Source organism: Sceloporus occidentalis, unplaced genomic scaffold (assembly GCF_023333645.1).
Source record: "Sceloporus occidentalis isolate IW3139 unplaced genomic scaffold, rSceOcc1.0.p SCAF_498, whole genome shotgun sequence".
NCBI classification, from domain to species: Eukaryota; Metazoa; Chordata; class Lepidosauria; order Squamata; family Phrynosomatidae; genus Sceloporus; species Sceloporus occidentalis.
In genome coordinates this window covers 1-144,179 of record NW_028317478.1, presented here as the reverse complement: position 1 = coordinate 144,179, position 144,179 = coordinate 1, and the positions used below count along the sequence as shown (strand labels likewise).

The following is a 144,179-nucleotide window of genomic DNA, read 5'->3' as shown; positions in this document are numbered from 1 at the left end:
TTTTCGGGGAGGCCCGTCCATTGCCTTGGAAGCCTCCCCAGTGCTTAAGAGGTTAATAAAAGTGCAAGTGCAATAACACACACATTCGCAGGCAGACATACAGACATTCGCAGGCAGACGTACAGACAAAAGCGACAGTAAAGTCCTCTCCTCCGGCGTTAAGTTGATCCAGAAAGGAATTTGTCGGCGGGATTTTCCCCAACGTCCATCATAAGGATCTTCAAGTTATTCCACCCCGGGGGATGGGTCAGTGGCAGTGTACTCACGAGATCCACGGGGAGCAGGATCCAGAGCCTTTGTTTTAAGGGTTCCGTTAATAATCCTCAGGAGTCCAATGAAAGTCATCGGCGGTCTACAGACTTCGCCCCATCTCTCGCCCCAACAACGCCCGCTTTCCAAGCCGATAAAACCTCCAATAAGAAAGGCTGGATCCCCGAGGGCCCGCAGGACCCCCCCCCCCCGCCAGGCCGCCGCCCACCGGGGCCCCTGAGCGGATCCGTGCGGCTCCACGCGGGATCTTCCTGACCCGTTCTCCCGCGTTCCTCGCCTACAGGTGTTTCATGCGGCTGTACATCTCCCGCTTGCTCCTGTCCCCGGCCCACGTCCGGCTCTTGGAGCGGAAGAGTCTCAGATGCTCCTTGAAATCCTCGTGGTGCATGGGTCGGTACGCCTGGGGCTCGCAGTGGGACTGGGGGGGGAAAAACAAAAAGACCACAGATTTAAGGCATTTGGCTCCGGGCGAGAGAGAGCCCTGCGGTTCCGGGTCAACCGTAGACAGACCCGGAACGGGCGCCATAAACGCCGACGCGAGGATATATTTTAGCATCTGGTTTATGGGGGACGCCCCCCTCCTCACCTGGAAACTTGGGAAGAAGTCCTTGTAGCCCCCTTTCAGGACGTAAAGTTCCGGGTAGTGGAGTTTGGGGTATTCGTTTTTGTTCCGGTCTTGTTTTCGGACGAAGCGGCACCTGTCAGAAAAAAAAACAAAAAACTGATTATCGAATGTGATATAGTTTATCGGGGAGGAAAAAAGGATTCTTTCTACAATTTCGACTGTTTTTTTTTTCTTTTTTTCCGGGGGTGGGGTGGGGGGTTCTTACATCTTGGGCCCGCGTTCGGAAGAGAACTCGCAGTGGAAGATGATGATGACTCTCTTGTCCTCGCTGGACGGTACGATGGGTTCCTTCAGCAAGAACTCCTCGATGTCCTGCTCCAGGGGTAGATTCACCGCACCCTGAGGGAAGCAAAGAATATATACATTCCGTGCGCATGGGAATAAGTCGCGGGGCGGAGTCTCGTGGCCGCCACGGACAATCTATCGAACGCGTCGAGCCTTCAAAATAAAATAGAAATATCCACGCGCACTCTGAACCAATCACAGTCCCCGGTGATCGGCTAGCCGGGGCTTCCTGGCGGCTTTTACGGCGGATCCTCACCTTGATGTGGCCCCCTTCGTACTCGTAGGGGTATCTGCAGTCCACGATCACGCAGCGCTCTATCGTATCCTTGTATCTGCCGCACAGCACGGCATCCATCTGTCGGGGGAAGGAGGGAGGGGGTGAGTTTTGGGCAATACGGCGCGTCTGATAGGCCGGCTAATAAGGATTATTAAGCGACGACCGGAAGGCTCTAGAATGTGCGAGTCTTTGCTTTACTCACCATTTCCGGAGTGATGTATTTCAGATCTTGGTGCTTCCCTTCTACCGTCTTCAATAAATACGTCTGCAAAATAAAGCGCGGGGTTAACGAAGCCTAACATGACACAGAGAATCGATGTGATGGAAACGACCAATCAGATTACACTTTGCGTTTTAGAACCCCCCCGACGTGACGCACGCTCTAGGACCCCCTGTGCCGTGTCTATGGCGGTCTCTCACCTTGGTGGAGTCTCCGATCAGGTCTCTTGTGTCGCCGTCTAAGATCTGCTCGACGGTGGAGACGCACAGCGACTTGGACCTCCCGAGCTTCATCTTCTGAAAGGGGAGGAACAAAAGAGTCAAAAAAATACTTGGAAGCCGAGACGGGAGGCAGCCGGTGGCAGAGCCAGCGTTAACCCATCAACTTCCTGTCCGGACCGTCTCTCCCTTCTCCCCCAACCAATCAGCAGCTTCGTTACATGAAGGACACACACCGGTTGGTTGTCGGGGGCCTCGTCGCGGGGGGCGGCCGTCAGAATCTTGTGTCTCTTGGTCTTGACCGGCGTGTCCCCGTCCTCGGGCCGGTCGCAGCGTTTCAGTAGAGGCCGGATCACCGTGCTGGGCATGGAGGGCGAGCGGAAGAGCCGGCGGCATTTGCTTCTCATCACCAGATCCTGAGACCCAGAGGGAGGCAGAGAGGGGGGCATTAATAACGCAGCAGGGTGCCAGGTTTCTGGGGGTAATAAGTTTAGGGGGCACAGGCTTCAGGGGCGCAGGTTTCTGGGGGTAATAAGTTTTGGGGGCACAGGTTTCTGGGGGTAATAAGTTTGGGGGGGCAGGTTTCTGGGGGTAATAAGTTTGGGGGGCACATGTTTCTGGGGGTAATAAGTTTGGGGGGGCAGGTTTCTGGGGGTAATAAGTTTGGGGGGGGCAGGTTTCTGGGGGTAATAAGCTTAGGGGGCGCAGGTTTCAGGGGGGCAGACTTACGGCATCGTTTGCGTCTTCTTTATTCACGAAGGGGGCCGTGAGCAGATTCTCCATGCCCAACGGGACGTCCGACTCCCCCTGAAGGTCCAAAAAAGTCCATTAAAACACAAACTCGGCCTTAACTTCTCACTCAGGCTTTAGATCTACACCAAAAAATCTTCGACTGCCCCTTACCACCTCCCCTGGATGGCTGCACCATGCACCCACCACCCTGCCTTGTCCGCCATCCTTAAACAGATCAGCCTATCACCCTCTTAGTACCTTGGCTTCCTCCTCATCGTCCATGATCTCCATGAAGCCATCGTCCTCGTCGTCGTTGCACATGGAGTAGGTGAGCGAGGACTTGCGCAGGCGAATGGGGCTCTCGTCCTCCAGGTGGAGACCTTTCTTCTCTGGGGTGTAACACTGGGGTGGAAAAAAAGCAAACTCCCGTCAGCTCCGAGCATGCGCCGTTCTACGGATTAAAATAAACCGGGGCGATCGGGCCGCGACGCGCGTTTAGCGGCACTCACCATGAGGGCGGGGGCAGAGATAGGCCTGCCAGAAAAGACGTCCTTTTCATCGCCGCCGTCAAAGACACGAAGTCTGAAACAGGCGAAGGGCCGGCGAGACGGCTTCTTAAACGTAAATATCTCCTGGAAAATATAAAAACATTTCATTTACCTCACTGTGAGGGGGGTGGATGCATGGAACAGCCTCCCAGCAGAGGTGGTAGAGGGTATTAAACATGCATGGCATAGACATACGGCTCCTGAATCTAAGACGAGACCAACCACTGATTAAGGTTTGAGTCTTTACTAGGAGGGCCGGATGGGGCCGAATGGGTGAGATTTGTCCCTGAGTGTGAGATTCTCGGCATTGAAAAGGTTAAACCATATTTTTCTTTGACGTGTGAAAGTCAATAAAACCAACTACCTCGGCATTTACCCCTACACCGCGGGGTTAATGGGGCTCGAGGGGTCAGAATTACCCTCCCGGGGGCACTTACATTTTCCTTATTGTCTTTAGCCGCTGCGAGGGGTCTGGGGGCTTCCAGGTCATCGGGGAGGGAAAACCTTCGTAAGGCAGGACTGCCTCCTTGAAGCGTAACCTGTGATCAGAAAAAAAGGGTGAAAACGGCACTTACCCCTCAGGGGCTTTTAATTTAATAGCCTCATATAGAATCTGCCCCATCTGCCCCATCCCGTTACCCCTGCTGTAAAGACCTTAATCAGATTTAGGAGCCGTATGTCTATCCCATGAGGGTTTAATACCCTCACTGTATTACTCTCTACCGCCTCTGCTGGGAGGCTGCTTCACTTATCTACCACCTCAGCTGGGAGGCTGCTTAACTTAGATACAGATCCTTCAAGTCAAACATTCACTAAAAGTCACCAATTCCAGCATTTAGCGTTACTACATTTAGCGCTTATACATTGCTAATTTACATATATATATACATACATATTTCCCGACCAATCAGAAACCACCTCCTCACCCCAAACGCAGAATATTTGACGCACTTACCGGCAGAGAAAACACTCTCCGGATCGGCAGCCTGGATCTGGAAAGCGAAAATAACCGCGAAAAATCAGATATAATGATAATGATAATAATAATAATACTATATAATAATATAATAATCATAATAATAATGAATGACAATAATTATAATCATAATAGTGATAATAATGCTAATAATAATAATGATATATAATAATAGTGATAATAATGCTAATAATAATAATGATATATAATAATAGTGATAATAATAATAATGAATAATAATAATGCTAATAATGAATGCTAATAATAATGCTAATATAATAATCATAATGCTAATAATAATAATAATAATCATAATGCTAATAATAATGAATGATAATAATAATAATGATAATATAATAATCATAATGCTAATAATAATGAATGATAATAATAATAATGATAATATAATAATCATAATGCTAATAATAATGAATGATAGTATTAATAATAATGCATTACATCGGTGCTGCGTTCCCCACAGCACATCGACCTCGCTGCCCTCTACCGATTAACCAATCAATAAATCAATCAATACCTTCTTTAAATAAATTAAATAAAAAATGTAAAAATTGTAGATAAAATAAAACCGGATTGAAGCTGCGGTTCCACTTACTCACTGCTCAGGATTCCGGCTTCTAAAATCGCTTTATGGAACCTGCGAGGAAAGAGAGACGGGAATTCAGTAACACGGCGGCCTATATATATATATTATATATCACCTATATATATCACCTACATATATTATATATATATCACCTACATATATTATATATATCACCTATACATACATTATATATATATATCACCTACATATATTATATATATATATCACCTACATATATTATATATATCACCTATACATACATTATATATATATATCACCTACATATATTATATATATCACCTATACATACATTATATATATATATATATCACCTACATATATTATATATATCACCTATACATACATTATATATATATATCACCTACATATATTATATATATCACCTATATATATCACCTACATTTGTTATATATATCACCTACATATATAACCTATACATATATTATATATATATATCACATATATATATCACCTATACATATACTATATATATCACCTATACATATATTATATATATCACCTACACATATATTACATATATCACCTATATATATATATATATATATATATCACCTATACATATATTACATATATCACCTTTATATATCTATATATATATACACACACACACAACGGGCTAGCAGGACATACAAAGCTGCATGAAGCCGCTCCCCGTTATATACGCTGTATATATATGCCCTGTATATATATATATATATGCCCTGTATATATACGCTGTATATATATGCCCTGTATATATACGCTGTATATGTATATATTTATATATCAAATGCATCCTTAATCCCGGCAGAAAGCAAAGAAAGGAGGCGATTAGGCGCAGAGTCCCCGGACAAAAGCCTTTTGTCGGCGGTCTGTATAGCGCGTGCTGTGAGGGGGGGTCACTGCGGCTGCCGGGCACCGGGGTCACCGCCTGCCACCTGTATGCAAATGAGGGCTTTGTCTGCCAGCCCCCCCGGCAGCCATATGTCCCGGCAGCTGTCTGCCTGCGTGATCAGGAAAAGTGGCATTGAAACCGCCTCTAGCCTGGCAGCACGTCTGCCCCCACCCAGCACGTGCCCCGAGCCCCCACCTGGCCCACTGAATGAGCAGGGGCCGGCAGATGGTACACCCCCCCCCCCCAATTAACCGCAGCCATTCACTAAGATTATCATTGTGTTTTAGGACATTCACATTCTATACCCCCCTCTACCCCCCGACAATTACTGCCCCCTACCATTCATACCCCAGCCAGTAACCCCCGCCCCCCTGCATGAAGAAGTAGATTATTAAAAGGGGCCATGCTGGGCAAATAGCAATCAATGGCCACTTACCAATTCTAGCTGCCCCCCCCATACGCCTATTCCCTCACTATATTAACCTCTACCACTTCTGCTGGGAGGCTGTTCCACTTATCTACCAAGCTCTCAGTAAAGTAAACCTAAGCCTCTGGTCCAAAATGCACAGTGACTGCTGTGGCCTCTGGTCAGTCCTGTATTCGCCCTAATTAACCCTTTAAGACACCTCTGGCAATGAAAGGGTTAGGCACACAGTACCCTTGTCCTTGGTCTCCAGCCGGGGTTGGGGGGGGGGGGTGAAGGAATTTGGGCAGATGTTTAATGTATTTGGAGCTGGGGGGCAGGGGGGGTATTTAGAGAAGCCCACCTGCCACAGTGAGTCAGGGGCAGATGTGGGGGCGACAGACCCAGCTGCTGCTATCGCTCTGATAAGCGGGACACATAAGGGGGGGGCAGAAGTTTGGAGGGGGGGCATTAACAGAGCAAACACAGATAAGAGCCGCACCTGCCCCTGCAGGTATAACCATAGCTGCCAGCTGTCCTCTATCCATAAATCAAGATTAATAATGACAGCCATTGGGAGAAGAGGGCTCGGCTCGGACTACTCTGCTGAGCTGAAGAGCTGACGGCCCTTTGCTTTATTATGTGCTGCGCCGGGAGCCGGACCACAATAACCCCTGCACGGGCAGGAGACCCCCCCCCCCTGCCGGCCCAAAGGTTACGGGATCGCCCTGGGACCCCCCAGAAAAAGCCAGAGCGCTTCAGACAACGCGGCAGGGAAAGGGTTAAAGCGCATTGCTGTGGGAATAGCCTCGTGCAAAGATCTGGCCCCCCGGCCCCGTCCGCTCTCCTCCTCTGCTCCCCCCGGTCCTCTCGCCCCAGGGGTTTGTATGTTGGGAATAATCACAATGGGGAGAATCTGATTATTCCCCCCCGTGTAACGCGAGCCGGGGCCACAACAAAGGAGCCTCAATACCCGGCTGAATAGCCGCCTTCTTAGGGCCGCAGTTGTTATATCAGATTCCATCCTCCGCACCTCACGCAGCAGCTGCCCCTACATTCCAGCGGGGGGCAGATGTATGGATATGTACCCCCCCCCCCAAACACCTTAAACAGCCGCTGGCCTGGTCTTAGATTCAGGAGCCGTGTGTCTATCCCATGTATGCTTAATACCCTCACTGTTTTACCCTCTACCACCTCTGCTGGGAAGCTGTTCCATTTATCCACCACTCTCTGTAGAAATGTGTCCGCGCAGCGAGGAAGACACAATATTTATTTGTAACATTTTTGTTTCTTCTGTTCCAAAAGTTTGCAAACAACAGGAAGCAGAAAAATAAAGACTTCACTCTGCTGAGAGGGTGGTAGATAAGTAGAACAGCCTCCCAGCAGAGGTGGTAGAGGGTAATACAGTGAGGGTATTAAACATGCATGGGATAGACATACGGCTCCTGAATCTAAGACGAGACCAACCACTGATTAAGGGTTAATCTCCCGTTACGGCAGGCGTGGGAGGTAATTACCCCGGGGGCATTATGTTTGGCATCGGTTCCTGTAAACAAAGATCAGAGGCGGACGGAATAATGTATTTGGTTCATCAACTTGGCAAACAAAGTCGCTGCGCGTACACACACTCACTCACACTCACTCACTCACACACACTCACTCACACACACTCACTCACACACCCGCACTCACTCACACACACGCACTCACACACACATACACACTCACTCACACACCTGCACTCTCACATATACCTCACACATATACACCTGCACTCACACACACACTCCACATATACCTCACACACACACACACACCTGCACTCACACTCACACATATACCTCACACACACACCTGCACTCACACTCAGCAGAGAAGTGACGGCGCGGGGTAACTTACGTCTCGCGGGCGACACTCGGGTCCAGCGGACTCGGAGAATCCAAGCAGAGGCCTGCGGAGGCAGAAAGGAAGCGGTTTGTTTGCGAGGAAGTGGAAGGACGAGTGTCAGCAGCAACCCCGTCACCGTGACGACGGACGGGCCTCCCAATACACATTCTCACGCCATTTATTTACACGTCTCGTTTTACGGGTTTTTTATTTTATTTGACATTTTTAAATAGCTTCTGGGGTTTTTTTTATTTCTATTCTAATTTAAATTGCTTTTTTATTTATCATTTTCAAATATTATCGACATTTTTATATTTTAATATTTGCATTTTATTTGGAATTATTTTTTATTTGATTTCTTTCTATTTTATTTTAAGTTGCTTGTTTTAATTTTTCATTTTTAAAATCTTCATTTTTTGCATCTTACGTTAAATTGCTAATTTCTTGCATTTTATTTTTTTAAGTATTCTCTTATTTTTTTATTAGATTTTTTTGTATTTTATTGGTTTTTTTTTTTAATTTAGTTTTAAAGCAATAATCTAAAAAATATAAACTGTAAAATAATTGCCCATTTCCGACACTGCGTTCCGCGGTTCCGTGTTAAAGCCAGTAAAGGCCTCGGTGACCAGGGCAACGGGGAGGAATAACCACACAGATCCTGATGATAAGAAGTTATGGCTGCCCCCACGGTATACAGATGTGAGATTTGTGGGAAATGTGTTAATTTGATTAAATTCTAGAAACCTACCCGAGTCGGTGGAGTCGGAGGACGCCGTCCGGGACAGAGACGACATCTTGCTCGGGAACGCACGCCCCATTTTTCTTTTGGGTGTATCGGTTTGGCTGAAAAACAAAGTACGGCGTTAGAGTGATTTATTGATTGAGCGGATCAATACTCAACGGCTTTACATATTAGTCCTAAAAGCTTACAATCTAACACCAAAAAAGGCATCAGGCCAAGGCATATAGTGATTGGCTATTGCCATGCGCCGAGTCCGAAGCAGCCACGGGGGTCCCACGCCAGCCGCATGTGTCGAATGGGGGGACAATAAGGGAGGTGTTAGAATGAGAGAAGACCCCCCAGGCTCTGTCTGCCATCAATCTCACTGCTGGGGAGGAAAAAAAAGGGCCCCTCGGGGTAAAGATTAAGCCGCAGGATAACCCGGATTAATTGGGGGAAGATAGCATTCAAGGTGAAACATTACAACCTCTAATCACAACTCGGCCAATCACAGGAGGCTAATCCCTGGTCAGCAACGGCTGGGCAACCAGCCCACCGGCCGGCCTCACCGCGTGCCGGGGTCTTAAGAATTAGGAAAATCGGGCCGGAATAATTCTAAAACAACAGGGAGTACCACGACATCCCTCGGAATCGGCTGCCCGGGGCATGTTTACATTCCCTCTACCGCGTCTGCCGGGAGGCTGTTCCACTTATCTGCCACCTTCTTCATAATAAATAAAATGATATCTTTCTGTCCTTCTAAACGATCGCTGCGAGGGCTTCCTGTGCAGGTAAAGTAATTAATCCGGTTCTTAGCAACGTGCGATGAGACCTCCGGGGAGGAAAAAACTCTGAAAGCCCCGTGTGACAATAGAAGGTGTTTGTTGGCAGGTAGCGGGGGCTGTTATGTGTAACGCGTGGAGGTCAGGAGGGTGATGCTTCTTACTGCTATGTGACCCGCGGGGGAATGCGGCACTCAAAGGGTTATTATTGATTTTTATATGTGTGCAGGGGCTGGAGGGGGGCGGACGGCATAAAAGTGAAAATGATTGATGTATTTAAAGTATCCATAAGGTTACAGCCATAGAGCATCATGAGAGAGTGGTAGATAAGAGTAACAGCCACCCAGCAGAGGTGGTAGAGGGCGCATGTGCATTGAAGGAACTTGGCTAAAAATGGATATATAGAATTTCCGTCATTTGGGGGAGATACGGGGTTCTTCTATACATGTAACATGCGCAGACCATCACTCCACAGCCCCAGACACTGGCCCTTCTGCCCCACGCGGGGGCAAAAAACACCGAGCCATACATCCCAAATACATCGTTATTAACTGATTCACAAGAAAACTACATCTATAGATCTATAGTCACCAATAATGAGGGCTTATATACCTATACATATATACATAACATACATAACATACTATACATATCATACATACTATACATACATACATACATACATATATACATAACACACTATACATACATACATATATACATAACATACTATACATACATACATACATACATACATAACACACTATACATATCATACATACATACATAACATACTATACATATCATACATATATACATAACACACTATACATACTATACATAACATACTATACATATCATACATACCATACATACTATACATACTATACATAACACACTATACATATTTACATACCATGCTATACATACACACACACACCCATACCACACATACACACACCCACCACTCATACTATACACATGGTATACATATGCATACAATCAGACCTAAGGACCAGAAATACCAAAAGGCTGTTCTAGAGCAAAAGTTCTAGATGTGCAGAACCCGCATTCCGCTGTTCCAGAGCGACTGTTCCGCGTTTAGAACGATGAGCCACAAATGTTTATAAAGACCCCGATCCAGCCCAATGCCCCCCGGAATACACCCCGATCCAGCCTAATGCCCCCCGGAATACACCCCGATCCAGCCTAATGCCCCCCGGAATACACCCCGATCCAGCCTAATGCCCCCCGGAATACACCCCGATCCAGCCTAATGCCCCCCGGAATACACCCCGATCCAGCCTAATGCCCCCCGGAATACACCCCGATCCAGCCTAATGCCCCCCGGAATACACCCCGATCCAGGCCAATGCCCCCCGGAATACACCCCGATCCATCCTAATGCCCCCCGGAATACACCCCGATCCAGCCTAATGCCCCCCGGAATACACCCCGATCCAGGCCAATGCCCCCCGGAATACACCCCGATCCATCCTAATGCCCCCCGGAATACACCCCGATCCAGCCTAATGCCCCCCGGAATAGACCATGATCCAGCCCAATGCCCCCCGGAATAGACCCCGATCCAGGCCAATTCCCCCGGAATAGACCCCGATTCAGTCCAATGCCCCCCAGAATAGACCCCGATCCAGTCCAATGCCCCCCAGAATAGACCCCGATCCTGCGTTCTTGCCCCGCAGATTATGCTCTCTCGGCATGCAGCTGTGCCACCCTTTCCTGCCCAGGAATGCAGCATCCATATAATACCCCATCCTCCCCATCAGATGATGCCAACAGCGCCGAGGCAGTAAATACCCCCAGAAGCATGCACACAGGCCCCCTTACCTCCCAAGGCCGGTCAGATTGTTCATGTTGAAGGCCAGGCTGGTGACGGGGGACAATACCCCGGGGTCGGGCCCCAGGAGCCCCCGGGCCCCACTCAAAGCACAAGATAGTCCAGGGAGCTGGCAGGGCCGAGGGGCAGATTGTGCATGCTGGGGGCTGAAATCATTCAGCATGTGCTCCAACTCCATCCTCGGGGGCAAATCCGGCGCAAAAAAAGAGAATAATGCCAAAAAATACAAAAATGTAATTAATAAAAAAATGTGCAAAAAATAATAAAATAAAGAATAAAGGAGTGCAAAGAAATGCAGAAGCAGCAGGGGCGGCGGGTCCGGGGCAGTTACTGGGGGCTCAGGGGGGTAAATGCAAGCAGCCGCAGCGGGAATTCTCTCTCCTGCACCCTACATAAGGCTCCCTGACTAATAGCCCCGGCCGAGAAGAAGTCACCAGGGGCAACAAGCAGCTGCCTCCCGCGAGCCCTCCGAGTCTGCCGGCCGCAGCTCCCTCTGCGCATTTATATTCGAAAAATAACAGAGACAGAGGAGAGAACTGGCAGCCAATGGGGGAGCGGCGAGGACACGGAGGGGTGGGGCATGTCACACAGAGACGGACAGGGAGGGGAGGGGCCAGTCACACAGAGCAGGGGATGGGAGGGGCATGTCATACAGAAAAGGCTAGAGAGGGGAGGGGCATGTCACAGAGGAGGGAGGGGCCTGTCACACAGCGCAGGAGATGGGAGGGGTAACACGCATTGGCATAGAGGGGTGATGCCCACAGGGGGCAAGTTCAGCTAAACTGGCAAAAAATATGTTTATCGTTTATTTAGAATTCCCTGCCCGAGACATATCTGCCAAGTGTACTGATATTAACCCTTCCAGTCCCATGCGCTGTGCTGATATTAACCCTTCCAGTCCCATGTTCTCTGCTGATATTAACCCTTCCAGTCCCATGCGCTGTGCTGATATTAACCCTTCCAGTCCCATGCGCGGTGCTGATATTAACCCTTCCAGTCCCATGCGCTGTGCTGATATTAACCCTTCCAGTCCCATGCTCTGTGCTGATATTAACCCTTCCAGTCCCATGCGCTGTGCTGATATTAACCCTTCCAGTCCCATGCCCTGTGCTGATATTAACCCTTCCACTTCCATGCTCTGTGCTTATATTAACCCTTTAGTCCCATGCTCTCTGCTGCCAATAACCCTTCCAGTCCCATGCTCTCTGCTGATATTAACCCTTCCAGTCCTGTGCTAAGTGCTGGAGGGGGATTTTCTTGGTTAAATCTTCTATCTATATATTAATGCTATATACAGTAGATAGAAAATAGAGGTGTATGCGTTGTATAAACAACGTGTTCCGTGAGCGGGTCGGGGGAGGAATAAAGGTGTCTCGCGCGTATATGTGAACGTTTAGCAAGACAAAGGTGTCGTTAAAGGGAAGAAACGGGCGTTTCACGCGAGCTAAGCGGGTTTTACAAAAACCGGCAGAAACCTTCAGGATTTCTTTACAAATTCCAACAAATAAAGATTTTCCCTAAAAAGCACCGGATAGTTAAACGCAGCGCGGAGCTCCACGCTTTACACGTCAGAACACTTTCTACATTTTATATATTATATAAATATATATATTTTATTTTTATCCCGAATGCACGCGGCAGATTCAAAACTAACGGGGAAAAAATATATATATTTTGCATTGTGGGTGAAATCCTGCATTTTTGGGGCTAAATTAATTAAATTTTTGTTAAGGATCAAAAGCGAGACTTCTTTTATTCTGTAAATTTGCATTTTATTTTCCAGGCTGCACAGAAATATAATAACGGAGCAAAACGAGCGTGCAGCGCCAGAAAAAATCCTCAAATTACCAAATTTTCCTTAAAAAAACCGATGTTCTAGTTATATTGCTAGTTCCGGCCGGATTGGGGTTACGGACTGACTCCTGTGATGGAGTGCGAGCTCTTTGGCCGACAGAGACCGGGTCAGCACTGCGTGATCCGGGACTGGCAATCTCGCCCTGGTCCCATCCTGTTGTACAGCGCTGCGGAATATGATGGCGCTATCTCAAACAATAAATAATAATAATATACGTCCAGGGAATCTTTATACGAGACCGCTGGTTATATTGTTACTATTTATTGATTAAGGTAGCGACACCATATTCCGTGGCGCTGTACAAAACAATATGCTCCACGTTGGATGAATATTTGACGATTTCCACCCAATATATGATTACAGTTGTGTAAGCTCACGAGCGGGGCCCTCAGGAGCCCACCGTTCCTGCCAGGAGCTTTGATTGTAAGCTCACGGGCCGAGTCCTCAGCTCCTGTTGTATATTTATTATGTATTTGTTAACCGCCCCATATTTAAATTGTACAGCGCCGCGGAATACGTCAGCGCTTAATAACGAAGTAATCCTAATAAACGGTATTATTGTTAAACATTAACCCCTTCTGGGACAGCCAGTTCCTTTCGCTTTGCCCCATACCTTAAATTACCCCCGCCGGTCCCTGCCTGCGTTTCCCACTTCCGAGCCTCTAATTGCTTCCATGTGCGGCGGGACAGGACGGGACGGAGTCTGCCGCGACGTACAATGAAATCCTTCTTACATTCCCGATGATGTCATAATTACAAAGAATGCAAATTAGAAATCCTAAATTACGCTTAGCTGGCGGTTCTGGATTGACTAACGTATGGGTCAAGAGGTAGACGGGTGATATGTATCGGGGGGCTAGTGGTATGGTAATTAGGGCAAGTATTTTTTTTGCGTTTGTACGGAGGCATTGTGACATAACCCCGGCATACAAGTCACCGACGGGGGGGGGGGGGGATCTAGGCGTGGGCGTCCAGCAATGCAAAGTACGCATGAATGTATGGATCAAATTCCTCCATTAGCATTCAGTAGGCGGGACACACAAATGCCGTACAGCGTGCAGTAAAAAAAATTCTAAACATACATATTTATCACACGCGTGTACCACGCAGAGAACACGACACGCGTAATAACAGCGAGGGCCAGTGGAAGAAGAATCTGGTACACAAGAGCTTACAGTCTAAAAGGGTAGAGGGGTTACTGCTAGCGGAGAGAAGACTTTCGGGATCGCGAGCAGTTTGAGATTTGGGTTATGTGGGCATAAGATTTGTCTTCATACATGCCAAGTGTCCCGTTTCCATGGAATAACGCCCGCTAATTGTACCTAAACACATTAAATGGTAAATAGTCTCAGAACGAGATCACTCACACGTCTTTATGCGTCATGGTGTGTAATAGATTGCAAGCTTTTCAGCCTATGGGGGTCTCATTTTCAGACGTTATACCGTAGATGTATCTCTAACTACAACGCCTACGATCCTCAGCTTCCAACTCCAGGATACTTCACGCTGTGGCAACGGACTATTACCGATTATGCCGGCTTCTTGTATACCTGAAGAAGAGACCCGAGTGGTCTCAAAAGCTTGCAATCTATACATCGGTGACATCATGTAGGGGCCACACGGCCCCTTCTGCACTCCTGCTATGATCGCGGCTGGGTGCCTGAGCGGGGGTGGGCGGCCGGAGCAGGAAACCGTAGAGAAAGCGGGAGAATGAAAGGAGGGAAGCCTTTGTTCGGAGGGGCAGATCCCGGCCGTGTTTTGCCCCCCGCGTGTCTGAGGCTCGGGGTAATACAATGACACGCGAAGCTTTCGGGGCTGGATAATATTCGCATTACAGCGACTCCGGCACCGCATTCACCATACGATTTAAACACGCGGGTCTCTTTTTTACCCAACTTGTAGTTTTTTGCTCCGTAATATAATGTTTATCAGCCGTGTGTATCTGATACTCCTTATCATACTGCCTGTGGGGGACAATAGAATGGCTCAGTCTTAATCACCCATTCATCATTAATAATAATGATACCAATAATATTAACGATAATAAAGTAACTAATAATTAAAGCGATAATAATAATAATAATAATTATAATAAGTATTCTCTGACTGACCTTCCAAGCTAATAGCTACTTAATAGCTGCAAACAGCCCCGATACCCTGATACCCCTGGAGGCGCAGATAAGGGGAGGAACGCCATTGTCCGGAAGAGGTGCCACGCGGCAGATGTTTCCAAAACACTTTCCTCTCTGGGCTCTCCTTCCATGCAGATCCTCATTAGAATTGCGATATTAAAAAGGCCAAATGCGCGGAGGCCGGGGGGAGGTGGTAATAGCAGCATCCCAGGGGTCTGTCCTAGGTGTCTGAAGCCACACCGACATCAAAAGTACAAAGGTGTCATTATTATGGCAGCTTTCACTGCACGGGGGGCAAATCTCCCAGCTCCCTGTAATACCCCGGGGGCTACTGGAATAACAGCGGCTTTATGATCTCCGCGCATGGACAGCGGCGAGGATTTTCACAGCGAGGCTTCCTATGTTATTTCACGGCCGACAGCAAAGCCCGGCAGAAATAATAAAAGCGCCTTCGCCAGCTGTTATCCCCCAATCAGAATAAGAACAATAAAAAACTGCTATTTTTCTTTTTTCACCCCAGTTTTTGCCCCAAAATCTAATTATAAAATACTAATTTTATTACAGTTCTCGCTCTCTTATTTGAGCCCCGATCTACTAGACAACCCGCCCCACTCCTTATCATACTGCCTGTGGGGAACAATAGAACGGCTCAGTCTTAATCACCCAGCTGGACTCTCTGACTAATGAAAGTCTATGGAGGAAGGGACTTCATTAGCATCGCCATAAAGCATCAGCTCAGTGTGGCGGGCGAGGGGCTGAGGCGGCTTACGCTGCCTGGAATTAGTTTATCTTTAATAATTATGATAAAGGTTTTAGCGGTCACTCTGGTCACATGACCAAAGGGTCACAGAGATAATTCTCGTTTGAAACGTGGTCACCATAGCAACCAATAGAAAAGTGCGACAGTAAGGAAAAGCAAACCCCTTTTTTCAGGATTGAACCCCGCTGCCGGCCGTCCCTGCAGAGCGTTTCACCGCGGAATACTCTGCAGGGGAGTGAGACGCGCCGAGGACTTCGTAGATTTCCTCTGAAGGAGTGGACAAAAAAACATTATTTTTTAAACCCCGGGCTCTGTGTGAAAGCCTTTCTTCTCTGAGCTGCTCCTTCTGACTATTGACCCACCTGCTCTCAAGCAGGGCCAACCTGGCCTGTTTACGGCCCCCGGGCCTTGGACGCGTCTGATCCGCGTGAGACCTCTTTCCTCTGAATTAAGAGTTTATTTGTAATGCGACCGCACGCCGGGGGTTCCGCTCTAAGAGTGCACACAGACACAGTGCTATCGCCATAGCGACCAGTGCAGTGTTTCTTTTGATTGCTCCCCCGCTGTCTATAAAACAACATTTTGGCAAACTAGTGGTTAATGTGGGCAAATCCCCCTTTGCGGGGGGGGGGGCAGTTTTTAGAGCGTCTGCACATGAAAAGAGCGGGGGGGGGGGGTGAGAAAGGGAAGGTTTGCCACCTTGATGATCACCCATTAACCTTTTATGTACCGGAGGGGTAAGAAGTACACCGGGGGTTACGCGTACGGAGAGGTTTTTCCACGAAACTGCTCTCACCAGCATAGCAACCATTGGAAAGTTTCTGTTGGTTGGGGCACTCCATTGGTTGCCATGGTAACAACACCACTTTCCAAGCCCTTAATTTGAGATCCTTTCTGTAGGGCGATCAAGATACAAATATATATATAAATCATCCATTATTATTTATCGATTTATGTATCGCCGCCATATTCTGCAGCGCTGTACAATGGAACGCAGATTCTTTCTTACTTTACTTATTTGTCTCCTATGATCCTTTAAATATGATATCTGGGCATTCCAACTGGTGCTTTTCCCACAGCTGGAATCCCTGCTTGAATGCAGGTGACTTCGTTTAGAATATCTTATCATAATGACCGTTATTAGGACCATTTCGGCTGCCATTGTAGTCAATAGGATCTGTGTGATGGGCTATTAAAGGGTTAAAAGGTGCCATTTGTAGGCCCCGACCCTGTCAATGTATAAAAAATACACGTTTAAATCTTAAAGATGTATTTTTGGACCATAGGCATAAAAAAAAATGACAATCCGTGCACACTTTTTTATATTATTTTATATTTTTTTTATAGTTATTATTCCAAAATAATTGTCAATCATTGTCAGGTTAGGAATAGAAAAACTATGAAACAAACATAAAGATTATGAAGGGATTTTACTTAACCCCCCAAAATGAATTAAAACATTTATTTTATAAAAATTAAAAAAAAAAAACTATTGAAGGAGGACGGTCGCCCTCATACCTGTAACTGTTACTTATTTTATTAAAAAAATAATTATTTAATTAAAAATGTAAACAAAATAAATAGCCCTAATACCTGTTACTATTTATTTTATTTAAAAAATAATTATTATTTAATTATAAATTAAAAATAAAAAATATCCCTAATACCTGCTCCTGTTACTTATTTTATTTAAAAAAAGAATTATTATTTAATTAAAAATGTAAAAAATAAATAGCCCTAATACCTGCTACTGTTACTTATTTATAAAAAAACATTATTTAACTAAAAATAAATAAATATCCCTAATACCTGCTACTGTTACTTATTTTATTTAAAAAAATAATTATTATTTAATTAAAAATTTAAAAAATAAATAGCCCTAATACCTGCTACTGTTACTTATTTTATTTAAAAAAAGAATTATTATTTAATTAAAAATGTAAACAAAATAAATAGCCCTAATACCTGTTACTATTTATTTTATTTAAAAAATAATTATTATTTAATTATAAATTAAAAATGAAATATCCCTAATACCTGCTACTGTTACTTATTTTATTTAAAAAAAGAATTATTATTTAATTAAAAATGTAAAAAATAAATAGCCCTAATACCTGCTACTGTTACTTATTTATAAAAAAATATTATTTAACTAAAAATAAATAAATATCCCTAATACCTGCTACTGTTACTTATTTATAAAAAAATATTATTTAACTAAAAATAAAAATAAATAAATATCCCTAATACCTGCTACTGTTAATTAAAATAATATTGAATTGAATTAGTTACTTAATTAAAAACTTGCATGGGCTGAAAAATGCTAATTTTGTGTGTTATACTGACAGATCCCCACAGTTTGTTTTTTTAATGTTAAATTTCAGCCCATGGTCCGGAGGGTGGTCCAGAATTTTTTAAATCCGTGCAAATTCCAAAACAGAGTACAGCTGACCAATCAGAGCGAAGCACCCCCCCTGTGACCGAAGTTTCAGGGCGAATCCGGTAACATTACTTGGGTCACATCTCAAAAAAACCTAGTTGCCCCCTTCACGTACCTGTGCGAAACACCAGGAATTTTTTTCCGAAACAAAGTCTTTCAAAAGAAAAATTCATGCCGGATTTGACAATGCTGGGTCTGGATTTAAATTTAAACTGCGGAAACATTTGATATGTAAAAAAAAGCAATTAGGAGACCAAAAAAGGCGCTTTTTACATGTAAATAGACATCGCGTTAAATTACAACACGTGATAATCGCCGGTGTAACAGAATTAAAATTGTGTTTCCACGAGGACATTTGGGAAATGAAATTTTCATTATTTTAGTTCAAAAAAGCCGATAACGTTATAATAAAGTTCTAATAATTAAGTTTTTTTATTATTTATTATTTTTTGCGATGCGACCGCGTTTGGGTCCAGTATACATCTTCTTCACACGGTGGCCTCCGAATAACTTTTTTGGGATGCATGATAAGATATTGAAATCGTTGAAAATTTAGGGTATAAAATCCTTTTTTTGGGGGGGATTAAGCCAAGTTTTAGTGGGTGAACTAGAACTTCATGAAGATGCAAACTCGGTTGGGGCGGATGGCCGGTCCATTTGAGGTGTCCCCAATTCTGCTTCATTCTTTGGGAGAGCTTTGGGAGAGGTGCACTGATGGCATTGAATGGGCCTTTTAGTTATTGCCCCTGGGCCCTAATTGTGTGCATTTGCTGGGTGCAGACAGTAAGGGGGAATATACAGTGATGGAGGCGGCAGGATTGCCCTCAGCCATCCATTATTTGGATGACTTTCTGTGCTTGGGGTATCTGAAGTCCACGTGGCGCGCAGTACTGTTGGCTGGGTGTTTGGGGGTCCTGTTAACCCCCGTGGGGCTGAATACGGCGCTTTGGGGATAGAATTAGAGTGTGGCGAGATCGTTCGTTGGCGTCTCGGGGCCGAGGTCGTTGATTTTCATTGTTTCCTCCGTATCGCCGGTTTGTAGAGGTCGCCCCCCCAGTCGTTGTTGGGGAAGTCAGATTTTGCCTGCAGGGGGCTCCCTATGGGGTTTGGGAAGGCTGCCCATGGCCACGCCATACTCCAATCCCTCTTTGTTAGGTTGGAGACGGTTCCCCGGTTGAGGTGGTGTGGGGGTTGGTGGCTCAATATCCAGTCTGGCCTTGAAAGAGCGATCGAGGTGGCGGTGGTGTGGGGGGGGGGGCAGTAGGATACAGGGTGGTCATGTCCTCTGGCCGTGGCGGTGGGTGATGCCGGTATGGTGCATGGGTCATCCACCCATAGAGGTGGTATAACTCGTGGTGCATTAGCCTCGGGCCTAAGTGCAGGACACGCCTGGGGCTGGTGCCGTGGGGATTCTGGTTGTTGGACACGGGCTGCCGTTCATGGCTCGCCGGTGGGGGATATTATTGGTGCGCCTCTGCCGGTCGGCGGTGTTACCGTTAAGTCGGTTATTGTAATATTGGAGGTATTGCTGGTAAACGTGCAGGGGCTCGGCTGCCAGCTCATGCTAATGAGGTTTAATGCATATGCTAATAGCTCAATTTGCATATAATTAACTATAATAAAAATGTTAACCTTTATGACTTTATCTCCCTCAGCCATGTTTGTTTTCCGGCCATCACGTTTTATACTATGATGCGTCACTATATAGAAACATGGAACCTGCCGGCAGATCGGCCCCATCCGGCCCCCGTCTAGTCTCCCGTTTCTCCTGCTATAACGACTCAAACCTTAATCAGTCGTTGGTCTCGTCTTAGATTCAGGAGCCGTATGTCTATCCCATGCATTTTTAATACCCTAACTGTATTACCCTCTACCACCTCTGCTGGGTGGCTGTTCCATTAATCTACCACCCCCTCAGTAAAGTAAAACTGCCTTCCATTCCATCTCAGCCTCTGTCCCTCTACTTTTAGATTCTGGCCTCTCGTTGGAACTTTTCAGCCCTTTATGTAATTACGCGCCGATGATATTTAATGAGATTGCGCTGTGTTACTTTTTGCAGCGTCAGCGCTAAGCACTTATCACTCGTACAGGAGAGCGCTCAATCAGAGCTGTGAGATTTGACACGGGGGGGCAGTATGTGTCCGGGGGGGTCTGGGGAGGGCACACAGGGCAGTAACTGAGCTTTATTCACTAACGGCCGGTCATCAGGAGAGAGCGTTTCAGCTCCTTGACTTCACTTAACGTTAAGGCTCAATGAGCTTCTGCCGTGGAAGAGCCTGACGGGCTCCGTATAATGTCTCATCCAATCAGTGAGGTTTTTCCTCCTCACCCATTGAACTATACATTAGGCAGGGCCAGCTCATGTCTTCTTGCTGGAGGTACCTCCCATTATGAACAGTGACGTGAGGGGGTGGAAAGCACAACGTTGCATTATTCCCCCCCTGAAACACGTTCTCCGCCCCGCTGCGTGTGCTTTATATGGTCATGGCGCATGTGGTGCTGTTGTCAGGACTGTTCTGGCGAATTCAGGACAGCTGGGAGCATGCCCCAGATGCAGGATAAGGCAGGGGCCCTGGTAATTGTTGCTGTGTTAGAAGCCAGGCCATGATCTGAAGAGTCCATCGCGTGCCCCCCCCCCCAATCCCCGACCCGGCCTGACCTTTCCCTCCACCTCCCGCCCTCTCGCTGTGTGGCTTTCTCTCCCCCCTCTCCAGTCTCCCCGATCCGTATTCATCTCTCCTCTTCATCAGGTCCCAAAACACTCAACCTCCACTTCACGTAACCCTCCCAAAATAAATACATAAATAAACACACTGTGGCATTTTGGGGTAAATGGGGCAGTTTAATCGATTATCAGATTCCAGCATCAGTCAGCACATTTATAATAAACCAGTCACAAATACCTAATATTATCATATAGATAAAAAAATGTTGTTTTATATTTATTATTATTATTTTCTGTATTTATTATCGTAATATATTAAATAGATTAAATATTAAAAGCACAGCATTAATATTACCGTATTATATACTTTTTATAGTTTTTATTAATATTGTTAATAACACGGCTTGATCGACAAATAAATATATATATACAGTATATACATATAGGAGAGATTGTTTTATATAGCGCCATCATATTCCATAGCGCCGTACAATATCTACTGAATAATAAGATGTTCTCATCTGTTGGGCATCAGTCACCATGACGATGATGTCATCGATGACGTCATAATTTATAATATTCCACAGACTTCATATAGGGTCCATGTAGGGGCAGTTGGGGCCGTGAGGGCCGCAGAGCTGTTATTCAGTAACAGCGGCTATTAACCATTTGTCAATAAACTGAATTTCGGAGCATGGCAGGCTGCTGGAGATGAGATTATTCCGGCCTCCCCCGGGAGAGGAGTCGCTGGGAGTCTCAGCTGGCAGGCGGATTCTGGAGAGCTCGGCTAAAAGGGCCAAAGCTTCTCGGCTTGTTACTTACAGATGATGCTGGCGGTGGGGCGGCGGGGGTAGGGATGGCCGTTACTTTATGATTTAGGGGGCTGGGAATAACGCAGATTAATCCAGGGTGTTGCTAAATATACAGAATTCATAAACAAAGAATGCAGGAAGGGTGTTAATGATTTACCGCTGCTGGTCGGTGGATCTATTTGATGAGTCCACAGCCCGGCCTAGGAGCGCAGGAACAGCCGCTTAGTATTTAAAGGTTTGAAATAAAAGGAAAATCAATGTAATATTGGCTATTATTATTTTATATGGCGCCAGCATATTCCGCGGCGCTGTACAATGTATACTGATAGATCTCGAATGTGCACCAATGTAGTTGGCAAAGTGGTTCTGGGTGCCATTAGAGGCAGCGAGCCGGCCCATGGGCCTCTGGGCTTAGCCCACCACAGATTACTGTCATTATTATTCATTGATATAGACAGATGGAGACGGGATAACGGCCCCTCTGGTCGGCCCTTTTCAATCACACATCCAAAGCTTTCCTCATTCCCCTTATTATGTTTGCCACTGGGAGTCTATTCCATGTATCTACTACCGTGTTTAAATCACCCCCCGGGTATTGTTCTCCTCTCACTTGCAATGTAATAGTCTGCGTTGGCTCGGACCCCCTACAATATAATTATAATATGGATCGAAAACTCCACCCGGCCCCCGCGGCCCCAAGTTCAGGGTATTTGGCCCAATGCTCCTAGTTATAGCAATAATATTTGGCTATCCCCTGGGATGGGGCTACATGTGCTATGTACGCACGCGGACCCCCGGGGGCCCTTCTATCAGCTACCAAACAATCAGTCAGCAGGGGGGCAAGAAAACCCAGGAGTTTGATATAACGAATTAATTTAACCCTTTCACACCTGAAGTCTGCGCTCCAAACCCCGATGCTGAGCGCCCAGTCCCTCCCCGCAGCATTTCTTTCATTTATGTTAAATTTGGACCCATTATTATTATTCATTTTTTTTTCCAGGGAATGCTTAATTGTCATGGGATACATAGGCCAGACGCTGAATGCTTGTTGCCATAGACGCAGAAAAAAAACATCTTAAAAGTTCTATTTTTTATTTTTGGATAAAACCTTCAAAAGGAAACAGAACGACAGATCTCGGGGTTCATCCTCACGCCACCTGCGGCCGCGCATATCCGGCCGTCGGCCCCCGCTCCGGCCCTGTCGCTCCACGGCTACTATTTTGACCGTTTAACTGCAGGAATGTGTTTGCGAACCATTTAATAAGCTGCTAAAGGGAGATAATGGGAGGCGGCTGGGGGGGAATAACTGATGTTTAACCTTAAAGTAAGTAACCAAACGGGCATGTGATTGGCTGATTTGCGGGGACTTCCAATTGTTTGAGTATTTTGGCCCCCGGGCCCGGCCCTCCTGCCCCGCACACAATGCTATGTAAACGCCGAGTCCATCAGAGGCTGGAAGTTATTAGAAAGGCGCCTTTGTGTTGCTGGTAAGAAAGCCCCCCGAGAACAAAGCATTTCTCGCATGAGTCCCGGTTTGGAGCCCCCGTTCCTCATGCCCCTGCTAAGCAATGACAATACTTATTGCCCTCATTCATCCCACCTGCCCCCGAACCCACCGAGCCCCCCGCTCAGGGCTGGTTAAAGAGTAGCCAAAAGCCACCATGAGAGATTTTAATGAACAAAGCGCTCGTTTCCTGCAGATTCCTACCGTTACTTCAGCTGAATTTAGAAATCTTCTTTTGGGTCAATATTATCATTATTATCAGATAACCGCCGCTATCTATACGCGGGGGGGGGCCCTGCCCTGCGGCATCACCGAGACTGCCCCGCGCCATCACCGAGACTACCCTGCGCCATCACCGAGACTGCCCTGCGGCATCACCGAGACTGCCCCGCGCCATCACCGATACTACCCTGCGCCATCACCGAGACTGTCCTGCGGCATCAGCGGGACTGCCCTGCGGCGTCACCGAGACTGCCCTGCGGCATCACCGAGACTGCCCTGCGGCAAAACCGAGACTGCCCTGCGCCATCACCGAGACTACCCTGCGACATCACCGAGACTGCCCTGCGGCATCACCGAGACTGCCCTGCGGCATCAGCGAGACTGCCCTGCGGCATCACCGAGACTCCCTGCGGCATCACCGAGACTGCCCTGCGGCGTCCGCGGGACTTCCTGCGGCGTCCGCGGGACTTCCTGTCTGCATCCCACAAGGGAGGGTTCTGGGTAGCCGGATGGTTTTACGTTCCCAAGTAAAAGCATGGCGTGCGGCTGCTCCATGCCCAGGCAGTGGCCACTCATCCATCACTTGGTGACCACAGGCCTTAAAGGGCCAAGATCTGGAGCTTCGCCCGGAGGGTTTCCCGGGGTTACGGAGACAGAAAGAGTCACGACTAAAAAGAGACATATTTTTTATTCCTCATAAAAGTTTGGACTGCCAACAAAATGTATTTTTTGAAATAAAAATGTATTATTATTATTTACTGATATATATATATATATATATATATATAGCGCCATCATATTCCACAGCGCAGTACAACGGGACACCAACGATTTGTTTTCTTGTTGCACACATAGGGGGAGTTCCTTTACCCATAATACCCGTGTTTTCTAGAAATGAATAAAATATAGAAAAATAATCAATATTATGAACTTATTCCCGCACCTAATTTTTCTTAAATTACCGGTAAGTTTAAGTAATAATTAAGCAAATACAGCGAAAAATCTGACATTTAGTCACCTTTTATACCAATATAATAATCGGGGGAGGGGGGTAGAACCCCCTCATACCCAGCAAACGTTCTAAGCTTCTAGAAAAGGGGGGGTCGGGTGTTTGGGAGCGGGACTGGCCAAGCTAAACTGGGACACTCGGCTGATAACAGGATTTGTTGTATCCCGGGAGGATCTGTGGCCCCGGGGGCTACCAACCTGTCTGTATTCTCCATCCATCAATCACACACTTGCTGCTTAACCTATTCATTCCCAGGCCTCGCGCATTAACCCTTTCAGCCATTCTCCCGCCGAGAGGCTCAGACGCCGCGTTAGTCCATTCTTTTACATAATAAAAGAGGGCGAAGCTCCGGGCAGCAGAAGAAGTAAAAGTATCTTTAACGAGAATTCAACGGCAGGTTTACAGGGCGAAAGGGGGGCCGCCTCATAATGCCCGAATACCCCCAGGGGCAGGAGCGGACCTATCGCCTAGGGGCCCGAGTCTTGAACTTGGGTCCTTTCTTCTGGCTCATGAGTGAGAGTGGCAGTCGGAATCCACAAAGTAGCAATTCAGTCATTTTTTGTCCCAATTTAGAGCGTCTCGGTTATTAAAAGGTGGGGATGGGGGAGTGCGGCAGAAGTAGAATGGTGGGGCAAGAAATCACTGAGGGCCACGTGTAGGTCATGGCTACTTGGTCGTGGACTTGGCTACGGAGATTGGATCTCATGGCCATTGTTGTTGAGGCCTCGCGTTGGTCTGTGGTCATAGCGAGGGATTATGTGACATTATGACATCATACTTCAGCACCTTCATTAGGACTTGCCGAGGCGATATCTCTGCTTCCATCCACCCAGACCACCACGAGCAGCCACGGCTTGATCATATGGTGGGGCCGTAGGCCCTAAAATCTTAGCGAGATCCCAGTATGAATCTTCCGTGGCCCAGTAATGATGAGAAGCCGGGGAGCCGAGTCCGAGGCCAGAAAAAAAAGTTCCTAATTCTATTTTTTAAAGAAAAAGTTTTTTTAGGTTTAAAAGAGATAAAGCGAGCGGCTGATGCTTTTAGCAGAGTTTCCGAGTCCTGCATTTCTTAGCAAAATTCCTTTTTTAATGAGCCCCCCGAGCATCTGTTTAACCCATTTCTAACCAAACATCGAAGATTTAGCTGCGGAAGGTACTTAAGTGAATCGGGTAGTAATGGAATTTACACGTCTTCCGGACATGCGCAGCTGCGTTCTCGCCTATTGGCTGCAGCCAGGACCGCGCCGCGATCCGTCCGTTAGCCATCTGAGAGAGCGCCATCGGGGGGGGGGGGCATCAGCAATCCATTAAAAGAAACAGCCGTGTCGGAATTTTTGTTTTTACCATTTCTTTAATAATAAAAAAAAAAAAAGAAAAAAAAAAGATTGCTATTTGAATTATTAAATTTACTCAGTGACCCGGTACGTCACGGACATTATTATTATTATTATTAATATTATTGTTATTATTATATATATTATGGTCACCAAAAAACATTAGGTGCAAGAGCTTCAGCAAAAGAGAAAAAATATATTATTTATTCTTTGATATATCGCCGTCATATTCCGCAGCTCTGTATACAAATATGACTGATAGACTGTCAGCCCACCAGACCAAGGCCCTCGTCTTGCGCAGGAGTGAGTCTTACGGTGTGTTCGTCTTTTTTGTATATTGGCAGTTTTAATGTTTTTGGCGTTATTGCGCTACGGAGTCCACTGGCGTTCTTTAGATAAATGGGATTTTCAGCTTTTGTGTCCGTGGCTCATTCTCTCCGTCTTGAACGAAGCTCCCCGGTGACCACCTGCTGTCTGTCCCATTTATTGTAATGACTAGTGTGTTCCTTAACCCTTTGGTTCGTGGGTTTGTGTCCTTTAGGGGTCCTCATTGGCCATGTCAGTGGCGTCTCCTAATGCTTCATCACTCAAGGGGTTAAGCGTAGCTGGAAAGATGAATAGACGGAAGGATAGAAGGTCGCCGTATATTCCGGGTCTCTCTTCTCTCCTCTGGAATGCTTTGTGTTGCTGGACCTGTTTATGGGCGACCCATCTCGTAAAGGTTAATACCCCCCCCCCCCCCCCCCCCGTTCATTAAAGTGCTTTTACTTGTTCCGTAAGGAAGAGTCCCCCTAATAGAAAGGCCATGCGCTGCCCACCTTTACAGATCAATAGACAGAAAATGGTAATATTTGCGGCAGAGTCTCTGTTTATTAAAGTGGAACTCACTATAAAAATACGTTTTCAAAAATATTGCTTTGTTTTCTTTTTTACCCCAGTTGTAGTTTTTGCCCCATAATATAAAGTTTTCAGGCAGCTGCATATCAGCCATTTGTATGATTCTCGCTCTGTTATCTGACCCCCCATCTACTAAACAACCTGACTCCTTATCATACTGCCTGTGGGGAACAATAGAATGGCTCAGTCTTAATCACCAACAGGACTCTCTGACTAATGAAAGTCTATGGAGGAACAGACTTCATTGGCATTGCCATAAAGCATCAGCTCAGTGCTGGGGGTTATATTACTGTATACAGTGCTGGGGGGTTATTACTGTATACAGCGCTGGGGGGTTATTACTGTATACAGCGCTGGGGGTTATATTACTGTATACAGTGCTGGGGGGTTATTACTGTATACAGCGCTGGGGGTTATATTACTGTATACAGCGCTGGGGGGTTATTACTGTATACAGCGCTGGGGGTTATATTACTGTATACAGTGCTGGGGGTTATATTACTGTATACAGCGCTGGGTGGTTATATTACTGTATACAGCGCTGGGGGGTTATATTACTGTATACAGTGCTGGGGGTTATATTACTGTATACAGTGCTGGGGGTTATATTACTGTATACAGTGCTGGGGGTTATATTACTGTATACAGTGCTGGGGGGTTATATTACTGTATACCGCGCTGGGGGTTATATTACTGTATACAGCGCGGGGGGGTTATATTACTGTATACAGCGCTGGGGGTTATATTACTGTATACAGCGCGGTGGGGGGGTTATTACTGTATACAGCGCTGGGGGTTAACACACTGGGCTGCCATATTGCACGGAATACATTATTACTTCGCATCTCAATTTTATTTATTTTTTTAAATGCTCCCTGAAAATCCCAGCGGCTCTTTTTAGTGGGAGAAGATGCGGTGCTTTTTGGCCCCCAGCAATCATTGAAAGCCTTGAGTGGCCCCTCATTATTCTAGAGAAGCACCGAGAAGATCCAGCCGTCCTGTAGGCTGTGGTGGTGGTGGTGGTGGTGGCATATGCCATCGAGGAGGTCCTATTTCCAATGTTATGAGCACCTTTTTTATGAGATATTTATTTACTGTAAAAAGGTACTATTTTGGTAAATCTGACCTTTAAAATAGAAGATACAGGAAGCTGTGTGTTTTTATAGACGCAGACAGCATTAAAGAATGAGACGCGCCTCTCGATTACGTGGCTGGATTCTTCCGTTTACCACCCATGGTCTTCATGTTTTTTGTTATTTCTTAAATGCTTGAGAAAGCCCCAGCCATTGGCTGATGATTATTATCAGAAGAATAAGGTAACGAATCGTATTCCCACAAGAGTGAACATTTTTGATGTGGCTTCTCTACCGTTGTCTAAACATAACATTAAAAGAGCGTTGGGCCACGCGTTGGGCCACCCGACACTAAGGCGCAACGCGTTGTCCACATAGGCCTTGGGCCCACCAGCTACAGGCTCTCCTGACCTCATTGTGTCAGCTTGCATCAACCTCATGATCTGTTGGTGGGCAGATTCTAGGTTCCCTGTTGTGAACATTCGGTTTGCCCTCAAGAGACGGGTCACCGGCCTGTGGCTTCTCCAACATTTCTTCATCCCGTCAGCACTGACGTTGGACGGTCAAACTCAACGTGGGTCTCTCAAGTGTGAAAGATCCCTAAGAAGCGTCGAGCGATGGGTCACGGTGGATGAACTCTCCTGAGACATCGGCTTGACAGCCAGGAGCTGAAGTCAAGCTTTACGAGCTACAGTGGAGGTTAAATGATCTGCCAATAATCTCCGTTGAGACCATTAACTTCATCACGACGGCTTCCCCCGTGTAGGTGAGGTCTCTGGGAATGAGTTATAGGCTGTCAGGCAGTCTGACGGAGAGGAGTGACTCTGGTATGCCATTGTTCTACCGCGGCTGGGTGTAGTCTCTTCTACGCCTACACACCTTCACCTGAATGTCAACAAGGTGTCCACCCCCCCCCCCGGGAATACCATCATTATTTCGGCTGATTTTAGAGCCAAGCACAACAGGAAGGAGTTTTCTAGTCTACCTGCAACATCAAATAATAAAAAAAAGGGAAACACAAAAACGTAAAGAAAACAAGAATTTTTAAACAAAATGTGGGTCCTTTCCATGCAGTAATATAAGATATTTAAATGTAGACCCCAACATTATTCTATAGAATGTGGCTACGAGGAGGACCAATAACTGTCACACTTTCCACATTATGTGCAAAAATAATAATAATAATTGTTATTATTTTATTTATTTTTTATTGATATGGATACATTAGGGAAAGGGGGCTCGGCTTGCAAGCTTACGATCGATTTGATACTACCCATCGTACAGCACTGTGGAATATGACGGTGCTGTATAAATCAAAAAATAGAGGTGAAAGAGAGGATGCAAAATTATTTTAACCATTACAAAAAAGACCTGTTTTGATCTCTACATTTGCTAGCGCTTTGGCCGGACTCCCCGCTCTAGAACGTAACTCATATTCACAGACGCGCTTTTAATGAAAGAGCCAGGGTAATCCCTTCAGGTTTCATCAGCGAAACCTGTCTCGGCTTGAGTGTAACTCGTTGGCTTCCCACACCCCGAATATTCACCGCCCGCCGGCGCTACGTAGATAAGAGATTCCTAATAATAATAATAATGATGAGGTTAGGAGGACTTTGCCGCTTAATATTGCCTCTCGAATCGAATGAATGACTTTCTTTTGCATTTGAATACTTAGAGCTAAGAGACGCGGAGCCTTGAGGAGAGCGTCCAAAACGTCTCGCTCTAAATGAGAAGCCCATCTACATTTCGCGAATGCATGAAAGGAAGGAATGCACGTTATTTACACAATTACACAACAATCCGGAGGATTCCGCGGCTGGAATGTCTCTTACGCTTTGAAGAAGGCCACCTCTTTTTAATTCTAAGGTCAGATACATCCGGCAACAATGAGGATTCCAGGGCAGGTTTAAGTATCTAGAAGAACCTGAAAGCCGTTGGGTTCATCTCGGGGTTTCAGTTCCCTTCTTGTGCTAAGTACGGCGCGGGGTCAAATCCCGCCGACAAGCGAGCGGTCTGGCCACATGCCTCATTCATTTATCGTTATTACTCTTTTTCACGGCACATCCCAACCGATGTGTTTCTAGCCGAATGTATTATGAGAAGGCTTTACTTTGCGGGCCGTAGAGTTATTAAAGAGATCGAGCGATGTTATATGTTTACTGTTGGCAACGAAGCAGATTGTTTCTTTTACGCTGCTTGAAGAATAGAATGTGGCGGGAGATCGGACTCGGTCCGCTGAGGAGACACTGACCGTAATCAGTCCTAAAAATTCGTTTTATCACTCGACTTGCCATTTGGTGGATGCCGGTGAGGATCGGTCTGAGAGAGACAACCGGCAGCTATAAAGCCCTACTATCTGGAGCCGGCTGTATGGCAGACGTGGGCCATGGTTTCTGGAGAACTCCATCAAGGGGTTACCCAACTCCCGGGATCTAACGGCGTCGTGTCCTGCGAGTAGCGGGCCCCTTCCCACCATGCCCAGGCCACTCTTGAGGTTGTGGAGCCCACCTGAGAAACACAAATCCTGATGGCCCCGTCTCGTCACCCGTTTCTCCTGCTGTAAAGACTCAAACCTTAATCAGTCGTTGGTCTCGTCAGGGGCCGTATGTCTATCCCGTTAAAATAAAATGAAGCTATTAAGCTGTTGCATGCCGGGGGCCAAGAATTTTCTATTTTAAAAAAAAAGCTAAAGTGTCTCTACGCGAAGAACAAAGGGAAGTAACGCCTTCTACCCATACATAAAAAAATAACGTTTCTGCGGTCGTTTGCCCCAGTTTCGTGCTTTTATTTGCCCCTGCAAGAAGTTGCCATGGAAGCAGGCCAAAAAACTCAACATTTTGCGCAATAAATGGAAATTAAGTACTCGGGACAGAGGGACAAACCCATGTCTGTCTGTCTGTCCCTGGGTGGTCAGATCTTAGACAAAGCCATCTCCTGCCAGTGGTCTCTGGAGATGCGAAAGCCCACCTACCCTAAAGCAGGCAGGAGTTTGGATATAGTATTATTAATTACGCTTTTTCAATTTTTATATTTTTTAACCCCTACTTTGATACCTGATACTGGTTATGTCACTATTAGATTCTCAGAAGCCCCCTATTCCTGCCAGGAACTTTGTATGAAAGCCTCATAAGGCAGCTCGCTGGCAGCTTGCGTCTGTATGTAATCATTTATATGTGTTGTGTATTTGTTAAGCATCCGTTCTTAACATTGTACAGCTCTGCAGATAATAATAATATTAATAATTTAATAATAATAATGTAATAAAATAATAAATAATAATAATAATAATAATAATAATTTAATAAAATAATGTTAAATAATAATAATGTAATAAAATAATAGTAATTTAATAAAATAATGATAAATAATAATTTAATAAAATAATAAAGGGCAGTATTTAGGTGGGAAGAAGGACCTTTCCCTTCCTCATACAGCAGAATCTGAGCACATACAGGGACAGATGTCTAACCTAATTGCTACTTGGCCGTGGAAATCCCTTGTTGTATTCTTATTTCTATGTTTTCATGTTAATTCCGACCGCAGCGTCCGCCCAGCGCTACTTGATCTACAAGCCACAGAAATAATTAATCCCGCGTCGCGTTTATTCTGTTAAATGTGCTGGTTTTGGGACGCCCATCTGCTCAGTCTAACGGGACACTGCTTAATAAATTGGGACGGATGAATATTCTTTTAAATATGATGTCATAATATGATGTCATGTCTTCGAATCCTGTGATCCTCAAGATTTTTAAAAATGTCTATATCCAAGGCACATATACATAAAATATTTCTATTGTATACATTTTACACACTAAAATTATATATATATATATATATATACAGTACATATTTATATATATATATATAATTATAAAATAGTTTCTACAATGGGAATAAAATTAATATATATATATATATATATATACACATGTTTATATAATATTTTTTATATACATTAAATTATATATTATTATTATTATATATATGCCGGTATGTATGAACCGGTCACAGCCCCGTATATATATATATATATATATATATATATATATATATATATATATATATATATATATATATATATATAAGCAGATATTGTATATGACCCCGTACATGGCCGAAGTTACATTCCCAGTCTCCATTCTCAATGATCTCCTACGATCCCTTCTCGCTCCCTTAAAAAACATACAAAGTAATTACTGATCACGCTGTGCTAATTGTTTTGAGCCGTTTACCCGTTGTACAGCGCTGTGGAATATGATGGCGCTATATAAATCAATCAAGAACTCAACGCTATAATATAATCTGTCAATTTAATGTTACGGAAAATATACATTTATTATTTATTCAGATTTGGCTGACATATGAATAACATAGAATAACAATTATAACATTAATCATAATAATGATAATAGAATATGGGGAATACGGAAACAATATATATATATATGTGGCGTTTTCCTCCCTATCCTGATAATGATGACTACTTCCACCGGTCCCGGTGGTGCTGCAGGGGTTAAATGCGGTGGGGTAATTAGAGAGATGCCTGTGCTGTTCAGGGCTCTTGTTGATTCCTCATTCACACTCAGCTCTCGCAGGTATGCAGGAACTTGTAAATCTCTCCATTGGGTCTCAGGGCCTCATAAATCATCTCCTTCCCAGGGACAGACCCCCTGCTGTCTCTTATACCGAGACCCCACTTCCCTATATATATATATATATATATATATATATATATATATATATATATATGTATGTATGTATGGTATGGATGGCTATTATACATACACAGACGTGCACACGCTACTGTTCAAAGGTTTGGGGTCACTTAGAAATGTTCTTATTTTTAAGAGAAAAGCTAATTTTGGCCATTAAAATAACATAAAATGGATACGGCAGACGGGGTTAATGCTGTAAATGGGTATTGTAGCTGGAAATGAATCTCTTCATATCCTTTATCACTCCCATCACTCCTGTGTCCCAATGGCCCTTTATCACTCCCATCACTCCTGTGTCCCAATGGCCCTTTATCACTCCCATCACTCCTGTGTCCCAATGGCCCTTTATCACTCCCATCACTCCTGTGTCCCAATGGCCCTTTATCACTCCCATCACTCCTGTGTTCCAATGGCCCTTTATCACTCCCATCACGCCTGTGTCCCAATGGCCCTTTATCACTCCCATCACGCCTGTGTTCCAATGGCCCTTTATCACTCCCATCACTCCTGTGTTCCAACGGGACGTTGTGTCCGCTGATCGAGTTTAACAGGATAATTGATGGTTAGAAAACCCTTATTTTGTAATTATGTTACAGCCAAAAATTTACTCATTTTCTATTAAAACAGCTCAGTGACCCCAAACATCTGCATGGTAGAGTATATACTGTGTGTGTAGAAATATATGTATATATGATTTGTTTTTAAATTCAGATTTAGAAGGCACCCATATGAATATTTGGTGAAGTACCTGGAGATCGCGCACTTTATTTTGGGGTCCGAGCTGTCCGATTTTGGCCCATACATTGTTGCCACTTGCATTGTTTTTCTGGGTCTAGTCCCGCAAATAGTTTGAAAGCTGGACCTGCCACCCCGTATGTAACATGCAGTGAAGCAATTCGTACCAGATATCCCCACTGCGATAGTGAGATAAACTTTCCATGGTTGGCTCATAGAACGTCCCCACTCTCTCCCATCTTGCGCATGTTCTCTGCCACCATCCACCAAGTCATTTGAGGTCTACCTTGGCTCAGCTGTGCGCATGCACAGTCCCAGACCACCGACACACTTTGTAGGTTGAGCTACAAACATGAGGTTCTCATAACACATTTTTCTAAATTTCTAACCAAAACAATAGTTAAGACCCAACCCCCCCAGCCCAAAATAACTTTTACTGCTTTCTGTCCTTCAAGAAAACCCTAATTATTCTGTTTGTCCCAAAGAAGCCTTCATTCTGAGATAATCCTTGTTTCTCAAATTGAATTTGTGTCTTGGCTAAGACCTCACCATCTTGTCCATGGATGGTAATGGAAAGGCCCTGAAAGTACCTTGAGCACTGAAGACAATGGGCGCTAAGGACCATGGGTGAAGTACCTTGGGCACTGAGGACTATGGGCACTGAAGACCATGGGTGCTGGGGACCATGGGTGCTGAGGACCATGGGTGAAGTACCTGGCGCACTGAGGACTATGGGCACTGAAGACCATGGGTGCTGGGGACCATGGGGGCTGAAGACCATGGGAGCTGAGGATCATGGGCGCTGGGGACCATGGGTGCTGAGGACCATGGGCAAAGTACCTTGGGCACTGAGGACATTGGGCACTGAAGACCATGGGTGCTGAGGACCATGGGCGTTGAAGACCATGGGAGTTGAGGATCATGGGCACTGGGGACCATGGGTGCTGAGGACCATGGGCGAAGTACCTTGGGCACTGAGGACTTTGGGCACTGAAGACCATGGCTGCTGAGGACCATGGGTGAAGTACCTTGGAAGCTGAAGACCATTTGGGATACTTACCAACCCACACTTGAGTCTTTCATGTTTACGAACCTTTATTGAGTCGGGGTCATAACTCAAACAGCAGACGATTATCTGAGAAGGACCCCCCACCGGGAACTGTTTTCAGGATCTTACCATCCCTACGCCCGCCTGGCAGGAGGACAATCGACCTTCTGCTGATATTTGCTACGGCGATCCTTTGACGAAGAATCATTGGACAGGGAGAGTAGTAGAAACTGAGGAATTTCAAGGCCGATTCTAAAAAAAGAAAACAAAAATTGAGAGCTCGTTGTTCCCCTTTTAACGGACCTTCTGTAATGATTAGTCCGCTGATGACCTCCAGCCGTGAGAATCCCTGCCGTCCGGGGGTGGGGGGGGCCAGCCTCGCACGGCGGAGATAAAGCCTGCTGATGGAGCCTTTGTTATGGATATTTTTCTTCACTGCAGAAGTCTCTTAAAAAGTTAATTCTGGACAGGAAATTGGGGGTTCCCGAAATATAACTCTTTTACTGCCGTCCCAAAGGACAAATCCTATTAGCATAATAAATGAGTAATCAGCGCGGCAGTAAAAAGAAACTACTGAGATAAAGGGTTAATGGCACGCAGAAAAACATAGGTTTACATATTTATTACAGCATGAAGAATGTCTGAGTCTTAATCAACAATTTTAGTTTTTTTCAAACTTTTTTTTTTATATATATATTGATATTTTGGAAACTTGAAATAAATCACCTCCTCTGATTCCTGCACCGGTTTTTTATAGAAGGCAGATAATATTTGTAATTAAAAAAAATATACAATTCATATGATTATGAATAAATATCTTCCAGTTCAGTTAATCTGATACTAGTAATAAGAAAAATGGGCTGATCGGCCCTTTTCGGCCCCTGTCTAGTCGCCCGTTTCTACTGCTGTGAAGACTCAAACCTAAATAAGTCGTTGGTTTTCAGGAGCCGTATGTCTACCGCATGCATGTTTACATTCCCTCACTGTATTACCCTCTACCACTTCTGCTGGGAGGCTGTTCCATTTATCTACCACATGGTAAAATATACATATAAAGAGAAAGCAGGAATATCAAATTTCATGGGACTGAAAATGGAGACCTTGGCTCATCCTATTTCCTCTTATCAAGACAAAAAACATTAGAAAAAAAACATTAAAAAAAATAAATGTGAATTATAATATAATAATTGTTACATTTTTGACTGTAAATTGCAAATCCGTGAAAAAAAATCTTAATATAGGAAGTTTACAAAATAAATGTAAAATACATGACAGAATAAACTGTCGGCCTGCTGAGTAACGTCTGGTGTGACTTCTAGATCAGACGTTACTCGGCAGGCCGCCTTAGTTTATTCTGCCATGTATTTTAAATTTATTTAATGTCCCTTTAAATTGTCATCTCTATGGTGGTCTGCGTAGGGCTATGGATGGTAAGACTGCTGCCATCTAGTGGTGAAAATGTGCTGGTGCGCTTGCCACTCTCACAGCTCTAAAAACCTACATTTTACAATCATAAAATAAGCAATATATATGTAGTAAAAAAAATGGGGGCGGCCACCTTAACCTCATGTTCTCAGGATCTGCATGATTATTCCTCCCCATTGAGTTACCTCTCCTATTAAAGCGGAAATGTCACTTCCCCAATCCTACATTTTACAGCTCTAGACAGTGATTGCACCCAATCTGTGAAAAACAATGTTGGTTTATGGGACGTCGCGTAACGCGTGGTAGCTTTTGCCGCAAGTGCCTGCGCAATGTCGATGTATAAACATACATATTTACCCATACTTGTGTTTATTTGGATAGTATCCAAAAATTCGATGCAATCCACACACAAGGAGAAATGGAAACAACGGGATGCAAAAATTGGTCCAAAGAGCTTACAATCTATGAATCTACTCTAGTGCGCTGGGAACCTTCAGAAAAAACCTCACGGGGGGGGCTGTAACGGCAACCTGAATTACCGGTTATAAAATGATCCCCAGCGGGGCGCTCTGTGCTCCGGACGGGCAGGTAGAATATTTAGGGCACTTTCCGTGGGATTGTCTCCATTGTTTCCGTGACAATACAAGCCTTTTTTCTTTCATGTTCGGGGTGGTTCACCAGAAATCCCATTTTATGCAAACACTCCCTTTTATTTTGATTTAAAACCTTTATTTATATCCCAAGCAAACGCAGACACATCAAATCGGATGAAGGAGACAATGCAGGCTGGGGCAGGTTGGGAGTAATCTCCCCCCTGCCCCCCCCGTATATGGGGCTTTTAGCTATCTGCCCGTATAACGTATCAACAGAAAAGTGAAGCCGTTCCCGTAGACAGCTCCTGACTGGCTGGTGGCTACCAGTAGTAGCCTATGGCCACCGGCTGCTCAAGGCTAAAACTGAAATGTGGGGGTCGCGTGTATCTCCGTGGGGGCTGCACGTATGTCATATGCCAGTTCCAGGGCTGCCTTAGTCTCCCCCAGCCCAGCCCATAGATATCAGTGGCATATAGGGGGGAAGAAACTCCATCTGAAGAAGAGCCCTCTGAGGCACACAAAAGCTGTATCCTACAAAGCAACTGCTACTGAACTAGTCTGGGTGTCAGACCATCACGTGTTAGCACAGGCCAGCCCAGGACTGGCCCAGGTAGGGGATACATTACAAGTCGAATGCACAGGAGCTACGTGTCCAAGAACAGCTATATAGACAAGCCAATGCTCACAATCATGCTAGGCCATGATCTGCTTCATGAGTCTCATGGCGGAAAAACATAATAAAGCGCTAGCTCTCCGGACTCCGTAGGACGTAAGGCACTGCAGCAGCGCGTTTCAGGTGCCACCTGTGGCCACGCGAGGAATTACAAGTACATTATGCCCATCGTCGGAAAATATTCAAATAAAACCGAGTTCTAGAAAGTGGCCTGGGTGGGGGAGGGGAATTGAAGAGATTAATAAAAACAGCAACAAAAAATAAATGTAAAGACTACCTGGACAGAAAATAAAATGTGTACCTATATTATATTCTTGTACTGAAATGCCAACATATATATCTGTCTACAGTAAAGGAATAGGGGGTAGGCATACGGCTCCCGAATCTAATATCCAAATTCACACGAACGTTACAGGGTTAAAAGGATTGCTAAAAATATTTTTTGGGGTGTATAACATGCCCCAGCCCCTATAAAAAAAGAGAAAGAAAGATATAAGAAACGGAAGGCTTTAAGGAAAATATGTTGTAGGTTTTTATGCTAAAAAAGGTTTCCTATAAACTGCGAGCTCACAAGACCAGGGCCATCTCCTTCTTCTGTCCCCGTATGTATTAATGTAATTGTTTTAACGTTATCGTTCATTTTCCTGCCCCCCCCAGTGCTATGGAAAAATAATAAAGTAAAGTCCTAAAGAAACCCACTTCCATGTGAACGTTATCATACAGAACGTGTACTTTTGATCAGATAATGGGAGAATTGATAGTCGGATTTCCAGTCCAGATGATGCGGACTTTGCTTGCGACGCGAATGACTCTCCGAATGGCCCCGAGCCCCCGACTCATTTACACGGGTTTAGGATTAGGCTAGCAGGTGGTCGGCGGAGACTTCCATTATCCTCGTATAAAGCCTATTCTTTAGTTCAGACATGTTTAACGCTGGAAGGAGGAGGTGTGCCGCCAATTATGAAAAGTAATATATAGATTTTCAAAGGTTTTTGTGCTGAATGAAAGGAGGGGTAATCCGCACTCCCATTCTTCTCGGCAGGTTGTAATTGAGAAGACGAGACCCTTCAAAAAAAAACCTGAGATACATCTAAACCGTCTCAGTCATCACGAGCGTTCCCTCAAAAAAGATTTAATAAGGACTTCTGTCAATGCTAGCGGTGGCATATCGTGGCCGAGGGCAACTAGGAGTAGGCATGGGGTGGCCGGTCTCCAGGGCAGGTTCCCCCAACCTCTCTATGTTATGTATTGAGAGAGCCGCACCTGTGAGTCGCGGTGTATTCTGGTGGAGGCCACTAGACCTAGCGTGGCAGGTTCAGGGGAGTGACAGCCCCTCGGGCAGATCTCCATATTATTAACTCATTAGACCCCCAACCGCTCATTCAATGAGCCTGTCAGGGGGAGATCAGGAACCTGTCCGCCGCACGCACGGCATCCACAACGTCTTCTATTCGCATGGAGCCGTATGGCCCGAGGCCAAGTCCAGGGCAGCCCCCAGCCTGACTACACAACTGGCTCTAAGGTATTTGTGTGTGTCCTATATCCAGGGCCACCTGTAAGCAGGGGCAAACGGGGGGGGGGGTCCTGGCCTGGTCCCAGCATTTACGATGGGCCCCCAGTGCTCCCTCCCTTCCAGCTCATGGTCTCCGCATCATTGAGTGAAGCATTAAGATATGATGTCATATCCCGGCACTTCTTCTCTCGTGGAGATGCAGGGGCCACAATTGTGAGGGAGCCCTGCTTGTCTCGGGCTCCACCACCTCTGCCCATATCACGACACAATGAACAGGCCTTGTCCAGGGCCGGCCCGCGGTGAGCTCACCTCCCGCAGATCACCCTGAATCCCACCTGCTATCCAGGTGCCCCGGGCTAATGAATAATCCACGAGCCCACGGCTCGGTGACAAAAGCTTTGCTTCCACTCCGTTTTTCCTTTTTCTTTTGTTTTTTATCACATGCTAAAATCTTATCCCAGGAACAAGGAGAGACCCCCTCTCCAATGCCCCGGGGGACGCTCTCTAAAGGGCGCTTGTTAAAACACATTGAGCTAATTGGCTTAGTAATTAGCTCTATTGGAATGTATGAAGGCCTGAATCAGCGCCATGCCAGCTTTTATACCTTTATCAGCCACCTTTTGCAATTGAGATAATGTTGGAAATGCTCGGTGTGAAATACATGTAAAGAAACCCACAGGTTGCCTCTTTTCGCTCCGAAAGTAGAGCGACGGGGAGTCCAAAGCACGGCCCCCGTTAGAGACTCTTTGTCTGTTCTCTCTAGAATTGTCCCCAGAAGCCTTTGAAACGTAAACATGAAATAGATTTCAGAAATAAGCTGGCCTTTCGCTATAAATTCTATCATTCTAAAAATCTTTTTATTTCACTTTATTTAATTGAATGACCCTTTAATATTTAAATATATATATATATACAGTATAGACATATAAGAATATACTGTATATATATATAGAGAGATTGTAAGCTCCTGTGACCCTTGTCCTCCTCACCTGTTGTTTCTGTTTGTCATCTAGTTATGTTTTTTACTAACTGTTATGTCCTGTCTACCTTATGTATCTGATGGTGCTATATAAAACAATAAATTATATATACCGGTGTGTATATATATATATATATATATATAGTATATAAATGTTCCTGTATATCACTTTAATCTGGTAAGTTTATCCAAAATTTGCTCTGGTTTTGCCTTAAAAAAATGCAAAAAAACCCCGACAATGCTTCTATGTAAATGTAAATATTGTAAAGTAGCCCAGCGTTATATTTATTCCCGCTGTATCTGTGTCATGTATCTGAAAAACCCTGAATACATTTGTGAAAGAAACGTAATTTTCCTCGTACATGTAACATGCTGTCTATCTTTACTGAGAGGGTGGTAGATAAATAGAACAGCATCCCAGCCGAAGTGGTAGAGGGTAATACAGCGAGGGGATTAAACACGCATGGGATAGGCATACGGCTCCTGAATCTAAGACGAGACCAACGACTGATTGCGTTTTAAGTCTGGTTCGTGGGTGAAATTTGACGGCCCGGAAGGTTCCTTTCTACCACGGAATTCTATGTTTCTGGGGATACCCGCGCATGTGTTATTTCAATAAATACCCCAGGGGTTGTAATGGCTTAGAGGGGAATGCTGTTTACACGGTCTCAGCTCAATGCTTGCATCTGCTCCTTTACCATTCATCACTAGACGGCCATTAAGACTTTAACAAGAGGGTCGTTGGGAAAGCGCCTGTTTTGCATTTTAAATACATTGTTTCCCCTCTACACCCGGGACTCTTAGGCCGCTTAGCGCTCCATTCCTTTATGCGCTTTTTTTTTTTAACGATGTGTAGTAAGACCTGACAACGGTGCGGGGGTTAAAGATGTTGTGGGGCTTCGATAAAACATTCATCGCTCTCTCTCATTCGCCCGCAGATAATCCTCAGCAGATGCGTCGTTTCATTTTTTGGTCTTTTCCGCCTGAAAGGTTTCATCACACGTTAAAAACTCTTCTTAAATGTGTTGTTTTCTAGTTACTATGGCAACCGCCAATCGGCGCCTGCTTTTGTGACACGTGACAATTCCATATTCTCGTCAAAATCTATGAATGAGGAAAAATGTTCACGCGTTTAAAGAATTTCCGTTTTGGAAGGACCACGAATGAGGTTTCGAAGGTGGTGTTTAGTTCATTGTGTGGTCACCAGGCATGGGGTCCAGAGCTTGGTGATTTAGGATTAAGAATTAGTCAGTTTCCCCAGAACTTCATTAAGGATCTTCTAGATCTGGTGCATTGAGTGGTGGTGATGGCAAAGCTAGTCGACCTTCTAGAACTTCTCAATGTTCTTCAAACCCGGTAATCAGGTCATCTCCAGGTTCTTCAAACCCGGTAATCAGGTCATCTCCAGGTTCTTCAAACCCGGTAATCAGCTCATCTCCAGGTTCTTCAAACTCGGTAATCAGGTCATCTCGATGTTCTTCAAACCCAGTAATCAGGACATCTCCATGGCCTTCAAACCCGATAATCGGGACATCTCCATGGCCTTCAAACCCGATAATCGGGACATCTCCATGGCCTTCAAACCCAGTAGTCAGGTCATCTCCATGGCCTTCAAACCAGGACATCTCCATCGACTTCACACCCCGTAATCAGGACATCTCCATGTCCAACGTACTTTCGACGCACGTCCGAACTGTCCAAGCCTTTGGCATTGGTTAGACATGATGGTGCGTGTTAAAATACTCATTGACATGCCTTAATCATTTCCATATGACCGTGTTGAATGGAGTTTGGTGGGGTGGGGGGTTGTTGGGAAGCCAACACTGGAAGCTGCATCAAGCGGCCGAGTTCCTAGAATGGAACAAGGTCACGCAGCCATTCGTGGAGTGTCGGGGCTGGGAGACGCGTCTAATTACATATGCTCTTTAAGCCTATTGTAAATATGAAGTCTGCTGCCAACACTACAGACTTGTTAGGGCCGAACGCCAGCTGTCCTCCGATTCTCAAAGACCTGAAGTTTTCTATCCTTCAACAATAAGATCCCGGGGCTTCTAAAAGAAAATAGGACAAAAAAAACAGAAGCGAAAGCTTTCTCAAGTGTCCCACTTTTAAGCCCATGCCACCTAGAGGAAGCTGTTAACCCTTTCATTCCCAGAGCGATGCATTGCGCTTCTGAGTTAAAATTCAAATAGTTAAAAAAAAAAATCTACTTTACATTTTAAATTCATCCAAATTCTTTATGGAATTGTTAAATTCTATGATAACAGTTAATTTTTGATGCACCTTCGAAGTGGAGCGTTATGGATGAATTTTTCGCGCAGGGATAAAAGTGGAGCAATTGCCATAGCAACCAGCGCTTTATTCAATTGCTCTTTATAAACCAAATCGCCACAGCTGCTTAATGTCATTTTTAACACGTCTGAGGTGTACAGAGTGATTATACTTTAAAAAGATACTCCTGGGGAGAAAAAATCATGTCATTAATGGGACATTTTCCCCACCTCTAGTGATGATGCCTTTTAAAAACGGTCACATGCAGGTTTAAACGTCGGAGGTATCTACGTCGCTCAAAAATAACAATTTACATAATTTGCTGCACAAAAAAATAAATAAAATAAAATATATATATAAATAATATTAATTTTATTATCATTCATTCTAACATTTGTTATGTGGCCAAATCAGCATTATTTTCTTGTCTTAAACGATTGCTTAGCCAATCAGCTTCCAGCAGAGCATACATTATGCAAATTTGCTGACAGGTAGCTGGAATACTAATGAGATGGATTTCTAATGGGAGTAAACATTCTATTAAACCCGTAAACGACTCATACATAAACATTGCGTAGGTTTTAATGGCTAAAACTGTCTATTATTTTAGCACTTTAAATCAAATCTATTGTTTTATATAAAAAATGGCCTAAATACCTTTACATATGAGATAGATTTGTGCATTTTTTTATTATTAAAAGTTATATTAATTAAAAATGTTTTATTGTGGCGGGGATATATAATAACCATACATTAATTTTACATAAAATTATATATATTTATTATATATATATCTGTATGTTTATGTAAACTTGTATCATTAACTGAACAATAAAGTATAAAGGGACTTTTTTTTTACGATGACATTGAATATTTATAAAAGAGGGTCTTATTCTAAAAATACAGACTTTTTATGGCAATATGGTGTTCAGAGCAAAGTCGTATATATATTGTACAGCGCTGCTGAATAGGATGGCGCTATATAAAGCAATACATAATATTAATAACATATAGTCATTAATAATAGATCAGTGTACCCTATTTTTATTATACATGGGCCTTTCTTGAATCCCCTGGTAACAGGTAAGAGTCCCTTGGTAACAGGTAAAGGTCGTTCGGGACGGGAGGGGGGTTCTGTACCCCAGAGCCGGTTAAAGTCCAGCAGACATTGGCGTCATGCCGGTTGGGGAGCACCTCCATGGCTGAAGGTACATATTTTTTGGGGCTCAGCGTGAAATAATAAGATAAAATGGGTAAAAAGTGACGTTTGCACTGTAGTAGCGTCAGGGGAGGAAGGTTATCACGGCTGACACCTCTCCGCATGAGCCAAACTTCAGCAGCTGATAGGGGCCGCGAGGAGATAACAGACTGCGAGGGCCTCGCCCCGCCATGTTTACATCTTAAGACAAGCAGCCCACATCCTGACTCTGCGCTTCGCATACAAAAAACCCTGGGCCGCGTGATAATTTGTGTTTAATGTGTTGAAGGAATGTGCCGCTCGCTCGGCTTCTCCCGCCTTCTAAGTGTTTGCGCCCCCTATCATTAAAGGAAGGATCGGGAGAATGTCAGAGATAGCAGAGCGGAGGATGGGAGTTCTTGTGGGTTTCACTTTGGCCCCTGGGTTCCCCCTTTAAATCCCAGGGTCATTGAGATAAGAAGGAAACCCTAGACTGATCTGATGATTATGGACCATACCAAATCAGAATACTCCGGGGGGAGGATTCCTGGCTGAATGGAAGAGCAGATTGCTGTAATTTAATACCGTTATTATTTTTGTTAAATACCATTTAAAGAGCGCCGAAGCATTATTATTATTATGATTAATATCATTATTATTATCATTATTGTTATTATCATTGTTTAAATTATTATAATTATTAAGTCATATAGAAAATGAACAATAACGCTAACACACGTCAAGACACACTAATACAGAAAAAGGGCCCTGATCCTATAAGCTTACAATCTATTCAGATAGAACTCTTATATATATATATATATATCATGTTTTCTCGTTACAAAAAACATTAGACGGGCTCAAATTTTAACCAATTGAATGCCATGACCCAATAAACACGTTAGAGGGACAGTTTAATGCCCCGTACAGCTCCACCGATGAAAACGTTATTTCTGTAATATGCATTCGCTACGCTTGTGGCTGCTGAAAATAACAGGAGCACTTTCTGCGCATGCGCATGGTGGGATCTCATTAGCATATCTAGGACGTTTCTGGCTGGCAGGAGGTCCGTCAGACGTTAGTGGGCGGTCCTGCTGATGACGCGGGACAAATGCTAATTTTAATAGGAAAGTGGGTGGGGAGCTGGGGGCGCCGCAACGCCGCTCGCAAGACACAGAGTGACCCGGAGAACCAGAGACGTCACCCAGAAACTTCTTGGTTCTCCAGCTATGGTCCTGGGAGAACAGGGCAAATGCACAGAGAGGATTCTTATAACTCTCACCCCATGAAACGGGGAGGAAAAAGTGAATTTAAAGGGCAAACATGGAGCTATCATACATATTGATCTGCATGATGGATATTATTTTTATTCTTATTATGGTATTATTTTGTATATTATGATTATTATTATATTTATTATATCATTGGTGTTATATCATCCGGAAAGCTATTGCCATTTCCCATCCTCTGTCGGAATGCCAGAGTTGCTTTTTTCTCCCCAGCCTGTTGTATAAACAGGAAGGACTACGTTTTCCAGCTAATGAGATGGGAACCAGCATTTGCCCCTGGCGGAGCCCGACTCAGGGGGGGACCGACAAACACAATAAGGGCAGTGTTCACTAGCATCGGGGCAAACAAACCTTACACCTTGTATTTAACCCTCAGAACGCCACCGCCACGTAGTTAGTAGAGAAAAAAATTATAATAGCTATTATTTCTGGTAAAATACCAATAAAAAAATTAGGGAACGAGGGCGAGAGGGCATCAAAAATATACACAAAAAAAGGACATAAATTGAGAAAACTGTGCATTTAGTTTATTTATTGGTAGTTTGCTGCTGACCCCAGTCATTTGTTGTGCTACACGTGACAGGCTGCGTATGATGAGCACGCTCCGTTGGGTCTGGCCGAGGGTTGTGGGAGTGGGATTTCACAGCAGGTAGCCAGTTACTGCCGTATTTTCTCGGTAATGATTAGCTCTTGGCACGGCGGAGGAGAAAGGGGAGAGAAGGGAGGTTATTATCTGCCGTTAATCGCAGGGCAATGTGCAGCGAGATCGGGACTGCGTGGGCCGTGGACTCTGTAACCTCCGACTGTATACATATTATATATATATCACACATATATATATATTATATATTATCATATAAGTCACAAACATATAATCATTTCACGAACAAAGCACCAAAACGCTCTGCATGCTGGGTTAAACTGTCAGAAGGTGGTTTTTAGGATATTTTTTTTACATAGTAGCATTCCCGGTATCAGTACTGCCCTGCAGAGAGGGCCGAGCCGGCCAGCCGTGTTTAACTCGATTCCGTCTTCCCGCTGTTTCTATACACATTATCGGGGCTTTTAGGGCCGTCGAACCCTGCGATCCCCTCATACCCAGCAAACATTCTGACCTCCTTGAAAAGAGGGGTGTCGATGGAGGGACTGGACTAACTGAACAGGGACACTTGGCAGGTATGTATACTGGGATACATTTGTTTACATCGTTACCGGTTCACAAAGTTCCTCTATTGTAGGCGGCCAGAAAGAGGAGGTTTTTGGCCCAAATTGCTAAATACCCCACGCTACCTCGCAAACAGATGGACACAATCACACTGCTGAGTGCATCCTGACGGCCTCTGATTAGAGGAGAAGTAGTTGATACAAGTGGCTGATAAGCGGCCGCCGTCAGCCTCACGCACTCTGTATCTCCGGCAATCTGTCAGCGAGGAAGCATCGGCCGGTCCCGGGAGAACCGGCTGCAGATAACGGGACAGGCCTCAGCCGCGGGGGGGGGGGATGACAGGCCTCAGCTGCGGGGGGTCCTCAATATGAATTGGTTATTGATAGACGGTGGCCAGAGGTGAACTATTCCGGTACATCGGGATTCAGACTCGGGACCGTGACCCCGAACTTCGAACTCTTTTATGCCGCCAAAAAATCATTAGTTCCAATAAACACCTAAAAAAAACATTTTCCGGCCCAAAAACAGAACTGTCTATGAATCAGCCGCCCGACATAAATGTAATCATTCTAATGATAATAAATATAAATTCTAATGTCCCGGATCCTCCAATACAGTGTATAATGCGCAGGATCCCAGCATTCAGCCATTAAAAACAACGGAGTCTTCGGTCACCATAGCAACCAATGGAATGTTTGTTACTTTTGTAACATTCTATTTTGTTAGAAAATTTGAGACTTTCAGGCATAATCATGGAGGAGGTCGTCCGCCATTAAAAAGCCGAGATACTTGGAAGCGTGACGATGCCCGTGGTATTAACACGTTACGGCCCCTCCCGGCCCTCCGGCCAGACGGTCTGCCTCTTCCGTGGGGTGCGCGAGACTTTACTAACACAAGCAATCGATTTCTGCCGTCTGCAAACGATCCGACATCAGTGTTCCATAAAGAAATCTATCCGTTCCGTCTATAGGGACGGCCGCAGCCAATGGGAGCAAAGATCCCGCCTTTAAGACGTATGGAGCGTAAACAAAAAATGGATCCATGAAAATGTGTTCTGCGTTGGAGCGCAGGATGCTCGTTACTCTCTACAAAGAGACACCCCGGAGGCAAACGTTTGGAACTGCCCCCGGGTTTCACGTTGTTAATTATTTAGGGATAACCTGGCAAGGGATGCAGTTGAAGGACTTCAGTGTCTTTCCCTGGAGACTCCTGTGAGCTCCTCGGCCTGCATCAGACCCAAGATATTATGAACCGGACGAAACCTTCTCAACGCTGCTCCCACAATCACTGACCCCAGGACCGATGGGCCTTAGGCCATGACAAACATTGGGGACGTCTCTGTGTTATGGGAATCCTGCCCCCCCCGCTACAGCACCCTATATACCACATATATAGTGATAGGTGGTTCTACACCGACTAACGCATGGGGTCCCAACGGCCAACAAGACATCTTCCCCCGTAGAATGGTCATTGCAGCCCTGTTTGCGTGTGCACAGAATCACACTGGGGCATTGTACCCTCCCCAGGGGTTCCATAATGCACATGGGGCAAGTGCTCTAAACCTACGTAAATGTACAAATAAATGAGATGACGTGCACGTGGCGGAGGGGTAGAAAACCCGGGGGGGGGGTTGGGGCAGATCACCGCACAGTGGTTCAGCACAGCCTCCATAGACCTCAGGTGCGCAGCCATTCTAGACCAACCAGGTGATTGGGGGCGAAAAAAGTGGCTTCCCGCCTTGGTTGAGGACATGGGTGCCCCTGGTCTGCTTGTACAGCGCTATGGAATATGATGGCGCTATATAAAACAATAAATAATAATATGAGTGACGGAGCATGAAGCACCCCCAGCGGCAGAGATCTCCCGCACCCTCAGCACACAGAGATAAAAAATTCATGAACGTTTTTTCCTCAGTCATTTAATAATTTTTTCGATGTAAAAACAAGCTTTTCGAAAGTTTCCCCCCCCACCTGTTTACACGTATATACGAGTCTATGTAGTTTTTGCACCTCTTAACCAAAAAAAAACAACAAAAAAAAACCTTTAGGTTTCAGGTAATTAGACAACTTGATGTCTTTGTTGCGGAAGCGTCGGGCACAGGACTTCATTCATCCAATGGGGCGGAAGAAGCTTTGTGCGAGAATTCGGTATTATCCCGGCAGTAAATTTCCAGCCATCTGTCCGTCCGGTAACACGTACCCGCAGGTTCCTTTGTAGAATTCGGTGTGCGTCGGGGAACGTTGTCCCTTCCTATCCAGCTGTTGTTTACCCGCTAGCAGCGATGGGCGTTCGGTTTGTGGAGATTAAAGCGATGGGGTTTCTTTTTACATCAAAGGTTCTCGTATTAAATGCTTTTCTACGGAGACATCACCTATGACCAGCTCTGATGGCTTTAGGAAGTCTTGATTCAAGGGGGGGTTTATTTAGGGAACCGAGTGGACGCCGCATGTGATAATTGTCCAACGCGTTCACATGTTGATCGAAGGACCCAACCAAACCCGTCAAAGACTTCACTAAACGCACCCATGGCTTGTGTCACAATTTGCCCACCTTGGAAGTCTAGCTTGGCGACCCCAAGTGGGTTTGAGCCCAATGCCTGGCTCTGTCCATTGCGTTAGTAAAGCCAACACAATATCCGCCTTACATCAAGAATTTAGGCCCGCATATCTGCGCATGGAGAGGTTCTTTTGCGGAGATTTGGCTCGTCTCGTGCTCACAACCGGCCAACTTGTCTATAGGCATGGCGCTATGACCGTGGTGTTTAGAAGGTCTACCCTATTAGCACAAAGTTACCCAAAGGGGTATCTCAGAGAAGCTGTGGGTTCTCCACTAGAAGATGGAACCATACCTCTGGAGTTTTTTTTTAAAGCATATGCGGCCCCCCAGTGTCCACATGCAGCCTTTCCAATATTGGGGCAGTTTAGTAAACCCCAGCTTAATGGTGGAGGATTAACCCAGTTATCTGGAGATATACCAGCTTTTTCTGGCATGGAGGACATAGACCATAAAACATTAACATTTCAGAGAAACAGTGCATTTTTTTGTAAGAACTGAGTGGACGCCCTTTGTGATAATTGTCCAACAGGTTCACACGTTGACTGAAGGACCCAACCAAACCCGTCAAAGCTTGTGTCACAATTTGCCCACCTCCGTCACAATTTCCCCACCTAGCTTGGGGTCACCAAGTCTAGCTTGGTGACCCCAAGTGGGTTTGAGCCCAATGCCTGGCTCTGTCCATCGCGTTAATAAAGCCAACTCAATATCCACCTTAAATCAAGTATTTAGGCCCGTATCTGCGCATGGAGAGGTTCTTTTGCGGCGATCTGGCCAGTGTTGTTCACAACCGGCCAACTTGTTTATACCCTTTAGATGCCCACAGCTTTATGACCGTTGGGTTTAGGAGGTCTACCCTATTAGCACAAAGCTACCCAAAGGGGTGTCTCAGCCCAGAGCACCTATGGGTTCTCCGCTAGACGATGGGACCACATCTCTGGAGTTTCAAGGAACATGCTGCCCCCTAGTGTCTTTCTTTTGAGAGCGACGCTTTCAAGATCCAAAATGTATTTTTAAATTGAATATTTTGATTTATTTTTTACAGATGGTCACAGATCCAGTGTTGGGACGGTTTAGTAAAGCTCAGATTAATGGCGGAGGATGGACCCGAGTATCAGGAGGCAAGCGTTCACGTTGCCGTGTTTCTCTGGCAGGGAGGTCATATACATTGTAACATTTCCGAAAAAAAAAAATCAAAAATTTAAGCTTGAAATGTAAAATTTCTTTAGATTCTTCAAAAAGCCAGAATGTTTCGTAAAGTTTAGAAACACGTAACGGGGTAATTTAAAAAAATATACATTTCTGAGACGTCATCACAAATCTTGTTAATTATGGTGGAGTGACTGGTTTAGACTTGTTGTTTTGACGGTTTCATTGACCCGAAACAGTTGATACATTGACCCAACCACCGCCGGAGTGGGGAAAAAATGTATTCCCAGAAATTTATTTTTTATTTTAGAAAAAAAATAATCCCTATTAGCTCACCTGCGTCGTATGTTAGAGAGAACGGGATAGAATGAATTTGGAATATTTTTGCGAGTTTGACAATCTTTTCGATACTCGCTTCCAGCTTTTGAGTTCCTTGTCCTAATTCCTTGAGTAGAGGAACAAAGCAAGAGCAAGAACTCAGGAGCTGACGCTTTGATATCCTCCATGTTTAACCGTCATTACTCCGAGCCATTGTCAGACAGACACCTCCTGCAAGGACCTCGCTGACTCGTCGAGGCCTCTGAAACCCCCGGGTCCGTGGCCCATTTGCATTTTAAGTGACTTTTTTTTTACAAACCCCCCAAAACCTTTTTTTTTTGTATAAATCTTGATTTCATTCTCTAAGCCCGGCAGAGCGCACACAATTCTTTTGTCTGCAGTGATGTCTTGACACCTGTAGATTAAGATGCTGGTCTTTATCTTGGCCCCCGAGGGCCGCAGACACTGCTCAGTGATTTCCAATGTGAAGATAAAAATGCTTCCTGCGGGATTACTAAGTAGAACTTTGAAAACATTTGAAATAAAGCAGGACTGAAACGTGCCGCGCTATATGGTCATACTGTATATATCGCTTAGCCCCCCACTACTTCAAAGTACCCCAAGTTTGCAGAGTCCTGCCTAATTTTTTGAGTTAATTAGTGCTATATATATATATATATATATATATATATCACCATCATATTCCGCAGCACTGTACTACTCATTCTACACCCGCAGCCCTTCATAATCCAAAAATTCGGGAGCCGTCTATTAGCCCCTACCACTTTTGCCGGGAGGCTTTTCCACTTATCAACCACCCGCTTGTTAACATAAAACCTCCAAAAAAGGTCCAAAAAGTTGTAACTGTATTTGTGACTTTATGGTAAATAGATATAATATACACATTATACAAATAACTGCATTTCACTTATATTTCGGCCGGTTAGGATCCCGAGTACCCGCTGTACTCTGGCCGTCGTTAACATTCTCGCATTAATGTGTTGGAAGAGGGTTTAGGCGACACAAAGCAGTCTATTTACGGGGAGAGGTGATCGCTGTGATGGCTTCTCTGAAGTGCAGGTCTGTCAAAAGGCTCGTTAGAGGCTTAAGTGACGTCACAAAGACCCCTCGGCAGAGGCTGCGGGGTCTTCATGGCGTTTTCTAATTTTCACAGCTGCGTCAGGAAATGGCTGAAGATTAAGGAGCCGTCACCGAGCCGCATACACAGAGCTGTACAAGTCAATGCTTTGTAATTAAATGAAATCAATCATTGCGCGTAACGAGATTATGTTTTTATGGACTACAGGTGTACCTGGGAGCTCCGCAATTGGCCCCGGAGACTCCGGGTGAAGCGCCGCTTTTTTTATTGCACCCCACCACTCCCTCCATCAAGTTATTACTGTATACAGAGCTGGGGGTTATTACTGTATACAGCGCTGGGGGGTTATATTACTGTATACAGCGCTGGGGGGTTATATTACTGTATATAGCGCTGGGGGATATATTACTGTATACAGTGCTGGGGGTTATATTACTGTATACAGCGCTGGGGGTTATATTACTGTATACAGCGGTGGGGGTTATATTACTGCATACAGTGCTGGGGGTTATATTACTGTATAGAGCGGTGGGGGTTATATTACTGTATACAGCGCTGGGGGTTATATTACTGTATACAGCGCTGGGGGGTTATATTACTGTATACAGCGCTGGGGGTTATATTACTGTATACAGCGCTGGGGGTAATATTACTGTATACAGCGCTGGGGGTAATATTACTGTATACAGCGGTGGGGGTTATATTACTGTATAGAGCGGTGGGGGTTATATTACTGTATACAGTGCTGGGGGTTATATTACTGTATACAGCGCTGGGGGTTATATTACTGTATAGAGCGGTGGGGGGTTATATTACTGTATACAGCGCTGGGGGTTATATTACTGTATACAGCGCTGGGGGTTATATTACTGTATACAGAGCTGGGGGGTTATATTACTATATAGAGCGCTGGGGGTTATATTACTGTATACAGCGCTGGGGGTTATATTACTATATAGAGCGGTGGGGGTTATATTACTGTATACAGCGCTGGGAGGTATATTACTGTATACAGTGCTGGGGGTTATATTACTGTATACAGCGCTGGGGGTTATATTACTGTATACAGCGGTGGGGGTTATATTACTGTATACAGCGCTGGGGGTTATATTACTATATAGAGCGGTGGGGGTTATATTACTGTATACAGCGCTGGGGGTTATATTACTATATAGAGCGGTGGGGGTTATATTACTGTATACAGCGCTGGGGGTTATATTACTATATAGAGCGGTGGGGGTTATATTAAGTCAGTGATGGATCTTCAGGTTTATGACTGAGTGAAGTCCTCATACAGGATAACCTCAGACGTTCCTTCAAAGATGTCAGTAAACACCCGGCCCGTTATTTCGGGACCAGGTCACATTTTATAAATGACTCACCTTAGGACATCGTCTTCAGGACGGGGCTGTGAGGACGCCGGCAGAGAAGGGCCGTCCGTTATCTCCGTTCCATGTTCAGGGCCGGTCTGCGGAGACTCACTTTCCGGTGGAATGGAGACAATGGTGTCTGGTGGAGCAGAGTCTCTCGTTGGTGCAGCCTCAGCTTTCTCACCTTGACCGCTTCCCTGACATTTCCTGGACCTGACGAGAAATAAAACATTTATATTCCGATGAGATGATCGCTGATGGAGCTGCAGGTCTCCCAGTAACATTGTAACATTCTAGATTGTAAGCTCTTGTGCCCAGGACCCTCTTTACCCTTTGCTTTTCTAACTCTAATTGTTATGTGATGCTACTTATAATGTCCTGTCTACGCATTGTACAGCGCTGCGGAATATGATGGCGCTATATAAATCAATAAATAATAATATCAGCCAATATTCCCAAGTGACTCCCTTCCTTCTAATGCCCCCCAGAGGTGCTGCTGAGGCCTGCAGTCATATGACTCTATTTAACATCAGGTGACCAGGCCTTGAAGGATGCCCCGTGTGTGGGGGGGGGAGGGGCAGACTGATCCCTGCACATTGAAAGGAAATATTATTATTGCTATCGACCAACTTTCTGCTTCAGGGAGTCTTTGGCCGCAGTTGATCCCCTTTATGAAGCCAAAAGAGAAAAAGATGGAAAGTGACATATGTTTTTGGGACCTCAGAGGTCTCTTTTTCATACGGAAACTTACTTTTGTCTCTTTGTAATGGCGGCTCTGATCACATTATATATCCTATTGCACATGAAAACACTGAACAGGACGGTGCAGAGGAGAAACAGAATGTTCATTATAGACGCCTCAGTCTGACATTATCCGTATCCCGCACATTTTCATTTTCTCTTCTACCTTTGGGTAATGGTCTCGCGCCCGGAAAAAACGATCCAACAATGCAAAGATCACATAAAAGACCCATTTCTTAATTTCGGTTACAGATCCTTAAAAACAAACTGTGCCCTAGAGAGGACATATAGATGTGGAAAGACTCGATCCTATAAACCTCTTTCTATGTATTAATGTGTAAGGAAGCAGGAGCGCTCACAGTGCGGGTCTTACTCTATTTAGCCGCTTATTCCAGTTTCCCCATTTCTTATGTTTCAGGTTTAAATCGTATACCCATATATCTTTCCCTGGTAATTTATTTGTAAATTAATCCCAATTTATCTCCCTTTGCGTTTTCTGCTTTCTGGCTATTTTATAATTCTGTCAGTTATTATCACTGAGGGTTCAGATGATATCTCAGCCCATTCTAGGAATAATCATATTGATGCAGACGAGTCCTCTAAGCAAATTCCTTTGAATTACTTCATTTTGAGAAAAAAAACTATTTTACATGTAATTTCTTTACATCGCCACCATATATGAATACGGGATCCTCGTTCTAATTGGCGTCTCCAGCAAATATCTCTACTGCAGTTCTATTTTGGACACGAAACCATCTATTTAATCATTTATAAAACGTTTCTACCAAATTTAAACAATGTGTACTTTTCTCAACTTTAACGAATGAGAAATCCCATTCTGAGATGATTTTTTTCTCTGTAAATATCTCTTTTTAAAGATATTTATCACTATTTCTAAGGCATATTTGGCTTTCGTGTTTTCTATGTTACCAAATACACTTCCATTTTCATCTAATTTTTCTCTTCATTAAATTATTATTGGAAAACCCTTTGACTCATAGAATAAAAAATATCCGTTAATTACCATATTTGCTCGATTATAAGACGAGGTTTTTTCCAGAGCAAATGCTCTAAAAAATACCTCTCGTCTTATAATCGGGGCCGTCTTATAATCAGACCTTAAATAGGTCTGACTATGAGACTAAGATCCAGATCCCCTGCAGCGATGCAGGGGACCTGGATCCTCCCGTGTTATGCCCCCCCCAATTTACCGGTGCTTCTGAGTCCCCGGTGCTTAGTCCGGGCAGCTTGTAGAACTCTACGCGATTCGCGTACACAACTTCCGCTCTACGCGAATCACATAGAGCTCTACACGCTGCCCGGACTACACACCGGGGACTCAGAAGCTCCGGTAAGTTTGGAGGAGGGAGGGGGAGGGAGTGTTAAATGGGGGGCATAAGGCATTTCTGGAGGCAGAGTGCTCTGTGAAATGCCTTTTAACCCCCTTAATGCCACTCTGCCTCCTGAAATGCCCTATACCTCCCTATATGCCACTCTACCCCATAATATGCCTTTTTTTTTTCTCAATTCACCGTTTATTAAAACAATTGTGACCACATACAAAAAAAAAACAGATGGCATATCAAAAGTAGTGTTACAATGGTCATCAGAAGACATATAATGGGAATGGTATACAATGCATGTATAACAAGGATCAAAAGAAGTAAAAGAAACTAACGACATCTACATGTCCAGATCCATAGAAGCCCAATATGTATACATAGGACAGCAGCATAACAGAACAGCCCATAGAGAATATCCCATACATAGCATGTCAGAGAAGTACCGAGTGGCATATACATAAAACGGGAATTGAGCAGAGGAACGAATGCATCGTAGGATGCAAGCTACTGAAAACGAGAACCCAACAGTGGACGACTGAGACTCCTCCGAGGAGAAGCAGGCAGTATGAATTAAAAATGTGTATTAGCATGGTAGAGCATAAGAGACCAGAGAACCGCAGAGAGTACGTAGACCGAGCTCTAGAAACCTAGTATGGGTCAAGGACAGGGGGGTCACCAACAAAACCCGTCAAAACCCTATGAAAAGAGGGGGACGACAAGAATTCCCTCCAAGGGAGCCATTTAAGTCCGTTTCTGTACCTGGCACCCCTAGAGGAGGATACCAGATCTTCCATCTGACAGATGAAATTAACACTAGATAGCCAGGCCGAAATAGGGGGGGAGATGGGTTGCTTCCAGAAACGTGGGATAACCGCCTTGGCGGCAGAAATTAAGTGAATGGAGAGCGACCTCTTATAGGACCCCAGACTTGATGTAGTATGATGGAGAAGCATACCCTCAGGGGACAGGAGAAAATCGGGATCTCCTAGCTCTTTAATAACAGCAAACACAGCAGTCCACAGGGGCTGTACCAAAGGACAATCCCACCACAGGTGGAGATATGAGCCAGAAGCAGCCCCGCATCTCCAACAGCAGGGAGAAACCTGAGGGAGAAAACGGTGTAGTTCCGCAGGCACCCTATACCATCGCGTAAGCAATTTATACGCGGATTCCTGCAATTTGCAGGAAATCGCGCCTTTGTGCGTGAGAATCAGGATCTTATCCCATTCCTCTGTGTCAACGGACCGTACTAGATCTCTCTCCCACAAGCTCAGGAAATATGGCTTCTCAGAAACACGTTTAGAGAGAAACATCTTGTAGAGAGTGGAAAGAAGGTGGGAATGTCGGCGGGCGTCAGTACACAACGACTCAAAAGGAGTAGGGGGCACCAAGGGATCATACGCTGGAGAGAGAGACGAAAGAAAGTGCTTAACCTGATGATAAGCGAAAAGCACTGGGAAAGGAATTTGGGGGTCCCCAACAAAATCAGACACGGGGCGAAGCGCCCCATCCTTGAAGAGATGCTCAACCCTCAGAACCCCCACCCCCTCAGGCATGAAGTGACGCATAACACCAGTCGCCAAGCTGGGTGGGAAAGCTGGATTCGAAGAGACAGGGAACAACGGGCCAGGAAACCCCATCCAACCCAGTTTACGGAGGTACTTCGTGATAACTGCCAGGGTCGGTGCAACGGTAGGGTGTCTAGACAGAAGGGGTCTGCGGAATTCCTCCATCAATGGCCGAGATCTCAGAGGAGAACACAGAGTTCTCAATGAGAACCCACTGCTTCGGAGCTTTGACCGTCCATTCAACAATCCTGCGCATATGGGAAGCCACCCAGTACCCCTCGACGTCCGGGAGGCCCAAGCCACCACACTCCTTAGGAGCAATTAAGTAATTGAAAGCTAATCTAGGGGAGCGGCCAGCCCAGATGTACTTCGTAAAGGCCCTATTCCATGCCTTAAGAACAGACCTAGTGAGATAGACCGGAAGGGTCTGGACCAGATACAAGAAGCGAGGCAGGATATTCATCTTAAGGACTCCGACTCGGCCTAGCAAGGAAATATGAGGAAAGGACCAACGCCTCAAATCCGCGACAACCGAAGAAAGGAGGGGGGCAAAATTCACCTCCACCAGAGTGGAAAGATCGGCAGGTATACGCACCCCCAAATACGTTAAGCAGGTGTGTTAGAATATTCTTTGTCTTGAATATCTAAGCTTCTCCAGTGATCAAACAGCAATCAAGACCACAGCTTCTATGTCTTATTAATAAGGTTTATTCGATAACAAATTATCAATTCATACAATACCAATGCTGGAACAAATGTTGATAAAAGGTACTGTAGGCTAAGTATCTTGGTGAGATGAAGATGAGAGCGTGGAAAGAGCGTGGAAAGAGACCTTGTCCTTGTAGTCATGCCAATTTATACCCCTTTACATTTGGTTAGGGTATACGTAAAGGAATCCTATTGGAACAGTAATAGGATACACCGGCATTCCACAGAAGACCCTCTAAGCTACGTCACTTAATTGATACCATATGTTCCTAGCACTCAAGTTGCATTCAGGCCTAAAATGTGCAGAACAAAATAAAAGTATAAAAATGATTTCTTACACTTCCCCCTGTTTATGGTTATGTACCATAAATAAATGTTTGCTGTCCATTCATACAACATTCGTATCACATTCATATCACATTCAGTGAGTGCAGGAAGATATGTAAACGATAATATTATAAAAAAGAATCTGTGGAAGACTGATGCATCCTACGTCTTAAAGTTTCCCTTAATATCATCTCTCCTTGCTTTATCTTTTCTCGAATAGTTAAATATGATTTTCTTATTCTACATAATAAACATATTTGAAAAATAATACATATAAAAGACACAAATAAAACAATAATAAATGGATGTAACAAAACATTGGTGATAGCGGAGCCAACAGATGATTTTGCCATAATTTCTGTTGACTTAGCAAAGTTTTTCCACCAAGATGTACCTGAGACTATTGACCATTCATGTTCTATGTTTTTGAGTTTACCTTGCTCATGCTGAAATACAATCTGTGCTTCTTTTAATTGTTTTTGCAAGACATTTAAAAATCCTACATCTTTCCTTATCTCATTTGCCCACTTTTGCCATGGAAATTCACTTACTTGTGATAAATTAAACTGTAGTGGCAAAACATTTAATTTGAGAATTGGAGAAACATTAATCTGAGTTCCATATATATAGATTGCTATTGGATCGCCATCAATACAATACAGACCTTTCGATTATATTTCTGTATGCGTACATTTAGGAAACATTGCTTTAATCAATTCCCCATTAGACATTACCTGTACACATACTCTACCTTTCTCTATAGGCGTTACAAGATCGTTAGATGTTTTCACACTTTGAATTGTACCTGAACATGAGCTCTGGTTATGAAAACATGAATGATATATAGTTTCAGCTTGATGAGACAAACAAATAATTTTGGACACAAAATGTAAACATGCAGACAAGTCTAACTGTTCCGTTTCTGACATATCTGTGGAAAAAACAAAATCAGGATACTCTAATTTATAAAATAATAATTGTGTACTACTGACAGGTACTCCCAATACTCTCATAGGAAACAATGTTTCTTCTTTATCTGCCATAGGTATTAAACATGTACCTTCACATACATTATTACTGCATCCTATTACTATACTCAATAAAGCTACTTTGTTTATGATATGTTCCCAAAACCCAAATTTATCATCTTGTGTGTAGGTCCCTTTAGTCAAACTAAATAAATGTTTAGGCCCTATCGTAACATTTAACCTCACATTACTTTGTCTAGTGACGTTAATTCTAATGTTACAAACTAATAAGTACCCTTTCCTTACACCAAAACACACATGACCATTGAAATCATCAATTTCTCTTTTCTTCTTAATTATGTCTGGGAACCCTTGAGTATTGTTAAATTGTCTATAAATTGGTTGTCAAATCTGTATATCTTCTTGACTCTGTAGATCTTTCTTAGAACCATCAATCATCAGTATGGTCGCCGTCAGAACTGCGAGAAACAAAAAGGGTTGTCTCTTGTTGAATGTCAGATGTCTTTGCCATGATAGACTTTTTAATAATTTGCATTGTCCATTCGATTCTTACATACAACCTAAAAAACACAACAGATATGCAGCATCAAAATCTTAGCTGATACAAAACCTTTATTATTGTAGCACCTCACTATAAAACATGATGTAATGTTCTAATATGATTCTTAAGAAATTGTTTAAAATGATTAACATTAAAGACCGCATCATTTTATCAAATAGCCAAATAGCAAATTATAACACATGAATTTGGATCACGACTGCTTGTTAGAAATGTCATTAAAGCTTAGAATATGTAGATAGATCAGACCCGCTCGACCCATCTAGTCGCCCGTTTCTTCCGCTGTTAAGACTCAAACCTTAATCATTCGTCCTAGATTAAGTAGCCATATATCTATCCAATATTCCCTCAATGCATTTGCCTCTACCACTTCTGCTGTACTTTTGTAAGAACTTAAACACGCATTCTTTAGCTGTAATAGCTGTATTATCTAATATGTATCTATATATCTATTTAGGACGAACATTAAATTTAAGAACGCCCCTACCATGGACTTTCTATGTTTCCATTCCATCAAATCTTTATTATTAGATTCCATGTTTTATTATTCTGATGAAAGTAAAAATGCATATCTCCTGTTAGTATTCCTAGGTATTTGAAATGAATCTTTTGTAGTGACTCGTAATGTATATTTGACGTCTAACTTAACTGAGCTGTTGTTAAAATTTAGAATTGGATACCTTACTGTATTGTAAAATTTCCGTTATATAGGCAGCAGTGTCTGCGATCAATAAGAATATTATGTGCATAGAGACAAATCATTAATTATTCCCTATTACCAGGAAATCCCTTAATTTTACAATTATTTCTTATATTATATTATATATATATATAATATATATTATGTATAATATATGATATATATAGCTAAGGTCTCCAGCGATATATTATAAAGGAGAAGGAAACCCTGTCTAATACCGTATCTGATCTCAATCAGCGCATACATTTGTTCCTCTGATTCTGCCGGTTGGATCGGTATACATGGACATGATCGCTCGGGGCATTAACCCAGTTACCCCAGCTGCTTTGGGGTCCGGCTCGTTTATACCCACCCTACCCTTTTATAAAGCTTCCTCTTCTTCTAATGCCAGGGTCAGGAGAGGCGAGGATCTCCTATCTGCAAAATCTTATAATATTATAATATATTTGTTTCTAAGATTGTTCAGTATTTCAGCAAATATCCAGGCAAACAACTCTGTATCTACCTTTATTAATGAGATTGGAAAATAATTAGCAAGTTCCATAGGTTGCTTGTCCTGTTTAAGAACTGGGAAGATATCCGGTCTGAGTATTTGATCCAGAATAAAAAATATTATATAAATATATATAAAAAATTGGAAATTATTTAATGGTGACTTTACTGTTAGCTGCTTGGTTTATGGAGAAATTACTCAAAAACCTGTTTTAATTAAAAAATTTATATAAAAAATATATGATATTGGTTAAAACAGATGGACAGTTTCTTTAGTATTATAAAAAAAAGAATCACTGAAAAAGTCTTCAAAGGCTAGAATGTTGCAGTAAAGCAGAAGAGGAGCAGGGTTATATATAAAATATATATTCTGTAATTCCAGGGGCGACCGAAAGTTATTGGGAGATGTGGGGTTTCTTTGGAATCACCGCGAAGCTTAAAAAAGGGTGTAAAAAAATTAATCTTGATAAATATAAAGTGCGAAATTTATAATTCTTTAATATTAAAAAAAAGACATTAGCTCACAGTTAATAGTTTGGCATTTTACCCACGCCTGACCTTTGTGACATAAGGTAGTAGAGAGGTCCAGCTAGACAGGACGATAGTTTGGAGACCTTATTATTATTATTATCTTTTATTTATATAGCGCTTAATACAAGAATTAAGACAAACCGATACATTAGGTGGAGAGAGATTGAAGGCAACCTCGGACTCTGATAATAGTAAATAATAATATTATTTATTTATTTATTATCCTTTATCAGAGAATTTATATTCTGTCAGGGCACTCAGGTAGGAGTCTCAATGCAGAGGCAGGTTCAGAAAATGGATGTAAGCCGGCTGATGTGTCCAGTTCAGGGCTGTGCGCTACTTTAGCTTTATATTTTCTATTAGGCGCCATCTTTAGGTGTTCAGAGAGAGCAGGAGAAAAACAGGCAGGAAACTGGAAGCCCACGGGCAGGGCAGACGGCTAGGAAGCCCACTGGCAGGGCAGACGGCTAGGAAGCCCACTGGCAGGGCAGACGGCTAGGAAGCCCACTGGCAGGGCAGACGGCTAGGAAGCCCACGGGCAGGGCAGACGGCTAGGAAGCCCACTGGCAGGGCAGACGGCTAGGAAGCCCTCAGGCAGGGCACGCGGCTAGGAAGCTCTCAGGCAGGGCACAAGGCTTGGAAGCATCTGGACAGGTAGGTAAGTCTGGAACACGCCGGGGTCTGGTACACAAAACTGGATCGTTGACATAGCCAAGAGTCATACACAGGAGACAGATCAAATGCAGCAAAGCAGTAGCTCAGTAATTCCAGAAAATGTAGAGGATGAACCAGAGGTCAGTTCAGAACAGGAACTGCAAAGGAAGAAGCTTAGAAATAAAGCAGCAAAATTAAAATTACAAATACAAAGTGAGTTAATGAAATTACTTAAAGAAATACCGCCGTATAATTCTAATTTGGATGCATTTGGTAATGCAGATGTATTTGAATCGAATACAGAGAAGCATAATTTGTCTAATAAAGAAAAAAATATTTTGTTTAAGATTTGGTTACCTACATACATGAGTAGAAGATTAGTAGCTCCAATAAGTTCTCCTATAGTGGAGAATGATGAAATAATTCATGGAACAGATAAGGATAGACTCCAGCAGTTGATTAAGTTTACAACTGGAAATACCAATCCAACAATTGATATACTAGAAAATCTGAAACCTACAATTTCAGAGGATCCATTTTCTTTCTTGTTAAGATTTGAGCAGGCTTACAGATTAGTTTTTAACATTTCTGATGATGAATGTCCTGTTTCTATGATACAGGTGTTTGTTAAAAAGTTTAACTACCTGGATCCTACTAGCATAGCAATTGCTTCTGATATGCAAACACTTGAGGATGCTGCTGCATTTATTGATAAAATCAGGAGAGAATGCAGACATGAAGGGGTTAAAATGAATGTGTCTGTAGTTAACATGGTTAATAGCAAGGATATAGGTAGAAAGGACAGATCACATTTAATTCACCCCCCTTCTCCCCCTCAGGAATTTAAACATACCCAGATGCAGAATCCCAGGGGACACAGGTTTTGGAATAAAGAGTCTTTTCACTGTTTCTATTGCAAGAAACTGGGACATTTTAAAAGACAATGTCGCAAATTTCTCTATAATAAAAAATTAAAAGAGCAAAGAAAATCAAATGGATTTGTTTACAGTTCAGATCCAAATGTATATACTAACAGGGCTGTAACACCTCAAAGAGATTTACTTTACACTCCAATGATTAGGCAAATCAGGGAGATTGAAGTTAATAAAGAAGATTTACCTAATACAGGAACTACACAGGAGTATGTTTGTTGTAAGTGTCGCGAGAGCTATAATACGTAGATCTATGTTGATTCAGTATATAGGGAGCTAGTATAGCAATTAACTCTAATTCGTACTGTATCCCTGCACTCTGTCTTCTATGAAGATGTTTTGAATAAGTTAATTTATTTATAAGAAAAACTATATGAACATCAGATGTGTTATATGTTAAAGTTTTGTGTTTTGTTTTATTCTGTAAGTTAAGATCCTGTAATGTTATATGTTGTATATGTTAAACTGCAACTACATAGTGTCCATCATTTGCAGAAGTACAAGTTAGGGATATTTCCTTTTTTGGCCTGTTTAAGAACTGAGTGTTTTATCCAGAAAAGTCCCACTTTGGATATACCGTCATATGGTTTTGTTCGATGCTCTGTTTTATTCAATATACATTTCCAAAACCTTCTGGTCCCGGAGTCTTGGGTTTGATGCGTTTGTTGATAGCCTTAATTACTGGTTCTTCTTACCCTTTTGTATTACAATATAGAAGGTTTTCACCCTCCATGCTTCCACTCACCACTCAAAGCCCTCCACTTCTAATCGGGTCTCTGCTTCGAGATCCGCTCGCCACGCGGGCACTCCATACACCTCCAGCGACGTTGCATGGCACGCCTGCTATGTCATCCCTCCCTTATTTCTTTTATTTAGTGAACACAGATAATAATCTGAACACATGCAGAGAATTATGTCATTTAGTGCGACTACGTATTATATAAAAATCAGAAAATAAAAAACATTCTTTACACTTCTCCCTGTAAAGCTTTATAAAATCAATTTTTCATTCTATGAAACATCTTCTATAGCAGGGGTGTCCAAGTTTTTTCTGCAGTGGGCCACTTCATCAGAATTGTATACGTGCGCGGGCCGCGCTCATTTTTCACTGTGACAAAAAATATGGCCTTTAATAAAATATGCAGATTAAAATAAAGTAAAATGACACAAAACCTTTACTCTTCCTCTCACTGATTTCTGGGCCTTGAGAGTTTTGCGACTACAAATTCAGGATTCCCTAGATTTATTCTAGGGATGCACTAAAATGAAAATTCTGGACCAAAACATTCAGGGTTCACTTAACCAAAACCGAAAATGACCCCCACCTTTAAAAATAATAATAAAAACTCACATGTTTAATAAAAGTAGGTAACACACAATTGGACAAAATTAGCAATATGACTTGGCATGATAGGAGTGTGATTGCTAACAGCAATCACACTCCTATCATACCCAGGCAACCAGTAAATGCTGGTACCTAGGCATGATGGGACTGTGCTCGCTGTGATTGCTGTTAGCAATCACTCTCCTATCATGCCAAGTCAGCCAGTACATGCTGGTACAGGGTGGCTGTAAGTGATGTGCAGACCCCATACTGCTGGCAGCATCACTACACAAGGGGGGCAGCTAGCTAGGTTTCAGCATGCACTGGCTGACTTGGCATGATAGGAGTGTGATTGCTAACAGTAGTCACAGTCCCATCATGCCTAGGTTCCAGCACTTACACATCCGTCCAGTAAATGCTGGAACCTAGGCATTATGGGACTGTGATTGCTGTTAGCAATCACACTCCTATCATGCCAAGTCAGCCAGTACATGCTGGTACAGGGTGGCTGTAAGTGCAGACCCCATACTGCTGGCAGCATCACTACACAAGGGGGGCAGCTGGCCAGGTTTCAGCATGTACTGGCTGACTTGGCATGATAGGAGTGTGATTGCTAACAGTAGTCACAGTCCCATCATGCCTAGGTTCCAGCACTTACACATCCATCCAGTAAATGCTGGAACCTAGGCATGATGGGACTGTGATTGCTGTTAACAATCACACTCCTATCATGCCAAGTCAGCCAATACACGCTGGTACAGGGTGGCTGTAAGTGATGTGTAGACCCCATACTGCTGGCAGCATCAATACACAAGGGAGGCAGCTAGCCAGGTTTCAGCATGTACTCGCTGACTTGGCATGATAGGAGTGTGATTGCTAACAGCAATCACAGTCCCATCATGCCTAGGTTCCAGCACTTACACATCCATCCACTAAATGCTGGAACCTAGGCATTATGGGACTGTGATTGCTGTTAGCAATCACACTCCTATCATGCCAAGTCAGCCAGTACATGCTGGTACAGGGTGGCTGTAAGTGCAGACCCCATACTGCTGGCAGCATCACTACACAAGGGGGGCAGCTGGCCAGGTTTCAGCATGTACTAGCTGACTTGGCATGATAGGAGTGTGATTGCTAACAGCAATCACAGTCCCATCATGCCTAGGTTCCAGCACTTACACATCCATGCTATCACACACACACACACTCATTTATTTATATAATCATTCATTCACAGATTCATTCCCTCAATCACACACACTCATTCAAACACCCTCCCCACCCCCTTACCTGCACTGCAGCTCCTCGATGCCACTCACAGACTTCAGCAGGGGGCGCGGCCTCCCTCTGCCTTCTCTGCTAAAGCACAGAGGAAGTAGGATGTCACGTGAACTCCGCTTCCTCTGTGCAGTCCAGAAGACCCTCCCACAAGTAAGTAGCAGGGCTTGAGGTGCGGCTCTCGTAAGATCGGTTGCCCTGGCTGCCGATCTTATGCGGGCCGCACCTCGAGGTCTCGCGGGCCGCATTTGGCCCCTGTTCTATAGTATACATTACTGTAACATAGTAACATAGTAACATAGTTCATAAGGTTGAAAAAAGACCAAAGTCCATCAAGTTCAACCTATATACATATTGTGTCCCTACTGTGTTGATCCAGAGGAAGGCAAAAAACCCTTATGAAGCAGATGCCAATTGCCCCATACCAGGGGGAAAATTCCTTCCCGACTCCAAATATGGCAATCAGAATAAATCCCTGGATCAACGTTCTGTCCCTATTAATCTAATATCCATAACTTGTAATATTATTGCTTTCAAGAAACACGTCCAGGCTCCTTTTGAACTCTTTTATTGAGTTTACCATTACCACTTCCTCTGGCAGAGAGTTCCATAATCTCACCGCTCTTACTGTAAAGAACCCCCGTCTGTGCTGGTGTAGAAACCTTCTTTCCTCCAGCCGTAGAGGATGTCCCCTTGTTATAGATACAGTCCTGGGTATAAATAGGTCCTGGGAGTGATCTCTGTACTGTCCCCTTATATATTTATACATAGTTATTAAATCCCCCCTAAGCCGTCTTTTTTCCAAACTAAATAACCCCAATTCTGATAATCTTTCTGGGTACTGTAGTCCTCCCATTCCCCTTATTACTCTGGTTGCCCGTCTTTGAACCCTCTCCAGCTCCACTATATCTTTCTTGTACACTGTAGTATTAGTACATAGGGGGCTCAAAATCAGGGCCATGCAATAAATATATTTTGTGTATTTCCCAAATTGGCAGTAGCTGTGTACAATTTATATGCAAATAAAACTGCAAAAAATGTGTTTTTAGAACAAGGGAAATTACGGCTTTAACAATATAAGAGATCCAAAGTCATTTTCATCTGAGATGTTACAAGCCATAATCCCCCCGATACCTAAACCAGATAAATCACCCAATTTCACCCAATTTCTCTGTTAAACATTGACATCAAGATATTCTCCTTGATCCTGGCAGGTTTACCGAAAGTGCTCATCCCGGAGTTAATACATTTAGATCAATCTGGTTTTATAATAAATAGAACAGGAGGAAACAACGTTCGGAAACTAACACATGTGATTCAGGAAATAAAAATGAATCCTGCCCCGGTGTGTCTTATTGCATTACAATGCTGTAAGATCATACTTGATGGCAAAAATAGAATATTTGATGAGAACTATCATTAAAAAAACCATTAAAAGTACCAAAAATAATCCTAAAAGAATACAATCCGTTATTATCAAAAGACATATGGGGGGGGGCAAAGAAAGCTAAAATCTCGTTCACCAGCTTGACCAGAAAATGAGGTATGTCCTTCCCGGACGTTTTTCAAATATATGTAGGCATGGAACGATGTGAACCTTAGGAATAATTCTTGGTATATATATGAAACAATGCCTGTAATAACATTGACCCAATATTACTTTACTGGGTAGACCTTCCAGCTTTTAAAAAGCTTAGAATAAATAATATTATTGTAGAAGATATTTATCATATTCAGGGAAAACTCAGTTTCTTCTGGGAGCTCATATTGAGATTCTGTCCATTATGTCGAGAATTTAAACACGAATAAGTGGAGTGAGGTGGAAATAAAACATGTTGGGAGATTTTTTTCTCTGTGGACCTTAAAATAAGAACCTTTCAACAGATTGAGTACTAGACTAGTAACTAATCACACTTTCCTTGATCCTTTATTCTCGTTAGAAAAAGGACGAATCTGGTCTCCAAAATAAATAATTATATAAACAAAAACATGGAGATAAATTAAAAGCAATAATAAAGTGGGAGGAGGAGCTGGGACTTGAGTTCTCTTTGGAGGAATGGCTGGACTCTGACTCTGCTAGGGAAAACAATTCATTGTATAAATATCTATGAATCATATGTGAAACTTTTACCAAGATGGTCCCGGCCAGCCTATTAAAATTTCACATTTCTGCAACCCATATATGCTGGAGATGTCTCCCAAATGCATCTACGGTGGGAATGTAGAGAATTTATTTCTCTGAGGAATAAACCACTGATGTCTTGGCGGGAATTTTACAGGCCCCACTGAGGATTGAGCTCCAGCTCTTCCTATCCCATTTGGACATCCCAATACCTAAAAAATCTATTAAATTCCTAATCGTCCATATTTTGATGGCTACCAAGATTTGTCTATCAAGATACTGGCTGGCGAACCTTGAAAACCTCCTGGAATGCAGTAAGATTAGAACACAAGTGAATTATCAATATTTAATGGTGAAACCTACATATAAAAATCCCCAAAAAGGAAAGGTATATGAGGAAAATTTGGAAACCCTGAACACTGATACTAAACCAAGACTAAAGCAATTGGCATCACAAGCATGAGATCCTTGGCTTCCCCTGTGTTGACGCTTGGGGTGACTCCAGATACACGTTAATTGTCTTGTTGAGTGTTTTTATTACCTGTGTGCACCTCAATATTTAAAGAGAAATGTTTCTACAATTATAAGTGCTTTGTGAAAATATTATTTTGCATTTCATGTATATGTCCTGCATATGTGTTGTATTTTATATTTTTTTCATTACTTGAAAATACAATAAAAAAAGTAAAATATTTAAAAAAATCATTGAATTCACGGAGTGTAAGCCGATTGATTTAAAGATAAAATGTATCTCCTGAACGAGGTTATCCGGTTAGAGGGCAGTCAGTCCTCTCCTATAAGATGTAAATCACTGCGCTTCTCAGTCATACGAGTCACCCTATTTTTTGTTTTTACATATTATTTTTGTTTTTATTCGTATTTTTTTTTAGGTTTACATGAATTTGTGTAGTGAAATATCATTGGCTGGGATATAAATCTGATCGGTTGGTATGTGAGATCATTTCATTGTTGTTTTCCATTCATCCGTTTTATTGGGACATTTTTTCTTCCCCACTGTTTTATTTCACGCTTGTTTGATATTATTTCCAACACTGTTATTGATCTTTTATTCATCAATTCCACAGGATTTTTTAATTGCCTGATTTTTAGGTTACGTTATCTGTATTACTGTTTTAAGGGTCCATACACAAAGCGCTGTTTTTCCCCCCTTTATTGATATCATCATGAGTACCGCCTGATCAAAATGCCATAATGAATTATTATTATGAATTATTATTCATGGAAACCTTCGACTTGTCCTAATTTAAAGATACACTTAAACTAGTCATCTGCATTCAAGCAGGGATATCAACCATGATATATCTGATATATGAACACAGCAAACTATAAGAAGAAGCAGTCAGCTAAGGACTCTGTTACCCTGGGAATCTGCCCCTTTAGACCGAGACTGCTGCAAAAACTGGGGGCATATCCCTAGTTCCCAGGCGTGGTGATTCTGTGTGTGTATGTCGCTAGTACTCAATATACCTCACAACTGCTACACCATCCAAGGCTTTCTTATTCATAATATATATATATATACTGTATTTTAGATATAGTTTAGTGGGTGTTTGGAGGGAATTAAATATATATATATAATATCCAACAATAGTTACCGGCACTCCAGGGACTTTCTAAATAACCACACGAAAAACTTCGATTTTCAGGTCAACGTTTCAGTCTATTTATTGTAGACTTTCACCAGGACATGACAAAAATGAAATGCGAATCGTATTTATACCCTAAAACAATGTTATTAACAAGACTTACCACACCTGTAGTGCTTGAAGTGTCCAAACCCGGCTTGTACAATCCCCGAGTGCGCATGTGCATGACGTCACCAAAGCGTCCGAGTCTCAGACGTCTAATCTGAGTACCGGGTAGTTATGGCAACGTTTATATCTAAACTGCAGGGAATCTGCATAGTACGTGTCTAATATGCCGGCATCTCAACCTCTATATCTGCCTTTATAAATGTGTATATAGTGCTGTACTTATATATATCCAGTCAGCTGTGATTCCTATGTTGAAATTAATAAATATAAAGGCAAGTAGTATAGTTCTTAGAAAGTGTTTAAAAAGTGTTGAAAAAATATATGAAAATTATGTTAAAGAATGTGATGTGGGAAAGTAAAGTGTATGTATGTGTATGTGTATCTAATATACCCTACTGTATTATGAAAGTGTAATTAATTAAATGCATAAATACATAATAGTGCAAAATTAAATAACAATATCAAATCATGTGAATCAATGGCAATCATTATAAATAAATATATTAATAAATAAATATAAAAAAACTTAATATTACCTGTAAGAATTATATAATCATGATCCAATAATACCCCTATGTGTAAAAGATGAAAATTATGCCTAATGTAATTGACCTATTTATATTAAACACCTACTAATCACTACTCATAAAATAATGCACCACATAACATAATGCTAATTTACTTGAAGCATATGAAATAGTTATATATTAACCTACTTCCCGGGCTCTAATAGTATATACCAATGATGTGTCAATGAGTTTTTTAACCCTTATATCTAACAAAAAAGATTTAACCCCATGGTGTTCGTTGAACAAATATTTAGTACTATAGGAACGAGGAAAATGTTAATTTCTCATTTAGCCCACCTGGCGCCATAGTTTTTAAATGAACTATCCAAAAAATCTCGGCGCTGTAGTAGAATTTTGCCTCTATCCCCCCCACGTCGGGATTCGGGAATGGGATCAATTGCTATAAAACGAAGAGATGATAATGCATGTTGTTTTTCTAAGAAGTGTGTAGCTACTGGTTTATCTGAGGTCCCATCTCTATATGCCACCCTAATACTTGAACGATGTCCCCTAATTCTTTCTCCTAGTGTATTTTCTGTCTTGCCAATGTACGACAATCCACATGGACACTGTATTTTATAGATTACGTACATTGTTTTACATGTAATCCTATGTCTAATATTGAAAATCTTTCCTGTATGTGGATGGGAAAACGTTTTATTCGGTGTCATATGACTGCATGGAACACACCCCAAACATCGTACACTGCCATTATTACTATATTTTTTGCTTTCCTTAGTATAGCTATCCACTGGGTCAACTTTTACCAGTAAGTCTCTTAGATTTTTATTCCGCCTATAACTGATCACTGGTCCATGACGAAACATAGTGGGAAGTGTGTGGTCTTTGGCTACCATATTCCAATTTCTATGAATACTGCTGGTGAACTCATAACTACTTCTATTGTATGTAGTCATACAGTATAATTTAGAACACTCTGATGTCCTCTTCTCTGTGGTACCTAACCTAGCTTCCCTCAGGGATTGTTGTAACAGGTCCTGTGTATATCCCCTTGCCAAAAATTTGTGTTGCATATATTCTAATTGTTTCTCTGTGTTGGTAACATCAGAATTGTTACGTAATACCTGCAGAAATTGAGAATATGGTAGTGACCTAATTAAATGTTTGGGATGTGCACTTTTGGCGTGTAAAATTGTGTTACGATCAGTAGGTTTAGTATATAATGTATAGTTTAATTTATTATTTATAACATAAATTTCTAGATCTAGATATTGGATCTTAGATTTATGTATCTGGGAAGTAACTTTAATCGGTGTAGGTAATTCATTAATATACTGTACAAATATCTTAGCTTCATCCTCTGTACCTTTCCATATAATGAGAATATCGTCAATATACCGGAAGTATCTGACGATATTTTCTTTATATTTGTCCAACCAATAGAGTTTCTCCACCCCATAGACATAGGCATTAGCATACATAGGAGCCATACTTTATACAAAAAAGTATTAGTGTCCTGCAAAATCGTAGGTATGGCTTCTACTGGTTCTTTAAACTGGAAATCAAGCCATTTCGCCACTGGTTCTAAGATTCCCCCAATAGCTGAAACTATTGGTCACCCCGGTGGTTGCTGTAGATTTTTATGAATCTTAGGTAACGTGTATAGTACTGGTATTCTCGGATGAGTAGTCATTAAAAAATAGTATTCATCCATTGTAATATAACTCATATATAATCCATGCTTCAACGATTCCTTCAATTTATGTCTTATGATGTTAGTAGGATCCTCATGAATTAGTTTATATGTTGTTCTATCTGATAATTGAGATCTTATTTCTGTGGCGTAATCTACATAATTTTGGATTACAATACCCCCTCGAGTTAGACCAGGACTTCAAAGTCTCTGAAGTATGGGCTAATAGAAATTTAAAGTTGGTTTCTATTAATTTGTTAGGGTTTACTGTTATTTATATCCCTAAATACGTTACTTCCTTGGAAACCCACGCAAATGTATATTTATTTCTTAATGTCTGCATCAAGGGGTCTGATGGATTCCCCAGTATTGCACTAGTTTTTGATACATTTAGTTTATAGTTTGAAATATTACCATATAATTTAATTTCTTTTAATAAATATTCTGCTGAAGTTACTGGGTCCTGAACAGTAATAACGATATCATATAGCATTATTTTGCCTTCTTTTCCCTCATTTAGACATCCCTTACTTAGGGCATGATTTCTTATACTTTGAGCAAGGGGTTCCAAAGAAAGGATGTATAAAAGAGGGAATAATGCCTGGTGAAATTCATAATCGGAAACCGCTGTGAAGATATTCGCTGACCAACAATCCTAGCAGTGGGAGAAGCATATAAAGCCATTATCCTGTGTAATATATCACCGATAAATCCATATTTCTCTATGGATGCTTTCAGGAATTTCCAGTTGACCCTGTCAAATGCTTTCTCAGCATCTAAAAACAGGGTCAACATGGGTTCTCCCATATCCTGAATATGTATCAAACGTCTGATATTGCTGCTAGAAGACCTACCTGATCTTTATTAACTAGAAAAGGGATTATGTTTTTCAATCTCGCTGCTAACAATGAAGAATATATTTTAGTGTCTGTGTTGGTCAAGGAGATTGGTCTATAGTTAGATATCTTTTCTGGTTCCTTATCCTGTTTTAGAATGGGGACTATGTTGGCTTGCAACATTTCCAGAGGAAAGTGAGCCTGATTTCTTAATCTTACATAGCCTCTGGGCCAGTTTCTCTTTTAACGTTTTAAAAAAAAGATTTGTAAAGCCATCTGGGCCAGGAGCTACATTCTTCCTCAATTTATCAATTATTAATCTCACTTCTTCTGGATTAAAAGGAGAATTTAGGGGATCTAACGGTTCTTTAGAGAGTTTAGGCAAATTAGATTTCTTTAGATTTTTGTATGGAGGGTCCTTCTGTCTGATCTGGAATATTGTATAAATCTTGATAGAATCTCCCAAAAGCAGCACCTATATCCTGTGGTTTATAAAAGGACTTATCCTTTTCTGTTATTTTATAGATTCGTTGGGACGCTACTTTTTTTTTCCAATTTTGCTGTGAGGAGTCTATTGGTTTTATTGTTCTTATAATACCACAGCCAAGATTTTCTTTTATCTTGGTCATGTGGTGGTAATTGATTACATTTTTAATATTCATAAGCTTCTCTGTGGTTTCTTGTAAGGGTACCAGTGAATCAGGAGGGAGGCAAAAAGGTACTGGTCAAAATGTTTATTAAAATAAAATAATAACAAGAATCCAAAACGTGTAGGACAAGCGGGTGGTCGTAGATCAAGCCAAGGTCAGGAGCCAGAACGGGCAGTCACACGAGCCAAGGTCAGGAGTCCAGAAATCCACGTATCCAAAATCAGGCAGGAATCAGCACCAGGATGGGAGTCAGGCAGGCCGGGTCATACACAAGAATCAAACACTGGAAGCACCAACTTAACGGGTCCAGAACCACGAAAGGGCAACCAGCAACTGAACCAGCTGGTTAATATAGTCACAGCCTGCAGGAAGAGGAGGGGTTAACTTGATCACAAAAGTTGTAGGAGGATGGGGGTGCGGCCTAACAAACAGAGAGCCATGAGGAGGAAAGCCACTACCGGTAGGCCGAATCCCTGACATTTCTCTAGATGGGGATTGTTTATTGTCCCTTGAAAATCGATTTAAATCTATATAGAGATCTGAAAGAGAAGGGGGATTGTTTTTTATCCCTAGAACATTATTAAATGACCCCGCATAACGCACTTGTAAGTACACCAAGTGTTTATTGGAGAAATTTCTGGCGTATCATTCTCATTAAAGAACAGATCTGTTGTTTTTGCTAGATATTCCTGGTTATCCTCATTCTGTAAGATATTATTATTCAGTCTCCAGTCTCTACCAGGGGTTTTAAGATTATTTCCCTGAGTTGACATTACAACAGCATTATGGTCCGACCACGTTATGTCAGAAATAAAGATTTTGTCTATTTCTTTTATAAAGTTCTGATCTCCCAAGAACATATCAATTCTTGAATACGACAGGTGTACTTTTGAAAGATATGTATAATCTCGTTCTCCCGGTCTAAATGCCCTCCATATGTCTTAGAGACCATATTCTTTTAATAGCTGTTGGAATTTCTTTGCCTGTTTTATTAGGTCCACGAGGCATTTAGCTCCCATGGGAAGCTGTTTGTCAAGATTCGTGTCCACTACCATAAAATCCCCTGCAAGTAACACTTGGCCCTGTCTAATTACTTCAATTTTATTTACTAACTTCCCTAAGAAGGAGCTGGAGTTCTATAAGGAGCATAGCTGTTAACTATAGTGAATAGTTTCCTATTAAGTCGGCCACACTTTTATTAAAAGTAAGTAACACACCAAAATTGGACAGAAGAAACAATAACACTACTAATATATATATATATCATGCCAAGTCAGCCAGTACATGCTGGAATCTGGGTATGCCTGGGTATGATAGGAGTGTGATTGCTGTTAATCATCTATATATATATATATTAATGTTGACTTTTTTTGTCTAATTTTGGTGTGTTACTTACTTTTAATAAAATTGTGGCTATTTTTTGTAAAGGCTGGGGTCATTTTCAGTTTTGGATTTGGCCAAGTGAATCCTGAAATTTCGGTTTTGGTTTTGGTTCCCAATTTTCATTTCGTTGCATGTTTAATATATAGCTAAGGTCTCCAGCAATATAATATAAAGGAGAGGGAAACCCTGTCTAATACCGTATCTGATCTCAATCAGCGCATACACCCGACCCTTTTATAAAGCTTCCTCATCTTCTAATGCCAGGGTCAGGAGAGGCGAGGATCTCCTATCTGCAAAATCTTATAATATTATAAAATATTTGTTTCTAAGATTGTTCAGTATTTCAGCAAATATCCAGACAAACAACTCTGTATCTACGTTTATTAATGAGATTGGAAAATAATTAGCAAGTTCCATAGGTGGCTTGTCCTGTTAAAGAACTGGGAAGATATTCGGTCTGAGCATTTCATCCAGAATAAAAAATACTATATATATAAATATATATAAAAATAGGAAATTATTTAATGACTTTACTGTTAGCTGCTTGATTTAAGGAGAAATTAATCAAAAACCCAGTCTGTTTTCTTTTTTAGTGAAAAAAGAAATATAAAAAATATATGATATTGGTTAAAACAGTTGAAACATTTCTTTAATTTTATAAAAATATTAAAAAAAAAAAAAGGATCCCTGAAAAAAACTCTTCAAAGGCTAGAATGTTGCAGTAAAGCAGAAGAGGAGCAGGGTTATATATAAAATATATATTCTGTAATTCCAGTGGCGACTGCAAGTTATTTGGAGATGTGGGGTTTCTTCGGAATCACAGCGAAGCTTAAAAAAGGGTGTAAAAAATGATTTAAAAAAACTGATATTGTTAAATATAAACTGCACATTTTTTAGTTCTGTATTAAATAATAAAAAATGATGTTAGCGCACAGTTACTAGTTTGGCATTTAACCCACGCCTGACCTTTGTGACTTGAGGTAGTAGAGAGGTCCAGCTAGACTAGACGATGGGCCGGAGACCTTGAGATTGAAGGCAGCCTCGGACTCTGATAATAATAATAGTAAATAATAATATTATTCATTTATTATCCTTTATCAGATATTCTTATATTGGGAATAAAATGTAAAGATCTCTCAATGCCCGTTTCTTTAGCGAGCGAATGACTTCCATTTAGTAGCATCCCCCAAATTAAGTTTAAAACGATCTAATGTTAAGAAAGCAAATGTATTCCTCCCCTTGTTCATAGTATCCAAGACATATTTGGTACCCTCATTTCTTCGCTATGTTGTTAAACTTTACAGTGGTACTTGTCAGTATTACTCTGATTTACACAAATACATGGGAGACTTCCTCCTCTCCCGTTATTTCATGGATACAGGGTATTGTTTTGTCACACTGTGTTACTGTTACTCTCGGTTGTTCAGCTCACTTTGTCGCTTCCATCCGAGCAACACCAAACGTCGATATGTAAGCATTGTTATGCTACAGTATGCCTCCTCTTCTAAAAAAAAAAAACAAAAAACAAAAAAAAGAAAGCATTCTAGATAATCCCCATTTAGAATTCTTAAACCCATTCAACCATTGGAGGATTTGTGAGGTTATGCATTGATGTCGGACGAAGGGGCTGAAGGGGACATACCAGGACATTTTGGACAATGCTTTGCTTCCAACTTTGAGGAAACAGTTTGGGAAAGACCCTTTTCTATTCTGGCACACAACACAAACTCTATAAAGACACGGGCTGAATAGGGTTGGTGTGGAAGAACTTGACCGGTCGCAACCCCATCACACACCTTTGGGATGAACCGGAATGGAGATTGCGAGCCGGGCGTCTCATCCAACATCAGTGCCGACCTCACAAATTGCACATTCCTGCGCTAAACCCCGAATATAGGGAAAAGGTGCGACCTATATTCGGGCAAATACGGAGATGAAACCGGATTTCTTTTAATAATCAAAACATCATCCGCATATAATCTTAGATTCTGTAGCCCTTTTTTCATTATTTCTTATATTTATGGGAGGAGGTTCAATGGACAGAATATATAGGAGCAGAGACAGAGGACATCCGTGGCGGGTACCATTCCCTATGAGGGCCATCCTGCGCATATATTGAGACCGACTGTTCTTGCCCTCAGGTTGTCATATAAAGACATTATTGCTTCCTGGTAATAGAGTCTAAAATGTTGATTCTTCTTGTATTATAACTAGATGTCCTACCAGGGACAAAGCCAATTTGATCTGGTTGGATTATTGTGTTAAATCACATCTATTGGCTAACATAGAAGAGAATAGTTTCACGTCTATATTTATTAATGAGATTGGCCGATAATTTACTTCTTCTGTAGGTTGTTTATTAGGTTTTATAATTGGTAGTATATTGGCACCAATCATCTCAGCGGGAAAATTCCCCAACTGGACAATGTTATTAAATGTAGAAACTAAATGAGTTTTTCATTTGCTTCTAAACACTTAATAAAACATATTTCTAAAACCATCAGGCCCTGGAGTTTTATAATTCTCCAAATGGAAATGGCTCTATCTATCTCTAAAAACGGTATTTGGGATATTTAATCTCGCGGCAAATCTGTAATTGTGGGGGTGATGTCTGTTTTTTTTATAATATAGTTTATATAGTTTTTTTTTTATAATATATATATATATAATATTTTTTTTTATATATATATATTGTCTGTACTCTCTGGGGTGATATAAGTCTCGTTGCCTGCAGCTATTTTGGCAATTCTATTTATAACTTTCTTTTCTGTAATTTCTCTGTTAATAGTTTGTCTACTTTATTGCCCCTTGTGTAGTATTTCAGTATTTAAGGCTTTTCTAACTGTGAAGTTGTTTTTTTTCAATGAGTTTCTCATTTATTAATTGTTGGTTTTGATGCCGTCCTCGAGCTTTTTCCTGAGTTGGATTAGTCTTCTTTTCAGAGGACGCTCTACCGAGCAAAATATAAAGCTCTGCTAGTTCGTGTCCTAACCAATTATTAGAAAATAATGTATCTGGAGCTTTATTTTCGCAAAAAAAAATAAAAAATGTATGGCTTCGCTCAACGATTCTATGTTATTTTGAGATCTTAGTAGGTGATCATTAATTTTCCAAGTAGATCTTGGCCAATATGAATATTCATCTGTAAAATCAATTAGCATGATGCTATGATCCGACCAAGTAATTTCTAATATTGTGCATGATTCTGTTATATACAGTGTCCGCGTTCGCCCAAATCATGTTTATTCTAGAGTATGAATAGTGAATCTTAGATAGATGTGTAAAATCTCTTTCGTTAGGGTGTGTAGTCCTCCAAAAATCATGTAAATCATAACTGTTAAGGCATTTTGTCAATAATCTCCAGATATAAACTTTTTATCTATAATGGCGTCTAAAACACAGTTAAAGTCTCCTGCAATTACAATATGCCCCATCCTAATCTCTTCCGCCTTTCTTAAAGTTGTAGACTTCTAACCGGTTCTTGGTTTGGTAAACAGATATTTACCAAGGTAAATATCAATGTAAATGTCATTGATTTCACATAGCAGGATCATGTAACGACCTTCTGGGTCCAATGTTTCATGGGCTATCTTTATATTTATATATTTGGAAAATATCATGGCTACCCCTGTTTTTTTGAGTATTTGATGCATTTATAATATTCGGGAATAATTTGCCCCCCATTTAATTTTATCCATTTGCCTCCAATGTGTCTCTTGGAGGAATCCAATATTCACCTGATTTCTCAGAAGGAATTTATATGCCATGATCTTTTCTGAGGTGAATTAAGGCCTCGCACATTGACCGAAGGCGGTCTAACCATAGTCATCAATCTCCGGGCCATCGTCCTCCCTCAATCCCTCCGCTTCCACAGTTGCTATCTGTTTCCCTATTAAAGTACATTCTTTTTTTAATAGCTCACGGCTCACATTATTTACATTTTTTTACATCAAAAGACTATAAATGACAAGAAACAGCAAATTGTGTTTTGAATATGTATTTATTAAAATAAAATCTATATATTGTAAAAACAGTATACAAAGTGTTATATAAGGACACTAACAAACAATTTGGAAGATGACTGCCTGCTCTTTGCATAAGAAAAACTCCATTAAAACTTAAAATCTGCCTTCAGATCTGCCCCATTTTGCCCATTTTCCTACTAAAAAGTCTTATAAGCATACCTGGGAACTCTCCGGGTAAGCGCTGCTCCTCCGGGTCAAGACCCGAATCCTCCTGGTTGCGGGAGCCGGGTCTTGCCACGCCCCGCTCCCCACCTATTTGCCCTGTGAATGGGGGTGTTTCCCTCTGCTGTCAGCAGGAACGCCCCGAACATCAGCAGGAAATCCCCAGACGTCAGGGGGATCTCCCACCGACATCACAGGACCGCCCACTGACATCAGTGTGCAGTCCTGGCCGCGTCCTGCAAGGGAAGGCTCCCAGGTATGCTTACAAGGCAGGTGCAGGTGCCTAACCCATGCATGTTTAAATTCTACCACTTCTACAGAGAAGCTGTTCAATTTATCTACTACCTTCTCATCACATAATCCCCCTTTCTGCATTCAGACCCCCCGGAGCTCTTGCCATATCTTTTTTTAATAACATGTTCATGCGCCGGTAAATACACGCATGGAAGCTCTTCTCCAGAACTTCTTATTTGTGTAGCTTCTTATTTAAACATATGGTTACCCTATATACACCCAGATGACACTATACCTCCAAATGGTCCTGCTTTTCACAGGACAGTCCTGGCATTTGGGAGATTATTAGGTTGAGGCCACACCCCTAAACATAAGAGTCTTTTTCAGAGTATTTAACACTCAGTCTCTGTAATTCTCATTCGTCACAAACATTTAAAACGCCTGCAGTCATATCGTGTAACATCATTCGGTATAATGGCGCATGGGCACGGCTCCCAACGTGTCCTCATCGCAGCACGAGCCTCAAGATCAACTTTGATCCTAAAACAGAGATTTAAGACAATTGTGAGAGATCTCTACCAAAAGCCAGTGATTTATTTATTTATTATCCTTTATCAGATATTCTTATATTGAGAATAAAATTTAAATTTCTCTCAATGCCTGTTTCTTTAGCAAGCGCCCAGAGACACAATGTGACGTGGGCGTTCCCGCTGATGCCGGTGGGAGGTCCTGTGGGAAACACGCCCATTTAAAGGAAAAATGGGCGGGGAATGGGGCGTGTCAAGACCCCGCAACCCGGAGGATCCGGTTCTTGAACCGGAGAAGCGGTGCTTCACCCGGCGATCTCCAGGCAAACCCAGAGAGTTCCCACGGATGCCGATTAATGCAATCACGGAAAATGGAGGACATTTTTTGAAATGGCCAAATTATACTGTAACTTGGATGATAAGTGAAAATCGCAAGCAGCAAAAAAAACCATTAAATAAATAATAATACCACCAAGAGTGATGGATAATGTTACTGCTGCGTTCAGTTATGGCTCTGTGTCAGATGGGACAGTTCCCCTATAATAAATTACATTTAATATACAGAAAAGGAGAGAAATCTGTGGATATTGTCTATAAATACACATTAGATGCATTGATACGTACCTCCGCGGTCCCCTTCTCCATCTCAAACGAATCCATTTCTGTCTGGATTTTATATTTTTCTTTAGACCTGAAACATAATTTTATTTATGCGCATGTAATCTGTGTTCTGTGCAGTATAATGGGTCAGAAATCCCGTGACATATGTTTAACCTACTGAATGTAATACAGGAAAAAGACAACCGATTCCAATAAAGAACATGGAATTCTGGACCTCACTTCACGACATGAGGAACGTCTTCTCTATGTACGCCTCCTGCCTCAGATCTTATTATGTCGGAATATATGCATGTGTGACATCAGAACTCACACAAAAGAGGTTATATTTGGCTAAAGTGACAATTTGGTGATAATATATTGAAGTGATTTAATAAAAAAAACATAAATAATGACAGACATCATAAGAAGCAGATTAGGGCACTTTCAAAAGGCCTTGGAGGGTCCTTGTAGACATGGAGGATCTCAAAACTGCCAGGCCCCGGGAGCTACTGATCAAAATGCTCTTCCCGTGATTGATAAGGAAACCCAACGATACATTTTTGCTTTTGTTCTCCTCAAAGACACGTTCGCCGTGTTTGGGAGAATCAGCCTGAAACTTTGGTGGGTGAGAAGACCTTTCAGCCACCGGCTTGGTCTGGTAAGAAACCATGGCAGGTTTGGCCATTAGAGCGCATGTATGGCCCTTGTGGATAAAGCCCTTATGGTGGTCAGTAGTGATGCGTAGACACCGTAAATGATGTAGAATTCAAATGCCAGAGCAGGAAGAATGGCTGTGAAAAATAGGTGAATACTTACTTTGTCCTGTACAGAATCACAGCAATGGCGCCCATCAGAATGATGATGCATATTATGGCAATACAGGCCATCACCTTGTACAGTAACGCTTCCCAATCTGCGTGGAGAAGAAAGACACCACATTCAACACAAAACTTAAGTTTTATCAACATAAATGTAAATGTAGGTCGGGGATCTCCTCAGAAGCTTTAACCCCTTAAGGACAATGGGCAGTCCCTAAACCCTTTGAAAACAATGCATTTTGAGCCCGTACATGTACAGACTTTGTCATTAAGGGGTTAAAGCTAAATGGAATGTCTGAGATCCCATTAAGCGATACATTCCACACATCCTAAATTTGAAATACAGTAATAAGAAAATGTAACACATTTTACTCACTCCTAATGCTGAAAGTTATGGCTGACTTTGTGGCACCTACAGAATTGTTAGCAGTGCAGACGTAGCTTCCGGAATCTTCCGCTCCGACATCCCTTATCTCCAACCTCAGGTAGTTGTAAGATGAAGATGACCAGAACTTCTGCCCATGGTCAGCCTGAGTTAAAACGGTGCTGGCCAGGAGGACATCTCTGCTGTACAAGCTGATGACGGACGGTGGGACGCTGTCAGCGCTGCACACGATGATTCCTCTCCTTCTACCATGGGTTTCCAAGAACGAGGTCATCACCAGCTTCCTGGGGCCATCTGTAAAAGATCACCTCTGTAACTATTAGTAATGGAGATAATAAATGTTTCACGTCCTAGAAATATCTCTGGAATCACAAACTGATTTATTCGGGATAGGTATTTATAAATGGAAGGTCTTCAATTAACTAGAAGCAGCTAGTGGATGCCATAAGTGACATTCCTTCAGCGGCAATCGGGTCAAAGCCTGTAGGGGAGTATATTATATAGGGAAGAATATTTAGGAATAAGGCTACCCTAAAGAAAGTCGGTGGATATCTAGACATACGGCTGCACCGTTTTCAGTTATTTTGATCTAAATGAGAAACGCATTCTACGGTCAGGGCATGGCATGTCAGGGATGGTACACATGGAGAGAAATCGGTGGTAGGGAAGATGCTTTATGCATGGTGGGCTCACAAAAAGAGATATTCCCTGGGGGGGGTTTAAAAAGAGGATATAAGGAAAAATCCGAATGTGAAACAATTAGGGGGAAAATACCGAAGCTAAACAGAATATTTGAAGTCTTAATGATATTCTTAAACTTTTTTTCCAGTAGGAGGAAAATTAACTCCAATTAACTTTCTATTATAAAGACCTAACCCTGGTCAGCTTTTCCAGTGGGAAGGATTGAACCAGCCTTGTATAATGTATAGTTAAATCAGTGAGTCGACCCTGCCCGATGTATAGTTAAATCCGGGTGAGTCGACCCTGCGCGATGTATAGTTAAATCAGTGAGTCGACCCTGCGCGATGCATAGTTAAATCAGCAAGCCCACGTTGTATAATTTATAATTAAACCCACGAGCTGGCCATATTTTATGTACCTATGCACCAGGGCATCGATGGAGTAAATAGGAGAAGTAACGTTTCGTTGCGGTTTACCCAACGTCTACCGGTCTGAAATAAAACAATTCCTTACACAGGACCGTTATTCCGATCAGCGATGAGATTCTGTGTTCTCCCGAATGCTCGGCCGCACAGTGGTAAGAGCCGGCATCGGAACCGGAGACATTGGGCAGCACTAAGGAGGCACCAGCCCGGTCCGTCAGCCAGTTATTATTCCGGTACCAGGTATAGTTCCCGTTGCGTCTCGCCGTCCTGGGAACGTGACAGGTGAGGTTTACCGAGGCTCCTTCTCGTAGCTCCGAAGATGGAAACACAACCACTCTCGCAGCTGAGACAAAAAATATATAGAGCTGAGTTATGATGCGTTATCTTAATCCAAAATCAGTTTATTTAACAGGAAACGGCCTTTACTCCATATAACCGCCGGATGTATGGATTTAGCAGGGAGAGACTAATCTTCTTTCCAGGGGGGTATGGTTTTCTTCTTTCCTTTGTAGAGGTGAATACCAATTTTATTCCGTCTAATTTTTACGTAAGGCTCACAAATTAGCTTTTGTCTTAATGCCCTATGTGAGTAATAAACATGTGTAGTCTTTACCAATGCCCTGTGAACCAATGGATTCAGAAATGTAGGTCTAAGGTTAAATATTGGCGGTTATTCTTCAAGTTTAGTAAGTACCGGTCTAGCAGTATTCGTTCTGATGTAAGGTCTGGTGGCTCCACATTCTCAGTCCCCGGAGTTCTGGTGGTTTATGCTATTAAGTCAGTGAAGAAGACACATAAAATCGGCCACCAATTACAACAATGCAGAGATGACTGGTCTAAAACCCAATCAGATTAGTCGGGTCAAATGTTACGCTTCCTCCTAAGTACAAAACTGCATGAATTAAGCAAATGGCACATTATCAAACAGAGAGTGATTATAAATTGGGAGGGGGGGGGACTAAATTCACTCAGAGAGACACCAAAAAAATGACCTCGGTCTCAACAGCTAGGTCATGAAAACTGGACCAGTGACCATGTCCCATCAATGTCTGAATAGGCTCTCAAATTCCTGGGATATAAGAATTCCTGGAGAGGTCCTCCTACCCAAATAGGCCACCAGCCGGCTGACTATTCCTGAACAATTATGATAAGACAATAGAAACGTACACATTTAAGATATGCCTCATTATGAGGAGACACATTTTTACGTACTTTGTACAGCGAACTGTATAGATGTTTCTGAACTGCCCAAGGAATTTTTGGCCCGACATATATATAAGTCTTGATCCTCCTCCACGATCTCTGAGATTTCCAGCTTCAGTGAGTTATGTGAAGATGACAGTTTACCGTGGGAGCCGTGGAGTGCGGTGGAAATGACTTCTTCAGTTCCTCGGTAGAGTGATAGGTGGGAGGGCGGCTCGCTGTCCACTCTGCACATTACAACACCCAGGCGCCTCTCCTGAGTCTCCAAGAATGAGACCAGGGACAGGTTCCTAGGTGGGTCTATAATATAAATGAGATGGAAACCTTTTATATAATAGCATTTTTTTATGTGGTTAAATAGCATTATTGGGGTACGCTTTTTTTGGCTGAGCAGCAAGAGATGAATGCTGATTGTCTAACAAAATCAATGTCCCTGCAGCAAGGAACTTGTGTTTTCACCCCAAGGATCTATGGCAGATCTGTATAACTTTTAGCTTCAATAAAGGGCCACAACATTTAGAACCTGATCGACTTCTCTAGGTCTTTCCAGATGTGAATGGCAGGTCTTCCCTTAGAGGCAGAGTCTCAACCCCCACTCTGTTGGGATTTGCCTGCCCAGGGGCAGATTCTCCTGTCACTGCCAACCCACCAGACCTCCTGGGACAATTACAGAAAAGAGGAAACAGAAGAACTCGAGGAGGAACGTCTGTCAGTGTTACTAGAGTTGATCTCTCTGAACTTACACAGCACACGTAAGATGACGGATGAGGAGGTGACAGAGCCTTCTCTCATATGGGCTGTGCACAGGTAAGACCCCGCATCGCCAGGGTCAACCCTATTAAACACAAGGGAGGCCATGGAGCCGTCTTGGAGCCACTTATTGTTTTTATACCATGTATAACCGGTTACAATTAGAGAGCGGTCTAAGACGTCACAGGTTAAGGTAACCGAACGGCCTTCCTGGAGATCTGTCGGTGGACTCATGAGAACTCGAGCGCCTGCAGAGAATAGGCAAATAAAACATAATTTAACATTTAACCTCAGTGGCTGGAAATTATTACTCTAGGAACAGTTATGGGGAATCTGCTTTATCTCTCTTTTTATGTTTAATGAATCTTTATAAATGTAAGTCTGGGTAGAGAGCTTATTGTGGCAGCAAATGGTCACGGCTCTATCATTAAGCCGAAGAAGGCCCAACAGGCAGAGACCCAACAACAAAAATTTCTATTAAAGGGGACTTTAAAAGAGTCCCCCCCCCCATAATAGCCTTTAGAATTAGTGCTTTAATTGATCGAAACCATCTATAGCAGGTGATTTCTACATGCTGGGCATCTTTGGAAATATGTACTTTAAATGTCCACCATCTAAAAGCTTAAGGCAGGGGCATCCAACCGGCAGCCCTCAAGCTGCTGCAGGACTACATCTCCCATAATGCTCTTTCAGCTAAGGGGCTGGCTGAGGAGGATAGGAGATGTAGTCCTGCAGCAGCTGGAAGGCCACAGCTTGGACGCCCCTGGCTTAAGGTCTCCTCCTCTTACAAAGGCTGCCTGAATCAACCAACAACAATCAACGTCTTAATAATAGAGAATTAAATACGTAACAAAAGTTTAAAAAAACAAACCAAATGAGCGATTTTGAAGAACTTCATGTTCATATATGGTCCTGGCATTCCTTCTGCTTACCTTCCACAGAAAAGACAGTAGACACTTGTTTTGAGCCGATCGTGTTGTTTGCTACGAAGGTGTACTGTCCTCCATCGGTCATCAAGACGTCCGTTATCTGCAGAGTCAGCGAGTTGGAGGAGAAATAGCTGTACATCCTCTTACCGGACGTACCGCCGGCAGCTGAAGATGCTAAGAGCTTCTCATCTTTATAGAGAGACATCTCCGGTGGAGGATTACTCTCTGCCCCGCATTGAATAATGGCCACTTTTCCATTCTGGACCTCCAGAAATGATTTAATGTACACATTATCTGGAGCATCTGAAAAAGAACAAAATAAAGCTGATGCAATTTACTTAAATTGATGTATATTTAGAGATTTAAGATTCTTTGCTGGAATTCTTCTAATATTTAAAATGTTAGCCCTTGTGGGAAAACGGATTTATGCAAGTGATCTCTTGAGAATTGGTATGTAAATCTCTGTATGTTTTATGTCTTGCGTTCTGATCATGTTCCTACATCTGTGGGGCACATCATGCAAATTATTATGATCTGATCGTCATAATTCAGGACAATGACCACATTCAACGAAGTTGGGCATAGCGCTAATGAAAAGACTGTTTCTGTTTTATACGGACGAAAACTACAGTATATCACAAATATCCATTATTCTTAAAAGTGGGTTTAGTACATAGAGTGTTAAATGACAAAGATGACTTAAAGGTCTGGGTGACTGATTTATCAGACAGTTATGGTGTTATAAAGAGTCTTATATGTACTTACACAAGACATTTAACACAACCGATGGTGAGCTCTTGGTCCCGTGCGGATTATGCATTGTGCAGAAATATGACCCTTGATCTTCTCTGGATGTGGACTTCAACATAAATGACCCTTCTGTGTCTTCTTTGTACCAGTTTCCATTTTTATACCATGTGTATTTGGCCCCAAGTGGGGTACTAGTGGCAACAGAGCATGTTAGGTTTACAGACTGTCCTTCCTGAACCACCGGCGATGGACTGATCAGGATCCTAGTGGCTTTAAATGGGAAGAAGGAAAGGAATAATAAATGAGACAAAATATAAAGTGGCTTGGTGTTACACCTACATGTTACCCTACTGAAGCAAATAGGTTTTCTATTGATGACCTAATTAAAGATGGGCTTTGATTGTAATATGTAACAAACACACTATATATATATATATATATATATATATATATATTTGCGTGAGAAAAGTACACACCCTATTTGAATTCTATGGTTTTACATATCAGACCATAATAACAATCAGGTTATTTAGTAGGTCTAAAAACTATGTAAATACAACCTCAGATCAACACCAACACATGACATTTTACACCGTGTCATAATTTATTCAGCAAAAATAAAGCCAAAATGGAGAAGCCATGTGTGAAAAACTAAGAACACCCTTACTGTTTCCATAGCAATTAAGACGCTAAGTAGCAGACAGGTGCTCCTAATATAATGCAAAGAGGGTGCGCTTTCTTTGTTACACAACTATAAATATATAATGACCTGCTGATAATATATAATTATCTGATTTTGACTTACTTTGTGCAGTAAAGTTTATTGATGATGTTGAGTACCCAATAGAGTTATTGGCTGTACACATGTAGACCCCTTCATCTTCCAAGACAACATCCCTGATCTCCAGTTTCAGTGAGTTCTGCAAAGAGGTTATTGTCATTCTTTGGCTGGTCGACTTGTCGGAGTCAGACTTTCCAACCATGATATTTTGCCTGTACAACGTCAAGCTGGAGGGTGGATCACTGTCCACGGAACACTGGATGATGCCAATCAGTCCACTCTGGGTCTCCCAAAAGGATGACATGAATGGTTCTCTAGGGCCATCTGCAATAAACAAAGCTTTGTCAGGGATTTTGTACCCTGTGTCGTTACATGCCTTCTTTCTGCAAGTCCTTTGAAGTTAGAATTAGGTATTTGGGAGGCCCAAAATCTTATATTCAGGAATATGCCATGTTTACAGAATAGAATGTAATGGTTAGTGGACGTATAGGACATATAGAAGACAGAGTCGATGAGATTGATTGATATGACATCACTTACAGGACACGTGCAGAGACACGGATGGAGACCTGCTGCTTTCTTGAGAATCGTGAGCTTTGCAGTAATAGTATCCGGAATCACCGGCCTTGATCCTGTCAAACACCAGGGTGTTTTCGGCCGTTTCCAGTAACATCTTACTGTTTTTATACCAGGTGTAAGTTCCCCCCTCAAGCTGGGTCTTCGTCACGTCACATGTTAGCGTTACCGGTTCCCCTTCCAAAACTTCTACGGAAGGGCTAACGAGAATTCTTGCAGCTGTGGGGAAAAAAAATAAGAAAAATAAGGAGAAATAAGGAAGACAATCTACAGGAAGAACTTAAAACTGAAATATAAATTAATAGTAAAAATTAGACTTGTGCATTCGTCTTCGGGCGAACATGGAAACGAACACGAAGAGTGCGTTTTCGTGTTCGTTCCGAAGACACGCCGAAGAGAAGACGGCGGCGGTAAAACGTAGGCGAAGACGAAGACACACACCACGAAGATCTTCGTGATTGTCTTCGTCTTCGTCTACCATTCCCCCCCTTCATCTTACCTTGTCTTGGCTTCTTGGCTTCGCGGCATCGCGGCAGTTCCCGGAAGTGGAAATCCGCAGGTTCGCCGTCACGCTACAGGGCAGTGCGAATGAGCCTATTGGTCGCCTACAGGGACCTCCTCTGGCATCAACCAATTGGTTGATGCCAGAGAAAGACCCTGCAGGTGACCAATAGGCTCACTCGCAGGGTCTTTGTAGCCCCTGACAGCGAACCTATGGATTTCCGCTCCCGTTAACCCCTTCGATGCTGCGTTATCTAACACAGCATCGAAGGGGTTAACGGGAGCGGAAATCCATAGGTTAAAGGGCCGTGCTAGCGAACAATAGGCTCACTTGCACGGCCCCTTAACCCTTTAAAAAAAAGTTAACCCCTAACTAATTGAACAGGGAGGGAGACCAGTGGCATCGGCAGTGCCGATGCCACTGGTCTCCCTTCCTGTTCAATTAGTTAAATGTCCGTACGAGCGACTTTATTGGTCGCTCGTACGGACATTTAACCCGGCACAGACTAACTAATTGAACAGGGAGGGAGACCAGTGGCATCGGTCTCCCTCCCTGTTCAATTAGTTAAAGACCAGTGGCATCGGCAGGGCAAGTTGCAGCATTGGGGTTTTAAAACCCCAATGCTGCAACTTACCCTGCCGATGCCACTGGTCTCCCTCCCGTACAGAGTTAAATGTCCGTACGAGCGACTTTATTGGTCGCTCGTACGGACATTTAACCCGGCACAGACTAACTAATTGAACAGGGAGGGAGACCAGTGGCATCGGCAGGGTAAGTTGCAGCATTGGGGTTTTAAAACCCCAATGCTGCAACTTACCCTGCCGATGCCACTCATCTCCCTCCCTGTACAGAGTTAAATGTCCGTACGAGCGACTTTATTGGTCGCTCGTACGGACATTTAACCCGGCACGGACTAACTAATTGAACAGGGAGGGAGACCAGTGGCATCGGTCTCCCTCCCTGTTCAATTAGTTAAAGACCAGTGGCATCGGCAGGGCAAGTTGCAGCATTGGGGTTTTAAAACCCCAATGCTGCAACTTACCCTGCCGATGCCACTCATCTCCCTCCCTGTACAGAGTTAAATGTCCGTACGAGCGACTTTATTGTTCGCTCGTACGGACATTTAATTAATTGAACAGGGAGGGAGACCAGTGGGATGTGCCGGGTAAGTTGCAGCATTGGGGTTTTAAAAGTCTGCACGAGCGACCAACAGAGTGGCTCGTACAGACTTTTAAAATCCCAATGCTGCAACTTACCCGGCAGATCCCACTGGTCTCCCTGTTCTATCAGTTAATAAATGATAGAACAGGGAGACCAGCGGGATCTGCCGAACAATTACGGCACCTGGAGTATAACAGTCTGTACGAGCGACCCTATTGGTCGCCCGCAGGGGGCTCGTCTGCCATCAACCAATGGCAGACGAGCCCCCTGCTGACGACCAATAGAGTTGCTCATACGGACATTTAAACTCCTGGCGCCAGAGCGGCTTTAACCCCGTTTTAACCCCTTAACCGGGGAAAACGAAGAAAACCCGAGCACGAAGAGTGTCCGCGAATATTCGCCCGAAGAGAAGACAGGACCAGGCGAATATTCGCGGAATACGAAGTTGTTTTTTTTGCCGAAGACGAGCACGAAGACGAACACGAAGAGCCCCCTGGTGCCCAAGTCTAGTAAAAATATGGTCTTTGACATAGTCACATTTATACATCCAGAGTCACATTTACCAGACAGCTTTTTCTGGTAAAAGAAGTTAGAGTATATATCCAGTGTGTAATTGTTGGCTTGGACCTGGGGTGGCATGTCCAGGGGCTTCCATAAACTTAGAGGCAGATGACTCCTTTCAGGAATCGAGCTCTATAGTGTGCTGTTGTCCATGAGGCAATAGTAAGGTATATGGTGTCCAGTACACAGCATTAAGAATGGCGGCTAGATGAAGTGAGCGCTAGGCCTGGTCTGGAATCGATAACATAAACATGGTAGGGACAGAGGTGTCTCCAAAGTTGACTACGGGCCTCTATGGAGCTTTCCTGAAGCTTAGCACAACCACCGATCCAAGAAGTTCTGGCCACCTCGGAACTAAAATCTACGCGGCTACAATAAGGACGATGTAGGACAGGTGATGGCAGATACTGGGACTAGCTAAGCTTGAACTAAAATCTCAACACAGGTCGTACCAGAACTGATGATGAATACCCTTCCTACAAGTCATTTTATCCATAAACCAGACCAAATACACAGAGAGAAAAAAACGTACTCTGTACTTTGAAATATGTTGACTGTGAAGCTGAGCCCATGTCGTTTGTGGCGGCGCAGGTGTATTTCCCTCCATCCCCCAGCTTGACATGTTTAATATCCAGGCGTAATTCGTTGTGTGAGAAGGAAGCGATGTAGCGTTGGTTGGAAGTTGTACGATTCATATTGGAAGCCACTAGCTGGTTTTCAAAGTAAAGTTGAATTTGCGCCGGAGAGTAACTGTCCACGGTGCAGCGGATGGAAGCGACTCTACTCTCCTCGGTGTCTAGGAAGGACTTCAGCTGCATGTGTCTTGGTGGGTCTGTGGATAAAATCACAAATATATATCCTTCTTCAGATACGATTCCGTTAGTGCCAAGTAGGGGTTTAAGTATCTAGAGCTCAGCAGCCATTAACGTGAAATGACCATTCGTTTTAGATGACATGGAGTTTTTGGATCCCTGCCTGCTGTCTAATAGATTGTAAATTCACGAGATTGGGGCCCTCGTCTCCTTTTGCACGAGAACGTCCTACCGTGGATTCATTTTATTGTCAATGTGTATATTGTGAGTTTTCACTTTTATTGTTAATTTGCTGGGGCTTTATAAATCTTTTTGATGCTGCTGGTGGATGAAGAAGGTTTAAACACTAAGCTTTGTGTATCAAATAACCCCCCATTTCCAGAATACATTTTGTTAAGGAGTTGGTTAAGGAGTAACCCCTATCACAGTACAGCTGACTTACAGATCTGAAGCGCATTCTTTTTACTATTTTTGTTCTACTTGCAATTCCACGCTGAGCCACTAGAAGGTGCTTAATGTAAAAAGGATTTTAGACTGCGTCTGCTACATGACTTGGTCCTTTTTGTGCTTCTGTATAAGTGAATTCCCTTACTGGCCAACATATATTTTAGAAAGGACTGGATAGTTTTATCCGTCATATGTGCTTTGCCTGGTTTTCCCTTGGATCGTATGTTACCAGTTTTCCTCCGACAGCTGGGGAAATTTTACCTACATTAAACATTACAAATAAATGCTAAATTGCTAAAATCTTCCTTCTGTTGGTGAAAACCCTCTGTTTGCTTTATAAGGGTAAGACGTTACTTACACAGGACAGTAAGGCTGACCGAGGCGGACTCCTTACTCTTCTCTCCATTCCAGACTTTGCAGTAATAAGACCCGGAATCGATGCTGGCGACTTGTGGGAATTTAAGAAAACCCTCCTGACCTTCAGCGTACGGGGCATTGTTTTTATACCAAGTGTATGAATAGGAGTCCTCCTCGGCAGAGCTCCTCACAACACAAGTCAAGTTCACTGGGAGACCCTCAACCACTTCAAGTGACGGAGAGGCAATGATTTTTGTCGCTGTGTTAAAAAGTAGAGAAGAGATTAGTAAAGATATTTATGTTACAGTGTGATCGGTAATGAATAGAATGGAGGGGCCGTCCCACTGGTCTCTTACTAAAGTACCACCAGATTTTGTGATGGAAATTAAAGAACATGGACTTAAGCAAGCATTGTCTCAAACAAGGATGGGCTGGCGATGGTTGGGCGCCCCTGGCTACAGATCGGGTGAGTATGCGCTGATGTCAGCCAGTGGCCCACAGGGCATTTGCCCCATGTAGATTACCTACGTATTTCTGCTTGCAACCAAGTCTGCTACTGGGCTCTGCAGGAGGTATTGGTCAATAATTTTGGGTAACCTGACGATGCTTAAATCCAAGAAACCATGTTTAGCATTAGACCATAGAATATCTGATGGAGTGTCCCTGTCTGAAGAATAGACCTCTGAGGTTCCAAAAACCTTGTGGCCATTGTATATATTTTTTTTTCTTAGGAAAGGTTTCAATCCAGGTGGGTCAGATAAGCCTCAACTCGTCTAGTATTTTTGTTATTTGAGTTTGTTGCCTCTATTAAATATATATATTTTTGTTTTTCCTTTGCAGAATGCAAGGAAACCAAAGTCTGGTCCCATGCAACACACATGGGTTCTCCAGAGAAGAAAGAAATGTACCAAGCTGATCAATAATATCGTTATGACGCTGTCTCCTCCTGCAAGCCATGGTCTTTGGACACTTCTTTGACCAAGGCCACATTCTACATAACAGCGAGGTGCTTCTGATGCCCTGAATTGGCTGTGGACACCCTGGGGGGCCAGTAACTAAACTCCACAAATGTGACCAGCAAGCACTTGATCAACATTTAATGTACTAAGGAGGTCCGTGGCTTTCCTTCTTCTCTTACTTACTCTCAGCCGTGAAGTCCAGTGAGCTCGTTGCATTGCCATACGTGTTATTAGCGAAACATGTGTACGTCCCTTCGTCTTCTAGGAGGACGTCTGAAATCTCCAGTTTTAGGGCGTTACGTGAAGCCGAGACGGCGTATCTCTTATCAGTGCTTCCCGTCGCGCTGGAAGCCATTAATCTTTCCGTCCTATAAATGAATATCTCGGAACGAGGGTCGCTTGCCACGGAGCACTGAATTATCGCCGAAAACCCGCTTTGCGTCGCCACAAATGAAGTGAGCGAAATGTCACTTGGTGGAACTATTATGAGACGGGAAAAAGATGATTAAAAAAAAAAAAACACAGTTCCTGCTTTTCATCAAACATTTTTAAATAATATATTTAGTATTTAATATATTTATTTACAATTTCCCAGATTAATTACAACATTTTTATTATATGTATTATATTTATTTTTCTCATTTTTAACTGATACAAAATAAAAAATGTAAAAAAAAATAACAATAATAATAATTGTAACAATAATAAAATGTTTTAATCCATTGTTATCTGACGTATGTTAAATTGTTAGACCAGAATATATATTTTTCATCTTTAGGATATATGTTGTGAGGGATCCGTCCAATCTCACGGATGTAACAGGTAGCAAGTTGGTTCTCGTAATACTAATTGGAGAAACCCTTGAGGATTTTTAATTGCAACAACCCTCAACGTCAGTGAATTGTCAGACTGCTAACTGGTACCCCTTCTTTAACTCCTTCTGTCCTGGGGAATTTCATGCCCTATACCCATTGTACAGCGCTACGGAATATGATGGCGCTGTATAAAACAAATAAATAAATTATAATGACTGGAGCTTTTTTGCCATTTTTACCATATGCTGAGTCAGGCATGATTCTCCATTTCCATGAATAGTTTAAGGGACAGATAAGGCTTTCATTTGATATGTAACAAAAACTAGGTTGTGTTTTTATTAAAAAAAAATAGAGAAAAATAGTAAAAAAAACCCCTACACTTTTCATAGATTTTCCAAAGTGAAGCATCACTTAACTAGTTAAATTATCAAAGATACACCTAAAATCTAATAACCCAAGTGTCTTAATTTCAGAAGTATCTAATTTGTGTAACATTTCCATACATTTCTGGCAATTATATTAGAAGGTGTACAGGGCTGTTTCGACGCTGTGTTTTTTTGTTGCATTTAGTATGCTGGGTTTGTAACAGGAATATAGAACATGCGGGGAGCCTGCGAGTCTCTGCTCCAGAACTCAATCGACAGATGTGGAATACATCTGCAAAAACTTTGAAGTATTGTGATCGCTGCGATTGGTTATCACAACGATCACATGACCTTTACAGGAACTCGGTTGGTCAAGGAGAACTGCCTCGCTAACATCTCCCAGACCTGGAATTAATGCGGAAGCAGCACTTTGTTTTTCTTTAGGACATTCCTGCACGTCCTAAGGGGCATCGTGGAACAGATTGATCATGACGTACAGGTACGTCCGTATGGGATTGACCGGTTTAAGTATAGAAGCTGATTAAACATGAACAAAACCCTAAAGACTTCAAACTAGGCATACTTACACAGTACATGCAGCATGCTTTGGGGGGAGCTGCTACTTCCATTACTGTTTTGGACCCGGCAGTAATAAGAACCAGCATTGAGTCTAGACAATTGTTTGAAGGAGAGCGTGTTCCCTTCAGAATCCTCCTTAAGCCACATTCCATTCTTGTACCAAGTGTAGGTCAACACTTTCTGGGAGTTTCTCGTTGACAAACACGTGAGGGTGGCCTCCTTCCCCTCTTCTATTTCCGCAGATGGAGTTATTATTACCCTGGCAGCTGTGGAATTAATAAAAAAGGCATTCTGGGTGAAAATCAGCAGAAAAAACGTCAAATGTCCTAAATCACACAGACTTACTGGCTTAAAAACTAGCCGTGATCTCGTAGACGATGCTTGCAAAGGAAGGCATGCAAAAAAAGTTAAGTTATGACAAATAAGATGTTTCTGCAAGCGTTAACATCGCTGATACGTAACTGGGATTCATCTTAATTACATTTTATGAATGGCGGTCTCTACTATTCTTTCATGCCTTGAATTAACACACAAAGAGTCTACAGCTTTCATGATTTGAATCCCTTTAAATATGCTTTCTTATAATTATAATTTTATAACTAAAATTGGGTCTTTTCGATACTAATACTAATTAGCATAACTGATACTTGTTGGAAAGGTATAAAAATCCATGGTTGTCTTTAAACTGTCCCACATACTTCTTGAGAAACCAAGCTAAACCCAAATGGGTGATACTAACTCTCTACAGCAAAATGGAGACTTGATGTCGAGTTTCTAAGAGAATTCCGAGCCAGGCAGCTGTATGTCCCTTCATCGGACAGAAGAACGTTCTGGATCTGCAGCTTCAGGGAATTCGGGGCGGAAATCACCCGGAGCCTCTGGTTGGAAGTGATCGGGACTCCATCTCTGTAGAACATGAGCTCAGAGAATGGGTTGCTGTCAACCGTACAATGAATAATGGCCAGCTTCCCTTCCTGGGTCTCCAGAAATGATGTGATTACAGGGATTCCTGGTGGATCTATGAATTAGATTTGAAAGATGACATAAGATTATTAGTACTAGTGTAGTAAGTGTTGAGTTGGTTATGATTACGTTCTTCAAGGGGTGTATTTATATTTTGAGACTGCTTTTCTAGGCTTGACTGCGGTTGTGAAATATGGTGACAAATGGCAAATGTTCTTAAATGTAGAGAAATGTAGAGAAAGAATAATTTGCATTTGGTTTGATTTTTGATGTCAGTCATGGTGACATCACTGGGCTCCCAAAAAATATCATTTAGTATTTTTTTATTTATTTCATTTTTCCACTATTATTTTTTTTCTTCATCGTTTAGAAGGCGAGAAACGCATGATCAGGCATTCTATGTATGGCGTTGTATCGACGCTCGCAGCCAGCGCCATTACACACGATCGCTTGGCAGGAAGCGAGCGATGTCAATAGACAGCCTGACCTCCAGGGAGATGTCCCTGCTGTTCCAATAAAGTCATGACGTACCAGTAAGTAGTAATGGACTTATTGGCTAAGGTTTTAGAGATGTCCTAAGGGGACTGAATGGGTTAATTGCAACCAGCTGACCATACAACTCCTGCATTGTCCTCCTACGCCTTTTATTTCTTTACTACCCATCTTACATTTCCTTCTCATTTTAACCAGATATAAAAGCTCTTATCTTTCCATTTTGGTTCTAGATTCCCTTTCTGAGTTCAGATGAGCCTCAAACTTACACAAAACGTTTAATGTTACGGGAGGCGAGGAGTCACCGCCTTTATCATTTTGAACTTTGCAGTAGTAATAACCAGCGTCAGTCTTCAACACTTCATGAAAAACTAGAGATCTTGTGTATTCTTCCTGAATCCAGACGTTGTTCTTGAACCAGCTGTACTGGATCTCCTCAGGTCTGCCACCAGGAACATCACAAGTCAACGTCACCACCTCGCCCTCCTTCACCTCGGAGGATGGAGCCACTAAGGTCCTTGCGGCTGTGGAAAAAACACACGGTCAGTTCTTTAAAATGGATTCTACCTTCGAATTATTTAGATCTTGTGGGTTATGTTAACTTCGACAAGACTACAAGATTGGATACGGCGGCAGCTGCCTGGTCAATGGACCATGTGCATTTTCTCACATTCAAGCCCTATTCTGACCGCTGATTTAGTCATTAAATTCCTTCATAAATGTGATTTAGTAAATATCACCTAATGATGAGCTGTGAGAGGTTTTTTTGTACGGTTTGATCACTGAGGAAAGCTAGTCGGACCAGACTTATCTCTGATTGGAGATCTTATCACTGATCTTATCTTACCTCACTTTATGGAGTGTTCATCACCGAGCTTCGCCCAGGTACACCAGACATATAGAAAAAGCGGGTGGGTTTATACTCCGGGGGTATTTGTTTTGGGTCTAAAATGAGCAAAATGATTGTTCCTCAGTGTTAATGAGGAAGAGTCAAAGCCCGTCAACCGCAGGAATAATTACAATGTTAAGTAAGATAATTAAATGTTTCACGTCTCTGTTGGCTCTAATTTCTTTTTTTTCTGATTGTTCCTTACATTTCTTCTTTTCGGTTCCTGCTACTTTATTATTTTGTTTAGTAAAAGCAATAATCACATGGTTTTTTTGTCCGGCAACCCCGCCACAGGATAAGGCAGAAAAAGGTAGGGTACGTTTTCTGACTCACAGAAGACAATAAGATGTAGCGTGTCAGATGTTTCTGTTCCAATACTGTTCTGGACCTCACATCGGTAATCTCCAAAATCATTTCTGGAAACGCTATGGAAATAAATGAAACGCTCTCCGGAGATTCTGACGTCGTTCTTGTACCAGGTATAGTTCTGTACAGCTGGGTTGCTGCTGTTAACCCGGCACGTGAGAGTCATGGAATCGCCTTCTTTGATGTTACCTCCAGAATGGCTGATGGAAACTGTGACGTCTTTAGGGGGGTCTGGAAAGGAAATGCAACAGAAAATAATGAGACTTAATGTAATAACTAAAGTGTATATCTATGTAAAAAAAATGGTTGAAAATACTCTAAAGGGTCCGAAAAAGGGCCACCTCAAAATCTGAAGGCGAACTAATGGTGAACGATGGATAAGATAACCATGGACTCCAAGACACGCCACCCTGTCTCTGAGGCTTTACAAGAAGAAAAGGATCTTCATAATTACAATAAAAGGACTGACTGCTCTCCTATGTCCTAAGTGCGATCGAGTTCTGGGCATGGAGCAGAACCTCCACCTCCCTACAGATTGCCTTCAGGAATGGTGAGGAACCCATGGGCATTCTTTTCTCACTGCAAATGCTATGCTTTTGGGTAAGTCCATTATTTGTGAATCTTCTATGCCTCTTGGCGAGCTGACCTGGGTATGCGGTAGGCACGGGCATGAAAGGGCACTCGGAAATGTTTTGGCAGAGAAAAAGAGCCCACTCGGGGTTTCTTCCTTTAATACAAGGCTGTCTTTTTTACTTAAAAAGATGTTCAGAGAGGAGACCCGCTAGGTGCCTCCTCCTCGGCATTACTTCCCTTCAGGAGGCAGAAGTACCAGAATTAATAAAACAATTCTTCATGTTTTAAATTGGGTTCCAGTTGGCACTATAAATAAAACTAATAAAAGCTACTTACGAATGATATTAAGGGGAACCTGCCTCACAGCTTTTTTATTTCCAACAGACAGGACACAGCTTATGGTCTTCTTGTCTTCCAGCCAGGTGAAGCTTGTGGTCAGATTGTGTTGCATGAGAACTTGCGAGCTGTCCAGCTGTAGATAGCGGGACAAGACGGACCGTTCCGTGACATAGTCCTGCCAGTTCAGATTAACAGAACCATCTGGGCAGAAGTATGGCGTGGAGCACTGAAAGGTCACCAACGCTCCTTCAGCTATACGTGGTGGAACCAAGACTTCCGGACTCAGGGGTTCATCTGGAAATGGGGAAAGAACACGACAGTGAAGTCCAGGTTCTGCAGAGATGTCATCGTCTTCCTAGTATGTTTAGTTTATAAAATAAATACATGGACACGTCACTTCACTAACGCCATTAAACCAACGCGACACGCAGCGTTTCTTCTTCTTTTTTAATTTATTTGATTTCTACAGACAATGATTGGCATGCAAAAGAAGAGCGAGAGGAAAAGGTCGTTATTAGGTATGGGGGGGCAGTAAGAATTATTTAATTAATCGGATATATATATATATATATATATATACATAAATGCATAATACAGAAGAACGTTCAACAAATATTATAAAAATTCCAGAAATAAAAAAAAAAAGGAGGAAGACATTTAAGTAAATAAAGCTATAATTGTGTTTAGGTAAATGAATGATACATAATACAAAGATACATTCATCAAACAAAGAAACCTTATAGAAATGAAGAAGAAAAAAAAAGGAACCTACCTAATATTTCCTTTTATTTGTAGCTTTCAGTGTTTTGTTTAGTTGGTACTATTATCCCTTTTCAAAGTTTCTTATTAGGTGCAGATCAGCTAAGCATGCACAGCTGAACACGTTAAAAATGACAAAAAAACTACGGAGGCAAAGGCCATACGGAGCATGTGGGGTATAAAGGGGGAACTATCAATACTTTGGCAGAAATAGTTTGTCCGGGGTCACCAGGTACAATGATAAGTCTTTATTTGGTTGGTAGAGGCAAAAATAAAAACGAATCCCATTATATTACCTTTGGCCATGAAATAAATATTGTTTTTTCCCCCCCAATTCCCAGATTTTGTAATTTTTTACAGCCATTTAGATTTGAATTCGTAATTTCTGAATTAGTTTAATAGGAAGATTCATATGAAACACAAACAGAATTGGGGTTATTTCTATATTTAAAGAAATATTTTTCTGCAGTATTTTCATTGAATCTAGTTTGCTAGAATCCCACCAAATATGAAAATAGATACTTTTATCTTTGCGGCATCGCTAACAAAGATCAGCGTTTTGTCGGAAATATTTAGGTCTAATTCCACATCATTTAACATTTTCAGTATTCTAGAGATTTGTCTCTTCTTATTTTTATATATAAATAAGGTTTCTAATAGATGATTGCTAATGAATCCTGTGGTGATCAGAAAATGTTTTATTCTTAGGTAGGGAAAGACCTCTTTGGGGTCAGCATAAATTATTTCTGTAAGTTTAAAAAGTTTCTTTTCTCCCTTTATTGTTATTATAATTATTATTATTATTATAATTGTTTATTATTGCTACATACATGAGTTTCTATCACCATATTTGTTCGATTATAAGATGACCCCCCAAAGCTTGAATATTAATGTAGGGGGAAAAAAAGAAAAAAGGAAAAAGCCTGAATATAAGACGACCCTAAAGGAATAAAGTTTTACCAGCAAACATTAATTCATGTAAACTATTTTTTCATATTTAATAAAATCTATGATTGAGAAAAATGTATTTCTTGGTTTTATTTTCTTTTATTTGCCAACCTGCCCCCAGTTATGCACATCTGCCCCCCGGCTTGCCACTCTGCACCCCAGATATGCCTTATACCCCCTCTATATGCAGCTCAGCCCTCCTAGACCAATGCATCCCCAGACTTGCCCCAGTACTCCCTGGTGTCTAGTGGGGGACAGCCTGTGGACGCCTGCGCGATGCGCGCCGACAACCTTCGCTGCTGCCCGGGGCTTCCGCCAGGGCTTCCATGACAGAGAGCTGGAAGGTCATGTGACGCCGGTGCTCTGCCATAGAAGCCCCGGGCAACAGCGGAGGTTGTTTGCGCGCAGGCATTCACCGGCTGCCGGAGAGGAGGATCCGGGTCACAGATCTGGATCTTAGTCTTGTAGTCTATTTAAGGTCCGATTATAAGATGACCTTTTCTTATATTCCAGCAAATACGGTAATGGTATACACAATAAAAAAACATCTTGTAAATGTCCCCTGTTATTTGTCTTGGACCAATTACTGTTTGTAGGACCGGAAATGAGGACTGAAAAGACAGATAATGAAAACGTCCAGAGCCGTATAAAGATGGCCATGAGTTGTCCTCTCACCTGTCACATCCGCTTGGACTTCGTTCCTGCCCAGCCAGTTGTTGACGCCTGTAATCTCGAACCTAAATTTGTACGCACCCGCGTCTTGAGTCTTAACCTCGTTTATGACAATTGTGCAGTTTTTATGGGTGACGTCGCCGAGGAAATCTGCGCGTCCCTGAAAGGTGCCATGGATGGCCCCGGTTGGGTGATACACCAACATTCGATCGGCGCCGTAGTTTTTGAACCAGATGGGAACGATCCCTTTAACCGGCTGTACGTCTCTTGGGTAATTAAAGCTGCAGGGGATCAGAAGGCAGGATCCAGAAACACTCTTCCTTGTGTCAGGACATTGTACATCCCAGTCCGAATTAACTCCTGTGAAGACACGGAAACCAATGGCCGATTACAGTTATTGATTGCATACGTTCCTGCGATAGGAACACAGGAGCCTGGGAATGGAGAATCCACAACATACACAACATAATCACCAAGCTCCCATCCATGGCAATAATGGGACCAGAGCCCCACATAGCACATGCTGTTGGGTTGATGGCCCAGTCCAGCTGGCACTCAACATCTTATGGATGTTATCTCCTCGGTCTAAGCACCAGGTGACCATCGATGGAGGAGTAGAGATGGTTGGGAAGATCAGGAGAGATCACTGTGTGCTGGAGAAACCAAGAAGGAGAAAAGAAGAGGGAGAAAGGAAAGAGATGGGGAGAAAGAGGGGAGATGATGGTGAGAAAGAAGAGAGATGGAGGTAAGGACAAGTACTTCACTCACTCTGTCATAAAGCAATCCGCTAAAATATTAGGAGAGACACAAAATATCACATGGTTCTTTAACAAGGTGAAAGTCTATTGGTTAATAAATGGATTTATTCCAAGCCGGGCCCGAAAGCGGTCATCATCAGATACAGAGCAGGAACACGGTTTTCTGATTTGAAGTGAATAGTTGAAGAATCACCAATTCCATGGACAACGCCAGTGACGTCAGTTAGTATTTTACCTCCAAAGTAGACCAGGAGCAGAGTCCAAAGCCACAGAGCCGCCATTTCTTTTCTGAGCTGTGAAGAAGTAAAAAGAAAAAGATGTGACTTTAATGATATTTGTTTTACTTTCTAAAAGTATTTGCTCGATTATAAGACAAGGTTTTTTTTCAGAGCAAATGCTCTGAAAAATAGCCCTCGTCGTATAATCGGGGTCGTCTTCTTATCAGACCTCAAACAGAGACCTGACTATGAGTGGGTATATTAGTGTCGCCCTATATGCCACTCTGTCCCATGATATGCCTTTTAACCTCCTATATATCAGAGTGGTAAATAGGGGTATAAGGCATTTCTGGAGGCAGAGTGGCATATAGGGGGTTAAAAGGCATAACATGAGGCAGAGTGGCATATAGGGGGTTAAAAGGCATATCAGGGAGGCAGAGTGGCACATAGGGGGTATAAGGCATTTCTGGGGCAGGTTGGCAAATAAAAGGAAATAAAAACAAAAAAAATAGTTTACATGAATTAACCCCTTCAGGACCGACGTTGGCAAACTGCGTCTTCCCTTGAAGACCGCAGTTTTTAAAAAAATATTTAAATTCTGTGCTCGTGATTCGCTTCAAAGTGATCACGTGCACGGAATTGAGGGGGAGTGGCTGCTACGGATCACTGGGGACAGCGGTCAGTAGCAGCCGGCCCTTCCTATTCATAGCGACGCTGGATCGCGTATCATCGATGACGTACCTGGTACGTCCTGGTCTTGAAGGGGTTAATAATCAGATTTTGTGGGGTCGTCTTATAATCGAGTAAATACGGTATATATAATACCTCGTAAAGAGTCAAGTCTCCAGAATGACTGGCATCCATTTCAGTGAATACACCCACTACTTACTGGATTTTCTCCTCCCCATGGCTGCCTTTATTGAAAGCACGGAGCAAATAAAGTGCTGCAGAAAGCCTTAAACCCAGCACTGTATACAGTAATAACCCCCAGCGCTGTATACAGTAATATAACCCCCCAGCTCTGTATACAGTAATATAACCCCCAGTGCTGTATACAGTAATAACCCCCAGTGCTGTATACAGTAATATAACCCCCAGCGCTGTATACAGTAATATAACCCCCCAGTGCTGTATACAGTAATATAACCCCCAGCGCTGTATACAGTAATATAACCCCCAGCACTGTATACAGTAATATAACCCCCCAGCGCTGTATACAGTAATATAACCCCCCAGCGCTGTATACAGTAATATAACCCCCCAGAGCTGTATACAGTAATATAACCCCCAGCACTGTATACAGTAATATAACCCCCAGCGCTGTATACAGTAATATAACCCCCAGCGCTGTATACAGTAATATAACCCCCCGCACTATATACAGTAATATAACCCCCCAGCGCTGTATACAGTAATATAACCCCCAGCACTGTATACAGTAATAACCCCCAGCGCTGTATACAATAATATAACCCCCAGTGCAGTATACAGTAATATAACCCCCCCAGTGCTGTATACAGTAATATAACCCCCAGCGCTGTATACAGTAATATAACCCCCAGCGCTGTATACAGTAATATAACCCCCCAGCGCTGTATACAATAATATAACCCCCAGCGCTGTATACAGTAATATAACCCCCAGCGCTGTATACAATAATATAACCCCCAGTGCAGTATACAGTAATATAACCCCCAGTGCTGTATACAGTAATATAACCCCCCAGCGCTTTATACAGTAATATAACCCCCCAGTGCTGTATACAGTAATATAACCCCCCAGTGCTGTATACAGTAATATAACCCCCAGCGCTGTATACAGTAATATAACCCCCCAGTGCTGTATACAGTAATATAACCCCCAGCGCTGTATACAGTAATATAACCCCCAGCGCTGTATACAGTAATATATCCCCCAGCGCTGTATACAGTAATATACCCCCCCCGCACTGTATACAGTAATATAACCCCCAGCGCTGTATACAGTAATATAACCCCCCAGCGCTGTATACAGTAATAACCCCCAGTGCTGTATACAGTAATATAACCCCCCAGCGCTGTATACAGTAATATAACCCCCAGCGCTTTACACAATAATATAACCCCCAGCGCAGTATACAGTAATATAACCCCCAGTGCTGTATACAGTAATATAACCCCCAGTGCTGTATACAGTAATATAACCCCCAGCGCTGTATACAGTAATATAACCCCCAGCGCTGTATACAGTAATATAACCCCCCAGCGCTGTATACAGTAATATAACCCCCAGCGCTGTATACAGTAATATAACCCCCAGCACTGTATACAGTAATATAACCCCCAGCGCTGTATACAGTAATATAACCCCCCAGTGCTGTATACAGTAATATAACCCCCCAGCGCTGTATACAGTAATAACCCCCAGCGCTGTATACAGTAATATAACCCCCAGCGCTGTATACAGTAATATAACCCCCCAGCGCTGTATACAGTAATAACCCCCAGTGCTGTATACAGTAATATAACCCCCAGCGCTGTATACAGTAATATAACCCCCAGCGCTTTACACAATAATATAACCCCCAGCGCAGTATACAGTAATATAACCCCCAGTGCTGTATACAGTAATATAACCCCCAGCGCTGTATACAGTAATATAACCCCCAGCGCTATATACAGTAATATAACCCCCAGTGCTGTATACAGTAATATAACCCCCAGCGCTGTATACAGTAATATAACCCCCCAGCGCTGTATACAGTAATAACCCCCAGCGCTGTATACAGTAATATAACCCCCAGCGCTGTATACAGTAATAACCCCCAGTGCTGTATACAGTAATATAACCCCCAGCGCTGTATACAGTAATATAACCCCCCAGTGCTGTATACAGTAATATAACCCCCAGCGCTGTATACAGTAATATAACCCCCAGCGCTGTATACAGTAATATAACCCCCAGTGCTGTATACAGTAATATAACCCCCCAGCACTGTATACAGTAATATAACCCCCAGCACTGTATACAGTAATATTACCCCCAGCGCTGTATACAGTAATATAACCCCCAGCGCTGTATACAGTAATATAACCCCCAGCACTGTATACAGTAATATTACCCCCAGCGCTGTATACAGTAATATAACCCCCAGCGCTGTATACAGTAATATAACCCCCAGCACTGTATACAGTAATATAACCCCCAGCACTGTATACAGTAATATTACCCCCAGCGTTATATAGAGTAATGTCTGGTTTTATCGCATTTTGTTCCAATAAACTCCCTTTATCTGCAGACCTGGAGCTGCCGTTGCTGTCAGTCATGTGATATTTTGGGTGACTTTCACGGCTCAAACACCACACTGAGCTGACGCTTTATGGCAATGCTAATGAAGTCTGTTTAACATAGTCTTTCATTAATCAGATTGTCTGGCTGAGCTATTAAGACTGAGCCATAAAACTACAACTGAAAACAGCTGAACATTTTAGAAATATTTTTTAAGAAATAAGTAAGAAAAACATTGTTGGAACTCACCCTTCACCCTTTAATTCTGTATCCCGTGGGGCTCTTACAGTAAAATGACTGTATTGGCATCACAATCTTTTCATAATGTTATAATATAGAATATTTAACTGCAGAATTCTAAATCAGCAAATAATGAGATTATTTAAAAATCGATAAAAATTGTATATTACCTTTCAAGGAGGGACGGATTGCGTAGCATCCAGATCTCTGGTTAATTAACTAAGAGACACAGGCTTCCCTATGTATATATATATATAGAGACACATATTCAATGCGTTCCTATTTTTGGTAATAAACCACACATTTCCTCTTTTTTCTTAAAGAAAGTTGTGCAGATATATTATTTTCTGTCCCGGTTCTGAGCGTCATCTCCTCGAATCATAAAGTTGGAGAAACGAAAGATACCAAAAAGAAAATTGAGAGTTTTGTTTCATAAAAAAAAATGTGAGAAAAATTGCATTCTCCTGGTAGGAGCGGAGAGGGGGCTGGTGTGAGTGTTAGGTGACTTAAACAGCTGCCTATGGGAGCGGGGGCAACGATGTATTCATCCGGGACGTTGGGTAATTAACATATAAGTAAATCCCACTATAATAATTATAGTGAATGAATGGGTGGTATATATCGTACAGGGACTGTATGAACGGCACCCAACAGCCCAATAATATTAGTTATATAGTCAATCAGGCTGAAAAAAGATATATAGTCCATCAAGTCCAGCCATTCCATGAACCCATATTTGTTGTGATCCAGAAGAAGGCAAAAACCCCACGAGACAGTAGCGCCATGCCGTGGGGGGGAGGGGGTATCTTTCAGACTCCAAGTCGTACTCACCCTGGATCAATATTCCTTTATCTACTTTTACTCAGGATGACCCCACATGCAGTAAATATATCTAGAAAAACGTCTTTTTTTATATATTGATTTAATTGGCCAAAACGACTTCAGATGGAAGTCTATTCCACCCGTTGACTGTCTTACAGTAAGGAAATCTTCTCTATGTTTAAGGCGAAAGCTCCTTTCTTCCAATCTTAAGGGAGGTCCGTGTGTCGTCCGGAAGGTAGAATTATGAAGAGAAGCCCAAAAAGATTTTTGTATTGACCTTGAACATAATTATAAAACCAGCGGTCGTCTCATCAGTGATTTATAAAGAGGTAGAATTATGATCTGGTGATGATGATGCCTTGGCAACAGCTGCCTGGGATTGTGCACAGCAGCCCATTAATTGGGTTATTAGTTTCTAAGTGGAAACAAATCAGTGAAGATTCAATCACGTGGAGGTGGGTCGTTGATACACCGATATAGGAACTAATCACCTTGATGAGGAATCCACCGCGGGACATTTAGAGACTGGCGTTGCAGTCCATCCGGCCCCCCCTGATTACAGTGTGTTTGCGAAACGTGCCGTGCAGGTTTTATTGGGTGCGAATGGGATCAATAATTTCCTCTCTCCCCTCCCCCCGCTGGGGTTTATGGCCAAAATCATTTCTTGACTTTAACTGAAGTCTTCTTGTATAAAATATTATGATTATTATTCCTGTATGGATTATTTTATCCAGACGAACCGTATTTATTTATCCTAATAAAGACTACTGCTCATAAAAAACGTACTACAAACATAGTTATTTGGTAATTATTTGTTTAAAGATTCATTAATCAATTGAATTACCAAAACGCACAAAGAGTCGTATTCTAGGCTAGCTGGCTCATATGTTCATGTAAAGTTTAGCCGGGTCACGGAGCTCTTTTATGTCCAGTTCGTGATACCGTGACCCGGTAATATTTTGTAAGACGTTTTATTGTGTAACCGGCCCAGAGACTGAATGTGGCTGCAGCTCCAGCCTTCAAAGAGACGATCAGGTAACCCGGCTGGGGCTCTTAATCAGCCAGCACAGCCCTGTCTGCCCCGCCGGCCCCCGCACTACAGGGGGGATAACACAGGTGGGGGAACCCATTGTATTCTGTAATCCCCTCACCTGATACATCCCCTGTATACTGATGGGATTTGTGATGGGATGGGAGTGATGGGATTGGGGGTTGGGTTCGGTACACATTGCATTGAGATTGGATATAAGTTCTGTGTGTTTGTAATAAAGAGAGTTCTTCTTGGTTTGCTACGAATGGTGGTCTGGATGATCCGTGGATAGCTGAGTGCTATCCGTATGAGGGACTGACTGGTGATTCCTCAGCCCTCAAACAGGGGGACCCAGCCTTGGGGACGGTGACCCTGTAACAGAGAGAGCCATGAATAACGGTGCTTCAGTTACTCTGATGTAAGAGTAAACGCGACGTTACTTGACTGGGTGTCTTAGCAGCTCCGCGTCTCCAAAGAGCTCTGCGCGCGGGACTTTCTCCATGTTTGTTGGGCGTCTCAAAGATATTATATGTTGCTTGGAGTGAGCGTGAAATGCCCGCTAGTGTCTCTAGCTAATCGGCATTGAGTATCTGGGGCATGGCGCTCAATCAATTCAATGCACAATGCTGAATGATAACCAATAATAATATTGGGGAGGGACAGAGACTTTTATACTAGATTCAGGCTCCTGCGGGGCTCCGGGACGTGGAAAACATTACCTGCCATCAGTTCTGTGTTTTTCTTAACATAAAACAGTAAAAAGGGCCGATTCCTGTTATAGGGTGTTTCTAAAATCAAGGCAAATACATGAATACATTTTTAATATATATTCTGTTTTCCATTCACATTAGTCATTTATATAATTACTGGGGCAAAATATTACTTTTGTGGAATATTTGCTTTTTTTTTTTAGATGTTTTCCCCCTTTTTTGCATACTGTGTTATAGTTTTTATTTATTTACAGAATTTGCATGGGTAAACAAATGCATGGCAAAAGTGGTGAAAATGATTCTGTTTTTAAGAGCCTTTTTATTATGCCAGAAATTCAGCAATGAAAATGCATTAGGTGCTCTGCTGCCACGTAGTGGTGACATGTATTACTGCACCAATTCATTATTAAAAGACTTAAATGTTGTAGGGTATAGATCTCAATGCAAAGTATCAGTTCTGCAAATAATAAACAAATAATAATAAATCGCAGGACACATCCCTCTATAAGGGGGAAATAGGAGGGGATTGCAGTGTGTCAGTGGCCCTCTCACGACCCAGAGTTTTCCCTGCAGCCTGGAGAAGCGCCCCATCTCCTGCGAGTTCCCAGGTATGATAATAGTGTGCTGTGAGTCAGCCAGGCAAGAGCAGCCGATCATAGTGTATTGTGTATCAGCCAGGCAAGAGCCGCAGATCGTAGTGCATTGTGTATCAGCCAGGCAAGAGCAGCAGATCGTAGTGTCTTGTGTATCAGCCAGGCAAGAGCAGCAGATCGTAGTGTATTGTGTATCAGCCAGGCAAGAGCAGCAGATCGTAGTGTATTGTGTATCAGACAGGCAAGAGAAGCTGATCATAGTGTATTGTGTATCAGAAAGGCAAGAGAAGCTGATCATAGTGAATTGTGTATCAGACAGGGAAGAGCAGCCGATCATAGTGTATTGTGTATCAGACAGACAAGAGCAGCCGATCATAGGGTTTTGTGTATCAGACAGGCAAGAGCAGCCGATCATAGTGCACAGTGAAGCTGTCCAGCGAGATCTGCTGATCATAATGCCCTTAGAATTACCATATGAATGATTATAAAGATTTAGGAGACTACCTAAATAGACAGAAGCAGTAGAGGGTTATGGGCATGGGATAGGCATATGGCTCCTGAATTTATGGCAACACCAATGACTGGTTAATGAGTCTTTACAGCAGGAGAAAAGGGTGACTAGACAGGCCGAATGGGTCTAGTCTGCCATTGTATTCTGTTTTAGGTGCTGTTCCTATAATTTTAGCAGCTGCTTTGTGGTTTTCCTATTATGAAACTTTCAAATAGAACATAGATCCGAAAAAAAATGCTTTTCAGCTTTTTTTTAAGAAAACATGAGAAATGAAACTAACTATTCTACTTACGCAGCACAAGAAGCATGAGAGGGGGTGCAGGGGGATTTCATTCACTTTATTTCATTGACTCCTTAAGAAACATTATATTTCAAGAGGAGACCTCTGAGGTTTAAGAGTAATATGTGTATATTTTGCTATGCTGGCCCAATTAAAGGTATCGCCTGTGAGTAAAGTCCCCATCCCCTACAGCCACAATTATACAGAAACAATACATAAGGAATGGTAACACAGTCCTATTTAACGTGTAGATCCTTGTATTACTATAGCTGTGAGTGTGCACTCATACCAAGCACGTCCCAAGTGAATGTCAACTATTAAAATGTGTTATGCTCTGAAAAATATATTGTAAAAGAAACATTTTAACGCATAGAATGTGATGACAGATTATAGATGTTTGACTGATTCCTATCTGTCCACTTTTTGGTCTGTCCTGTTTGGATTGGATACAGAGGGTCTGAAAGTGGTTTGATCCATGGCCACTTCCTGTCTGGACTACGAGCAGAGAGTGCTTCCTGTAACAGTGTGGGTCTCATGCGTGTCTCATGCGTGTGTTCAGTAAGATAACCCTAAATGCAATAAAGTATGGAACTCAACCCCATGAGCATACCTGGGAACTCTCCGGGTTTGACCAGGAGATCTCCAGGTCAACACCCGAACCCTCCGGGTCGCTGGAGCAGGGTCTTGACACGCCCCGCTCCACGCCCATTTCTCCCTTAATTGGGGGTGTTTTCCATTATGTCAGTTGGAATGTCTGCTGACATCAGCGGGAACGCCCCCGACCTCAGCGGATCCGCCCACCGACGTCAACAGAACAACCCCCGCTGACATCAGTGTGCGGTGCTGGCCGGAAGGCCGGACGTAAGAAGTTCCCAGGTATGCCCATGAGCCCCGTGAGAGTTGAAGACGGCACGAGATCTCCCATCATTTAGTAGGCGCTGCCATGTTCGCGTGGCACTAGCAACCGACCCGTCTTACTGCTTACATGTAGGCCAACTATAATTATCATTGTTATTAATCTTTATTAAGTGCCAATATATTCTGCAGCGCTGTACAATTTAAATATGGGGGTTATTAAGTAAAAAAGAAAAGAAATGAACGCAAAAAGATAGACCAGGAGTTGAGGACACTGTTGTGAGTTTAACGCACTTCGATGCAAAGTTCACAGCAAGAGTTGTGGATTCTAAAAAAGGGCTCTAAAAAGATTGTTGAAAGGGATTGTATTAGCCAGTTACTTACAATAAATTAAGTGTAGAGGATGTGCTTCTCGTCCCTATTTCCACTTCTATATCATTTCTGGTATCCCTTTCACCCACCTCGTCATATTTTAAGAATTTCCTTTCCCTTATAATTTGTCCTTCCTTTCCACCTAACTATAAGGTGCCCTTGGAAAGACTTAATAACCTTCAATGAGGACTCTATCACTGATGTTGGAGTAGGACCATCACTGTGAGGCTTGGAGCAGGACTCTATCGCTGATCTTGGAGTAGGACCATCACTATGAGGCTTGGAGCAGGGCTCTATCGCTGATCTTGGAGTAGGACCATCACTTTGAGGCTTGCAGCAGGACTCTATCGCTGATCTTGGAGTAGGACCATCACTGTGATGCTTGGAGCAGGACTCTATCGCTGATGTTGGAGTAGGACCATCACTGTGAGGCTTGAAGCAGGACTCTTTCGCTGATGTTGGAGTAGGACCATCACTGTGAGGCTTGGAGCAGGACTCTATCGCTGATGTTGGAGTAGGACCATCACTGTGAGGCTTGAAGCAGGACTCTTTCGCTGATGTTGGAGTAGGACCATTACTGTGAGGCTTGGAGCAGGACTCTATCGCTGATCTTGGAGTAGGACCATCACTGTGAGGCTTGGAGCAGGACTCTATCGCTGATGTTGGAGTAGGACCATCACTGTGAGGCTTGAAGCAGGACTCTATCGCTGATGTTGGAGTAGGAACATCACTGTGAGGCTTGGAGCAGGACTCTGTCCCTGATATTGGAGGAGGCAGCTAACTTGAAAGCCTGGAGCAGGATCTTGCCATGATGTTGGAAGATAAACCTAACTTTGAAGCTTGAGAAGGCCCCCCCAGTTGTTGAAGCTAATATTGTAGCACAACATTAACCTTGAGTGAGCGAGAGATCGACGCTCTTCTCATAGCACACATTGGGACACAAGGCATGTTGGCTTTCCTACAAATGGCTCCATGCTTCAAATTCTACTACTTTTTATCAAATTCTACTATAATCCACTTTTCCCCCATGTGTAAAGGATTCATTCAGAAATTTGCACTATCGACCACTAGATGTCACAGCAGAGTAATTTACGTTACGTTTCTAAAAGCCCTTCTTTTCAGAACAAGTGGGAGAAAGGAAGGAGTGGGACCCCGCTGGTTGATAACGTCTCATATTATATTTTATTCACGCAGTTATCTTTAAGTGGAATTCTGTGCTCTGTTCTCTATCAGAAATAGATAAGTAGAAATACCTCGAATTCCATAACTTTTCTGTTCCCAAGTTAAAAACGTCAAATAAACACATTTATTTCCCAACTGTTATGAATCAAATAAATCAGTGCCTTCCAGGAATTCAAAGAAAAAGAGCCGCTCGTACCAGGACGTGTCATGGAGAGCTCCTCCAAAGAAGAGACCCCACAACAGCCATAGAGGACCCAACACCCTGAATCTACTCCGAAGAATTTATACTTACCCCGTAAGGGAAGCAAATGGGTCCAAATGCTTCTCATTGTACAGCTCTACAGAATATGATAGCGCTATATAAATTAATAAATAAAAATAACTGCTGGGAAAATGCATTTCACAAGCTGGGGGGAGAGGGCAAAGTGGAATCGGTGACAGATCGGCAGTCAAAACGCTGAATTTATAGCGTTTCAATAGCTGTATAGTTTAAGGCTGCTGTTCCACCTACTCTGCTAAATGTAACACTTTTTAAACCAAATGTAGCATCAGAAACACCCTTCCTAGTACCGCTGAATGCCCCAAATAATTATTTTGGCTGTATTTAAAAATTCTTAAACCATAGAAATGAATTCAAACTTTTCATTATGTGATTAAATCTTCAGCGGAAAGAAAGAAGTTACGTATTTGGCAAGGTTTATTTGCAAAGTGTACTAGGGAGCAGAGGTAATGTTTTGTCTTAGTGGAACAGCACCTTCAAAACCATGCATTGTGCCATGAAAACAGAATTTCATTGGGTTTACTGCATTCTATCAATTCTTTTTAAATTGATTAGCGATGTCCCTGTGCTCCAATGAAACTTTGGTAAATACAGCACGTTTTAATGATGTCATCACATTAGGGGGCGGCCATACTTATGTCATTTGGAGGCCGCTGGCCTTAAAGTGCCAGTGCTACATAGTTATCCTTAGTCCAGCCATGACCAGAAGCCTTGGCCTGCCCATCATGTCTTCAAAACAACTTGGTGTCCTAATGACCTTCATCAGAATGCCCCAAGGTTCTCTCACAGGTGTCTCTTCATTCATACTCCATTCATACTCTTTGGGATTTATCCAGCGAAAGGAGAGTTTCATCCCATCGACCCAACTTAATGAAGATCCAACACCAGTGGGCTTCTGCTCCATGAAGAGCGTGAATGGCCCTGCACAAAGCATATTTAAATCAGTAGGGCTTCTTGAAAGTCATCTTGCCCACTAATTTGTTCTTTGTACAGGGCCAGCTCAGCTCTTCTGGCCTTGAAGTGCGTCAGGGATGACCACCAAGTTCCAACCATAGCAAACTCCTGCATTAGTGACAAAACCGAAATATTTATGTCCACAAAAAATCTAGTCTTCTATCTCAAACAATAACAAACTAATCGTTAAATGACTTCCTCCCTCTCGCGCTCGCCCTCGTGTCTCCTTTGGTGTCCTTGTGACCTAACATCAGGGGGAGAGAGTAACGAAAACAGACCTACGAATATAGCTGAGCTGAATGGACATTCATTCGCAAACAACGCCAAACGTGTAATTATATTGTTACAGAAAGCAAGTTAATGGGTTCCAGAAGCTGCGGTGGGATAATAAATACATCTGGTGCCGGAGACGGGGGGATCAGCGCATGGCGCTGTCAGTGCAGGCAGAAGGCACGCTGAGGGTATCAGGAACGGAGAACCTTGAGGGATCGGATCGGCACAGCGGGTCCTGCTGGATAAACGGGACATCGGACAATTTTCAATCTATAACAACCATCGATCTGCAAAGATAATTCCAGCAAAAAAGTAATAATCATTTATCAGATCTGTGACATTAAGTATTTTAGGGCTTACAATGGCGTCCAATAACTCTTGTTGTCGGTGGTTAACCCAACGTGACACCCACACAAGGGGCAATTAAAGTTTAATAATTATTATAATTGTTGGCAACCCTATGGGTTCGTAGACGTTCCTTCAGGTGACCTCGTCTTAGCTCAAAGAACAAAGAAAAAGTTCTTCTTCTCCGTGGGGAAAATGGTGCCAACTGTACCTCCACAATGTGAAAATTGTGGCTTTTATGTTTTAGAAGGAAAACCACCATTATTATCAATATTAACCATTTAAAAAAAAAATAAAAATTTATTTCAAGTATTTTAAACGGTGGCTTTATATTCAGGATGTTCCTCATCACTCGAGCGGTGGCCTCCTCACGTGGCAGGTGGCTGACGTTAGCCGTAACGACTTAAACGCCCGCTAACACTTCAAAGGAGCGGCTCGCTTTGCTCAGAGAAGATGTGGTGAGGGAGCTGCGATTGGGAGCATTCCATTTACGATTGCTAAAATTAAGAACAGAGGTCGACTGAAACTCCCACGTCGAGCTGGAACGAGTTCCCATAAAAGCCAAATTAAATGGTTTTTTTTTAAGCGTGAAGCCACAAAAGTCTTGAAGGGCTTGTGTGTGTGTGTAGAGCATGTGTGTAGAGCGGCGCGTGTAGAGTGGTGCGTGTAGAGCGGCGCACGTAGAGTGGCGTGTGTGTAGAGCGGCGCGTGTAGAGCGGTGAGTGTAGAGCGGCGCGTGTACAGCGGTGCGTGTAGAGCGGTGCGTGTAGAGCGGCGCGTGTAGAGCGGTGAGTGTAGAGCGGCGCGTGTAGAGTGGTGCGTGGCACAGCTCTGAATATGGTGGAGAAAAGACGGGGTTTACAGTGGGGATGGAATTTGGAGAGAGGATTGGGATTATTGGGATAATGAGATTTTAGGAGCAGTCGGACTACTGAGAGCTCTGAGACCACCCAGCTCTGTAATTCCACAAAGCCGGGGTAACCACTGAGGGTCGCCATCACGATGACCAATCTAGAGCCGTCTAGAGCACAGAAAACTGGTGGAAAACAGATACTTTCCATGAATTTAAAAGATGTTGTGTTTAACAGCTAGGTCGGTATGAACGGCTTGGAGGAAAGACGAGAGAATGGATGGGAGAGGAGAGAGGGGATGGGAGAAAAAAGAGAGGATGGGATGAGAGAGAGGCCATGGGAGAGAAAAGAGAGAGGATGGGAGAGAAGAGACAGGGGGTGGGAGAGAAGAGAGAGAGAGGGGATGGAAGAAAAGAGAGAGAAGATGGGAGAGAGAGGATGGGACTAAAAAGAGGGAGGGTATAGCAGAGAAAAGAGAGAGAGAGAGGATGGGAGAGAGGAGAGAGGGATGGGAGAGAAGAGAGAGAGGGGGTGGGAAAGAAGAGGGGAAGAGGGTGTGGGAGAGAAGAGAAAGAGAGGGGATGGGAGAGGGGGGATGGGAGAGACATTTAAATGAAAAGGGATTTAACAAAGTAGAAGTTTATTTCAATGGAAGAGAAGTTCCAACAAGAGATCTTAATCTAAAACTAGAGGGTCAGAGGCTGCGATGTGACGGAAAGAAGATTTACTTTACTGAGAGGGCGGGCGAGAAGAGGAACTGCCTCCCAGCAGAAGTGGTAGAGGGTAATAGAGTGAGGGAAGTTAATGTAAGATGGAACCCAGCCCTGGACCTGATGGGCAGAATGCTTCTTATCCGCATCATGTTCTATGTTTCCATGATATCAACCTCAACCTTCGTTTAACCCTGTAACGAAGGTAGAAGCCTCTCACAAGTAGGCAGCGCCCTGGAACCGCTGACATTGAAACGATCCCTAAGGGTCAGCGATCCGGGCATCGGAGCCCTGTAAATATAAAATATATATAAAAACATATAAAAATAAACATTTTAAAATAGTTAAAGAATAAATTAGAAAAATAACGAAATGTGAAAAATAATAGACTCCAGTGATGTAAAAAATAATGTTTTTAAAAAAAAAAAAAAATGTAAAAATAGATTCCCAAATCCTGCCTGCCCAAAAGCAGGGGCGTTTTACGCTATAAGCTAGTGTACTTATTGCCCTATAACTTGCAAAGAATACGGCATATCTGGGGGCAGAGGGGTAACTAGGGGGTATAAGCAATGTTCCATCTAATTTTTCTTAGTTGTCGTGCGCAGAAAATTTCTCTTGTGCAAAAATTTGCACAGAGCAAAAATTTTGGGCCGCATAAAGTTTCAAAAAAATTATTATTTCTTTCTTTTTTGGGAAAAACTGTTGTGCGCACAATTTTTGGACGTGTGCGCTGTCTAAAAAAGTGCACAGCTTAGAGGGAACACTGGGTATAAGGTATGTTGGGAGGGACAGAGTGGCATATAAGGGGGGGGCAAAGTAACATATTAGAGGGGCAGAGTGGAATATAGGGGTACATTATTATTATTCATTGTTTTATATAGCGCCATCAAATTCCGTAGCGCTGTACAATGGGTAGACGGACATAACAAGTAGTATATAACATAACAAATTCACTTACAGAGACAACAGGTGAGGAGGGCTCTGCGCACAGGAGCTTACAATCTAGGGGAATATAAGGCATATCTGGGGGGCAGAGAAGCAAGCCGTGGGGCAGATGTACCTAACTTGGGGGGGGCAGGTCGTCTTATATTCAGATTCATATGGGTTCACTAAATGAGATGGAAATGATAGCTAAACACAAACACCGAGTTATGAAGAGTAAAAAAGTCAGGTCACAAAGGGGTTAAATGATACATGACGGGGGGGGGGGGGGGGTATCTTTGGCCTATGGAATGAGCAGAACAACCAGGAACACAGATTTATGATGTTTCTAATAGAAACGTCCCCGTTACGCCCGGCTCTTTTTCTTTGTAACGTCTTGCGTTTATTCGTTTTGATTTCCACGTCTGGTCTGAATCCAGAGGCAGAAGGACTTTTTTATGGACGATGATCAGGATATCCCCCCGGGGGTCTTGGCCCGCCGCAGTTCTTTCCCGTGCGGGTGGGATTTTCCTCAAAGAACTTATCTCAGCCATCTAACAGCTTGGGAATTCACCCAACGGGAAATCCGTGTACCTGGGGTACGTAGAGTCCAAGCTTCAAGCAGCAGTCAAGTGTCACCTAATAAGTGTCACCTAATAAGTGTCACCTAATAAGTGTTACCTAATAAGTGTCACCTAATAAGTGTCACCTAATAAGTGTCACCTAATAAGTGTTACCTAATAAGTGTCACCTAATAAGTGTTACCTAATAAGTGTCACCTAATAAGTGTTACCTAATAAGTGTCACCTAATAAGTGTCACCTAATAAGTGTCACCTAATAAGTGTTACCTAATAAGTGTCACCTAATAAGTGTCACCTAATAAGTGTCACCTAATAAGTGTTACCTAATAAGTGTCACCTAATAAGTGTTACCTAATAAGTGTCACCTAATAAGTGTCACCTAATAAGTGTTACCTAATAAGTGTCACCTAATAAGTGTTACCTAATAAGTGTCACCTAATAAGTGTTACCTAATAAGTGTCACCTAATAAGTGTTACCTAATAAGTGTCACCTAATAAGTGTTACCTAATAAGTGTCACCTAATAAGTGTTACCTAATAAGTGTCACCTAATAAGTGTCACCTAATAAGTGTTACCTAATAAGTGTCACCTAATAAGTGTTACCTAATAAGTGTCACCTAATAAGTGTTACCTATATACATCGTATCAGATAATCCTTCTTTATTAACACATATCGTCCATACATGTATTAATATATAAGAACTGAGCTGATGTTGTCCTTTTGAGGGCACAGAGAGAAAAGAACCTTCTCTGGATGGCCAAGATGTTGACCTATTGACCATCATGGATGGCCACGGTCTTAGAATGCCATGGACGGACACCAGAAGATCCTCTTTGGCCAGGAGGATGTTTTTGGGGTTGGTCATTATACATTGTACGGGGCGGCTTAATACGTTTTTATTTCATGGCGACCCATCGTGGACTGTGGAGTAGTCCTATGATGGGTGAGTCTCCGTATATTTTTTCCCCTTTTGGACTTTCTCTTCAGTCAGTTTTAAATATTTTTCTTCGATTCTTGCGCGGCTCGGTGCAGAACGTCCCCCGATAAAGTCTGATGGCGCCCCGATTCCCAGCCGACTTATTTCCCGCGGGGATCTTTCACGGCACTCCACCTATGGAGGAAACGAGGAGAGCGAAGGTGGAGGCTGGGAGTGGACGACTACAAGAGCGCTAACATCCAGCGGAATTCCGGGGAGGAAGCATTCGAGAGCTAATGCCGGCCAACAATTCATTTGTAAGGGTTCGGCCAAATACTTCCTGCTCACACAATACATACCATGACTTCACATCCATCCAGCCTCACCGCCGATTAACCCTTAAGGGGATGGCTACACTGCAAACCAATGGATCTGATCGATGGACCCAAAGACCATCACAAGGAGGAAGCTAAACTCAATGTATGGAGTTCACTCTCCCAGCTCATGCTTTATGGCAATGCTAATGAAGTCCCTTTCTCCATAGACTTTCATTAGTCAGAGAGTCTGTCTGGGTGACTAAGACTGAGCCATTCTATTGTTCCACACAGGCAGTATGATAAGGAGTCGCGGTGTTTAGTAGATCGGGGATCAGATAACAGAGCGAGAATCATACAAACGGCTGATATGCAGCTGCCTGAAAATATTATATTATGGGGCAAAAACTACAACTGGGGTAAAAAAAAAAAAAAAGACGGTGTAATATTTTTGGGAATTTTTGGGACTATTTTGTATCTGATATTAGGAATAATTTTTTTTTAGAAAGGTGCTATCGTATAGATAGATAATGGATGCTGATGTGAAGGTCACGCTGCAGAGGAAATTCCGTACATACTCTACGGGAGGAGGAATTATTTATAATGCAGATAAAAATATACAGGATGCAGGGCGGGGGCCACGCCTCGAAAATATTCATATATTAATTCCATCGATATAAAGAGAAACTTCCAGTATTTGTAAGTAAATTTATAAAACGTTTTTTAATATATATTATATCAATAAAAAAATGCTTGAACTTTTGATTTGTATTTTTTTTTAAGTAAACGTGAAAAATGACAGCAGAGTTTTTCTGGGATTTGCGATGAATTGAGGGCCGTTTGCGTAAAGAATTCACAAGTGACATCGAGCGCCGTAGAACCCTGCGATCCCCTCATACCCAGCAAACATTCTGACAAAAGAGGGGCATCAGGGGGGAGAGGGGGGCATCGGGGGAGGAGAGAGGGGGCATCAGGGGGAGGAGAGAGGGGCATCAGGAGAAGAAAGAGGGGCATTAGGGATTTGAAGGCCAAAGAGGGAGAGGCCAACCGAACACGTGCACTTGGGAGGTATGATATCGTATGGTTTAATTAATAACCCCCGTCTGCTGGGGTATATTTTACCTCTGTGTCGCTTGGGCCGGTGATACCCAGTAACCATCAGCATGGAAGCTTAATTCTTTCAAAGCCTCTCTGTATTCATGGATAAAAATACTGAGAGGATGGTCGATAAGTGGAACAGCCTCCCAGCAGAGGTGGTAGAGGGTAATACAGTGAGGGTATTAAACATGCGCGGGATCGGCATACGGCTCCTGAATCTAAGACGAGACCAACGACTGATTAAGTTATGTCACAATGGGTTAACGCGCTGCGTCTCAGCAGAGGCTGCCAGTAAAACCCCTCCAATGTTATTAATCCTGGACGTCGGTCCAGAAAGCTCCTGGCTCCCTGCGAGTGAAAATAAATAGTCTGCGGCCATTAACAATAACAGATCAGGGCCGGCCCGGACAGCTTTTGTCTCGCTTGAATAGCCTGTATATAAAATCATAAGTTTTCAGGAAGCGGAACCCGGCACACCCAGCCAGCGATTGTGGAGAACGCGGTAACGACTCCCTCCAGGAACAGCCAGACCACAAAGACGCGCTGCTGGTAGCCACATGACAAGCCACAGCGGGCTCCGCATCCGTCCCGAGTGCAGGGCTCAAAAGACTCAAAAGACTTAGTCTCAGGAGCCATATGCCTATCCCATGCATGTTTAAATCCCCCTCACTGTATTACCCTCTACCACCTCTGCTGGGAGGCTGTTCCACTCATCTACCACCTTCTCAGTAAAAAAAAAAAAAAGGTTAAACAGATAAGAGGAGGCTGGGAAAAGAATGGATTTGAACATCAGTCCCGTCATTTATCATGCTCTGTGCGGCTTCTGGATGCGCTGAGGAATATAATATAAATAAATAAATAATAATGAAATTATTATTGGCTCTGAAAAAGTGATACAACATTCACTCGCGGCAACTAAAGCTGAGCCCGAGGTTCAAGGCTCGCGGTATTTGGTGTGTGCAGCGGCTATTCTACCTCTGTGCGTCGTTGCGGTGGTAGCTTCACTAAGTAGACTTGTTACAGGGTCACCGTACCCAAGGCTGGGTCCCCCTGTTTGAGGGCTGAGGAATCACCAGTCAGTCCCTCATACGGATCGCACTCAGCTATCCACGGATCATCCAGACCACCATTCGTAGTAAACCAAGAAGAACTCTCTTTATTACAAACACACAGAACTTATATACAATCTCAATGCAATGTGTACCGAACCCAACCCCCAATCCCATCAGCCACATCCCATCACAAATCCCATCAGTATACAGGGGATGTATCAGGTGAGGGGATTACAGAATACAATGGGTTCCCCCACCTGTGTTATCCCCCCTGTAGTGCGGGGGCCGTCTGGGCAGACAGGGCTGTGTTGGCTGATTAAGAGCCCCAGACAGATTATAGGATCGTCTCTTTGAAGGCTGGGGCTGAATCCACATCAGTCTCTGGGCCGGTTACACAATAAACACAATATAATATATTACCGGGTCACGGTATACAGAACCGGACACAAAAGTGCTCCGTGACCCGGCTAAACTTCATATGACATATGAGCCAGCTAGCCTGGCCCTGTCACAGATCTCCCCCTTGACCAACGGTCCGGCAGACCAGGCAGATCCTCACGGGTCTGCTGCAGGCTGTCCGAGTGGACAAAGTTCAAAGGTGCAGGCCTTTGTTCATGGCCCCCTTTGTCAGAATCATCCATTGAAGGTGGGCCAGGGCCCTGGTTGCCCAAAAGGATAGTCAGTAGTCCTCTGTGAATTGGAGGACGGTCCCAGCTCAGCCGGGGGCACATGGCTATCCCCCTCACCGGGGTAACAGGGGCACCTGGAGACTCTTGCTCCCTAGTCTTGGGAACTGAGTCTGGGGCAGCTGCCAGGCCAGGGTGGTTGCATGGAAGAAAAACCCTGCTGATCGGGCCGGGGCCACTCGGGGAACCAGGGAAACACGTAGAGGTAGTAAGCGAGGCCTCTACCGGGACACTGGAGTGACCTAGGGGACACTCTGGGACAGGAACAGCTGCCCTTACAGGGTTATTGGGCGAGCTAAGCAGCTCTGCGGGGTACTCAGGGGACCCAGGGGAATACTCCGGGGCAGGGACAGGTGCCAATACTGGACCACCGGGAGGGTTAAGCAGACCCTCGATCTTCCTCTCTGGGACAGGTGCCTCTGCCTGGGCACGGGGAGAGTCAGAGGAACACTCTGGGACAGTGACCTGGGCTTCTAGGAGGACACTTGGGGAACCAGGGATCACTTCGGAGAACACAGGGATAGGAACCAGGGCCTGCGCCAGGCTACTGAGAGGACCCAGGGAACTCGGCAGCCCCTCTGGCGCCCTCGCTAGGTCGGGGAACGGTGCCTCTACCGGGTCACCGGGGACTTCAGTGGGAACCTCTGGGGCAGTGACCCGGGCTTCTCCCAGGACACTCGGGAAATCAGGGGGACAGTCTGGGGCACTGGCTTCTACGGGCATAGCTAGGGGTTTGGTGAGGGGAATTGTGCCACTTACTCGGGCGGTGGGGACAGTCATCTCTTCTGCCGGGGTAGAGCAGCCAGGGTTGTTGGTGAGGACTTGGGTCGGAGCTTTTGGCTTCCTCCTCCGCTTCTTCTTGCTGGCGAGGACCTCGGTTCTTCTCGCCAGGGCAGGGGCCGCGGAGTAGGTGAAGAGGACCTCGGTCCCACTCCTGCAAGTTGTAGTACCATGCTCCCAGTCTCCTTGTAACTCCTGAAGCTCCACTCTCCGCAGCAATTCTTTATAGTCCCTCTCGAGCTGCCATTCCTCTTGGACCAGGCAATCCATAACAGCCTCCAGCTCGGGGGGGAATAGCATAAACCAGGACTTCTGCACGGTTGTCCCAGATTGAATCCCTGCGGTACTGGCTGGGGCTTCCGAAGGACGAGTCAAATTGGAAGGCATCATATATCAGTCCTGGGTCGATGGGGCAATACAGCATCAGAGGGTCGCTGTGGTCTTCACCTGCTAACTGCTGGGAGAATCCCTGGTAGCGGCTCTGGAGGTCGAGCTCTGCATATATGAGACCCCTCAATTCTTCTTCCCACTCCGGCAACGGGTTCTCCCCCAGGAGTGGAACTCTTATATCCCACATTGTCCAGTACTGTGCCCAGTATGTTTCAAAGTGGGGATGGGAGAAATCATCCCTCCAGTCTGCAGGCGCAGACTCTAACTGCCATTGCTGGTGTTCCAGCTCACACACCTCGGCTGTAACCCGGTCTGTCTCACCCTCTGGTTCTCGGAAGGGTTGGATATCCTGGTATGATATTTTGGGGGTCTGTTCCCCTAGTCTGGGAGATACAGACCCACTCTGGCTCAGTTCCTGGTGACACATTTTAATCACCGCCGTCACTTGCTCCGATGTAGCCCCTCCTGGGTACAGGGATAGGTGCCATAGAATGTTCTTTTGTAGAGCACTCAGTCCGAGGCTCTCCTCTGGGGCATCCTGGTGCCGGTCCATCTCTCTGCAGTCCGCAATCAGAGTAGCCTTTCCTTTGCTACAAACCTCCAGGAGCTCTCTCGGTGTCTCTCGTCTGCAATCCCAGTTGGTGGTTTGGATTTCACCCAAGTCGTGGGATTCTTCCCACCGCTGCCAACCAATGTTACAGGGTCACCGTACCCAAGGCTGGGTACCCCCTGTTTGAGGGCTGAGGAATCACCAGTCAGTCCCTCATACGGATCGCACTCAGCTATCCACGGATCATCCAGACCACCATTCGTAGTAAACCAAGAAGAACTCTCTTTATTACAAACACACAGAACTTTATACAATCTCAATGCAATGTGTACCGAACCCAACCCCCAATCCCATCAGCCATATCCCATCACAAATCCCATCAGTATACAGGGGATGTATCAGGTGAGGGGATTACAGAATACAATGGGTTCCCCCACCTGTGTTATCCCCCCTGTAGTGCGGGTGCCGTCTGGGCAGACAGGGCTGTGTTGGCTGATTAAGAGCCCCAGCCAGATTATAGGATCGTCTCTTTGAAGGCTGGGGCTGAATCCACATCAGTCTCTGGGCCGGTTACACAATAAACACAATATAATATATTACCGGGTCACAGTATACAGAACCGGACACAAAAGTGCTCCGTGACCCGGCTAAACTTCATATGACATATGAGCCAGCTAGCCTGGCCCTGTCACAAGACTGACCCCTTATTGACCCCAGCGTGGACTGACGCGTTCCGTGGTGCGGTTCGGTTCAGCTGGTCGTGATGGGAGGAAGGACCCCATATGGAGCTTAAATAAAGGTGTAAGTTGTGATGTGATAACCCCTTGGACCTCTTATCTGGAGTCACTTCAGCCACAGCCCCGCTTGTTCATTTTGTATCACCGCTTCTTCTACTTTGTGATGTTAAACGGTGCCCTAAACTGAACCACACAAGAGACCGCTCCGATGCTCCGCGTAACAGAACGACGCTTTTTCACACGTTAGGACTGTATTTACTTAACGTCGCACGTGGCCCTCGAGTCCACTAATGATTAGTGCAAGTTTTTAATACTAAATGCAAACTGTGACAACTTCATAAGGGAGAAAAGGGGTCTCTGCCCCTAAGCACTTGGACTGTCGATAGAGAAAGCTTCAGCCAAGTGATTAGCAGACGACACGCGTTCTGGAAAAACAGATTTTTGGATTTGGCCAAAGAAGTCACTTAACAGATATCTCTGATTCGCGGGTATTGAGAGTTCTACAAATGGGGGGTCAGTTTTAGCCCCGGGCAACCCAGGCATCTGTCAGGGGTAAGTATGAATGGGTAGCAGGGCGTGGGGTGTTGTTCCGAGGGGGCAGATTTCCCCAGGCAAAGCAAGAACACACCCAATAATAGAGTAAAAACGTAGCGTTATCTACAACTGAAAAAAATGGGGACAAGGATGCCAAATAGATTAATAATCTGGGGTGTCCGGCCGCGCCCCCCGATGAAAAATATATATAAAAGTTTGTAAAGACTTTAACGTCCCTTCTGTATCCTGCATGAAAAAAGTTAATTGCGGAGAAGTTCCCCTCCATGGTCTGGTTTTCGGGCTCGAAGCAGCAAACCAGCGGCAGGAAAGCGCTCCCCGTGTAATCAGCGGGCGGACGTTGGGTGCCGCCTTTCAGGGGGTCTTATTAGAGTCCACGGAGGTCTTGCACAAACCGCCGCTGGACTCGGCTGGTGGTGAGCACAGGCAGGAGATATGGTCAGCTGGAGACATCTCTGTCATGCCTAGGAGCTGGGGGCAGGGAAAGACACAAAGGGGGGGGGACATTAATATAAAGGGGACGATCAGCAATCGAGCATTAAAGAGCATACGATGGCTGGAGGGTCCTTCAAAGCTGCATTACGAAGGGGCAACTCCTGTACGCTTCTCCTGCAGGGGGGCCAAGTCGGTCCTGGTGGGCAGACTCACTGATTGTCAGCTCTGCAGGTCAGTGCGTACACACGCACACACAAAGTAGGTCGGTTGTTGCCCAAATTTTATCTCCAAAGACAGAATTTCCAGCATTCTGTACCCGGCCCCCGGATCTTTGGCCGCCTCCCCCCCAGCGCTCCCTGTCTGCTCATTGATGTCACACACGTGCTAGTGAAAGAGCTGTGAGCCGTGAGATAGCAGCCAAGGCTATGATGTCATAAGGAAGAGAGAACTATACCACAGACGTGTTTCGCTGTCATCGGGGACTCCACATCCCCCGTAATATTTCAGATGTTTTTGGAATGTTCGTTGCCGCCAAGATCTTCTTTTCATTTCCGGATTGTTTCCTTTTTTTTTAGTTTACAATTTCCTACAGGAATTCTGAATTTTCATCGACTTCTTTCTCGACTTCATTCTTTTTTCTGCTGAAAAGAATAAAAACTCGCTTCAGCTGCAAGTCATTTCTGTGCGGATTTCTGGCAGATTATGTAATGATTCTGTCGGTGGGTCGCGAGCCAGAGAACATGTAATCTGAATCCTGGTAACGTTACACACGGGCCGCGCGGGTTAAATAATAAAGAAAAAAATAAAATATAGAGTCAGAGCGGGGCCAACCCCACCTGGGGAGCAAATGAACGGGGGGGGCCTGGCTTTGGATTCTAGAGTTTCGGTCTTTACTCTTTCTTTCTATAGAGAGAGAGAGAGGCAAAAAAATGAGGGTAACAGAAAACTGTAGGATTTAATGATATTTTAAGTCAGACGACTGGATACGCTGGGTCACACGCTACCTTTATTTCTACTTGCATAGCGTGTAGCCGGGCATATCAAGCCACAGGCCGCACACACACCAGCACCCCATCTGCCACGGCTGTATAACAAAGGATTATGGAGCAATGTTCTAAATGTAGAGCAATCACCGTGCAAACCAGCAGTATCAGCTGATTCCTCCGTGTTGCACCAGAATTTCTGTTTCTCATTTTAAACCAAGCAGATTATGTGTAAAATATATACGTTGAACCGCTTGCACGGAATAATCTAGCCAATATTATGATATTTATTACCCCACATGGGAAGTGGCAGCATTTGCCCCGGATTGGAGTTTCTGTCCTGGTGTTAGCGTGAATGATGGGCAGATTCTCCGGTCACACCGTCTGGAGCGGACTCCTGTATATTCTGCTCTGATTTAATGAGATCTGGACTTAACCCAAACTACCCTGACTCGGAGGGTCAGTGACTCCAACCCCCAACCCCCATCCCAGGTATATCATTGGATGTGACCCGGGTTACGACTATCCTAACTGAACATTTTCTCTCTAATTTTCTCCTGAACTCCCTTTTACTTTAAATGAGGAGACATGTTAGAACAAAAGGTCATGATCTAAAACTGGGGGTCAGAAGCTTAGATATAGACAAGTAGTAGATAAGTGAAACGGCCTCCCAGCAGAGGTGGTAGAGGCTTATACGGTGAGAGATATACTGCTCGTAATGCCTGTATTACTTTATTGCAGAGTTTTTATATTTTTAGAATAGTATTATTTTCATCAATAATTGTATGTTTTACAGTAGATGCTTCATTCTAATACAAGATGGCATGCATTACTGCATGCAGAGGTGCATTGTGGTCAATTCCGATTGGTTAAAAAAGCTTACTGGCAGTCTTATACCCGAGGGGTTAATTACCTGCATTCAGTGCTGGCACCCCCATTACCCCTAATGAATAACAACCACCTGTCTGGGAAAAGCCCCAAATATTTCAACTATGGCATCGAAAAAAAGGAGCCCCATCCACGCCCTGCTGCCCCACTTCTCCAAATCATGTGTGGTGTGTGTGGGGGGGTATAACATAAACCTCTATTTCCTTGTGCCTTGAGTTATGCCCCACAGGCTAATGTCATCCCCCATGGTTTGGGTAGTTAAGGAAGCTGCAGAATTGGTGACTTTTAGCCATCTAGAGAGGGACAGGTCTCTTCCAGTAAGCATGAGGTCCATCCAGTTCAAACTACCTCGCCCTACCTTTATTCACGTTAATATTCCATTTAATAGCCGCTGAAAAAGGCCCCTAGGCCTTGTTGCTTTTGGTGACAGCTCTCCGCAGGTAGTGGATTCCGTATTTTTACTGCTCTTCCCTCACCCCGCTGCAGGTGACACTGTGTGGTCAAAACGACCATTCTCTGCCTGAACGCATTCACTGACAGATCATTTAAGAGCATTTTTGGGGCCGTGATCGGTATGGAAATTTGACTTGGGGGGTATGACGAGAGCGAGCGAGAACCACGAGAGAAGGAGAAAGTGTGTCAGAGAGAACCAGGGGGAGAATGAAAAAGAGAACGAGAGAGAGCCAGCTGGAAAATGAGAGAGAACTGGAGTGGGGGGGGGGAGAGACAACCAGGGGAAAAAAGAGAGAGTGAATGAGAGAGAACCAGCGGGAGTGAGTGAAAAGCGGGGGGGGGGGGGAGACCAGGGGGTGAATGGAAGTGTGAGTGAGAAAGTGAGCAAAAAACTGATTGAGAACTGAGGGGGGTGTGAGAGTGAGTGGAAGAAAATGAAAGGGTGAGTGAGAGAGAATCAGGGGGAGAATTAGAGTGAAGACGATACATAAGACCTCATTTAGTGTGAGAGGCTGTGAAAGTGATGGAGAGAGGGTCACATAGGAGAGACACCCTGCAGCAGAGAGAGTTGACCCTGCGGGGGATAAAGATAACATCTGAGAGAAGGAAGGGAAGAGAGGAAGAGAGGGATCTGGAGGAAACAGACCCAGGGAGAGGGAAGCGGGAGGCAGGAAATAATGGCAGCAGCTAATTAACCTGCATGGAAATGGAGCAAAAACAAAAGAAGCCCTAAGAATAACACGAAGCGCAGAGAGGGCCTGGAGGTGGCTGCTCTGCTGAAGCTTCCCTCCCTCTGCATTCCTGGCCCTGCCTCCCCTCACTTCCATCTGGGATGGCCATTTAAACCAGTGCTGGGCTGGGACTGGGCTAGAGGAGGCTGAGCACCGCAGACTGGGACTAGCTGGGGAACGGGGGCCACCAAGCAGGAGACAGCTGGACCACATCTGGGCTCACAGCCGGGACTCGGGGACCCAACGCCAAGGTACTGGCTCGAGCCATTTAAACTTCCAGTAATTGGATCGTGTCACTTTGTAACTCTTTGCTGGCAAACAAAAGGTTGATCCCATCTTTCTTTAGAACTTTGAACATCGGCGCCCAACCTCTGGGACCCTATCGTCGACTTCGCGAGATGAGATTCACCCCAGTGGCACTAACGGGGTTAATAACCTCAATCCTTTTGGGCAGCGCCATGTATCCGCCAGTCCTTAGACGCTGAATGGGTTAAAACGTGGAACAACAAAGCTTGCAGATGCTAATTGGTTGCTATGTACCCAGGCAGCAAAGGGTTAACCTTATATTTTTTTAGCAATTAAACGAGAAAAGATGCAGAATAACTGACTTTAAAAATTGACGAATTTCAGTATTTATGAACAGAATTTCAGTATTTATGTTTTGGAAAGGCTAGAATTCTCTGGAAAAAGGGGTTTTGGGGGAAAAACAACTGTTTTGCATGTTACCTGAAACCTACATTTTTCAGAGCTTGTAGGGGGGTTCCTGGAACCCACCGTCTGCTTTATATCAGAGAATGCCAACCAAAGCCGGGGTCGGTTTTCATTTTGTGGAATTTTTTTTCTTTTTCAAAGTTTATTTAACGCAAAGCTCCCGACGTGTCGAGAAAATACAAAATGTATTCAAAAAACAAAAAAGGGAAATTTAAGATTTGCCTGTAACTTTGCTTAAAACATCGGCGCACGTTGAATTCTAAGGTGATCCAGAACGTTGGACGCTTTGGAATTTTTTCTTTTTTTTGGATAAAGTGAAAATTCTGATGTTTTTTTTTGTTAATTTTAGTGTTACTAATATTTGGAATTATTGTTTATTGATGTGCACAGATGGCTGGTTAATCCAAGTTAAAATGATCCGAATTTGGTTCTTATCACTGAGCCAATAGGCAGAAGGCGGTCACAGCGCAGGCGTTAGTAAATGGCGTCCATCCACATCACGCTGACCGGTTAAGAGTCCCAGTAGCCGGTGGGTGACGGCTCCTCAATGGCTTCTTCTGAGCTCTATGTTTTTTGGGTCTACTGGGTGTTTCCTGAGTCCCTGATAATAAGATTGGTGGCTCTACTGGGCCGGACTGGTGATGACTAGGTAGCCCTGGCACTTTAAAGCCCACGGCCGCCAATAGCTGCTCAGCAGCATGTTTTGTTTTTAAGCTTACATAGCGTGCAGCCGGCCGACCATATTCAGACTGTTAGCCACAGACTCGGGTGGGTATGGGCCACCGATGGTCAGTGTGGGCCAGTAAGTGGCACTTGCCATGGAAAAGCTCTTAGATACTTGGTCTCATGTGTTGGTGTGACCTCTTATTGTGCCACCAAGTGCATGCTGGCAATGTTTCGACCCAGAATGTCTTCGTCAGGCACGGTGTGGATGGAGTGGCTACTGTGCGTTAGACATCTTTAGTATAATGCTCATGGAAGGGACCATCATGCCTAATTCCCTCAAGGATCAGCGATGCTTCACAGCCTCTGTCTCTTGGTAACCCAAGCTTTATCTTAAATTTATTTATGTTATATTTATTTATATTTGTGACCTGGTCATGTCTTGATGTCAACGTTATGATGTAACCTGCTGCTGAAGCTGTTCGTGAAAACTGTGATCTTCTCATGTGTTTAGATGATGTTTTCGGCAGTCTGTCGCGATTAGACTGAATAAGGTGTCGGTCGGAGACTTCATCTAGGCTGTCAAAATAACAAAACAATGGGGCGGGAAAAAAAATATATCGTGGGTATTCTGGGTTATAAAACAAAGACTGTTTGTGAAATGTCTGATGGTAACTGTAATGCGAGTCCTTCTCCTGCTACCATGGAGAAGTCGTCTCATGGAAACCCATGGGACCCTGAGTGTAAGGAACTGTATAGGACCCTGAGTGTAAGGAGCTCTATAGGACCCTGAGTCTAGGAATCCTTGGGACTCTGAATGTAAGGAGTGCCGAGTGCCTTCTGCATGGATATTTAATTGAGGAGTTGACCCTGGTGTCGGTGGAAAAAGGTTATGAAGTCCTCTGCTAGCTGAGTGTTGGTGCATGTCAGTGTCCCCCCTGGCAACTTCTCAGGGCTGACCCCAAAAGATAAGGGGCCTGGCTAGCTGCACCATGGTGCGGCACTACCCCAAATACCCTTGAAAGGGGCAGGGGAGGACAGGGGAGAGTGGGAGGCAGCCGGGTGCGAAGTGGGTACGGCCTAACATAGGCCACAGATGAAGCACGTTGGTCTGGAGGCCAGGTAGTCAGCTTGAGAATATTACCATTGCCCATGTGTGGTATTCACTTAGCTGCAGCTAATAAACACCAAGGGCCCGTTGCTCAGAGATATGATAAGAAACTCGTTGCGCATGGCGGAAAATAATTACAGGAACCGGAAAAATACCGTATTTGCTCGATTATAAGACGACCCTGATTATAAGACGACCCCCCAAAATCTAAATATTAATTTAGAAAAAACCCAAAAAGCCTAAATATCCCCTTCAGTACCGGGACGTACCTGGTACTTCCTGGTTAACAGTCACCGGTAGACCGGGACGTACCAGGTACGTCTCCTCCAAACGTGGGCAGACTCCTGGGCAGACCAGCACAGCCTCTCTAAGCCCGCCCCCAAGCCCACGATCACTCCCACAGAGTGATTTTGTAGGCAGAAACAGCGATTGCAGAAAAATCTGCAATCGCGGTTTCAGCTGCCACAGGCAGCTTCAGGGAAGGGGGGGGTGTTGAATGGGTCCCCACACAAGTGTGGGGGCCTGATCCAACACCCCCCTGCTGCCTGATCGCTCCATGAGAGCGTCAGCGCAGCGTTAACCCCTTCAATGCTGCGATGGCGGCATTGAAGGGTTTAATTCCCGTTTTGTAGGGGGCTCTGCTGCTGGTGGTCTGCCTGGAAGAAGCAGACCAGCAACAGCAAAAACGACCCCCCAGAAGTCCTCTGATCAGTCCTGTAGGACTGATCAGAGAGACTCCTCCCCTACAATCTCCAGTCTTTTATTGGAGATTGTGTCCCAGCTGCCAGAGGCAGCTTCAGGGACAGGGAGACCCCCCCACCCTTCCTCAGTTAACCCCTACCCCCCCTCTTCCTCAATTAACCCCTTCAATGCTGCGATTGTGTATGACCCCCATCGCAGCCTTGCAGGGGTTAATATTAGTCCCCACAAGCTTGTGGGGACTAAATATCAGTCAATGCTGTGCTTCAATGGAGCATCAGCATTGAAAGAGTTAAAAAAAAAATGTAAATAATAATAATAATAATAATAAAAAAATAAAAATTAAAAAATAAATTTAAAAAATAATAATAAAATAATAATAATAATAAAAAAAAAAATTAACAGCACTGACCTGAAAGTCCAGGGTGCTTCCAGGTCAAATGCTGGGCTGGGCTGATCAGATCGCTCCTGGCCAATAGGAGTGATCGGATCATTATGGCAGCCCACGGATGACCCTGCTCTACAAAGAGAGAGGGATCATCTAGGGTAATTAGGAAAAAACACAAATTATTAATAAAATGAAAAAATCATAATTATTACCTGATCACTTGTCGGTGACATTTTAAGTCGCTGATTATTGATCGGTCTCCCTGATTGATGTCAGCGGCCTAAACCTGTCACTTACAAGTAATCTGATAAAAAAAAAATATTAAAAATAATTTAAATGCACATGTTCCAGTTTTGCCCTCATAGCTTCCTCAAAAAATGCATGAACCATGCATGTGAGGTCTTGTTGGAATCAGGGGATCTTGGTGAACAAAATGTGGTGTTTTCTTCAACTCTTGCACTTATGGTGTGCAAGAAATTCAGTGCAACATTGAAATGTATGCGTCAAAAAAGCAGTAAAATAATTTCCCTGTGAAGTTTGGCAGACATCAGTGAAGAAATGGCTAGCTGAAAACTGTCAAAACTACCCTAGTTGAACACCTTGACTTGTCTACTGTTCAGAAATATATACTTTTATGGGGTAATTTACAGCGGGGGGCTTCCAAAATCTCCCAAATGGGATATGGGCCCAGGAAACCAATTTCTGAAAATTCCAAATGTGAAAACGAAAATGCGCATGTTCCAGTTTTGCCCTCATAGCTTCCTCAAAAAATGCATGAACCATGCATGTGAAGCCTTGTTGGAACCGGGGGATGTTTTCTGCAGTTGCACATATTCTATACAAAATATAATATAAAATCTAAAGCAACATTGCAACATATGCAAAAAATATATAAAAATACCTCAAAATTTGGCAGCAATTGGCGATAAAATCCCTGTTTGAAAAGTGTCAAAATGACCCTAGTTGTACACGTTGACTTATCTACTTTTCATAAACATATAATTTTGGGGGGATAATCAGTATCTGTGACAACTATTGCAGTTATTAGACTACCATGCCAAATTTGAAAAAAATTACATTTCAAAAACGTGATGCATGCCTTGCAATATTTGCCCTATACTGGTCAAAATAGATAAAAATCCTGGCCATGTTGGGTGGTTAACTTAATGAATATATTTGGGATAATTTTTTCCCATTGGTTCAATGTGTGTACAATTTGTATGTATACAAAACTGTAAAAAAATGCGTCTGAAATTAACCCTAAAGACCCCATTAACCATAACGGCCCCTGAAATTAACCCTAAATACTCCATTAATCATAACTGCCCCTAAATTAATTGCATGAACTCCAGATAAATTACCTAATAAATTGGTATGGTTGATGGGGTCTTTAGTGTTAATTTAGGGGCAGTTATGCTTAATGGGGTGTTTAGGGTTAATTTAGGGGCAGTTATGCTAAATGGGGTCTTTAGTGTTAATTTAGGGGCAGTTATGCTTAATGGGGTCTTTAGTGTTAATTTAGGGGCAGTTATGCTTAATGGGGTGTTAAGGGTTAATTTTAGGGGCAGTCATGGTTGATGGGGTGTTAAGGGTTAATTTTAGGGGCAGACATGGTTGATGGGGTGTTTAGGGTTAATTTAATGGTGAGGGTTAATTTAATTAATTTAATATAGTTAGCTTAAGGTGCAGTTGCAGGTAAAGGGGAATGTAAATCCTGGGGGCAGTGATTATTAATGTATTATTTATAACAGTATGGTGACATTCTCTGACTGATTCGAATCCCAATGAAGGCAGAGAGTCGTTCCGGATCACTGTAAGATTCGGATCCCTGTAAGATCCGAATCTTTGAACGACTCTCTGCCTTCATTGACATCACTGGAGGCAGGGGGGAGGATTCATAATGAAAGGGGCGGGGCCAATCGTTAGTGTGCCTGCACGGAGTTACTGGAAAACAGTAACTCCTGTGAGTCACACTGAGTGATCCGAAGATTCGGATCATGAATCGGATCATTTCAGTGAACGAATCGCAATGATCCGATTCACTTTAATGATCAGAACTTCCCATCACTAACTCGCAGACTTCTGCAGGGGCCCAGCTGTGCGAGCAACTTCTCTGGCCCCACCCCCAGAGGAAGGAGGGGGGAGGCAGAGTTATGTGACACTCTTCTAGCTTCCTGTTCTCCTGCTGCTCGACCTCGATTATAAGACGAGGGGTATTTTTCAGAGCATTTGCTCTGAAAAAAACCTCCTCTTATAATCGAGCAAATACGGTATTAGTAAAAGGAGAAATTTCCACATTGCGGAATCTATCGGCTTTGACACCGTCAGGTTTCTATAGCAAGAAGACTTGAGCTGGCCCTGTATAAAGCATAATTTAATAAGTTTAACTATATATTATACAGGGCCGTCCAGAAGCTCACTGGCGATAGGCTTTCATTATGTATAGGAGCCGAATCACAACCTCCAGCACACTGCAAAGGAGCATCAAAACCAGACATTCTGTACAGAACCCGATGAGAAAGCGAGACAAAGGAGAGGACAACGTAACATCCTTCATCATATTCACCGTCATACTCACCATCATATTCACCATCATACTCACCATCATATTCACCGTCATACTCACCATCATATTCACCGTCATACTCACCATCATATTCACCATCATATTCACCGTCATACTCACCATCATATTCACCATCATATTCACCTTCATATTTATCATCATATTCACCATCATATTCACCATCATATTCACCTTCATATTTATCATCATATTCACCATCATATTCACCATCATATTCACCATCATATTCACCTTCATATTTATCATCATATTCACCATCATATTCACCATCATATTCACCATCATATTCACCTTCATATTTATCATCATATTCATCATCATATTCACCGTCATACTCACCATCATATTCACCATCATATTCACCATCATATTCACCATCATATTCACCTTCATATTTATCATCATATTCATCATCATATTCACCATCATATTCACCTTCATATTCATCATCATCATCATAGTAATATAACCCCCAGCTCTGTATACAGTAATATAACCCCCAGCACTGTATACAGTAATATAAGCCCCAGGGCTGTATACAGTAATATAACCCCCAGCGCTGTATACAGTAATATAACCCCCAGCGCTGTATACAGTAATATAACCCCCAGCGCTGTATACAGTAATATAACCCCCAGCGCTGTATACAGTAATATAACCCCCAGCACTGTATACAGTAATATAAGCCCCAGGGCTGTATACAGTAATATAACCCCCAGCGCTGTATACAGTAATATAACCCCCAGCGCTGTATACAGTAATATAACCCCCCAGCGCTGTATACAGTAATATAACCCCCCAGCGCTGTATACAGTAATATATGCTTTATGGCGATGCTAATGAAGTCCGTTCCTCCATAGACTTTCATTGGTCAGACGGCTGAACGGCTCTGATTTGCTGGAAAATGCTAGGTTTTTATGCTGATAAAATCTTGATGTTTCTCGGTCTCTCCCAGTTAGCAGATAATAAACATATAAGACGTCCCACCCCGGGATCATGAGGCTATGTCGGGTACCAGCTGGAGACCCCCATGGGGGGCTTTAATATGTGGTCTGCAGACTAATGCATTTAAAGACTTTTCCCCGGGCAAATAAAACATTTATTACTGATAATCACGCCCCGGGAGATCAGACTCACTTACACGATGACGCAGAGTCAGGGATCGGTCGGCGAGAGACCTCCGGGTCCTGAAACATTTAAATTAAAGGAATTCATTATATGAGAAGATGGCTAATCGCCATCTGTGACTGGGAGTCTTTAAAGCCCCGCGTTGGGGGTATAAAGGGGGCGCCTTTGTTTATAACGTGCGGCTGAGGACGGGGATAAGATTTTGTGGCCTGTTGGTTATTATTTCTGTAAGTTTAGAAGACGAAAAAAGGGATGAAGGGTAGGAAAGTAGGACAGAGGGATTTGGGCCATCAAGAGGGACTGATCCTCCTGAGTAGGGACGCTTAGGAGGTATTCGCTGAATTGCCCCACCTAAGTCTGGATGTTGGGCAGAGAGCACTCGTCTTACTCCTTACACCCCCAACGATTCCATGCCATTCTACACAAAGAACGTCCAACCCCGGTATCTGATAGATTGTCCTTCTAACCCCGCCATGACTCTCAAAACTTCCTTCCAGTCCCTCGGTGGCTCGAAGAGGAGAAACTCCTTCCCGCCCCACCGAACATCGGCGTGCCATGCCGAGAGCGTCTCATAGACCTCCTCCCACTGACCCCCTTCCATTCCCATAGACTGACTACCATCGAAGGACCCGAGGCTGCTGCCTGGACCATACCAAGTTTTGCAGGGTGGAGGGGTGCCAGGTCTTACGAGTTAAAATACACATGGGCATATGAATTTATAAATAATATTAATAATAGTGATAATAATAATAAATAATATGTGATATTATTAGGCCAAAATACATTTAATATATTTTATTGAAATAATAACTTCATTACAAAACAAAATCACACCCCTCCCCCCAAAATGAATAATCCTAAATAATAAATTAATAAACACGTTATTAATACCGGCTCGTGGGAACAGAGTATTTTCTTTGCGGGTGATGATATTGTGGTCTGGCTCATTTAAAAAAAAATCACAGTTCTTGTTGATAATTTTCTGAATAATTTCGAATATTTAATGTATTAATAGCTCGGTACAAATAGCAGATTTCCCCCAAAACGCTCTATTCTCGTGTTTTTCAGGAGATGTCAACTCTACTTGACAACAGGATGAGGACCCTGCAGACAGGTGAGACGCGGAGGCCGTGGCTGGGGAGAATCGGGGATAAAACCGTGTAATTGGATATTTTTGGCGCGTTCGGTGTGCCGCGGGGGATGGCGGAGCCGGAAATGTTAATGACATCATATTCCAGCGTATTGGGTTGGCCCAGGAGGGGCCGCTGTGATCCCAGCCTGGGGTAAGAGGGGCTTTTCTGCCCCCACTGTGCTCCTCTTGATCTATCAGAAGCGTCTCATTGGCTGACGGGCCGGCTGGGAGCAGTATGAGAGATCCTTCTACCTCCGATAGAGAGTGCTGAACGTGTCAGGAGGTGCACATTGTGCTCTGTGCTGTACACCCCGGCCACGTGGTGCTGGGGGGGCTTCTACTCTCCCTGCCCGATTACCATCACCCAGACGCGGCCTCTCTACCCCCTATCTCTCTACAGCCCCTCCATATATCGCCGGCTCATCCCATTGGCTGGAAAATGTATGACATAAATGAGATCTCCACGGTAACGGCAGATACGGGGTTTGTACCGCACTCTGCCGGGTATAATGTATATTTAATAACCCGACGGCAGTTTTCTTTTCCTTGTGGAATTTGGGAATAAAGCGAGTAGATTTAGCCAGGAAGATAGAATCCAAAGAAACATCGAACTTAATCAGCCCCGTCTATATCAGTCCTTTACCACCTCTGCTGGGAGGCTGTGTTCCTCTTACCTACCTCTCGAATGCAGACCGTGAGCTGCTGAAAGCCAGCTGTTGGCTGTTGTAAAAGTATGTGGGTAGTCAGCCATTCCAGCACTCTAGGGGTTACTACCACCCCCCACACACTTTTCATCACCCAATGCAAAGCAGGTCCTCCCAGTACAGATGGTATTCATCAACGGGAGATTTCTGCTGTCCAAGGGCTTTCACATCAAATAACTTGGCAGAGAGATATTTCCAAACACTCCGTCTCCGCGGGTCGGAGACTTCCGAGGTTTTCCTCATTCCTCTGATGCAGATGAAGCATCCATTGGTATATTTAAAAACAAATTATGACTGTCCAGCAAAACCCGGGACACTTGGGAGGTATGGTTCCGGGGCAGCTCCTCGGGTTTGAATTGAGAAATGATTGGTGGGCGGCTCATTAACCCTTTAAATACAAGGCGCAGGCGGCACGCACAATAGATAAACCTTACCTCCCTACCAATCAGGAGCATGGAGGGGCGGGGCTTGGGAGGTAGCGTGTCACTGAAACCGGCAGCGCTACTGCCCATGCGCACAGTTCTGAGCATGCTCAGTACGCACCTTCCGTGTCCCCGATGCCGCAGGACTGCGATCCGGGATCCAATGAGATGGAGAGGCAAAATCAGGACTGGCCTGATCAAAGCGAGACAGTTGGGAGGCGTGACTCATATCGCATCATACCGCATGCGTGACAGCAGCTGCTGGTTCTGTGAATATCCCGCCGGCGACTATTACCCGTTTGGGGCATCTTTTTAACCCCTCTTAGGGGTCAGGGGATCTCCCAACGTGCCCCTTCATCTCCACTTCACACAAGAAGCAAGACACCTGAAGATAGGGACTGTCCTGCAAAATCTGGGACTGTTGGGAGGTTTGGGGCTATTCACAGGTGGAAAGCAGACCGCTGAGTTTAGAGCGTTTGAAAACGAGACTTCTGGAAAGTTTTATCAGAAAAACAGGAGAATGCGTAAAATCCGAAGTATTTGTGTTTCTTGGCACAGGGCCGGGGGGCATCGCTCCGCCACGCAGGTTCTGGGCCTCGTTCCACGGCCCTCCGAGGGGCCGACCTGCGAGACTCCCTACATGTAATTCATTCTGATCGGCGGGCTCCTTAAATACCCCCTGAGTTAACCCTTTCACTGCATGTTTATGACCCTTAGTGCATTACCCTCTAACGCTTCTGCTGGGAGGCAGCTCCACTTATCCACCACCCTCTCGGTAAAGTAAAATGTCTTCCCCAAGCACTTGGTAGTGTGATGGACGCTGTGCTACTGGCATGCGCCATACGGTGACCGCTGCCGGGGCACAATGTACTAAATGGGCTGATGAGAACGTTTAACAAGCCTGTTCCTGCCCCAGCGCCTCGTACCCCACCGAGGGCAGAATCGCTGCTCAACGCGCGCATTCACGGAAGCAGCAGGGGGCGGGGGCAGTCGTGTGAAGATGCTGTGCCGCTACCTGCAGCTTTGTCGTGTGTTTCTCTTGTAATTCCACAAATGGCCACCAGGTCGATTAACAAGGTCTGTAGGCAGCATTTACACCTGCACCGGATCCTTTCTGAGCTTCTCTGTGGGATTTTCCTATGCATTTTTTTCTCTTTCTACTACTTGGCTGGATTTGCCCCCCTGGGGGGGTAATAGAACCCCCCCCAAGGCCAACGTGAGTCCCAGTGAAGAGTTGAGTAACTCCAGTGAGATCAGTTGAGCTTCATCCATAACTCAGCACATGGCTTTAGTTGAAATACCCCAACGCGGATGGGGGAGGGGCAGATTGGGGCAAACATAGATGTGACACGTGTACGGAAGGCTTGTTCATGTATGTTTTCCCCACGTTCACACACGTGTTGTTGTGGTTGTCGGACAGAAGGCCCCCGGGGGCCGTTTTCCTCCCCACACCACGCGCTCCGGGAATGTGAATGGTTTGACACTAACCCAGCCCCGTGGATTCCATGTGTGGAGATTATTGTGTAGTAGTGACTGTTCCTCATTACCCCACGGCTACGGCGATGTTGTCATGGTGATTAGTGATGGCTGGTGTTTGGCTGCCTCAGGAAGGGGTATTTTGGGGTAAAATCACGTCAGACGGTAATAAGAAGAGGTTTTTTTTCTTCCAGTTTCCAACATGGATGGTTCCTGTACCCCGTCGCCCCCGAGCTCGCCGAGTCTCCACAACGAGAGCTGCAACATCGCCCCGCTCACCCCAGACCAGTCCCCGGTAAGGGCTCGCTCTACTTTCTGCCCCATGGCGGGGTATTTGTGTATTGCTGGGTATGAGGGGATCGCAGGGTTCTAGGGCTCTAAAATCCCCGATAATGTGTATAATGCTTTCATAAATTGATTTTTTTGTAAATTTTTAAAATACACCAAAATCAGCGAGCTGCCGAATGCTGTTGGGGTGGGAAGATTGCGAAGAAAAAGCGATAATCCCCCCCCCCGAGGAAAGCGGTGGGAATTGGTGAAAATATTTAAAACCAACCCAAAGTTTTTATTCATGAATTCTCTTCCAGTAACTAAGTATTGAGTTTGGGGGTCCGCTCTGCCCCCCCCCCCGTATGAACCTCGTGTCTTCTGTTTCAGAGGAGCGAGCACCGGATGGTCAGGAGCTCCAGCTTTTCCGTGGTGGTGGCCATCGACTTCGGGACGACGTCCAGCGGCTACGCCTTTAGCTTCTCCAAGGACCCCGAAGCCATTCACATGATGAGGTACGGGGGGGGCTTCTGGCACCGCTGCATGCAGCCACCGTCATTCTGACTTATGGGGTCTTTGGGTGGTCTGTTTGCCCCCCGCGCATGGAGGTCTGATGGCAGGATCTCCAGCCGGTCTACGGGGAAAAGGCCCCGATGTCCTTCGGCGGCAACCCAGCCAGGCCGCCCCTGAACTCATTATTGAACCTAGCGTGACCCTGCGGAAAAGCTAGAGCAGCTAGGAGCGGTAATATGTATGCTTACATGTATGTGCCCCCGGGGGGGATCAGTTACATTTAATTTCATATAATGAGCCCGAGCAGCCCGTTGAGGACCTGGAATATATATATTTTTTCATGCGCAGGCTGGAGGAGGTTTGGGGGAGAAGCCGTTCTTGCAGCCCCCTCCCCAATCTGAAGGCAAACATCTGACCTCCGCATTTATGTTTTTACTTTCTGAGGCGGCGCTGCTCAGATTACGGGGATTTCTGAGCTTTTCAGCCGCCGGTTTTAATCAAATCCCGGCAGAATGAAGCTGTTTCGGATTTCTCCTCGTCTCGTATGACCGGCGCGGCATATGCTCCGAATTAGACCTATTTCAGGACTAAGTGGGATTACTTAAACGTTTACATACTTTGGCCCCGTCTTGGCGACCTCTTGGACCTTCCTACAGCTTTGCTCAAATTCACTGTTTTTTTCTTAAAATAAAATCCTTGTAGCAAAGAATAGCGAGGTTGGGTTTTGGCCGCTGGAGTCCATCAGGACTGTTGGCGGAACGTTCAGGTTTGTGGACATGGCCGCCGCTCCCTGGCAGGCTGATTTATTCCGATTCCTGAGAATTCCTAGTTTTCACTAGTTTTGTTTGAGTTCGCTCATTTGCACGAATGTCCGACGAGGAGGGACACCCAACGACACTAGCGGAGGTGGTTTAGTGCCTTTATGTGTAGGGGAGAGAGAAGAGGCCTTCCGAATTCCATCCGAACCGAAAGGACAGGAAATGAAAGGATGAGGAATGAGCCCCCCCCCAAAAAAAAAATCGTCCCAATGTGTTTTTGGTCCTCGTCCTCACGTCTGGTCGCTGGTAATCAGTACCGATAACTCACCAGAGTTCCCACTGACCTCGACGAGGACCTGACCGGGAAAACAGATCTCCTGGAGGTTCCACCACAAGTGTCATCTCCAACCTTTCGTGGTCCCAGGGATTTCTGGTGGACTCCGCGTGGACTGTGATCCGGTGACGGTTCCAGGAAAATTCAGAAGGAGCCCAAAGAGTTCTCGGGTTCTCACGTTGGCCAAAGTAGGCTGAGGCTTCATTTGCCTTGTTGTTTGCCGACCGGTTCCTCTTAACATTTGCCCCGTTTAGATACAATTTCGTGATCAGGGTCCTCTCTCGGTGGACGTCGCAGATAATGTGGTGTTTCCGCCACGTTGTCTTTGTTGAGTTTTTGGGATGTTCTCTCTGGACCAGCCCGAGATAACTGAGAGCTCCATCATGTCTTTCTTGGCGTTGACACTCTAATCATGGTTAGTCCTTACATTCTAATAGAACGCTCTTTTCTTATTCTCTTTAGGAAGTGGGAAGGGGGGCGACCCTGGAGTCGCCAACCAGAAGACCCCCACAAGTCTTCTTCTGACCCCAGACAAGGGTTTCCACAGCTTTGGATACACGGCCAGGGACTTCTACCACGACCTGGACCCCGAGGAGGCCAGAGAGTGGCTGTACTTTGAGAAGTTTAAGATGAGAATCCACAGCACCAGTGTACGTAGAACTCTGCGCGGCGTGTTGCCCCCTTCGCTCTAAACACTGGGGGCAATTAATAATTTAAGAATTATTTTAGGGAAGGGTTTGGGGGTTGAGCAGGACTCGGGGTGATGTCTATAACGCTGCGTTTAGTTGCCAAGTGTTAAATACTAGGTGGAACAGCAGCTTTAAAAGCTGCGCCCAGTGACACCAGTATAAAGACGGTTCACATCCCTGTTTATTTGTTTTCTAGGACCTGACCATGATGACAGAGCTGGAGGCAGTGAACGGCAAGAAGGTCCAGGCTGTGGTTGTGTTCGCGCATGCTCTCAGGTTTTTCAAGGAGCACGCCGTGAAGGTGAGTAGGCCCTATAATAAAAACACATTTTACATTACCTGCCATTTTTTTAAATGTAGTTTTCATATAATAATAATCATAATAATACATTGTAATATAATATTTTTTAAATAATAATATAAGTTCGTAATAATAATAATAATTTCATAATAATAATAATTTAAAAATAATGTATTACCGGTAATAATAATATTGTAAAATAATATATTTTTTATTATAATTTTTATAATAATGTAAAAATAATCATTTAAAAATGATATAATAATAAAAAAATACCATGAAAATAATTTAAAAATAATACTATAATAATAGTATAATATTATAAAAATAATGTAATAATAAAATAAACATAATATAAAAAAAAATAATAATAATAATCATCATCCTAATGAAAAAATAATAATAAATTCCCAGCATCCTTTTACATTACTGTTTTTATAACCGGTGCAGGAATCGGGAATGGGTTTTTCCGTGGTCCTCTTTGCATTGAGTGACTTTCTTGTGTTTGTAAAAGGAACTGAGGGAGCAGTGCCCGTCTCTGGACGCCAGCGAGTCCATCCGGTGGGTCATCACGGTGCCCGCTATCTGGAAGCAGCCTGCCAAGCAGTTTATGAGAGAGGCCTCCTACCTGGTGAGACATTGTAATAAAACCTTTTCGGCCCCCGTTACCCTTTCAGGGCCACGCGGGGGTGAAGGGGTTGGACCCCTGCTTCTGCTGTGCCCCCCGTTATGTCTGACCCCTCTTTTATTATTAAAAGGCCGGACTGGTGTCTCCAGAGAACCCCGAGCAGCTGCTGATCGCGCTGGAGCCCGAAGCGGCCTCCATTTACTGCCGCAAACTGCGCCTCCACCAGCTCATCGACCTCAGCTCCAAGGCCTTCTACAACGGATTCCACGCGGAGCGGAGCATCGACTCCAGCTTCAGGCAAGGTACGAGACGGCGGGGCAAAGAGACAACTTCGTTTGTTTACTGAGAAGGTGGTAGATAAGTGGAACGGCCTCCCAGCAGAGGTGGTAGAGGGTAATACAGTGAGGGTATTAAACATGCGTGGGATAGACATACGGCGAGACCAACGACTGATTAAGGCAGACTGGACGGGGCGACTGGCGGAAGACGTCTGCTTCTAGGGGGTAGCTGCCTGATTGTTGGTCTTTTCTGTCGTTCGCAGCGAGGGAGCAGCTCCGCAGATCGCGACACAGCCGGACCTTCCTCGTGGAGACCGGGATGGGGGAGTTGTGGTCAGAAATGCAGGCAGGTAAGGGTTAAGTGTGCGCGGTGCCGCTCCAGCGGGAGGTCGTTTCCTGATCGCGCTCCGAACGGTGGGAAGCGGGAGGTCCTCGTGGCAGCCAGGCCAGGAACCCCGATCTTCCTGCTCATCCGCAGAACGTCACCTCCCGTCTGTCCCTGTTTAATCTAGCCAGTCCCTCTTTGGGTCCCAAATCTCTCCGTCCATCTTGCGCCCCAACATCTTGTATAAAAAGAGCCGTAAGCGGGTTTCTAAAAGATATTATTTAATGCGTAAATATTAGAATATATCATGAAATGATATCAATTCTATAACTATAAACATTCTTCACCTTCAGTCCCTTAGATTCAGGATAGCCGTGTGCCTGTCCAACTTAACTGTATCTACCACCTCTGCTATAAGGCTGTCCCACGTAACTACTTGCCTTTCACATTAACCAACAACTTGTCCTAATGCGTCTCTTCCTTTTAAATATCCTTCCCTCCGGTATTAAAATGATTCCACGGCGCACGCTCTCTCGCTTCTCGACACACATGAAGTGTTCTTCTATTTGTAATTTAGGATTCATACATCAAATATTTCATCAGTGGGTATTTTGCATGAATTAGAAAAATAAAATACCTTTAAAAAAAGGTGAAAAAAAACATAAATATATAAATTTCCAGCAGGGGGCACCAGTTATCTGTATATTGCTTTGATATTAAGCCGGTATAATTCCTCAATCGATTTGTTCCGGTCTAAACTATTCTACTACTAATAAAGCTATAAATATATGCAAAAAAATAAATACAAATAAATGTAAAATAAATAAATGTAAAAATAAATGTAATATTAAAAATAAATATAAAATAAATAAATGTAATATTAAAAATAAATATAAAATAAATATTATAAATTTAAAAATAAACGTAATATAAAATTATAGTATAAATAAAAATATATATAATATAAATATAAAATAAATATAAATATACAAATAAATGTGATATAAATATTATAAATATAACATAATATAAATATAATATAAATATAGATGTGATATGAATAAATATTATTTATTTATATGACGTTACTGCATTTAGTCACCGGCCGAGAAGGGGCTCCGTCTCATCAGTGTATTATATTTTGATGTTCGTGTGGCTGAGGCCAGGCATGTGATCCGGTTAGCGGGCGTCACAGCTCTGTATCTACCTTCTGGGGAACGGAGTCAATCCGAGGGCATGATACTCGTTACTGATGTGGGTATATTGATAATGCGACGGCCCATTGCTTGCTGGGCATGAAGGCTTCTCACAGCCACCTCTGTCATTCTTAGCGGCTGGCACACGGATAATGGGAATTGTAGTTAGCTCTGAGATACGCAGTCCCCCATCGGTGGGTTACCCCCGTCCTGCTAAATGTGCGGGTTCTTTAATAAGTCCCGCCGGAATGTTTATGGAAAGCTCTGTAAGCGTCGGCGCTGAAAGTTATTACCGGATGAAGTGGGCAGCAAATTCTTCCCGAGCCGCCGACCGGCTGAGATCATCGCTGAGCCTCTTCCACCAGCGTCTGTCTGACGCACGCAGGGTACTGAGGACAGAGCTCCGGACAGCCGTCTACATATAACACTCTCAGCCCCACGCGACCCCCCCCCCCCGTTACCGGCCAGAAGCAGGCAATACCCCTAAACGTGTCACATCACTGCGCCCCTCGGGGCCGGGGCCAGCTGCGGAGCCACACAGTTACAATAAATAGTCTCGGGGCTTTAACGAGATGTTTTATGTGGCTTTCTGCCCTATTGCGGGGTATTTGTGTTACTGGGTGGGGCATTATGGGGTAAATGTTTTTTTTTTGGCCCCGTTTAATTTATAAAGCCGTTTCCTGCTGTTTCTATACACATTATCGGGGCTTTTAGGGCTGTAGAACCCTGCGATCCCCTCATACCCAGCAAACATTCTGACCTCCTAGAAAAGAGGGGCATCAGGGGAGGGGAGGAGAGAGGGGCATCAGGGGAGGGGAGGAGAGAGGGGCATCAGGGATTTGGGATCATCCAGTAATAACATAGCAAGACTGGACAAACTAACCAGGGACACTTGGGAGGTTTATTGTTGCATTGGATCTCGGTCTAGAGCGTCGTAAATCACCATACCTCTGCTGTCTCTCTGTGACCGTCAGGTGACCGTTACATCGTGGTGGATTGCGGAGGAGGGACGGTGGATCTCACAGTCCATCAGATCGAGCAGTCACAAGGAACGCTGAAAGAGCTGTACAAAGCGTCAGGTAAGACGCCGTCCGTCTGTCTCTCTCACCCCAAGCCCTCTGATGATGCCTGGTTGTGGTCTCACATAGTAGACGTCCTGCTCCATCGTTGGGCGCCGGGCACGACAGATGAACTCTCTGAGACGCTTAAGCTCCTCGGGGCAGATGCTTTATGGCCCAAATGCGAGCCAAGTGCCCCTGAGTTGACGCCTTTAGGCACTTAACTTAGGAGCGACAACCCGGAGAATAATAACCCGGAGATAACCCCTCGGGGGGATGATGTCAGAGGTGGGATCGCGATACCCTTTGGTTCCATTTAATTTGAGACCTCTCAACGTGGCGCTGTCCGCATCATCCTGCCCCGTGCAGATCTGTTGGCTGTTCTCTCGGTTCTCTCAGCCGCTCTGCTTGGCCCGTCTCGGCCCGTGATTCTTTTGCTGTTCTTCGAAGGGTCTCTGTTTTCTTGCAGGTGGTCCGTACGGAGCGGTGGGAGTGGACCTTGCCTTTGAGAAGATGCTATGCCAGATTTTCAGCAAAGACTTCATCCAGACATTTAAAGTCAAGCGCCCCGCAGCCTGGGTCGACTTGATGATCGCTTTTGAAGCTCGGAAGAGGACGGCAGCTCCACAGAGGTCCAACCATCTGAACATCTCCTTGCCCTTCTCCTTCATCGACTTCTACAAGAAGAACAAGGGGCAGAACGTGGAGACGGCCCTTAGAAAGAGCGGGTAACTCAAGCGGGCCTTTCTTTATTAGTGTGGGGTTTGTTCACCGAGGAAGAGCCACACCACAAAGGACCATCTTGTCCTGTTCTTATGGGTTGGTTAGTTGGCAGGATTTTGTCCGCGTAGAGTCAGCGGTGAAGCAGAAGCTTCGGTTTAGCAGGAGGATAATGGTTAATTAGGTTTATCTGTTGAACGTTCCCGGCGCCGTCTCCTGGAGTTAAAACCGTGCCAAAACACAAAGGTCTCTCTGGAAAACAAATCAATCTCCTCCCATCGATCTCTGTCTTTAAGGGGTAATTAATGGGCCGCTTCCTCTTCTTCCCGCACGCGCACGCACACTCCCTCGCCTGAAATAAATCCCCCAAGAGAGGCCCAAAGTAATCATTCCATCTCTCAGAGACCACCGCCGACGTGGGGTCTCCAACGCTGGGGATGAACTATCGATTCTCCTCCGTAGTCGGGGACATTAACACTACGTGTCTTCAGTGTGTAAGATCGTCATAGAAGGAGGTAGCGCAGGAGAGATGCAGTTTCATCTCCCGGACTTCACCTTGCAGTCAGAAACGGTGCAAAAGCTGGGCCGTGTAGGGGACTGGGGTTTGTTTTTTTTTGGTTCCTACTGGAAAAGGGTGTATTATTGGGGGGGGGGGGGGTTGCATGGGACAGAAGATATTAGACCCCCCGGTCACTGTAGGAGGCTTCTGGTTCATTCAAAGCCACGGGGATGAAACAAACATTTGCTACGCAAATCTGAGGACGGCTTCTTGAACTCCTTCTCCGGTATCTCGTCTTATCTTCTATTCCACGTCACTCCTTTGGGGTTTTCTCATTGTTTGTTTATTTTTGTACCTTTTCAGCGTGAACTTTGTGAAGTGGTCGTCGCAGGGCATGTTACGAATGTCCTCAGAGGCCATGAACGAGCTGTTTCAACCAACCATCCAGCAGATCGTCCAGCACATAGGTACAGAATCAGAGCCTTCACAGATACCCCCAGCCCGGGTCATCATTCCTCCTAGACTTGGCTGTCTGGGCTACCGTTTTGGGGTAACAATGTCTTTTGTATGTCCTTCAGGTGACCTCATGAAGAAACCGGACGTTAAGGGTATCAAGTACCTCTTCCTAGTGGGAGG

At 43.7% G+C, this 144,179-nt stretch overlaps 3 protein-coding genes and 1 pseudogene across 3 annotated transcripts; 1 reads left to right on the top strand and 3 right to left on the bottom strand.

Moving 5' to 3' along the window:
• Positions 1-547: 547 nt before the first annotated feature.
• Positions 548-11,500, bottom strand: LOC149271533 (M-phase inducer phosphatase 2-like). The gene is made up of 16 exons (XM_089507359.1): positions 11,313-11,500; positions 8,710-8,804; positions 7,974-8,025; positions 4,765-4,806; positions 4,131-4,167; positions 3,613-3,714; positions 3,137-3,259; positions 2,886-3,029; positions 2,625-2,696; positions 2,132-2,311; positions 1,878-1,973; positions 1,660-1,722; positions 1,437-1,535; positions 1,101-1,234; positions 857-968; positions 548-688 (listed from the first exon to the last, which is right to left on the bottom strand). The coding sequence occupies exons 1-16, from the start codon at positions 11,498-11,500 to the stop codon at positions 548-550; spliced, it is 1,680 nt and encodes a 559-aa protein (XP_089363485.1).
• Positions 11,501-78,320: 66,820 nt separating this feature from the next.
• On the bottom strand, positions 78,321-89,119 carry LOC149271532 (sialoadhesin-like). The gene is made up of 9 exons (XM_089507358.1): positions 88,834-89,119; positions 86,042-86,296; positions 85,526-85,825; positions 83,974-84,273; positions 83,035-83,289; positions 81,177-81,431; positions 79,974-80,276; positions 79,596-79,692; positions 78,321-78,381 (listed from the first exon to the last, which is right to left on the bottom strand). The coding sequence occupies exons 1-9, from the start codon at positions 89,117-89,119 to the stop codon at positions 78,321-78,323; spliced, it is 2,112 nt and encodes a 703-aa protein (XP_089363484.1).
• A 791-nt stretch (positions 89,120-89,910) lies between these two features.
• LOC149271531 (sialoadhesin-like) lies at positions 89,911-132,844 on the bottom strand. Its single transcript, XM_089507362.1, has 10 exons — positions 132,783-132,844; positions 132,253-132,302; positions 131,034-131,550; positions 98,640-98,917; positions 96,255-96,551; positions 95,313-95,576; positions 94,360-94,614; positions 93,375-93,653; positions 91,060-91,356; positions 89,911-90,176 (listed from the first exon to the last, which is right to left on the bottom strand). Exons 1-10 carry the CDS (start codon positions 132,842-132,844, stop codon positions 89,911-89,913), a joined length of 2,565 nt encoding a protein of 854 aa, XP_089363488.1.
• A 470-nt stretch (positions 132,845-133,314) lies between these two features.
• LOC149271530 (heat shock 70 kDa protein 12B-like) lies at positions 133,315-144,171 on the top strand (annotated as a pseudogene).
• Positions 144,172-144,179: the final 8 nt, after the last annotated feature.

Excerpts from the sequence above, each read along its gene's own strand:
- LOC149271533 (XM_089507359.1), bottom strand. The coding sequence starts at position 11,500 with ATGGAGTTGGAGCACATGCTGAATGATTTCAGCCCCCAGCATGCACAA. Across the intron at positions 4,807-7,973 it reads CCGAGTGTCGCCCGCGAGAC|GTTCCATAAAGCGATTTTAG; the intron begins GTAAGTTACCCC and ends CTTTCCTCGCAG. Across the intron at positions 3,260-3,612 it reads CTAAAGACAATAAGGAAAAT|GAGATATTTACGTTTAAGAA; the intron begins GTAAGTGCCCCC and ends TATATTTTCCAG.
- LOC149271532 (XM_089507358.1), bottom strand. The coding sequence starts at position 89,119 with ATGCAGCTGAAGTCCTTCCTAGACACCGAGGAGAGTAGAGTCGCTTCC. Across the intron at positions 79,693-79,973 it reads CATAACTTTCAGCATTAGGA|ATTGGGAAGCGTTACTGTAC; the intron begins GTGAGTAAAATG and ends TTCTCCACGCAG. Across the intron at positions 78,382-79,595 it reads GTGATTCTGTACAGGACAAA|GACCTCCCACCGGCATCAGC; the intron begins GTAAGTATTCAC and ends TGTTTCCCACAG.
- LOC149271531 (XM_089507362.1), bottom strand. The coding sequence starts at position 132,844 with ATGGAAGGGGGTCAGTGGGAGGAGGTCTATGAGACGCTCTCGGCATGG. Across the intron at positions 96,552-98,639 it reads AGTCCAAGCGGATGTGACAG|ATGAACCCCTGAGTCCGGAA; the intron begins GTGAGAGGACAA and ends CCCCATTTCCAG. Across the intron at positions 91,357-93,374 it reads TCTCCATTTTGCTGTAGAGA|TTCCACCAAGTGACATTTCG; the intron begins GTTAGTATCACC and ends GTCTCATAATAG.